At 36.5% G+C, this 117,463-nt stretch overlaps 1 protein-coding gene across 5 annotated transcripts; it reads left to right on the forward strand.

The window, feature by feature from the left end:
- The first annotated feature begins 529 nt into the window (after positions 1 to 529).
- On the forward strand, positions 530 to 103,524 carry jak2a (Janus kinase 2a). Of its 5 annotated transcripts, XM_069187132.1 has the most exons (26): positions 530 to 1,132; positions 30,054 to 30,127; positions 51,318 to 51,379; positions 51,589 to 51,826; positions 64,425 to 64,548; positions 65,650 to 65,767; positions 75,178 to 75,323; positions 76,100 to 76,403; positions 77,820 to 77,939; positions 81,102 to 81,259; positions 83,237 to 83,348; positions 86,605 to 86,791; positions 87,264 to 87,388; positions 91,102 to 91,236; positions 92,352 to 92,439; positions 95,927 to 96,054; positions 97,489 to 97,627; positions 98,152 to 98,303; positions 98,506 to 98,656; positions 99,262 to 99,395; positions 99,600 to 99,789; positions 100,098 to 100,222; positions 100,633 to 100,805; positions 101,238 to 101,355; positions 101,923 to 102,036; positions 102,873 to 103,524. In XM_069187132.1, the coding sequence occupies exons 4-26, from the start codon at positions 51,613 to 51,615 to the stop codon at positions 102,978 to 102,980; spliced, it is 3,363 nt and encodes a 1,120-aa protein (XP_069043233.1). In that variant the 5' UTR covers positions 530 to 1,132; positions 30,054 to 30,127; positions 51,318 to 51,379; positions 51,589 to 51,612; the 3' UTR covers positions 102,981 to 103,524. The 5 variants fall into 5 exon arrangements, with proteins under 5 accessions (XP_069043233.1, XP_069043234.1, XP_069043231.1 ...); XM_069187130.1 differs by lacking the exon at positions 51,318 to 51,379 and having other exon boundaries at positions 531 to 1,132; XM_069187131.1 differs by lacking the exons at positions 530 to 1,132; positions 51,318 to 51,379 and adding an exon at positions 26,251 to 26,356.
- The last annotated feature ends 13,939 nt before the right edge of the window (positions 103,525 to 117,463 follow it).

Genomic DNA, 117,463 nt, shown 5'->3' on the forward strand with positions numbered 1-117,463 from the left:
TGAATGGTATCTGTAGATAAGTGAGGTATGGCTTCTTTTTTAATACCGTCAAGAAATAAGGATTCACTCTTGTAATTTTTTCTTACCTATTTTTTTACAAGATCCAGTTGCACAACGTCTACTGGCTAACAAGTGTTCTGGACCCAGGCGAGGTTAATTTGATATTACAACAGGCTCAGACACCAATGGGTGTCCTTACTCCTAAGAAACTACCCAGGGTGTCCACAGAAACGAAGCAAAACTTAACTCTTCAGCTGTACGTAATAAATTGATCGAATCACACTGAATGTTGACGTGTGGTTTAAAATTGTATAATTTACAGGAGCGTTATTTAGAAATCTAAATCTACAATATTGTATAAAGATCATTTCGATTATATTTATAAAATTGTGTCACGATAACCAAAAAGCCCCCTGTTACTATAATAAAAATAAATAACGAAGTTATTACGTTCTTTTCCAGGCTGCATTGCCCCTTAGGTCTACACGGGCTAGCAGTATTGTGACAACAGATAGACTCCACCTACAGAAGCGCTTGTCCGTCATCCTTCAGATACTACGGTTGTTGCTTAGTATTAATGGCTCAACAGCGCGTACGGTTTGTGTGCTAAGCTGTAGGAGACAGTTCTTCATAACAAATAAACACACATAAGTGTACAAAAAAGTATTTTCCACTTTCGTTGTTCGTGTATTTGACCACCGAGGCAAGTCTGCGGTGGAGAATAGGCGAGCGCCCCGGGCTGCTTCACTCCCCGAGCGCTGCTGGAGACTCGGGGAGCCCTGCGCGCTGTCTGCGGGTTCCGGGAAACTTCGCGGTGGCCGCTGTTGGATGGAGTCAGAAGCGCTGGTGTTTCCACTTGGTTTTATTTTTGGGTTCTACTTCGGAGGAGGAGCGTTGTGTCCAAATAAATAAAAGTCAATCTGGAAGAGGAGGAAGCGCGATGGTTTCTGTTTTGGTCGCAGAGTGAACAAGGTTTCGTTCATTTTACATTAAGTCGTGGCGCGATATATCAAGGACGTGTATTCAGATACATTCAGTTAAAATAAACATAAATCATAAACACGTCAGTCGTACTGGAGTGAAAAGAAAAAAGGAAAATTGTTTCAGATTGGAAACGAAAAACAACGACTGAGTAAGTACTAAAACTGTTTTATCTCATTATTATTGAGCTGTTTGTGTCATGTTAGCACTGGTTTTATTTTGTAACTTTTCCAGGATCTCGGCGATTTACCAGCAACACCAACACTAAAGACACCATGTACAGTACCAGCTAATGTTGTTGGTTTCTTTTGCTAGTTAAAACTACAGTATTTTCTAATAATGGGAATTTTGATGGTATAGTACGGTGATACTGCAGTTTTAACTCGCGCTAAGTTTTTATTTTACCGTTGCTTGTACTGCATGCTAAAAACCCTATGGAAAAAGTGCAGATAACCGTACCGTATGTTTCGTTTTCCGAACAACTTGCAACAAGGCCCCTGCCTTAGTGTCCTAGTTGTTCCGTCAGTAATACAAGTGTGAGTGGGTACCCTTTTATCTTTAAGTTAACTGTGCTTTGACGAGGGGCGGAGAACGTGTTTTATATTGCGAGGTTTGCGGAGATGTTTAAAGGCCATTTTATTATGATACTCTTCTGCTGTTTCTACCGGAAGTAAATGGCATCACCGATGTGCTGTCGGCCTAAAACTGTAGGGAAAGAGGAAAAAAAATTGAACTTCGCAGTTTTTAGTTTACTTGTAATGGTCATTCAGAGGCGTTTTGCTGAAGATATTTTAAATAAAAAATGAACGTCTTGCTTTTGGATTATGTACACACAAGCCCGACCTCCTAAATTCACCTTTATTATGTCGTTGAATTGAAAAGTGATAGAACCATATTTGCTCTAATTTTCCATTGGGAGTTTTCAGGTTTTAATATTTTACTTCTTTAAATGACTCATGTGGAGCAAAATCGACTCTAGAAACAACTCGGCACTGTCAAGAATTTAGCTGTACTAAAGCTTTTGCTGGAATCACTATGTAACAGTTACTAGTGTGGCGGTAAAAAGAGGTAATTTCTCTGTATAACGAGTTGTTTTACTCTCTTGGCATTATAACTACCTACAGACTAAGGTTTTGTTTACACTGTTTTTGTAGTGGAGTTTTTCCTTACGTTTGGTAACTGGGTTTAATATTTTGAGCTTAGAGCAAAATTTGGTTCTCCGAGTTTGTCTCTGTTTTAGAACATAAGAACAGTAACAAATAAGAGGAAGTCATTCACCTCGTCTAGCCTGTTTGGTGGTTAGCTACTTAATCCAAGGCATGTTTTTGGAAGAAGCCAGGATATTGGCTTCAACAACATGGATGGGTAGCTTGCTTTCTGTTCCCACAACATTTTGGGTAAAGACGTGCTTCCTGACCTGAGTTCTAAATGTACTTTCACATTGTTTCCACTTGTGTTGACTGCTTTGTGTATCAGTGATTATTCTGAAGACATCTGCTCATTTGACTGTGTCAGTGTCCTAATGGGTTTTGAATATTTGTATTATGTCCCCTCACAAAATGGTTCTAAAATGGTTCAATCCCTTCATCCTGCTATTGTAGGACATTTTCTTATGAATCAGAATGTATTTGGTTGCTCTTCTCTGGACTGATAAAAGAGCAGCAATATATTTTCTAGAGTCTGGTGACCAAAATGAAATGCATTATTTAAAATGAGGCTTTTGAGTGCACAATACAATTTTAACAACATCCCTTGATTTAAATTTTAAACCTTCTTACTGTATATCTCTAGATCTGGTTAACCTTTTTAATTGCTTCCCTACATTGTCTAGAGGATGTAAATGATGTGTCAACATAAACTGTGGTTCCTATTTTTGTAGATATTGTTAGTTTTTTGCACTTGGCTACTTTAAATGTCATTTTCCAGTTGTACTTGAAATACTATTGGAAATTAATTGACAGACATTCATGACATATTCAGCAAAGATGGCCACATGGTTTTTCAGTAGTTACTACTTTTGTAAATATGTCTGTCTGCCTCTACAGTAAGTACTAAATTCTATGTTAGCTAATGTTGTAATGAAATGTAAATGTCTCTGAGAGATGATAAAATTTGTCATTTTTGCATCTGAAGTAAATTGAAGGAGAGTGGGACTGGGAAGATAATTAGATTGGACTGAATGTAGCTGCTGAGAACGCTGAAATATTCATCTGAATTATCAAGAAAATGGTTTTTGACCTTTATGCTTTGCTCTGATCTGTCATTGTTGGTCACTTTCTCTAAAAGTGCTGCTTGGTTTTTGCTTTCTTGTTTTATTAAAACAGATATATTTGTACTGTACTCTGTCTTTCACTGGTATTAAAAGTCAAGTTCTTGCTAGTTCTGCTTTAGTTGTGCTTGATTTATTTGATGGAGGTGATCTGTTGAACAGGTCTGTGTGTCAGCAAGTCAGTCTTACCATAGCTCTGCCTTGCGTCACTGGACAGAGAGATGTAAAAACTGATTTGTTGCCTTAGGATCAAAAGTAGATATGAATAAGACCTTGTGATGTTCACTGATTATCAATGGTCCTTGCTAAAGCATGGGTTCAGTAGTTTTTTGTGGTAATTTAGTTGTATTACAAGGCAAAAATAGGATTATAGAACAAAGATTACAAAGAGTTAACATTATAGATAACCACCCTCCCAAAATCTCTCAGCCAAATCATTTGCTGGTATGCAACTAAAGACGTTATAATGAAGGAAGAATTGTGTATCAAGCAAGTGGTGCAATAGCAGACCTGTTTCAATGAAGCCATTAATCATCCTTGGCTTTTAAAATTCAAGTGGGCGTAGGTGTGGAATCTGAAAGCAGTTGAACGTCAGTCAGGTCTCCAAAAGACAGTATGCAAGTCTTCCATCACAACACTTTCCAACATTAAGCTGTTGAGAGGCTGACCAAAAACATATTGACAAAACCTGTTTCTAATCATCCAGCAAGGCAGAATCTCTAGGAATCAATAAAATAATTTGGACAAATACATCTTACAGTAGTTACTTGATCTTCTTGCAAACTAACTGAATATGTTTGGCTTTTAAACATTTTTTTCAAACTTGATTAGGGCTCTCTATTACAGTTTGTACCAATCTAATCAGAATGTGTTTCAGCTCTTACCAGAACAGTTATCAGTGGGACAATTGATGTTGCAAGCAGTGACAAAGGAGAATTATTCCTGTTGTATTCTAGTAATAGAATAGATGGCATATACTGTAAAATAAATTATATAGAAAAGTACAGTATATGTTGTATGGACTTACAAATACTTTCCTCACAGTCTGCAGAGTTAATGGAACTTTTTAAAAAATTCTCATGATTTTGCTGTAGAGCTACCCAATTTAATGACAACATTATTTGTAGTTAAATCATAAAATGATTTAGAACAATTTGAAGACTTTGACCCAAAATAATGTCGCAGCCTGACATAAGGGTATAAGGAAATGGATCAAGCATTTGCTTTGCTTCGTCCTTCGTGGGCTTTTTCTTTCTGGTGTGTTGTAAATGAATCAAATGAAATGACAGAGGGAGACCAATTTATAGGTTACTGCTTCTTAGAATGTGTTACAGGCTTAATGATGTGGACTATTAACTGTGGGTAATATACAGATACATGGAAAAGCAGAAAACAAAATGGAACATTTCTGTTAGCTAAAGCTATTTAACAGCTAGCCTAGGCAAAGGTTATAGAGTGGTAAAGTGGAGTGATAAAGGGGGTGCACATAATGTATGTTATAAAACAAAGCATTTTTTCTCCAAGTTAGTCTTGCATGGTTTTGTATCCTGAAACACTACAATCATTTATTTTATGTTGTGTTTTAGTTTATTCCAGGATTCATTATTGTTATAGTTCACAGCTATGTAAGTTGACAATTTTCAGTTTGCCAGGGAACATATTTTTGCATACACTTCAAGGTGAGCTTAGGCCTTGAGTTTGCTTTAATTACAAACAGCGCTTTTCTGCTTGCTTTTTATACAGTTGGCAGAACACCTTAGTAGCTAATGCTCAGACATAAAAATGGTGTAATACATATAACTGTTCATCCTGTGCATTTGTTAAGACGTAGTACAAATTGTTTTGGAAAAAGAACAAAACTAGTAATGTAGGTCTTTTAAATCTCCAAGAGAAGACATATTTCAAAGTAATATGGCTTGGAAGAGAAAACAGAATAGTTTATCCAGTATGTGTAAGGTAAAAAGTGAAAATATTGGAACGGTGAAGTACAAGTTTTCATTTTTGCTTTGAACTATGTACTATTTGTAATACTAATGTAAGACTGTAGTACTAATTTGTATTTCAGATAATTAGATATTTATAAGGCAAAAGTGCAGAATTTCAGATGTTTTGGTGGAAATATGTCAGAAAAAAAATGTTTTTGTGTTTAATGACCTATATAAGTATTAGTCAGCATTAGTATTAGGACTAATTAGTATTTGGCTACATGCCCCTAATATGCAATTGCTGCTTCAAGTCTTTGATCCGTTGACATCACCAGGCTCTTGATTTTTTGCTTTCAGATACTTTGGCTTCAGTTTTGTGGGGTTTTCTGACTTTCCTCTTCAAAAATAAAATTAATGCTTAGTAGGATTCGTATCAGGGGAGTGACTTGGCTATTTCAAAAGTTTCCACTTCTTTTTCCTGATGAACCCATTGATTAAGTGTGCAGTTTGTTTTGGGTCATTGTCTTGCTGCAGGGTTGAAATACTGCCTGTTGAATTTGGATGCATTTTATTTGGCCATGGGTAGACAAGATGTTTCTGTACACCTCAGAATTCGTTCTGCTGCAGGCATCATCAGTTATATTGTCGATAAAGTCAGGTGAGCCAGTTCCAGAGGCAGCCAAGCACTCACATGCCATGAGACTACCTCCACCATGCTTTACAGATGAGGTGGTGAGCATGAGATGGAGAGGATCTGTTGTAGCTCCTCTCTTTCTCCACACTTAATGCTGTTCTGTCACTTTAATAAAGTTTGTTTTCATCTTGTATATCCTTAACATTTTGTTCCAGAACTGTTGTGGCTCATTCTTGTATTTTATTGCAAATCTTAATCTGCCTTTCGGTTTTTGTGCTAATGAGAGGTTTGCATCTTTTAGTGTAGCCCTTATTCTCCTGTCAAAGTCTTCTGTAACTTGAATTTAGATTACTTTCACCCCTGCACTCTGGCAGCTGTCTGTAATCTCTTTCCCTGTTATTTTCGGTTTTCTTCACATCTTTAATGAAGACATATCATGTTGTTGATCATGCAATGCAAAGGATTGTAATCCAGGCATCCTGGCCAAATTTCCCATTGGCCCTTACCAATCATAATAATAATAATAATAATAATAATAATAATAATAATAATAATTAGAATTAATAATAATTGCTTACACTTATACAGCGCTTTTCTGGACAGTCCACTCAAAGTGCTTTACAGGTAACGGGGAGTCCCCTCCACCACCACCAATGTGCAGCATCCACCTGGATTGTCACCAGTCATCAATAATAATCCCCATGTCTGAATTGGCTTCATTACTCTGTTCTCCTCTCCACTAATAGCTGATGTAGATAAGATCACTTTATTGGCCATATACAATTTCTTGTATTAGGAATTTGTCTTTTCGCATACCCCAACTTGCTTTTCATGAGAGACGCATGATGTGTGGTAAGCGTTCTGGTGCACCATGGGTTTCTCCAAAATCCAGGTGGATGCTGCACAGGGGTGGTGGTGGAGGGGAGTCCCTTCCTGTAAAGCGCTTTGATTGGAGTGTCCAGAAAGTGTAAGTAATTAATAATAATAACAGTAATAATAATAATAATAATAATAATAATAGTATTATTATTACCTGTCAGCCATTTGTCCTAATACTTATGTTAATCTGAAATAAGAAATTTGAACACAACAAACGACATGCAAAATAATACCCAGAATCAGACGTTGAAATTCTATGTTGTCTCATATTTTTCTTTTGGTCTGAAATACAGATTTCATTAGCACACAACAAAAATAACAAATGCCACTTCATTAGCATAATAGATATGCTCTTTCACTGTATATGAAAGATACATTTATTAAATGTTGGCAGTTCTCCAGTATTAGTGAATAGTCTACATACATTTTAAATAAAAGGTTTTTAACCAGGTGTCTGGGTTTGTCAGAGAAGAGTTGGTTCCTCTGTGCTTTGTACCATCACCCCAAGTCTTGTAGCATTAAAATCAGCAGGTGAAATGTGCTTTGACAGCACTTACAGAGATCGTGTTGGTCTGCAGTTTTATTTCTAATGTTTTATAATTAATTTTGTTGTTGTAGTGATTATCATTATTTGAACTTTATTGTTAGAATTTAGGTGTGTCCCCAAAATTATTATATTTGATGTCCCCCAGTTTCAGTACTACTGTATAAAAGCTTCCTGTATTAAAGGGAACAGGAAGGTGCTGCCATTGTCTTAACTAGGAACTATAATGTGTTCCACATGTAAATTACTTGAGCTTTCTTAATGTGAATCACTTTTAAAGTGGAAGTTTTCCTGCTGTATAGAATTGCTTGGAAAGCACCTATTTACAGGAACTCCAATTTCATTTCTGCATTTGCTTTAGATGATGTACTGTAAATGTGAAGCATGGCAAATGCGTGACAGCTCATTCATGGGAGGCTACAAAAAATATGTTTTCAAATGTTTTTGAAAAACAAATTTAGGGAAATAATAAAGAAATAGTAAAGCTAAACTTCATTAAGATTTGAGACTATCTCATTTTTAAAATAGGCTTTATATTCAACAATGCATAAATAATTTACTTAAGTGCTGATATCCAAGGCAAAATACACCCACAGTAGAAGGGCATTTAAATTGCAACATTTGTTCAAGCTTATTACTTTCCTTAGGGTTTATAAATATAAATGGTGTCTTATTCTAACTCAGTCTTTGTTTTTTTCATTATGTTTGAGTTTGTATTGTTAGCACTGTCGTCTAACGTGCAGTGCAATATTTGTGCAATATTTTTCAATTCATTTTTCAGCATTAAGATTCCATACGTGAATCAGTGCCAGGATTGGTTTACATTTATAAAACCAAATATAGTAATACAGCGAACGAGCAAGACCACTTAATAATTGTAGTTCAAGTCAGGAAAACTGCTGATAATTTATGGATGAGAAATGTACTTAAAGAACATTATTATTTGATTATCAGCTGAATAACTAAAAAGTATGTAATGTTTCATGGAGAATATCAAATTTAAAACTGTTTTTAAACAAAAATATTTCATCTACATGGCACTAAGAATGGAAAATGGAAAAAGAATGGAAAAATATATCTAGTATTAGCCTTAAGTACAAAAATCAGGACAGAACTTTTTTGCCACTACTCGTCAACCCATTGTATTATTTGTAGTACTGTATTACCTTTCCAGCTAGAACAGGAAAAAAATTGTCAGCACCTTGAAGTATTATTCAAAACTTAAGGGTGCTTAGTTTTTTCCTTATTACTAGTACTCAGTACTATAGTAATTGCAAACAACGACAAAGAAATAAAAAACTATGAAATGTGCTGTTAAGTTGCGTGTTTTTAGCTGTGTTTGTTTTCTGATTCTTGTTTTACTGTTGGTTCTGAAGATGACCATTGGGTTGATATTGCTTATGGCTTTGAGGGCTGTTGATAAGTATACAGTATAGAGATTCTCTTCTTTTAGCCTGCCTGTGTTGTGCATTGCTTTCAAACCCAGAAATTTATCTGGTTGCCATTTTCTGGATGGATTCCCAAGCAACAGTATCCTCTTAAGTAACATGGTGACCAAAATTGTGCACAGTACACTAAATGAGATTTTTCTAATTTATTGTACAGTTTTAATATAACTTTATTTCATTTAAATTCTGTGTGTTTGTCAATGTAACTTAACATTCTATACCTTTTTTCTCCAAAATGCCTGCAGATCAACATAAACATCCAGCTAGCTACTTCAAGCCCAGTGTTTCCTACTTTATATTTATAATGCAACACACTGCACTTGCCTATGTTCAGTTTCATCTGCCAAGTATCTGCCTAGTCCTAATTTTGATCTAAGTCTTTTTAAATTTCTTTGGCAGCTACTTTGAATCAGTAAAGGCAGCATCTTAAAATACTCCTAAAAATTATTTATCTAAAAATCCCCTGACAGACATTTTTTTTTAATTTGACCATTTCTCAGCTATAATACCCAATAAAAATAAAGTGTACCAAGCAGGGTTTTATGCTCTGCTGAGGCACATCTTTTACTGGTACCTTCTCACAGGTACAAGCCTCTCGGGATGCAGGCTTTCTCAGCCACCTTGCTTCTCAGCTCTGGAACTCACTCCCTCCTTAATCTCTTTCACAGTCTTTACATCTAGACTAAATCTGCTTAGTCTTTTTAGTGTTTGCCTTTTTGCCCTTCTCCACGTTTTTTATCTCTATCTTTATTTCCGTTTAATGATATTTTGATTATTTCTTTATGTTTTGCTTTCACCCTGTAAAGTGCCCAAACACTGTTGGCATACATGGGCACTGAAACTTGTAGTGCTCATGGTTTCTAGATCATGAGACGCTGTAAGGTGGGAAGAATCCTGGCTTGCTTGTGACAGTTGACATGTAATACAGTATATGTGGGAAGAAAAGTGTTTTATATCTAAGAAAATCAAGGTATTTATGTTTGTTTATAAGCAACAAGGTGCAGTTCAGAGAATGCCATATTATGTTTTTCCTGTTACTGTACTCTGCACTTGTTTTGTCCAAAGAGTTTGATTATTAATAATATCATAACACAATAAAATCACCACAAAAATAGTCATGATGATCAATTATTGTCCAATGCTTATTACAGACTAAGCTTTTTTGGGGGTCCTAAACATTTGATCGCTTACTTTCATTTCTATTTTCAGATTGCTGGAAAAATCAGCCAAGCAACCTTATGTGTTCATGCTTTGAATTGTTAGCAATGTCACAAGCAATAAATTGACAAGTGTAATTCAGAAAAGTATGTTGACAATTAATTATAACTTTTGATGATAGCACCTTGCCAGGTTTAAACTTTGAATATCTTTGTATTCACAATCTGAACCTGGATAATTGTACGTTTTCATCTGAGATGTGGTGCACCTGAAATTCATTGTACAGTTTTAAGATGCTTTTTAATATAATGCTTGTTTGGTTCACAGACACAATTGTTTCCTGAACAAAGTATTAGGAAGAAAATCTGAACAAGATAAAGAATCATCAGACCCACTTGGCATTGATCAGTTTATTAAAAGTGTTTCCAGGATCCAACGTACATATCCATGAGCTACAAAGCACTGGGAGACAGCTGTGAAATACTGGAGACAATCAGAAGCAGATGGATACAGTAGCATGTACAGCTGAAGTTGTTGATGCAAATTTCATCAAGCTGTCACTGTTAAAGTTAACTTAAAATTTTGGTGATTACTGACACTTGACACAATTATCACAACCCAGGATAACTAGTGTTGATCTTTACTGTATAAAACAAAATGGCGTAGCCTTCTGCCCTTGCTAATCTCTCTTGTATGACCTTGGTTTGTGTTCCAGTCTCCCTTGGTGTCAGGAGGGTGTCAACATTCATTAGTCTCCTTCCAAAGGAACTTTCAGTAGAGAAAACCAGCGGCTCTATAGATGTGTATTATAAAAACAATTTCCTAACAGAAATCAGGGCAACCTTTTCTGAAATAACCAAGTAAAACAAAAATACAAACCTTTGCTTTTTAGATACCCATGTGCAACATATTTTTTTCTTATAATGTTTTGAGCATTCAGTCTTTAAGATTTGTAGTTTTGTATTTCCAAAAACCGAATAAGTTAAGACAAAACAATGGAATGCAAGAGCATTCAGCAACATATCTGTTTTGTTCAAAAAGGCATTTCATAATGTATATTTGTTTTTGTTTTACCAAGTGGTTTCATCCTGTCCACCTAAGGTATTAAATAGCATAACCTGCTACATTGCAGTTTGCTTATTGATTTTTTTTACTTTGTTTTGTACTTTTCTTTAAGGCATGTTAGCCTGCAGCAAATGCTTTCATTGTGCATTGTGCAAGTTATGTGCATTCAATTTTTGCACATTTGTGTGAGTGATATCATCTGTCTGAATGAATTCTCTGACCTGTGTCATCAGGTGTCACTCCAAACAAAGACATTTTTTTATAATTACCAACCTTGATAATGTAGTGCTACATTTCGGATTCTACAGTACCTCATTTTCATCAGTCTTTTAAATAGGCTGTTTCAGTTTTCAATCAGAACTGTTGAATATTCCTTTTTTTTTAATTTAATTTCACAGAATAAAAAAAATATCAAACATATTTGGGAGGTACTACCAGCTTCATGGAATAAGCTTTGTGAAGCTGCCTTTCATCTTTAAAGCTAAATGAAATCTGAAACGCAAACAAGAACATAAATTGGGGCGGAGCGGTGGCTCTGTGGCTAAGGATCTGCACCTGTGACCGGAAGGTTGCCGGTTCAAATCCCGCGGCCGGCAGAGGAATCCTACTCCGTTGGGCCCCTGAGCAAGGCCCTTAACTGTACATGTACAATGGCAGACCCTGCGCTCTGACCCCAAGCTTCTCTCCCTGTCTCTGTGTCTGTGTCTCCCTGGAGAAAAGCTGGGGTATGCGAAAAGATGCATTCCTAATGCAAGAAATTGTATAGGGTTAATAAAGAAACATTATTATTATTATAAATATATGTACTCTCTATTGAAATAACAGTAAATAAGAAATAATAAGACATAACAATTATGTTTCTTCAATAAGAAGTAACAGAATAAATGTAAGAGGAATGCAGATATTGTACATGATGTGTTCTTTAAATACCATTTGAGATTAATTTGCTGAATTATAAAGGTATAATATTTGTCCCTCTGTTTAAATCATTTTACTAGAGTCCTTATTTTATTTTGGGTCTTTGTTTGGAATAGATTTAAAAGGGTTTTTGGAAAGAGCAGAAAACAGATGATAATGGTCTAACTGAAATTTAGTGCTAAAGCTAAATTAATTATTTGCGTTCAAAATGTCATTGAAAGTTTGTCAGGTGGAATTGAAGAGTAATGAAAGTTATGTGTTCTGTTGACCGTACCTAGTGGTGTTCAGAACCCTCGTTTATTTTACATGCAAAATGTTAATGTATTAATATCAGTGTCTCAGTCTTGAAAACTGGTTTTGGGTCAGGGTTCCAAACATTGGCTGGATTCTCCTCCAGCTCTCAGAGCTGACCACATCCCTTAGTACGGAATCAGCCTGTCTTATCTTGCTCACAATTCCCATCTGTATTTTCCCTAGCTGAGTGACCTTGATTTTGTATATAATTTGTTATTTTTCCATCAAGGATTACATAACATTGGTATGTTTTTATTTAGTTCCTTGCTTCTTTTTGAAATTTTCGTTGTACTGTCACTGTTGCTAACCCCTCCCTCTTCACCCGAGATGTGTGTGTTCTGCGTTGCTATGATAATAACAAGATGTGCTGTTATTATTACTTGCCACCTGGCAGGCAAGGCAAGACATTAGACCTTTGAGACCCAGAGATTTGTTGTTCTCAGTGATTTGTGAAAGGCTCTGTGGCAATTTAACAATAATACCTATTTGTGAAGTGCTTTTCCGAACCCAAGGAAATCTGTTTTGAGTGCTATACCAAATAATAATTGAATTCAATTAAAATTTCATTTAATTCAGTTGGCCACTAATTTTATCCTCAGTGCTTAAATCTGGACTTTCTTCTCTGTAGTTTAATGTATTCTACTTTGATTATATTGGCTGTGTCCATAGGCAAATACAATACAAATCCAATACAATCAATTGTATTGATTGTTTAAGTATGTCTTCTTTAAGCAGTGATGCTAAAATCACATAAACTAGACCCACAGTGATGGACACACCCATGTACCAGCTAGTGGTGGATGGTACAGTATGTAAAAAAGCAGCAAATTAAAAAAACTTTTGGTTAATTTCTTATGGTTATATATATGGTTATTTTTATACCATAGCTGTGAGGTAGCTCTTCTTCATTCTAGGGTTAATCACGTATTCGGCAGGGTCCGCTTGTCGGCACGCCCGTCTCCATTTGGCGTGGTCATAGGTGTCTTCCGGGGCGACGTTCACTTTCCGCATGTCTTCAGTGATTCGATCCATCCACTGCTTCTTGGGCCGCCCTCACGGCCGTCGACCCTGCCACTCCCATACGTCGACGGACATAGTCATTGAGGACGTGGTCAAATCCTGTTAGGCCAGGACACCACCGGATCATCCTCATTTCCATGACATGGAGGGCCTGCTCGTGCCTGGAAGTTGCATCCATACAGGGCGACAGGACGGACAACGGTCTTGTAAACTTTGGCGTTGAGTTGGATTAGCATCCGGCGATCGCAGATGCACTGTGAGGTAACTAATTAATGTTAAGTTTAATCTTTTTCTGCACCTGTCACCATGGAGAGAAATAAAGATGATTTGCTTTTCTTCTCCGAGACGTTTCACGCTTTGATCCCGGGACTTTTTACCTGTGCTTCTGAACTGTTCTGAAAAGCAAATGCAAAATGTAATTTAAGAGGATTTTCCAATATTTTAATTGGAGTTAGCAGCTCCAACAAAAGTTCATTTGACTTTGAATTTTTATTTTTTGGAAACCATTTATAGAATAAAATTGAAAGTAATCTTAAATTCATATTTTGGTATTATGGTGGGAGAGCCCCTGAAAGAAGCAGGTTTCTTAATAGGGAAGTGTTCCAAAACTGAGGTTTAAGCTCTGTGAAAAACTCCAAAAAGAAACACAGATGTCCTTCTGTTCTCATTTAGTTTGATTAGAGTATTACATTAAAAGCAGCCAAAGTGTAATATATCTTCCTGGACTCATGTTGTTGTGCATGCGATTTCAAATTTACAGTAGTAGCAACTTTATGATCTAGTATGGTTTTATTACTGTAATGTATTAGATATATTTCCTGCAGTTTCATGACAAAGATGATGTTATACTGCTTTGTGTAATTTGTTCTTGAAATTTTAGGTGGGTGTCAATAGCATGGTTGGCTTTCTGAATCAGCTTCTTTTAATCTTTAAAAAATAGTTAGTTTAATTCATTTCCATGCCTATTTCAAATATTTTCTGAAGGTAAATACATGAAAATATTAGCATTGTATAAACACAGACATTTGAAACTCTTATAGTGAACTAAAATCTTTACAGCCTAAGATATTTTAGTATGAACTGCTCAATCACTGAAAGAATCAAAAGGCAAACCAAAGCGGTTTCATATGATGTGCTTCTCACGTACTTAATGGGTCATTAATTTATATTAGAGCAGAGGTTTTCATTTGTGTTCCTCAGGGTCTCCTTTGTCAGCTGGTTTCAATACAACCTTATTCTTCTGTGGTAATTGGTGTCATTTAAGATGGTGTCTGGCCTTAGTTTAAAACTTCCCTAACTTAAGTGCAGATTTTCAAGCACCTTCAGCACAAAACTTTATGCAGTCTCTCTGAAGCTTAGTAATTAAGTAGATGCTCATTTTTCAAAGGTGACTAACTTGCAATTAACAGATACACGTGGGAATGACAAAATATGTCCTAATTCATCAAAGACACCTAAAAAGGACAGTTCTGAAACTTTCCCATTACTACAGGGTTGAATTAGGTTGACACACCTCTTGTGTCTGAGTTGATAAGCTATATCAGTATAATTCAAGACATCTGTAATACATTAAGCCAATGTCTTTTAATTAGTGTTTTCATTGTATTTGTATTTCTAATGTTAAAAGTGTCTGGAAATGTGTTTGTACCTACCTAAAACTTTTTGTAAAATGCTAGACTGGAAGAGATTTGTTTTCTCTGCAAGTAACAAACTCTAAAGTGAAAGTCAAAACACAAAATATTTAATCTTATTTTTGTGTTAGACTGTTCACTGATAACTGTGGTCTACAATAAAAATAAATGTATACTTTAGAGTTTATTATTTCTTATTATAAAAATGATTTTCATATTTATTAGGAACAGTAATAGAAGATGGCATGATACACACCAGGTCGTTACATTGTGTGTATAGTGTCTTCTTGATAAAATGTCTGAACTGTTACCACAGATATTTACAAATCAATTTAATCAAGTATTAGATAAAAAGTAAGACCTGTAGTTTCTTTCTTTCATTTCTTCTGATCAGCATATGAGCAAATTTTACTTTATGAGAAGGATGGTGGTAGTAAATAAACAAATGAATAATTTTCTTCAAATCAGCACCTGGAGAAACAGAAGCATCTTGAGGTGCACCTCAGCTGGATGGTCCAGCTCGATGGCCAATGAGATAAGGAGTTTAAAGTGGTGAAAATAATGCATATGCATGACTTTTTATTACTTTGCTTCAGTTAGATTGGAATAAGTGGGTCATATAAGTCTACCCCCTTCCAGGAGGTCTGGAGATTGCACTTGCATTTCTTTCTCCATCATAAGGAATTATTCATACTGTTCACGTATAATTAATTAACTAAAGCACTGAATACAAAGCCCTCACTTGAGTATTGTGGTGTAACATATGATGATTTTTTACTGTTCATGCCTGGAAATTCTATTTATCTTAATAGGTTTTTTGTATGGCTTTTTAAATAACTACAGCTGTCCATGTATACCTGTTTAGGAAATAACAAAAGAAGACTTCTTAGATATAGCTATTATATAATCAACCAAAGACCTCAGTTATTCTTAAATCCATTCCTAACCACACCATCAGCCTTTTGATGTTTTATTATATTGATTTTCAGTTAGCCACAGTAGTTGAATATGGGTCTTAACTGTATTACATGTACAGTATACACCACTTGTGTTGTGTTCAGACATGATATATGTCTCCTACAGACAGCAGGAAGATACACTGTATGTTTAATACAAGGTAAAGGTTTTCCACAAAGTATGTAAGAATACTGGAAGCCGTTTCATGTAGCTTCACAGACAGATTCAGTAAAATGCAATAGGGGATAGTGTTGTGATAACTTAAAAACAAAGCATCTGACACAAAATGTTGGATGTCAGAAAATGTACTGCTCTGAGAGAGAATTTGGAATCACTGTGTGATGCAAGCCTGTACAAATACTCTGTTCACAGTTCATCAGGGAAGATAATTATTAATAATAATTGCTTACACTTATATAGCTCTTTTCTGGACATTCCACTTGGAGCAATTTACAGGTAATGGGGACTCCCCTCCATCACAAGCAATGTGTAGCATCCACCTGGATGATGCGACGGCAGCCATAGTGCGCCAGAATGCTCACCACACATCAGCTATTAGTGGGGAGGAGAGCAGAGTGATGAAGCCAATTCATAGATGGGGATTATAAGGAGCCCATGATTGGGACATTTGGCCAAGATGCCAGGGTTACACCCCTACTCTTTTCTAGAAACGCCCTGGGAATTTTTAAATAACCACAGAGAATCAGGACCTCCATTTTATCTCTCATCCGAAGGACGTTACTTTTTACTGTATAGTGTCCCCATCACTATACTGGGGCATTAGGACCCACATAGACCACAGGGTGAGCGCCCCCTACCGGCCCCAGTAACACCTCTTCCAGCAGCTCCCACCCTACAATTCTTGTTGCATACTGTTCATTTCACATTGGTTATACTACCTGCATTACTTATAAACAGATTACATTTGCATTTACATCTGTGTTTTCTTTACACATCCTTTGACTAATAAGGATGTGTTACAAAATAGGAGGCCATTTGACGTCTAGCCCACTTGGTAGTTTGTAGATAATTTGATCCAAGGATTTCGCCCAGTGTTTACTTGAAAGAAGCCAGGGCATCAGCTTCAGCAACATGACTAAGTAGTTTGTTCCATACCTCCACACCTCTTGTGGTAAAGAAGTGGCTACCATTTACAGTTTTAATTGCACTTCCATATACTGTACAGTAGTTTATTCTTCTGTCCACTGCTTCATGTTTCAATGTTCATTCTCAGGATGTTCCCTGGGTTGGCTTTGTCCAGTGCCCTTGAGGATTTTGTATACTTGAATGCTGTTAATAACTGGAAAGGTTACATTTCTTGAACCTGTCAGTGTAAAACATTCCCTTATCTTTTAGTAGATATCTGCTTTCTTTTCTTTAGGCTGATTCCAGAGCAGCAACATGTTTTTTACAATGCACCAAAATTGTACACATTCTAAGTATGAATTGAACCATTTTCATACATTTCATCTACAGATTAGTAACTGTTCATCAGCGTCTGAAATCTGTTCTTTTGTATAATTAGTTTTATTTTAAAAAGAGCAAAAAGAAAGGAATTGAATGTATAATATTTACAAACTAAATATAACTTGAACTATGTGATTAACAAAAGACAAACAGAATGCATACAAAATGTGGTTTTGTAAACCACATGCTCTAAATTTCCTCTCAGTTTGGCGGTTTGAGTTAAAAGGTTTCCAGCTATTGCCCTATCAAATACCCCTGAGACAGCAAGTTCAGTTCTTCCGCAGACTGTGACTTCGTTCCAATTGGGCTTTTCATTTTAGTGAGATACTGCATTCAATTACTTAGTAGGACTTGGTATGAATAAGCATTCGGAAGAGAAAGAACTAGATTCTGCTGTTCAGTGCTCAGTGATCAGTCAAGATTATTAAATAGGTGGTTAGACAAGGACCAGGGCCATTGCTGAGAGCAGTATATTCTCTAAAGCTTTGTTGATTTAGAGCAGTACAAACCTGTTAATATTTGTAATCAATAACTATTCAACAATATTGTTTTGTTCTAATTTTGAAATATCAGCAACACATTTTGTATTAGGGAGCAGGTGTAAAACCTTAATAGCCTTTGGTGGTATTTGGTCATAGTGATAATTTTAAATGTGCCCTTCTCTTCGCTGTAAATTTGGTCTGATCACATTACTTCAAACTTCTGAACAAGAAGATTAAAAAAACATGCACAGCATATATGGCTTCACAAACAGCCCCAACCCCAGTCTCTTGCCGCTTAGAAATGAGTATTTTTAGAAGCTATATGGATGGCTATTGATTTTGATTTTTTAAATGATTTTGGCACATTTTTTCAAATGTCCAGATAGCATGCATATAATGCAAAATTAGTTTTGCCATCTATGACATACAATTTGTGTAAATAATGGAGATCAGTACATTGAACAAAAATTTGAACTATTTTACAGCATAGTAAAAAGTACACTTCAGTCAGCTGTAATTTGTTAAACTGTTACTACACTAGTCATTTTTATGTTAAAGAATGAACACTGGATCTGATGTCTTTAATGTAAACTACGGCACATGTTGTTTACTCAAAACACAAGTGTACAATCCTAACCCATTTCTAAGAAATACTCTTAAGGCCAGCAGAAGTCTGTGGTAAAATATTTTGTCTCACTTTTCACATTGCAATACAATAGTATACTATTCTTTGTATTCTTTAAATATTTTGAGACTATAAAAGATAAGAGCTAAATTTTCTAAAAGACTGCAAAGTGTTTCACACCACATGAACAACTCCCTATATAAACACTAGCGTTTAGACTAGCACTGGCATGGATGTAAAAGTTTGTGGTTACAGAAAATAGGCGAGATAAGTTATCAACAAAATCTCCCACACAAAATAAAGATGACATAAGCCATTAAAGACCTTTTGTCACACCATGTATTCAATATACCCGACCAATATAGATAAGTTTCACTGTATAGATTCAATTGATTATATTGCCTGTATGGTTATTTATATAACTGTTACTTTCTGTCAAAATTAAATAACATTAAATAAATAACTTATCCGTCAGAATTAAATAACATATACTCAGATATTCCTATACACTGTTTGATCTCTTCAAATATCAATTAGAACGTGAGAACATTTTAGAAAGTTAAGGGTTTATTTAAAGAACCTAAATATGCATATGATACAAAAATGGGTTGAGTGGCAGAAAAGGGAGCAAGGGAATTGCTAGAAAACTTAAAGATCTGAAGTAGTAGATAATGTGGCAAATTAAATTTAAACATTGATCTTTGCCAAGTGATCACACTGACAGTAGGAATGCGGGTGTTTGTCGAGTCTGCTATGTCCTTATATAGACAATGTGGCATTGGAATGAAAAACCAAATAGAATGCTTAGGTATGTAGCAAACAGTGTTCAATTTAAATCCAAGGAAGGTTTGTTTAAGTTTTACAAATCTTGAATAAGAGCTCACTTATTGGACTGTGATGGTCATCATACCACAAAGAAGATATAGCCCAAGAAAGATTTCCTAAAAGAGCAAACAGAATGATTCTTTCTCAGGTTATTGTTGTATGTAAACAGCTCAAAGTAGTTACATCTCTTCAGTATAGAGCAATGGTAATAATAAGCTCCTCAGAAGCACAGTATAGATGCATTTAATCTATGGGACTGTTTCATAAGGACACAGGCTAATTTGGAAACGTAAAGGGAATTCAGTTGGGATTGAGAATAGAAAACACTTCTTTACACCAAATATTATGGGTATCTGGACAAGGCTTCCCAGTCAAGTGGTCCTAACCTTGCACACATTTAAGAAATGGCCAGGTGAAATTTCAGTTTCACTTCACTACCCAATATCCAAAATGAGCAAGATGGAACTAATGGCCTCCCCTCCTTTTTTGGTCTTTTTTCATTTTCTCGTGTATTAGGAACTGAAAGTAGGAGTTACTTTCTTTAACCAACTATGCATGCTGGGTCCCTTACACTTTTCAAGAAATGCCAGAATGAATTTCCTATAGCTGCCAGCAACCAAATAAACAAGATTAAGTGAATGTTTTCTAATTTTTAAAAGATAAAACAATTAAAATAAAAGTTGTAGCATATGGCTTTTTAGTTTATCTTCTTTAATAGAAAAGATATTGGACAATCTGTACTATATAGTACTAGTCATAGACCCACCGATTGTTTGGCAATTATGCGATATAGATGAGATGGTGTGCTACCCATCTTTCATGTATAACTTGTGAGGGTGCGTATGTGTGCGAGCCTAAAAGCTTTTTCAGTATTTAACAGTTCTGTCTTTCTTGTGTTGTTCCCCTCAGCTGAATGTCAGAAATAAAGTAGCATGAACCACTGTGTCAATGTAACAATGTAAGTTGCCATCTTAACATACAGATGCTTTCTGCAGTTTTCTATAAAGATTGTTACATTCCTACTGTAAGATGAAAAACAAGAGAAAGAGATTATTGTTTATTTTTTGCACTGTAACCCATGAATCCAATACATTTCCTCATAAATGCCGAAGGCATTAAGGTCCCAGAGCAAATTTCAGGGTTATTGTTGAGCTCTTAACAAATGGTTAAAGTGATATTGACATGTGTCTTGCAGCAGAACATGATTGTAAAAAATGATATGTACTGTAGTCAGTAGCCTCAACAGTGTTGAGAAAAAGAAAAAAACAGACAAAATCATGAAGATACAGTTGAGTTTAATGTCAAAATATTTGCCATCTTTTTCGTAGCAGTGGTAAGCTGATAGTGGTTCATTTCAATTTCTAAAATAATAAAAAAATGAATTAGAGATGACAAGCAGTGCTTTCATTATGTCCTTGTAGAATTCTTGAAGGACAAGCTCACATACAGACCCAGCCACATGTTCTTTAAACACAGCTATACAGACACTTACACACATTGCAGACAGTCCCAGGGGGTGTCCTGTCTGCTGCTGTTTAGAATGGAGCATCCAAATAAGTTGCTCTTAACAGAGCTTGTTTTTCAATATCATAAACTGTAACACAAGATGCGAGTGATTTAAACAACAGCAGAGCTATCATTAGCTTGGATAAAGTGAAAACTATCCCACAGAGCATTCTCAAATATGTGGATGTGCTGGATAAGATTTGAATTTGTTTACATTTTAGTTTTTCACATATGGAAACCTTTAGAAGGTGCTTTAAATGGTAGAAGGCTTTGATGCTAGAATGATGTACAATAATAACTGGTTTCCATCATATGGTGCCAGCTGAAGCAGTGCTCATGTTTATTTGTCTGTCTAAAGTGGTTAAGACTATACAGATAGAGATAAAGGTGTTATTAGTTAACTAATAGGTGTTGTATCAAAGCTCAATATTCACCACAGGTTTAATATAGAAAGAGGTTCAAAACATAACATAAGGAAGTTTACTTTTTGTGAGCTTCAGGCCCCCATGTAAGCAAATGCCAGGAGCTAAACATCATGCTTCTTACATTTGGTCAATTATTTTACTGACGACACAAAAGATCAGTTCATAAAACTTTCAATGTCTGTACAATTGTGTGTTTCTGTAAGGTGGTTGAGAGTGTTTTACTGTGGCATGGAGTATTTGGTAGAATGGCCAAAACATTGAACACTAAGTTCAAAATGTACTGGTTGTACATTTTAGGATTATGCCTTTTTCACTGAGAGCATAAGTAGATTAAATCACAAAACCAGTGGGCTTGCAGTAGGTGGCTTTATGTGTATGTGTTGCTCCAGTTGCCTGGTTTTGCAGCAGCCAGGAATGGGTTATGTGTGAATGCAGCAACTCGTGTGAGTCTGTACTACTGTAGATTAAGGGATCTGTGTTGAGTGGTCGCTGCCTGGCCTGAGTGATAGGAGCAGCCCCTAGACAGTTCCAGCACGCAGATAAGCAGAGAACAACTGGTGGTTTTCTTGCTGTTGTGTGATAGCAGTCACAGAAATAAACAAGTGAGGGTGTGAGCCTGTGCTCAGGAGATACTCGGGGACTGGCTGTAATTTGTTCTTCCAAAAAAAAAAGAACTCCTTTATTGGCATAGCACTTTTCAAATGTGTGGAGTTCTCATGTGATGCATTCACCTGTGGCAAAAAAAAGCCAAAGTGAAACTAAAACTAAGACGACATTCTGCCCTGTGGGAAAAAAAAAACTTCTGGGTATTAAAGCTGATATTATTTTCTGGGTATTAAAGCTGATATTATTTTCTGGGTATTAAAGCTGACGTTATTTTCATGACAGAATGTCCTAATAATTCTTATTCAATTTATAATGATTCTTGGAACATGCTAGAAGTATGTGTGTACTTTTTGCTGAATCACCACATTAGGAGGTCTTGATAAATATGCTGTCTAAGTACACCATCATGACCGAGAAAAGCGATGTAAAGCTTTTACATTCATGTTGCCTGCTGCTTAGCTAGCTACAAGTATTAGAGTGTTTGTATTGTGTCAGAGCAAGCTTGTCTGAAGATCACAGAGATGGGGAAAAAAAGCTAAATGTTTTCCATGCAAGCTGTAAACAGTCCATTGTGGTCATGCTGTTTACAGAAGAATAGGAGTGATAGAAGTCTAAGGTGGGTAATCTGATTTCCACATTTTGATTTCAGCTCCCACCAGCAGCCATGCGGGGTAGGGTGGAAGTATGGTGTCAGACAGATAGACAGATAGACTCGATTTCTATATTGCTTATGGGGTTGCAATGTTGATCCCCCTTCCTCTCCACTGTCAAGTGGTTTGTGAAGTCATTCTGCCAAATGGCTGACAGTCTCGATGTGCCCTATTATCTGTAATTGTTGCCTTTGCCATGTAAATGTTTTATCCTAGCATAAAATGAGCCCACACAACACAGACTGAGTAAGGAGTTGCTCACCTTTCCATTGTTTTTTTTTAAGGGGTTGTGGGGAAGCAAAAACAATTTTGAGTAGCCATGAATTTCATTTGTCTCCATTCTAAATGTTTACAAGAGTGAAAAGATCATTGCTCCCTTAGTCTGTCTTTAACATTAAAATATAGTTCCTGAGATAAATGAAAGATTCTTAGGAAACAAGGTAATCACCACATCACCACATCACCTCAGAGTTGTGCATTTATATTTTGTTTTACTGTGTAGTACACAATCTTCAGTTCTGGGGTGAATTGTAGTTGTGCATTTACATCAGGGAAAACAGTTCCAGCCAGAGAGGGTATGGTGTTACCCTTTTCTAATGGAGAAGATGTTGATTATTGAAAATTGTAAATGTTCTCTGTAAGATGCATTTAGCATTATAAAGTTTACAATGGGGAGTTAATCTGCTTGAAATTGTTGATCCTGTCTATTGTGTTAATTGTTTTATTTGAGCTGAATATAGTAAAATATAGTATGTTTTATCAAAGAAAGACTTCATAGTGTAACACAGTGATTTTAAACCTTGATCTTAAAGGATCACTGTGTCTACTGGCTTTCATTCCAGCTGAGCTCTTAGAAAACGGAATCTCTACTAATGATCACTGGAATTGAACTTTTTTCTATAATACACCTTTTTATTCAGTATTTTCTCTCAGTTTTTGGGTTCAGAAATATCCTTCTGCATGTTTGTTGTGAAAACAGTAGCAAGCAGAACTGAATCTATTCTCTCCTCGGCTTGTTTATTAAGTGGTTGCTGCCTTATTGTTACTAAATAGCTCGGAATAGGTGACACAGTAAATGATGTCCAGACACAGGCTCAATAGAATTGCACTTTATTCAAAACTTGGATTAAAATATAGGGTGAAAAATCCAAGATGATTTCATCATTATTTTTTTTTTATTTGTGGGAGTTTTTGTGGATTTGGTATGTAAGGAATGAAGAAAGATGTGGAGACGGGGGTTTGAATTTAATCCTTTCTGTAGGGGGTTTAGACTTCTAAGTCACAAGCTGGGGTTTATGGCAGGAAAGGGGGTTAACTGATAAGGATTGCAGATGCAAGCTAGGAACACCCCTGGGTGTAATGTTAAACTGACCATTTGTCCAGAGCATCGTAAACTGGCCAAATACCATGAACCCCCCTCTTTACCATCAGACCGAGTGACGTCAGAAACGGAGAAGAAAACACTATATAACCCAAAAGTTTGTAACAGTACGGCGAACAATACTTCGGTTTTGTTGTTTCTTGCGGGAAACAAGACTTCGGCTTTATTGTTCCTTGCATGCAATAAACTCATCTGTTTTACTTCATCTCGGGATCAGGAACCTTATTTCTTCTGTTACAACAGGAATAACTGATAAATACACCAGACTATTTCCTAAGACACATGCATTCTTATACCAAAATCTAAACTCTTCTTGTAAAAGATCATACTGATGGCTGAAAACAGCAGTTCACAGGGGATTGTTCAGCAAATAACAATTTCAGATGTAAATATGTGTGTGTGAGTTAAATATGATCTGATTAACCTGGTAGTGTTCTTCATTTTCTTTGTTGAAGATAAGAACTGGATAGTACATGTTGTCTACATATTCGATGTGAACTGAAAACAGTAAAAGACTGTCGGACTTCCGCTTTGCTATCTGATTTTGAGAGCAGGTTGCGTAAGTTTTGTACATTCGTGACTGTTACTGTTTTAATAGACTGAAAGAAAGATGGTAGAAGATGTCAATTCCAAGGGTTTAAGACTATAAGACCATGACTTTCAACAGGGTAGGGTTTTACACATTGACTTTAGCATCTCAGTGTCAAAAGAGACAATTTCTAGGCTTTTTTTGTTTACAGATAGGTTGTATCAGACAGCCACAGGAATATCTGACACATATAGAAATGTTAGTAGGGTGCTCTTAATTGAAAATATGTTTGAATTTTGCGTAAGCACAGTACAGAATGACAAATGTTATAAGCAAGAGAGTGGAGGTAGAATCCCAAAGGTTTACCCTTGACTACAGGATCAATAAATACAACCAGAGAGAGCAGGTTAAAACCCTGCTGTGTACATGTACTCTGAATATGATGGTGTTACTTCTTTTTAGATGTAGTATTATAAAGTTTTTCTAAGACCACATCAAGCTGTTGACCTAATTTGCTGTATTTTCATTTTCCAAAGTGTGAGTTGCATCATAATAAAAATTCCCTAGATTAAAGGGTGTTTAAAAATACTCTCACTATTTACCTTTGTACAATCATTTTGTGGTACTTACTGGAGACTGTAGAAGTATACTTTGCAAAGTCCTACTGTCTCTAATTGTAGGCTTTATATTCACCAGAGAACACAGCATACTTATGTAGGATGGAAGCAGTTTCAGGTCACATAGTGTTTTTCCTGGGGTTTCCAACACACCCTTGCATATATGTAGCTTTGAAGGAACAAGTAATAGGTTTATTCCATGCTGAAAAAAAGAAGAAAGAGAACACAACGTTTCGGCCGTGGAGCCTTCTTCAGGTGTCCTTCTTCACACCTGAAGAAGGCTCCACGGCCGAAACGTTGTGTTCTCTTTCTTCTTTTTTTCAGCATGGAATAAACCTATTACTTGTTCCTTTGCAGCCTACGCATGCTGACGCAGCTACCCACCTGAACTATATGTAGCTTTGCTGCATGTGTTGTTTGATGAAGTCATTTTCTTTGTACTTCTTGTATGTATTTGAGGATATTTTAAAGGGGGAATTAAAGGCTTCTGCATGTGTATGTCACAGTTTTAGATTGTTTACAAAGGGAAAGAAAGACAAAGTGAATAAATGGGAAATTAGTGCCTGATGTTCTGTTGTGACTGGATTATGCATTTATGTGGGTGAATAGAAAATGCAGTTCTCCATTGTTTTGCACAATTGGAAAAATGCTTAAATCATGAGGGTTATTTGTCGAAGGGGCTCTGGGAGGCCACAACTTCACTTCTGACCTATTACACTAGACAGATGGCACTGATTTGATTTCCCATCTTGAGGAATGACAGCTGAACCAGCTAACCTGTGCTGTCTTTGATATGAATAAACATAAAAAGCATCATTTTAAGTCCTTGAAATCATGGAGATTAGATATATTGAATTGATTGTGTTCATCTTCTGATTTGTTGTAAAAAGACTTCCAAATTAAAAATGTCAATTCCTTAATTTTCTCAACTAAAATATGAAAATCACCTAATGCAGTTTGCTTAGTGGTGTACTTAATTGGTAGGTTGGTGTAGTGCAGTGTTTTGGACATATTGTAGGGTTTAGCTACAGGCACAGGACCTTTATAAATTCGTGTTGTCCCATAAAATAGCATGTTTCAGGATATTGGTAATAGTTAATGACATCTATTAGAAGATCACTTTATCTAACCACAAACTGAGATAGTGTCAACTATTGCAGAACACATTTAATAAAACTGGAGGTTCACTCTTAGTGTTTTTTCACCCTTGAAAATAGAAAGCCACCTGTTTTAACGTGACCCACACAACAAAGGCATTTTTTTGTGTAAAAGCATGCGCACAGAACGCAAAGAGAACTTGCTGTGGTTTGTTTAATGCGTCAGTCGGTGAGATGTTGTCAGGAAGTAGCATGACATCTCTGTGCTGTAATTATCTTGCTAACTAAAAACTTCAGTGCTGTTTAGAAAGTGTGTGCAGGATCAAACTTCAGGATGTGGTAACTACTGTAGCTGCCTGTTATCCTGCTGGGGCCCATACACTTTTGTATCATGTTTTCCAGTGAATCTCTTCTAGATTTTGGGTATGTAATCTCACTTTTGGTAGGTGGTTTTGAAAACTTTGTAACATTAGTCTTAAATGCCCATAAGGTATAACTGTTCTTAATAACATTTCTTGTTTGGTGATATTTAATGTCTCTGTATGAAGATCATATATTTTTTTTTGTATTTTGTAATGTATATAGCTGGAGTTCATGACAAATAACAATAATTATGATATAAACACCAATAATGCTGTTGGTGTAATATGCCTAGGATTAGTAGTTTTCTATCTTGATTGGAGGTAAAAGAAAACATTACGTCAATAATTGCCTGAATAAGGTGAAACTGGCAACTGAGTATGCATTTTCTCATCAGATGTTGCTAGTCTCAGCCAGAGATTCAGCAGTTGATAACAAGGGATCCTTTGTGATTTTGTGAAGTGCAAACTTGGTAAACACAAAAAGCATGAGAGTAAAAGCATTTCATAGATGTACAATGCTGGCCTTGTCTGTTTTTTAGTGATATTTGAGAGATTAAAAACACAACAAACAATAACATTGTTGCAGTGCCGCATAGTATTTCTAAAATATACAGTGTCATTTTGTGCACATAGGTACAGTAAGTAATGTTTTAATTGAGTAAAGGCCATTCCCATCCTGATCATTTAGTTTTTAGTATCTTTTAAGTCTTTTTAGTTTTTATCTTATCTTAGCTTACATCTAATAGATATTTCTCCCTTGGTAAGGGTTCTGGACTTGTAACTGGAAAGTTGTGGGTTAAATTCTGGATAGGGTGCAGTGGCTGTATCTTTGAGTGAAAAACATCACTTTCATTGGTTCAGTAAAATGTCCTGCTGGATAAGTGAGGACAAATTTGCTTTGATAAAACCATTAGCCAAAAACAAAATTGCACACTGTACACTTTAACCACGTCTTTGGGTTCTTTCTCTGTAACAAAGTGTCACCTCTGTTGGTTTTGAATACTTTTGAACTTAAATTCTTCTTGTCCCAGTATTCTTGTATTGCTACTGATGTGCACACATCAATCAGTCTTTCTACAGCATTGAGTTTGAGGTGCTCTAACAAAAGCTTATTGAAATACCAAATATCATGTAATATACTCTTAAGTTATCGTTTTACTATAGTTACTTGTACAAAGACGTCTAGTAAGTTAGCAAGACAAAATCTAGCTCTTCTAAATCCATGCTGACTACTTTCTAGACCATGGATGAAATGTCTGATCCTGGAGAGCTGTTGTGTCTGGGGATATTCATTCCAAAGTAGCTGTTAACATCCCAAATCTGAATTGGAAAGATAGGATTAATCATCCAAAACCTTTGATATTGATTTTAAATGATAAAAGTTAAAGCTAATGTTGTCACTGGGAGTTGAAACAGGAGAGTTCACCTTGTTTTCAAACATTCTCACTATTAAGAGTATTCAATTCTAAGCACTGCTGTGGTACTTTTACCATTAGCAATTAGATAATTGCAATGACTGGATCGGAGAATCAAGGTGGCTTGAAATGATGTCTGTCCCTTCTATCATATATCAGGTCAAAGGCTCGCAAATATTATGCTATTAGACAAAAGGTATGCTGAAAGCATTTTGTGGCGTCCTAGACGCATCTTGGGTTTAGGTAATGGATTACATTTTTTTAGTGTTTCTAAATGACGTATTTGCTGGATTGACTCTCACACACCCTATAATAGATCTCAAAGTGCTAGAGGTACCAGTCTGTAATTCTTACATACTGTATGTACATTTTTTTGCAAATACATTTTTAAAAGATTGTGTCTGTACTGTGTATACACACCGTGCACTAAAAGCATAAGATCTTCATAGATTTTAGACAAAACTGTGCCAAAATCCTGTTTATTTCAAATAGAATGAGCTGCTAAGATCCTGTGAAAGTATTGGTGGTGAATGCAGTAATCCATTCAGATAAGCAGAACTAGTAATGATCTCAGAAAACAATCATATAAAATTTGAATGTCCAATTGCAATCACTCTCATGAATAAGTGTAGTTTGCATAATGAAGTTATCTAGAGATGTTTTTGGATACAGCATTTGGAGGCTGGGATCTTATTGTACACTTTTCTTAACTTTTAGTTAACTCTAGTTTACAACAACTGTGATCGTTGGAAACAAAAGCTTCAGCTAACTTTGAATTTTGAAAATTCAGTTAACTGTTACAGTGTTCTGTCATCTCTGGAATGTATGACTAAAAATAATCTTGGTTGTTTTCTGTCATTATGATGTCAATGGTTATGCTTTTAAAAGTCATTATACATTTATGTTTGGAAAAAAATGTGTTCTCTCACATTTTAGAAACTGTAGTTTAGACTAAAATATTTTATTTATTTATAATATATTTATTTGAGTACTAACAGTTAATTTTTACAGGAGTACTTAATCTGTGGAACTCCATTGTCAGATCAAGAAGAGTAGCATAACAACAACATTGTATTGTAGATTTTGTTCAGCCAAAATGGAATCTGATAACCATATTTGCATGCAAAATGTTAGCATTTTTACTACCTGCAGGTAGCTGTCAGAGAAACTGGTTCAGTTGAGAGGGTAATTTTGTTAAGAGTTCCATGATTATTATTCAGTCCTTTCTGACTTAACAGTGCCTTTCTGCATTTGAGATTTGTAAATGTCCTGTGTGGGAAGCAGCATTCTCCAAAAGCATCCGCCCATCACTTCAGTTTCAGATTACATCTGTCTGCATCTACTGTCACATTCCCGACATTACTTTCAGTAAGTGTGGGAAGACTGCAGATGTGCCAACGCGTTCTTTACATTTTACTATTAAGGTATTACCACTTTGTTTTAGTACATCAAATTTATCAATCTCATTTATTCATTTGTTTAAGCACTTTGGGATGCTGTGGCAAGGTTCAGATTGCAGTGTAATTGCTAACTGACAACAGGTGTCTGTAGAAAGTGCTGTTGGCTTAAAAGTGCTACCCACTGAAGAGATCTATTTGTTTTTAAATGACAGTCATAGTCTAAGGAAAAATGAAAAATAGAAGTTAAAAATGGAATATGCAGAGCTTGAAGTTAACAAGCCCATATCCATTACTGATATTTATTTCTTTACAAAATGAAAAGTGAACTTCCTTTTCTTCAAGAAATCGTTGAGCTTAGAGTAGTGCAGAAAACATCAGCAGCAGCAGTGTTTACAGAAATATCTGAGAAACATGAGTATGAGAATTAGCTTGAGTTTGTCATCTGTATGCACATCATGACTGAAGTGGCAGAACATTTTATGTGGTTGAGGAGCTCTAAAGCATTAAATTCACTTGCTCATATTGCAGGTTGAGCCCTATAATCCTGACATCACAGTTCACGCCTGGGCTGTGTCTTTAGCTAACTGTAACTGGGATAACTCATTTTGTAGTGCACAGGCCTCTGTGCTGCTTGGGCAGTGAGGGCACAGGGGTTACGTGTTACATGCGATGCACAGGATATTGCACAGAGCTGTTGCTTTCTTTCTTCTAGAAAAGCTACAAAAAAGTTGCTTGCTTTCTTGTAGGAGCTATGGAGCTTTGTCCTTATTCTCCTCATACACCTTCAAGAGTCCTTCATGTTAATGAACAGTTGGAAGTTTCAGATTGAGATGGTATTAATCTAATTCACAATTGCCTGATAATTTCATGTCAAATGTGAATGAAAGTTTCTAATTGGCATGTAGTATGCATTCTTCCTTAAAAGTGCATTTTGTCTCCACAGAAAGACTGTACAGACTGCGGGGTTGCATTGTTGGTCCTAGCAAAGTACTGAACTGTGCATGGAACATCTCACTAGTAAGACCTTAACTTACTCAGCATTCTTCATTTTTTCCTTTTTGTAAAATAACATTTATGGGGTAAACAAGTTTTATGTTTGTTGTGCATAACAGCTAGTTATGGGAAACTAAATAAAATTTGGAATTAATATTGTAATGTAAGTGATAATCCTGCAAACAGCAGGAAAACAGGACAGGCCTAGCAAATGCTACGTAGTACCAAAGCACCAAGTTGGTATTGGACTTTGTGACTTTACTCCATTATCCCAGTAAATGACCTGATTCACGGCTTCATGGAAGAGTAGCAAAAATGAGTTGAAAAATACTCACATCAAATCTTAACTACAGTTTGCCAGAAGGCACGTGGAAAACTCTGAGAAGTGGAGGAGGTTTTTATTAACTTTGGGTCATATGCTAAGCGTTGGGTTTGGCACAAGTACAACAGGCACAAAACTTTGTGAGGAAAATACACAGATATTTCTGACCATTCCTAGCGATTTTGGAATTTATTGCAACATTTAGATCAGCATACCTCTGTGAACAGGTATTTTCACTTATTAAATCTGTTCTTTGTCCCTCCTGTAGTTGGTTTATAACTGAACACTCAGAGACTTTTGTGTTGCTTATAGTTTCAAGTAATGAAAACAAGGGCAATGATCACACTAAATGGTAAGATGTGCACATTAATTTATTATTTTTAGATATTGTCATATTTTAATATTAATCAAAATGTAAGTGGGGCTATTATTGACATTAGTAATCCTTAATTGCAACATTTCTAGTGGACCCCATACTGAAATAGAAACCCAGTCATGTTTTATAGGTTCTCCTGGGACCAGGTGCATTAGGGATACAGATCTCACACAGATAACTGTGGTAAAACAAAAGACCCACTGATGCAAAAGAAAGGCATACAGAGGCTCCCATTATTGAGCAATGATTTTAGCAACTGTGAGTCCAGCTTGCCAAACCCTTTTCTGCTTCAAAGATCAAGAGAGAATCTGTTATTCACTGAAAGCACAATAGGAAAATCATGGAGAATTCTGGTCTACAATACTAGATGAAGTACAGGATCCCTTATCTCATAGGCCAGACAAATTTGGCCATTCCCTAACTGTATGCAAAAATGCAGCTTATACACTGTGGCAAATCTGTGTTGCAAGAAAAGGAAGGAAACAGCCTAGTGACATATTGTATAAACAATGTGTTCAAACGATTCCCTTTTGTCATTTCAACTTTGATGAGTTACATAAGATCTATACAAAGTGAAATAAGGCACAATGAAATTGGCATGTTTTGTTAATGATCTACATATTTGCTGTGTGTACAGTGGCAAATCAGCCTCTTTTGTGATTCAGGACATTTAATATGTCTGTTTTGCAAGGCTGCAGCTGCATCTTACATTTTCTGTCTTCATAGTTGAAACCAAGTAAAAATGTGGTAAAAGTAAAATAAAATGATTGAAGAGAGTGTTGGTTATAAGCTGATCATGAGTTGACCGCAATTGCAGGTCAAATGCAGGCGTCTTTAATACAGCAAGCTCATTAATGAGCTGTAAACTTGGCATTGTCTATGGTCTGTTTTTTCACAAAGAGCTTTTGGGTTTTGGATTCCATTTCACCACCTCATGATTTCACATTCTGGAAGTGTATCTTATCTACATCTTAGACAGAGTCATATGACGAACTAAGTTTTGCCTATATTCTCATTGCAAACATCCTGAGAAAATGTGCAGCTTAACAAAAAAAACAATATCTATTGATACATTAATTTAAATTGTATAATTTGAGTTTTGGTAGTTTGTATATGTGTATTAATTTGTATTCAGAATATAAATACCTTTAAAACAAGGATAAAAATTATATGTTGTGTACAGATGTAAACTGAGCCTTAAATTTAGCTGTCCAAGCTACCCGAGTGGAATCTAAAAGGGATTTTTTATGATCCATTTTAGTTGGAAGTCAAAGTGCAAAGTATCAAGTGTGCGTTGGAGGAGAGACGTACAGTATTATTTTATTTTGAGCTTTGTAAGGTTTCTTTTAGGCTTGTGAGTTTAAAATGACTACAGCTGTAGTGGGAGTGGGTGATGGAAAGTACTGTACATATCTTTGACACACTTAATTAGTCCACCAGTGCCTAGTACCACTGGTTGGGATATGATCAATAACAGCACCTAGTTTGGCACTAAGATCCTTCAGTGCAAAGTGTGGAGAAATGCCTGTGACAGTTTTCTACTTCTATTATTGTGCAAGTAAGTTGGTTCTTGCTCTATAATGTAATTGGTAAGCTACAGTATGTTTTTACCCTTTTGCCATGAGTTTAAATATTTGACATTAATACTGAACACCATGCCAGCTTCTTAACCAAATTGCAATATAGCCACATCATCAATGCCTTCCAGTGAGAGACCCTTACAAAAAACAAACAAGTACTTTATTTAGAAAAAAGGACATGATATCTTCTTTGAATGGCTTTACAGTTAGGTTGTTTACAAAGAAGCTTTCTGAAAAGATGCTTTGGGATAAGACAATCATATAAAATATATTATTGTCAATGATAATGAGACGTTTATTATTATATGGCAACTAGAAAAATGAATGAAGGCTATGCACAAAACTATGTCAAAAGAATTCAGTTTGTTTTTTAGCAAATTCAAATAATGTATATGTACTGCATTTTCTTATTTTGGACTTTATGCAGTTGTGAAAACTCACTTCTGCTTGGATTCCCAATCCAGGTCCTTTTGACTACATTGTATTTTGTTTGAGCTAAAAGTGAGCTCTTAGTTATACGAAAGTTATCCAATATTTTACTAATCAGATTTCTTTTAAATATTTTGGAGATTTTACATAGAAATGTATATCTTCATAGGAAGGGAAGCAATTTAAAGGTATCATTAAATAATTAGTCAAGTTAAGTAGTAAAAGTCCATTGGCACTGAAAATGAGGTTTTGGAAAGACCTGCTCTTAGTCTTCTTAGGTCATTGTGTTGAACAAAACTGAGTAAAGGAGAAACAGAAAATTGAATTACTGTTGGTTTAATCATTGTCTAACAGCAAAGCAATGTGCACAGTTGGACATTATTTACAAAATAGTTTTGTTTTGCATATTTACATTTTGCTTTTCTTTAAAAATGTTCTGTACCAGCTCTGACATTTTCAACATTGGTTTGTAAATCTCCCTCTGATCAGCTCATGTGTAAAGCCATAGAGAATCTGTATTAAACCATACAGATAAGCGAGTTGCTGTGCCTTTGTATTGCACAACATCGTGCTTTAGGAGTCATTTCTGCAAAATCATACCTTTCTAGCACAGGAGATTTACACAGCTCAATGTTGTGCCGTATATGAGTCAAACACAACTAGACTATGCAGAGAAGATTCCCAGTCCTCCAGCACACCTAACATGGTTTGTGTTATGACACAACATATACAGTATACAGAGAGAGCTGATGGACAGTCATGCAACTGGCAAAAATTTGGTTTTATGTTGGCATGAATACAGCATTTATTATTTATTCCTCTGCTGAATTGCTTTCTTCACTAAAACTCAGAAAGCATTTTTTTTATTTTGCTTTATTTAAAAAGACAGTACCTACAGTTTCATAACCTTGAAACTTCTAGCAGTTTGTAAAAAAAAATATTTGGTAAAGTATGTTATAACTGTGGGGAACATATGTTTTTTGGAGCATAGAGTCCTTTAAATCCCTTTCTTGATTCATCTGTTTCAATTTAAATAAGGTCATGCTTTTTACGTCACCAGTGTGTCCTGTGAGATCCTGACTCTGTTTGATTCAGAGTAAATTGATTTGTGGTCAATTGATGTCAGTGTCTGTCGCAAAACAATATTTAATTATATTTTGTTACATTTTCTTATGTAATAAAAACCATACTTGAGTACTGAGTACAGCTACTAACTAACATTAAAAAGAGTTTACTCAGTGAAAAGCTACCCTCAGTCTCCATCGAAATAGCTGTGGGTGAAATGCATTATCATTGGGTAAATTAAAATAAATTATTTTGAATTAAACATGGTTGAAAGATAGTAAGATACTCAGCAATGTAAATAGGAAGACAGTTCAGTTATACCTGTTGCTTTGAAATGCATGCAAATGTTTGAACATTGCAGATCTTTTGCACTCAAGTATAGATAAAATTTAAATTGTAGACCACCAGTGCTACTGTAATCTTGCAATTTTAGACCAGTTAAAAAGTAAAATTGGACAGTCGACTATAGCACAAAGTAAACTGAGGTGTTCAAACTTATGTTTTCTGTCATTCTGGGATTACTGGATACAGCTGATTTTGCATGGTTTATTAATGGAACCAAGTGTACTGTGTCAGTATTACAACTGCAGATGCCTGTGCCTGCAACAGACAATATCTGTAGGTCAGCAAAACTGCTCAGTGGCAGTTGCAACCTTTTCTTGTGTATAAGCCAATCAGTAAGACAGCTGTAATTCAAGCATCATTCCAAAAATGGGCTGTATGAAAATTAAATGCAGAAAAGGAATTACCATCCATTATCAATTACAATGCATTCTATTCTGTCAATTTCATGTCTCTCAGCTATTTCAAAACTGTCAGCTGACCAGGACTTTTTATACATGATGTAATCTTCATAATTCAGATTTGAATACTTTACTCTTTGACTCTCCTGGTAAAATACAGTGTTTTTTCTATTGCCGAAGAAACTTGATGGATTAGAGCTGTGGACATTTGGTGATGATAGACATTTAGTAGTAATGTTCAAGCCATGTTCTTGCAAACTTCTAGTATGAATGGGAAGCTAAAGATACGACTAAAGGTGCGACTTATGCTATTGACTCTTTTAGCTTACAACAAGATTAACTTGTGTAATGCTTGCTGTTGTTGCTACATCTGTGAAACGCAGTAGCAAACATTTTATGCTTTCAAACTTTCACCACCTTCTTTTCTTTGTTGGTAAAGACTTTCCTTTGATCCAAACACGCACACAACCTAAGGAAATTGAAAAAAACAATTACGTTAATAAAATTCACCTTAAGAGTACTAAATATTTAGGTAAGCTGACCAGATGTCCTCTTTTTCCTGGACATGTCCTCTTTTTGAGACCTAAAATATCGGTCCGACCAGGATTTATAAAATTCCATAAATTGGCCGGGATTTTGTTTTGCTCTTCACTCAGACTGTGTAAACAAACATAGCCCTACATATTTTCGTTCATTCCATGCATTACCAGTAGATGTTTTGAACCTACACGCACCATATGCAGCACAGCTTGAAAAAGGTTTTTGTGCGCGTGGCTGTTTTTATGGCCATGACAAATAACAATGTTTAACTTGTTTCATTATATTTCAAAATGTTTAGTTAAAAGTGATCATTTTTGCAACCAGTGAGGACTTCTCCTAAGTTGTCTTCATTTTTTTCCTTAGATGTTAAGACTTGTGTAAAAAAAATGTTTTAAAAAAATTTAAGTTAAAAATAGGGCTATTTTTCATTTTTTCCTTGTTTGCCATTATGGAGAAATATTAAGAGAAATAGCAACCCTGTAACTGTTTAAAATTTTACTAAGAAGTTTAATAAAAAGTAGAGAGTTTAAATTGATGTTTTGATTAGAAAAAGTAAAGAAGATTAATTACTTTGGAGGCATATGCTGAGTGTCAATTATCCCTCACCCACCAAGTCCTCTTTTTTGAAAACCAAAATATGGTCACCCTAATTTAGATCTACTTTTCATACAGTGGCTATAGAAAATCACCACTCCCTTTCAAAATTTGTACCTTTTGTTGTATGACACTTTGAAAATCTAACAAATTAAATTCCATTTTTATTTACACACAGTAACCCACATTAGCCAAGTGAACATAACATTCAAAAACATTCTGAAAATTAATTTACAACAGTACAATCCCTTATTTGGATAAGGGAACCTTTAAGTATCCCTTGGAGCACAGTCAAAAGCATCATTAAGAAATGGAAGGTGTATGGCATCACCCAGACTTTGCCTAGATCAGGCTGTCCCTCCCAACTGGATGAGCAAGCAAGAAGGAGACTGATCAGAGGCCGATGGCAACTTTGAACAAGCTACAGGTCTTTATGGCAAAGACTGGTCATCGTGTGCATGTGACAACAGTAGTACAAAGCGATCCACAAATCTGGCCTGTATGGGAGGGTGGCAAGAAAAAAAACACTCCTTAAAAAAGCCATATCAAGTTTGTTTATGTTTTGCTACAAAGCATCTTAAAGATTCTGTGGCCAAGTGGCAAAAGGTGCTGTGGTCAGATGAGACCAAAATTGAACTTTTGGCTGGAATGCAAAACGGTACATCTGGTGAAAACCCAGTTCATCTTGCCATCCAAAGAACACCATTCCTACAGTAAAGCACAGTGGTGGCAGCATCCTGTCGTGGAGGTTTTTCTCTTCAGCTGGGACTGGGGCACTTGTCAGGATAGAAGGGAAGATGGATGGTGCAAAAAACAGGCAAATTCTTGAAGAAAACCTGCAGCCCTAAGCCAGGAAGTTGATTGAAGGACAGGAAGGTGAATGCCCATGAGTGGCTTAGTCAGAGCCCTGATCTAAATCCCATCGAAAATCTTTGGAATAACTTGAAGAGGGCAGTCTATCAACAGTCACCACACAGTTTGACAGAGCTTGAACAGTTCTGTAAAAGGAATGGGCAAATATTCCTCCCTCTAGGTGTGCAAAGTTGGAAGAGATGTATCCAAACAGACTCAAGGCTGAAATTCAAGCAAAAGGTGCTTCCACCATTAACTTAGGTGGGCGTTCTCTTATCAAACCTAGTTATTCTATTTTTTTTATTTTCAGAAATTTTGCTTCTTTTTCACTTGGATGTTGCAAGATACAATTTGTAAATAAAATTGGTTTTATTTGTCTTCTTTTTGGGCTTTAGGGCAACAAAAGGTGAGCATTTTGAAAAGTGGTGGTGACTTTCTATAACAACTGTATCTTATGCTTCACTGTCAGAGACAGGGTGGGATACTGCAGGCAGATATCTTAGGACAGAGCAATCTACCACACACAGGACCTGTCCTCTGAGCCTAAAGTGTACAAGTAGTAGGTCTGAGTGATATAGCAGAAAACTCTATATGTGCCCAGCAGAATGGCAGTGATCTGAGACGTACCCATTCTGTGATTCTGAATGAGCATGTCTAAAGTTCTGCATTTAAAGTGAATAGCCTTACTGTTGGCTTTACTTTTGGGTATAGTCAGCATGTAATTTTTAAATGGTGATCCTATGTAAAATTCCCTGAATTTCATAGAAGAAGGATTTTTTTTTCATTCATCAAGAGACCAAGTATTATTACTTAACCTTATATCGGAATGAGTGGTTAATATATTTTGGTCCTTGCAGAAAGATACTGAATGTGTTAGCATTGGAACTGTTAACTGTCTGGTAGAAGATATGATCCAAGGATCTCATCCATCCAGGCTATTCTATAGGATTCGTTGCAATTGTGTGGTCAGTTCTGCTAGTCTAATCATTAAAAGGACAGTTGTGAGAAAAGAGTCCCTGTTGAATTTAAAGCCATGCAGCTTCATCTGTCTGGTTTATGTGAGACTTGATTCAGGGCTATGGAAGGGACCTAAATAAGGCATTTATTTCAAGAGCAATAGATGCTGTAGGTGACTTATTCTGGAAAACGTTTATACATCTATTGCTCCAATGCAAAGAAAATGTTATATACAATATATAGTTACTAACAGAACTAACATTCTTCTGTCACTTTGTTCAAAACTTTAATTTAGTTTTGAATATTTTATGGACGGTGATGCATATATGCTAATACATTCAGCATTTAACCAACCTGTACCATAAAACTAACCAGCATGTAGGTGTATGAATACTACCACTAATAATATAGTTAGCTTGATAATCTTAATATTTAGTATTTAGGAAACATGTCCTTATTTATTGTAACTTCTCCATGTAATGTAGAAAAATAAAAGTTTCATCATAGTTACTGTTGCATCTTATTTATGATGTGTCATTGTTAAGTTTCCTGGAGGGTTTTATATTGGAAACTGGAATCGCAGACTAATTTTTAGGTGGTGTCCAGTCATTGCAGAGATTTAATTTAAATTGTCACATTTAAATAAGATGACTGTCTGGGAGAAGCTGTAAGAATATAAATAAGCCAGAACAGAACCAGGTTCAGAATTACAGAAGCATCTAATTTTCTTTTTCGTTGATGCAATTTAATTTGATTTGCAAGTACATGTTTTATCAAATACCCAGAACTTAATTTTAAGTTAAACTTCTGTCAAGCAACAAATCATGCTTTCTGTTTTCTTCACAGTTCAAGTTTGTTTTGTATATTTTTTTGTTTTGGGAACCAAAATAATGATGCGTGAGAAATACATGCATACATGGTCAGTATGGCAAGGAAGTGAATATGTCCTCTCAGGTAGTGATGTACCAGTAACACATGGCCACATACAGTACATTGAAACACATTGCATTAAAATGCTTCTTGCTTTTTTCAAAAACAAATTAAATTACTGGTACTGGTAGCCCCAGGAATAAATATCATAATGGATACAAAGCCAATGAGGTAAATAATGACTGCAAACTGTTGCAGAGAAAGGTACAATTCTAAGAACTTTACAAGAAATGTTACAGTATTCGTCAGCAGTGGCACATACTGTCGATACATGGTACTCTTCAGTGCAAACATTAGAAAGCCAGAAATTAAAACACACATTCATATTTGTGCACTAAAAACTGCAAATTTCAACAGTTTCTATTTATACTATGTAACATTTCTGTGTTACATAACTATATATAATACTAAAAATACTATGTAAAAGCTTTAAAGGGTTTGATTTATTTTACATTTTTGCATTTTACTTAACAATATACAGATGACGTGCATTAGCCTATCTCTGGATCTGGATAGATCTACTGTAGATAAAACTGTAACCAGACTTAAAATTGTCAAGCTTTTGTTCTGCAGGTCTCTCTCTGCATTGACAGCAATGACAAGTGCGGAGAGATGCATTTCACATGTCTGAGTCTAAATACATGTCTTTGTCTCAGTGCTTTTGTTACAACAGCGGTTGTAATGAGGGAAACACCCATTTCTGCTGACTATGGACCAATATCTACTATGACTTAAATAATAGTGTAGCTAAGCCTCTCAAATGTAATAACCCATCACATGCTTGTACTGTAAGATAGACCAAATATTTCTTATTCAAATCCAATCAGTGATGTTGTCTGTGTGTCAAAACCCTGTTTAATTTGAATTTAAACAGAGACATAACCTGTTCCTTTGCACATAAACCTGATGTGTTACATGGACTATTTTATGCATTTAGTTGTCAGTTTTAAAGCACATTTGTGATTAATACAATTTTTCAGAAATCTATAACTACACTGTCCACCTAAACAGAACTAGAAACCTTGTTAAAAAGAGAAAATAAAAAGGAGGTACAGTTGAGCTTTTTTACAAAATACATTTTGTGCTGTGAATAAAAATTCATAAAATATTAAAATGTTTCTTATTCATTTATATTGTGATATATGTAGGTTATGTGTCAGTACAGAATTACCCCTATTTTACATTTCCAAATTTTTGAAAAATTACTAACCTCAGAAGTTTCCTGCATAAGATTATTTTTTTTCAGAATGTGTGGGCCTGCATTAAGGTCTAATTATTGAAGTAGTTAGCAATAAGTTTGGAAAAAAATGAAGAACTACAGAGACAGCTACTACACTGAGAGTTCTTCACATAAAGTTTAATAATCAGTTTTTGGGCAGTTATCTTCAGTAGGTTGTAATTTGCATATTCCCTGTATCTGTTATTTTGGGGGGATTTTTTGTGCTTTTGAACGGAAAGATCTGTAAAGTGGGTTTGATAAAGTGAAAAAATACTGTTCCACATCAGAACGCCGCACGGAGGCCCTTACATGAGAAGATAAAAGGATTTCAGCTTTCGCAGTGTGCGGTATGCTGTCACCTCGTAGAGAACAGCGGAAGGCCAGATGAGTAGGTAGGAAGGATGTCACGGCGGAGCTGTAAAACCACAGATGTGCCTTGTAAGTGGCAGCAGGAATGTTGTGCACCATTAGAACTCATTACCTGTCTGGTTTCCTGGGAAAAAATGAAGTTGGCTTTGGGGCACTGAACACGAGGAGTTAAGATCATGAGAGAGATTCTTCTCTCTTTGCAGCTATTTCACTCTTTGATGTGTATCACCACAGGATATGCTAATGAAATATTTGAATTCTTCTACTTCTGATTTTTTGAGGTTGGGTTTGTGTTTTGTTTTTAGCAAATATGCATAAATCATGCTGTATTTTCTTGTGGATATATTTCTGGATAATAGTACCTTGTACACGAACTGTCCTTGTTTGTGTCTGTAAGCTGCAAAAATGTGGAAGAAACTTCTGATCTGATTTTTCCCAGCAAGTCCAAAGTATTGCTGTTTCAGCCCCTTGAATTTGTTTTGCCATTTTTAAAAATATTATTGAAGGTCTCTTAAAAAAGCTTTCTAAGGAAGAGAAGCCACAAACACTTTGAGAAGGCTGTGTGAGGGTTCAGAATAGGTAGAACACTATTGAGGTGTTGCATAGCTGTAACATGTTGATGACCCAAAGCAAGTGCTTGGCATTCTTGGAACAGAAGTGTATTGAAACTGTGCTTACAAGCAGCTATAGCAGAAGTTAAAATCACATACTAGTGTGAGAATGTTACTCTTCAGTGAGCGTTGGTCAGTGTACTAAAGATATTTATTGCTTTTTGAAAACAGTGGTCTGCCCTTGGAGTTTTTTAGGTGCTGTGTATGTCTTGAAGGCAGTTAAGACAGCTGAAACTCCTGTAATTTGGTGTAGTGCCAAGAAAAAGGCTTGAAACCTACTACTATATGTCCGTCCATATTCTCATATATTTTAAACCAAAAAGTAATTAGATATTCATGAAAGTCTTAATGTTGAAGACAATCAAAATGTAACACACAGACTTTTTTGGATTATTTCATTAACCGAGCAGTCCAACAGTAAGTATTTTTATGTGAATATGTCTGTGAACACTTAGATTCAGTAACTTGCGGCTCCTCCTTTCGGCAGCAATGACTTCTACTAGATATGTCCTATAACAGTTTATGAGTCTCTCGTATCATCTTTTATTAATTTTGGCCCATTCTTCCTTACATTACTGCTTCAATCTGGTATCATTTGAGGGTTTCCTTGCATGAAGAGCTTGCTTTTTTTGGGCAGAGCAACCCCAGACCATGATACCCACATTACCATGCTTGGCAGCTGGGATGAAGTGCTTTTATTGGAAGTTAGTGTTTGGTTTGTGCCAAATGTGTTGATATTATACAGTGACAAGTAAACATTTCAGGTTTGCCAAAGGACACCTACTGGAATGTTTTCAGGACAGGTGGAAATGTTTTGTGTGGTAAAAACTGTGTGTGTATCGTAAAGCTAATGATTTTATCTTACTAGTTTTCAAGAAATTTCAGAATAGAAACCAGTCCACCTTGACAGCTGACCTCTATTTAAATATTCGCCTTTCCTAAAAGCAAGGATTCATTTATTTTTTAAACTGCATACCACAGTATTTAGTTGTGATCTGTAGCCTTACTTGAAAAATATCTTTGGGCTTTAATCATATTTGTCACATTGAATATTAATAGAACACAACAAATGAAAAACAAAATAGCTACATTGTAAATATGAGTAAACTTAAGTCATTATTCTTGTTCAGAGATAGTCCTTGCTGATGGTGAGCCAACATTTTTTTCATGTGCAAATCCATGATGTATTGCTGTAAAGTAGAGGTAATATATTTTACTTTAGTCCATTTTACAGTATTTTAATAGAATATTCCATGTGATTATTTTTGTTACCTTTTTTACTTATGTGAATATGAAATAACAAATATGAATGCAACACTGTATGAAACAAATGAAAATGTATGCTCAATTACAATATTGAGAGCAAGGCTTAATGGTATTTATCATTTGTAGGTTTACCTAGAGCTCCAAAGTTTTCACTGTTTCAAACATAGGTTTTCCACTTCCAAACCCATATTTCACTTCTTAGTGACTACTGTTGAACTATTATGCAAATATCATTATAGTTATTTGCATATCAAGTATATTTGCATCTGGCAATCTTTTATCATATCATATTAATCATCACACCAACACAAATATTGTGCTTCTTCCATGTTCACAACTTGTTTTTTCACATAATCTACTATTAGATGTGTTAAAAACATTTCTGTTGCCAGATTTTTCCAATTGACTTGGTCTTTTTGTCTAGGCTGTATACCGTTAGTGTTAACCACAATTACCTATTAGGATGGACCTATTTAAACCTTGTTGTGTCATTGGGTTTTGTTTTTTCATACAGTAAAACCTGAATATTTGCAAGTTTTACATTTGCAATTACTCCTATTTGTGCAAAATGTGAGTGACCACTGTTTCTGAATTTGTGGAGTATATTTGCAGCCTGTGCAGTATCTGTCTCTGTAGTAAAGGCATGTTTTGGTTAACAAAGAGTTAATGTTTTTTATGTAGAACTGCATCATGGGTTACAGTGCCTTGCGAAAGTATTCGGCCCCCTTGAACTTTTCAACCTTTTGCCACATTTCAGGCTTCAAACATAAAGATATAAATTTTTTATTTTATGTGAAGAATCACCAACAAGTGGGACACAATTGTGAAGTGGAACGAAATCTATTGGATTTTTGAAACTTTTTTAACTAATAAAAAAATGAAAAGTGGGGCATGCAAAATTATTCGGCCCCTTTACTTTCAGTGCCGCAAACTCACTCCAGAAGTTCAGCGAGGATCTCTGAATGATCCAATGTTGTCCTAAATGACTGATGGTGATAAATAGAATCCACCTGTGTGTAATCAAGTCTCTGTATAAATGCACCTGCTCTGTGATAGTCTCAAGGTTCTGTTGAAAGCGCAGAGAGCATCATGAAGACCAAGGAACACACCAGGCAGGTCCGTAATACTGTTGTGGAGAAGTTTAAAGCCGGATTTGGATACAAAAAGATTTCCCAAGCTTCAAACATCCCAAGGAGCACTGTGCAAGCGATCATCTTGAAATGGAAGGTGTTGTGAGTGTTGTGCTGTGAAATAAAATAAATGTTAAATAAAAAAAACACTGGTAGAAAGGAATAACTGGTGAGGTTGTCCCACATTCGGAAATTCAGTATTTCTGTAGATTTCAAGATACCTAAACCTCACAAATACTTTTTTTAAAAGAACATGAAGGTATACAATAATAAATTCTGCTGGTTAAATTAAGGCTGCAGAGAAACAAAACTGATTTAAATGAAACCATTATTTCCTGCTGATTGTTTAATTTATTTTAAATGGTAAAGATCCAGTAATCATGTAAAAATGTACTAAATTACCTCTCACTGGTTAAGAGTTTTTCTTTAATGATGTCTGCCTTCTTTAAAATCAGTGAAGTGTCAGGTTAATGGGAACAAAAAATATCTTGGGGATATATAGGGTTACAGCTTTAGATGTATATTGAAAATAGCTTAAAGTTAATTCACTACACCATCTTAAATATGAATGCGTTGATTTAACCATGAAGAGGAATCATTGACTACATACTGTATTTTGTTATTTCTGTTTATTATAACTTATTTTTTACTTATTGACAATAACTGGGATCAGCAGTGCTTCACTGTTGAAGAAAGACAGTCTGTCTGCCTAGCTCTTCAGCTGTGGCCAGTTGCATTTATCTTGTTGCAATAAAGTTCAAAGGGAATCGATCACATGAAGTTTGAGGCAATAACTAAAGGCAAGTCTTGTGATTGTACCACTGAAAAAAATATGCCTGACATGCTAAACTTTACAATAACTGAAAATATTCTTGAGGTGAGATGAAAACCTCTGTGTTATACTGTTTCGAGGCAAGGGGGTCTTTGAAAGGCAACTGAAAAGAATTACAGTTTTTGCATTGTATTTTTTTCTGAATGGCGATGTGTTTATGCACGTTAAGAACACCAGTTTTTATTTTATTGGCAAAGCAGTAAAACATGCATCTTCTTCTAGCAAATATATATTATTGCTATCAGATTCCCTAATATTATTGGATTTTTTTCAGAAATCTGTGATTTACTTTGGGATTCAAATGGAAAGAAATTATAGCCATTATAGAATTATAGCCAGCATCATGACTGGAATACTAATTTGCTTACTTTGTGTGAGTCCTGGCAATAAACTATAAGATATTTTAGGAATGACCTTTACTGTAATTAATGCTTGTCATGGAGAAAGAGAAAAGAAGACTTTTGTAAAACAATTATCTAATGATACTGAGTATTCAAAGCTGATAATGTGTAACTGCACACTATTAATAGTTTCATAGACAACATGACCCCATTAAAAACTATCAGGGTTATTCAAAAGTGAAGATACAGTAAGAAAATCGTCATATTCTCCCTTGCTCAGAAAGTACATTTACATAGGTTTATAATATTTTGTATACGTTTCAGAACTTAAAAAACTAGAAACTGTCTAGTTTGAACTAAAATGATAGAATAACAAAAATCTGTGGAAAAAGCTTTTTAATCTAAATTTTTAAACATTGCATACTTCATATTTTGTTTTGACCTGATTGTATAATTTAATGGTTTTCACATAAAGAAGTATGTACCGCCTTAATTAAGAAGTATGCACCTCCTTTGTGTTTGTTAAGAATAAAGCTTGTAGCATAAGGATAAGAGTGAAGCATTGTCATGAACTTTAAGACTTCAGACAAACAAGCATGCAGGTTGTACAGAAAAATAGAAAGCAAAAAACACCTAGCCGTCTTCTCCAGTTATCCCATCTTTGGAACAGAATACAGTATCTGAGGGCATTTTGTGGTTGGTGGCTGTTTCTAAGGGAAATGCTGAGACAAGATGGTGTGTGAATGAATGACAAAAAGTAGATGAAAGAGGCCTGGTAAGGAAATCGCTTTTTTTCCAGCTGACATTGTAAATATGAGTAAACTGAAATTCTGAATACCAAAACGTTAGATCAAACGTGGAAAGATTAGATTGTAATCGTTTTTATTTTTTAAATACATTTTAGAAAAGTGTAATCTATACTAAAAAGCTGTACACCACCTGCCATAAAGATACATATTGTGATACTTTTGGGTTCGGATAGGACAGACACAAGAACTCAGACTTGCGTAGTTAAAGCCTTGATTTTATATATCACCTTTAAAAGTGGTATCTCAAAGCAAAGTAAATACCCAACACTGATTGTTCCCATCTGTCATGCTAATAAAGCACCTTGTAGTGAATTGAGAGAGAGAGATTTAAACTGCGACACTTATAATTCAACCAGAGCTCGAAATATCACAAGGTTCTCAAGACCACAGCAGAGACTGTATTAAAAGTGTGTCACTAGTATACTTTAGATCTTTTTTTCTGAACCGGGGAAAATCTGATCATGTTTCTCTATAACAATAATTTTTATTTATTTTACATATCACCTTTATGTGATATCACCTTAAGGATGGCACATACAAGGGTTAATTGCACAATGGACCGCGCAAAGAAATTAAAAATAGTCTTCTTTAGGTGTGAGGGCAGGAGTGGATCGCAGAAGGCATAATCGGCAAATTAGGAAAACAAAGAACAGGACAGGCGAGACGTTTATCCAGAGAGCGAGAGATCAGAAAAAGGAACAGCTGTTACGCCCAGTTTTTACGCTCTCTCTGCTGAATGAATAAAAGCATTTTATTAAAAACGTGTTTGCGTTTGTCTGGGTATTTACTTTGTAATCTGTGGTTTACATCTACTGTTTTGCTTTGAGATGCCACTTTTAAAGGTGATATGTAAAATAAAGTTTTTTATTATTGTTATAGAGAAACATGATCAGATTTTCCCTGGTTCAGAAAAAAGACGATTAAAATCTGTAATCTTTCCACTTGTATGTCATCGGAAAATACAAGAAGTTTTTTCTTTGTGAAAGGATGGTATCAAAAAGTAATCTAAGTGGTGAGAAAGCTGTGCTCCTCAAAGCGTTTTACAGGATAAAAACAATAAGAACAATAGTGTTAGGCTGGGCAAACGATCTTTTTATAGAAATACAAAATTAGATATAATGATGTGTTCCGGCTTAGACATTAACGAGTACAACCCCCCTCTCTGCGGGAGTGCTGGCTGTGACGAATTAAACTGGTTTCACAGGTATTTTCAAAGTAGAAGGGGGCGAGATTTCCAGCGAAAGACACCTCCACCCTCCAAAACCAAGGAAGTACAGTACTTACTAGTTAAGAAAGCTAGGCTCCTGAATGAAATCGCTTTAACATGCTAATGCCTTGGTGTAACAGTCCGGGCGTGGCAAGCTTCTAATGTCAACTCGACTCGATTGGAAGACAATGAAGATATTCTAACCCTAAATGAATTAATAGCAAACATGGTTTACATAAAAGGCATTTTTCCAAGAAAGTTTATAATAATACGATCTATAGTTGAAATCTGAGCCTAAATAGAAAGAAAAGGCATTTTCAGAGAGCAATTACGTTGTGTTTATGTAGAATAAGTGATTAGGTTTATAAGCAATCTAATTACTTATTTGTTTAAAACGCTATATAAAATAAAGTTTATTATTAATTTGCTAGACAGAGCGGTGAACATTATTATGCATAAGACAAAGATAACGATCCTGATCAGTTTAGAAATCTGTGTACGCTGTAAGGTTTTTACTTCTTTAACTTTTAAAATCCTCTTCCTGGTACAGTATGTACATATAGCAAACCAGCACGTCTTTTTTCTCCAATCAGAGGGGTGTCAGATTGTGTCAGCCAATCGCCATTCTGAAGCCCTACCATAATCTCTGGTATGGGGAGACCCCAGAATTCTGTCCCATAGTTTAGACAGATGATAGATACTTTTATTGATCCCGTGAGGGAAATAAAGTAAATCATTTTCATTTTAGGAAATTATTAAACGCTTAGTTAAAAGCAAAGGAGATTGTCTGTTATAGTGGACATAAAAACAAGAGTAGTTGGCATTATATCCTAGAAGACACAGACCGGGAGAATGCCAGCAACGTAAAAGAAAATGCCTGATGAACTAGGGATTGGACAGTTTCCAAATGCTTGTACAATCGATGGAAATGTTCAAATAAGTGTGCAAAAGAAATTAACAAAATAATCATTTATTTCTTTATCATATTGGCTAGCTAATGTCCTCTCTTTGCTAGTTAGTGGCTGTGTTTCTACGTTGGGTAGCAATGGGTGACTGTTCTCAGGCGGAAGATGTAAACAGCTTAATTTTCGTGTTAAATAATTTTTTTAAATTAAAATTCATTCTATACAGCAATCACATATTTGGGTACCGTTTCATAAAACTTTCATGCTTAAAATGTTTAGGGAGAAATGGAAGACTGGTGTGTATTTTTTCTTTAAACTACCAAGACCACCCATACACAGTACAGTTTACGTACATACAGTAATGTTTATGTTCCTAAATTAACATCGCTTATGACCTTCAGATGCGTTATGCTCCTCTTCTTTTTATGCTCAGCTACTAAAATTTTCCTTTAGTGGTAAAATTCCATATAAATATTCAAAACTAAGTGGATTAAAATGTGCACAGTAAAGACATTAACTGATTAAATCTTTTCGCTACCAACCAATGCACCACGAGTGCCCCTGTCGGTCATTTTGGCCAGCCAATCACTTACCGCGGTGCCCTACGGTGCCCCGCGGTGGCTTGTGGGTAGGTTACCGTACTGCGGGTTTGTACCGTGCATTTTGAATGGCTGCATCTGTAGCAAACCATGTCTGGAATGGAATTCAGGGCCCCATTGCTGCAAGGCTGGAATGCTAACCACTGAACTGTTCTCATTATTTGGTTGATTGTTTAAAGAGATGAGAGATGGGAGTCCCTGTACACCTTCAAGGCATGAGATCTGCCAGTAGGGATGCTGTGGATTTCGCAAGTTGCTCTACACGCATAGCTCCACTCAAATAAGCAAGAGCTTTTAGAGTAATATTTCAAAGAAACAATAAAAAGGATATAATCATATGTAATATTTAGTCAGTGTCTATTACATAAATTACTCCCCCATCCCCCAGTGCACTTCAGTGTAGTCTAAAGGATAGTAGAGCTTTTGTATTGATAGACGCTAAGATGTTGTGGTCTCCCTCAGTGAACAGTGGTATTTTGTACCAAAAGGCTATAAAAATATTTTACAACAATCCTATTTGTGGAAACAGGCAGGATTCTGTCCTGCAGCACATCTTCATCTGTCAAATGGTCTCTGTGCAGTTTTGTTTTACTGTTCATAATCATAAGTTGATGTTAATGTATAGTTGATGTTAAAGACTTTGTCTTTCGTAATGTTCCTTCTTGACAGGAGCAAAGTTTATTTAAATTGTTCATATTGCAAGTAAATGTGCACTCTACATTTGGGGCACACAATGGTCATCTATATGAAAAGAGGCTTTATTTTTTATTAATAGAAATGTTATTTGGAAGGTTGTAAATCTGAAACTTAGGTCACATACTGTATATGTTGTATATTTCTTCATCCCTGACTGTTCACCTCTTTTATTTAGACCACCATTGCTCCAGAGCACTAGCTCAGATATTAAAAGCAACAGTTAATGCTGAGCTTGTGGGGGCTGTTAAGATATCAGAAGGAGTCAGAATGGTCTTTCCATGTTAACTCAACCAGAGGTTCCAGAGTACCAGTCTAATGAAACTTTGATGGAATAGAATAGAATGGGTAGCTTGAGTCAAAGCTTGTGGAAATGCATTTTTGAAGATGGCTATAATGAAGATCATCAGTAATTCTGTACCACTTACATATATGGATTTCTTTCTTTTTATGGTTTTATTGTATACATTTAAATCTAAATATATCCATCCATCCATTTTTAACCACTTTATTCAATATAAGGTCACAGGGGTGCTTGAGCCCCCCTCAGAAAGCAATGGGCACGAGGCAGTAAAAACCCTGGATGAAATGCCAGTTCATCACAGAGCATACACATACACACACTTGGCTTGTAGGAAAAATGGTCCAATTAACCTACGAATAGGTCTTTGGACTGTGGAAGGAAACCCACACAAACACAGGAAGAAGATATAAACTCCATGAAGATAGCACCCAAGGTCTGGAATTGAACCCAGGGACCCAGTGCTGCGCGGAAGTAATGCTAACCACCGTGCCACCCTATAAATATGTATGAGTATGTATTAATAGTAATGTGCATATATAGCTTTACCAAAATCTGGGAGGTTGAGCCAGCAAATGGAATCTCTCTTTGAGAGAAGGGGAAAGGTGAGAACGAAGTTTCAGGATAATTTTTGTTTCTGATCTCTTTCTGCTATAGGAGTTAAGAAACCCTATGTTGAGAATGCAGAGAGAACAGTGTGATAATGGCCGTCTGACGTGAAATGAGAAACTATGGGCTTGGAGAGATCTTTAATCTTCACAGCCCTGACTTGTTCTCTGAAGCGGTCTCACAGTCTCCTTCCTGTTTCGCCAATGTAGATGGCTGGACATTTACTGCAAGCGATACAGTAAATAAGGTTGCTGGAGGTACAAGATGTCATCTGAGTGATACGGAATTGTCCTGAGGGGCATTGAATGAATGTGATGTTAGATATGTAATTGCATGTGATACAGCGAGCTCTACTGAGAGGAGAAGTGCCTGGTGTGGATGATTGCTAAGGGCGGTCAAGGGAGCAGTGAACAAGTAGGTTACCGAGATCAGGTGATCGACGATATGAGATGATAGGGCGGTCATATCTTTTGTGTAGTTACTAAACTCATGTTTCCTTTTACTTTGTAAATACTCTGGAGAGGGGTGATGTGGTGTGGTGAAAAGCGTCCCCCCAGGCACAAACTGTGGCCGTGAGTCAGTAAATCACTTGATCTTATGTGCACGTTAGTGTGGTTGGTCAGTGTTGAGTGTGCGAAACCCATCCGGGCTCCTGTGATGTACGAGTGTTCCCCTTTCAGAAAAGCCTGCTCAGCCACTAAAACCAGTTTATCTCACAGACGTCTGGTATCGTGTATATGTTCCATGGGCTTTCATGTAATAGACATATTGGTCTATAATTAATTAGTTCTGTTTTATCCTTTTTATGGATAGGCGCAAAAATGAGCAATTCTCCAGTCCATTAGTACTTCCCTTGGCCACTATTAAAAGAGTTGTGTTTGTGACCTTGAATTGTTTTTCTTGTTCTTTCATTGACTGAACTGGTAAGGCTTCAAGCCCTGGAGATTTATCTTGTGTACTTGTAGTACTTGAAAGAGTTCTGTGTTTTCTGTGCTATGCTGTTTAATAAAGAACTACTACTGCTGCCTGAAGCAAGTTGTTGACTTTTTCCTTAATGTACACCTGAGTCAAATACTTAAGTACAGTACTTTAGTTCTGCCATTTACCTTTTTATCTAGAGGTTTACTGTCATTGTCTTATATGCATTGTACTTCATTCTTAATGGTTCTTTTCCTGTTTTAGTACAGGAAAACATTTTTTACACTTTTTTTACACATATTATGCAATATTCTGTTCTCTTTTTAGGTTTTTCTAATATCATATTTAATCTATACTTACAACTCATTGTGTTATTTTCTCTAACTGTTGTTTTTAATTTGTTTAAAGTGCTTTTGTTTTCCCTTATTTTTCCTAATTGATTTGTTGAACCATTTGGGATTTGGGATTTTTTTAGCTTTTGAATTAGCTTTTAAATTGTTTTTTAGCTTTTGAATTGGTACTCTCGGGATAAATTTGTTCTGTGTCTCAAGCAGAATTCTTTTAAATCTTTTTTTTTTCCTCCCCGTACAACTTCCTTTTGGACTTTCTTTCTCTCCTTCCATTCTAGTTTATCATTCTTGTTCTAGATTTCTTTGTGGGTAGCAGTACATCTGACTGCCCATCCCACTGAGATGTATTCCAGCACATCTAGACAAATGGCCTTTGCCACGGAAAGGTTTTCCAGGTCTGTCCACATCCATTAGTTGTTTTGTCAAATTACCCTTTTACAGCTTTGCCCGATGCTGGAAGGAATCCTGAGGAGGTAGTCATGTTCTTCAGTTTCTTGCCTAGTTGTCTGAATTTGCTGGATGATTAAAGTACTGTTCATACCAGTGTCATTTTTCCCCACGCGGACAACTGGGTTGTTTTCTGCCCTACCAAGGAGCCTGTGAACAATCAACAATATCAGTCAGCTTAGCCTCACCTTTGTCTCATTGTCTCTTCTATAAATTACAGTTGTTCCAGAGGATGGAGTCTTCAAAATCCACCACTTCATGCTGATAGTAGTTGTAGTCAAGGTGTGTTTGAAATTTCTGGTTGCAGTGGAGGTGTCATGGCCTTGAGCTCCCGCATCTAGTTGCAGGCCTTCCTCTAACTAGTACCATTTCAGTAATTCATTCAGCTAGAATAAAAAAATGAGATTAGAGTGGGTTATAACGCATTGAAGGCCTTTAGCATAATAGGGTTAAAAAAAATATTTGACCAGCCACATCTGTTTATGTTTCAGGTGAATGTGATCGTCTAGAGATCTATGGCCTGTATGATCGACATGGAGATGTCCACATGCCCCACACCTCACCAAAATGGTGATGTCCACAGGAGTCCCCATGTCCCAAAGCAGGCCGACTCCATGCTGAAGGTCTATCTCTACCACACCCAGGATGGGACAGATGGGAAGACTCTGGGCTACATTCCAGGAGAGTATGTGGCGGAGGAGATATGTATCGATGCAGCAAAAGCATGTGGTGAGTAAAAAAGAAAGATAGAACAGTAGACCCGTCATGATGATAATGAAAAAAACCCAAAGAGAAAAGGGGCAACTGAAATGAGCATATCCATTTGTGTGTTTTTTCTTTAAAAAAAGATCCTTAGATTGAAATGAGCATATCCATTTGTGTGTTTTTTCTTTAAAAAAGATCCTTAGATTTCAGGAAGACACATTCCATAACAATTTGAATTGCCATTTTAACTGAGCAGCTCACACAAAGTCAGTATTGCTTTTTGAAAACATATTTGAGGATTGTATCTGTTAAACAGTTAATATACTGTACTTATACCTGGCTAGACAGAAGTATAGCAGTTGTCTTTTTTAAATGCATTTAATAATGTATGCACACTTTTAATTGGGCTTATGACAGCATAATTTATCAATTCTAAAAAGGTAGTCTAAACACCTTTGCAGATGAAAATTTAATGTTATGCACAGCACATACAGTGGATATAGAAAATCTACACATCCTGATATCAAGTTCTCCTAATTCCCATTTTTAAAATGCATAGCATGCAAACGTTTTTTTATGACTATTCTAATATTATTATATATTAGCGAATACATTTGAAAATATAAAGTTACATACTGTTTAAAAAATACTTTTAGTTCGCAAAATACAAAATTATGTTCCAGTTGATTTTTTTTAATGACTAAAGATTACATTTGTTTAATTAAGAGAAATTGCTCTGAATAAAATTAAAGAGGCGTGCTTTATTTAGGAATATATAATAGGTTCAGGATACTTTTTCATGTTTTAACTTTTAATTGCAAAGTGGTTATCCCCAGCAGAATCCCTCTGTATTACTGGTAATCTAGTTATCATATTTTTAGAATATGTGTTTTGGAAAATATGTGTTTTTGTACATTAGTTTCAGTTGCTTTAGCATTTTTTAAAATGTATTATGATAAGAGTTACTTCCTGGTGCAGCAATACTAACATTTTTCACATAATAGGGTTTAATTTCATACAACAATATGTTATGTAAAATAAAGTGTTTTACCTACTGTAAGTAGACTGTTGTGAATATAAGTTACCTCATGGATGATTTGTTGTTGGTGGTAGGCTGTTCAGTATCAGAGGAGAAATCACAAGCTAAGATATCTCATATATATCCTTGGCTAAGGCTGAGAAGGTACTAATTGTGGGATTATGACTCAATGCCTGTAAACCAGAGGTAAGGCTAGGAAGTGTACTTTAGAGTACCCACCCTACCCTGTTCTGTAAAGACATTGTTTTCACTGTGCTTGGTGATAATTGATTTTCCAATGACCTAATTCTGGGCTAAAGAGTCATTATAGTAGTTATTATGATTACCTTATTAAGAGTGTTACATACTGGTATCAAAAATATCCTTGATGAAATTACCTTTAAAAACACTTAGGTGTTCATGCTGATTTAATTTAATCTAGAACAGGATTTCTCAACCTGTTTGATGCCAGAAACTAGACTGGCCGCTGCTCTGCGACAGTTTAGGAAGCCTTAAAGTGGTCAAGGCTATGTTCATCTGTTTTTAAATACATTTATTTAACAGTTGTTTTGCTAATTTAGTTTGGATAACAACAAGAAAGCTAGCCATTGGCCTGTGTATTATCCACAAAGGAAGGAGAAGGTTCTAAAAATACACGATACACAGGTTCTTTTACTGTTTTTACTCAATGCTGTATAATGGGGGCACTGGTTTGGAAAGGATTTTCTGGAGGGTAGTGTGCCATCTTCTTGTCCAACGACACTAGCAAAAGCAAAGGCTTTATATAGTGTGGTGTCTCTGGGGGAATAGATAAATGTAATAAGTACGAAAGTACTCACACCACAAACTCTTCTTTTATTTTCGTGAGGTTTCTTCCTTTTCTTTCGTTCGTCCGTCTTCCGAACCAGTCCGCAATCTGTTTTCTCTGTCCTTGTTCAGTCCGTGTTCCAAAAGTTCGCAAAATCCAACAAATCCGTGCCGAGCCCAAATCACAATCCGTATACCATTATCCTTTATTTATTCCGAAAATCCGTTGTCCTTAAATCTTTATTCACTCCAACCAAACTCCCCTATCTTCTCCAAAACGCATTCACCTACTGGCTTCCGCGCCGGTTCACTGTTTCCGGGGCATATATATTTTGTTTCCTGATGAGACCCACCTGCGTCTTGTTGTCTTTCAGACTGAGCCCTTTCCATCTGCGGGTCAGCTGGTTTCTCTTAGCGGCCATCTTGGTCAGGTCTAAGTCAAGTATAGTGAGCAGATCGTTCCTAAAATACCTGTCCTGGATGACCCTTCCTCTGGTCCTCTTACAATAGGAATATAGAACAACATGTTTTCCTCACTGTGTCTTGCTATGGATCAATACACTGATTTAATGGTAATGGTTAAACGGTAAGGACAGACACTGAGAACAGAAGGCACCAAAGGGTTCTGGGAGTATGGAACAGGGTGCAAAGCCATTATTTTGAAACCAGTGCTTCAAAATAATCTTTTAAGTACTGCTGGATGAGATCCTTGAATCAATAAACTGTAACTGCCATAGACCTAGATGGCCTGAATGGTCACGTCTCGTGTGGAACTGTTCATATAATCTTAAAAGAGTCTTACACATCCAAACATCTTCTATTACAGAAAGAGTAACATGGTTACCTCCATGCTGTGCACATACAACAAATAAGGAAGTAATATTTCACTACACTTGACCTTGTATCAGTACAGGGCCATTCTCACTTGAATTAGAGAGGCAGAACAAAAGAAATGAGAAAGGAAGAAAGGAAGAAATTGGTACAGTTGGACACAAACTTAGTTGTGTCCTTATGCTTAACCCTTCACATACAGAACCATCCACTTATCAGGAGATGTTATCAAGGTGCTCTTAATACCTTGGGGAAGATGTTCACTGCAGCAACTGAATGAAACAGCTGTGAGAAATGAATGACAAAGTGGTTAATACAATAAACATTGTTTGTCACATATTTTGTGAGGATAGATGATTAATTTCCTGAATTAGAGCTCAGTGAGTGGTATGCTTTTGACATGTGGGCTTCTACTAAAAATAGTCAAAAATAACTGTTGTGGTCTGAAAATTATTTAAGCTTGTATTAACATTTTGTACATTGTAATTATCTGGTTGAGTTTAAACGTAACTCTTTGGTCATTTTTTCTGTGGTATTGCACAATAAGCCATGCAGAAGCTTTTCATCAGTGACCTTCTGACCAATTAGTGAGACCAATTAGAGTTCACCAATGTATTTGTATCCTAGATGTGCTACAGGGGACTTGTAGCAATACAAGATAGTCTTTCTGTGAGCCGAATACAAGATAAATTAAGTTTCTAAGAAAAATTGTTGAATTCATTGAATTTAGTAGTTCCTAGCAACATTATGTAATGTGGAAAAATAAGTGGTTTTATGCAAATGAAATAAATGTAGTTTATACGTGAATAAGTCCTTCCTCTTATTTTTTTAGATTTTCTGGAGCATGCAAAAAACCCAGTACATTTGCTCTCAAGGTACTCACAGCTTTGACATTTGTGCTCATGAGGTACTCCAGTTTACTCCAGTTTAATCTGGAACCTTTGGTATGGTGTTGTATACATTCTCAGTGTTGTAAACTTGCTGATGGAAGAAAACTTTTTCCCAGTCTCCATCCCAATCAGGATAACTAAGTAATTAAAGACTGAGAAAGCCTGCTCAGGTCTTGCAACGTACATATGCCATATCGCCAAGAGTGTAGAGACCAGGGTGGGTAGACCAAGGGCTGAGACCCTGACCTATGGGGCCATTTCTGTCATACCAGTGAAGTTGTTCTACCATCCTTCAAAGGGACAGATCTTGTCCTCAGGAGCAGAAACTAAATGGTCCTTGGAATGCAACCTGAACTGAAAAGTCCAAAAGCTTTGGAGCACTGTAAGGCTGTGACAATTAGATCTTTGACTTCATATAATTCCAAAGAAAAATAATTACACAAAATGTCATTTTTTCTGGGTAGTTTGGTTGGAATGAAATGGGGATCATAGTAGATAAGCAATCAATGTGAGAAAGTATATTCATTTTATAATGGATATCCTCTCAATCATTTTAGATATTTTTTATTATTTCATTTATAAACAATACAACTGTATGATATAGTAGCCAAAAACCAGAACAAATCAACCCCTCCCTTCCATCCTCATTCACAATGGCAAGCCACATCTACAGAGAGATAAAAACACTGCATGTAACAATGAGGGATGTAAAATGGTTTTAATTAAGACCCCCTTATCTAATTGTCAGTGGTCAAATAATTTTGAAATCATGATTTCATTGCCTTGAGCATGTTCTGTTTATGATCCTGCTGAAAATTCTTTAAAATGGGTTAAAATGACTGTCCCTGAATAGGTATATCCTAGCAGTGTGTTTAAGAGACATGAGGACTGATTTTGAGCATTTGTTTCATATTGTTATAAAGAGAGTCTACTATCAGAGTTATCAAATACGTTTAGAATGTGTGGAACTGACTGCCATCAGCCGAGAGTGAAATATGGTTTTTGGGCCCCTGTTTGTCACTGAGATTAATACGTACATTGTTTTGGATTAAAACTGTTCCAGGAGTTCTAATGAATAAACAATAGAAATAATGGAAACCTCTGGTTAAGTAATGGTTAAGTACACCAGCCCATACAGAACTAAGGATCTATTACTCAATGGATGTGCACACAAACACTTGGTTTATTATCTGCCAAATATGGATTACACTGATAGGGGGATTATAACAACCATAGTGTACTAAAACCAGCCTATAGCTAGTGCTATACCAGAATGTAAAAAAACACTTATATGCATCCATAGAAAGTTTCCTTATTTGGAGTAAAAGATGCAACAGATAACACATGAATGTTCCCTTTCACTTAGATGCGAAATATTATTATATCTGAGTTTAATAGTTGTAATGCTCTATGCCTAAAGCATTCTAAGGAATATTTGTCTTTTTAAGATGAAAAATTAGAGCTGATTTTTTATGCTGGTGCAAAGACTCAGATTGAAATGACATTTTAACAGGATTTATTAAAATTCAGCCTTTCAAACAGAGCAGTGTTAAAATGCTGATTTTGTGTACCGCATCAATCTATATTAATCTGTTCACTGCATTATAAATACAGCCTTACTGTACTGCAACTTTAATTAAATGCATTTGACTAGCTCCTCCATCTTCTAAAGTCTTAAAAGTAAAACAGACTCTGTACTTCTGGCGTAACTGTGTTTCTCAGTTCATTTAAACCAGATGCCTTAAGCTGGTGTTTATACATTAAGTGGGCTCTGTATTAGGAGTGTGTGTGGCAATCAGCCAGGTGCTTCTGTTAACCTTGGAATGTTGCCCTGCCTGCTGGCATTATGCATACTGAAGGCCATGGTGGATTAGCTGAGCAGCAGTACATGACTGTGTTTGTGTAAACAGTATCAACGACACCAGCACCCACATGCAAAGTCAGAAAGAGGGCTGGCACCTTACACATAAAAGATTTGGTCAAAACATAAGGGTGCTGGGGGATTGGAGCAGGAGAGCTGGGTGTTCATGGTAACAGGCACAGAAAACAATGGTTTAAATATTGAAAAAACAAGAAAGGGCACTTACCCTAGGAATGTACTTTACAGGATGTGGACAAAAAAACGTAAACACTTAACAACAATATATTAATATCAAGGACCTAATAAGGAGTATGACCACCCTTTGCCTTAAGAACAGCTATAATTCTTCTTGGAATGCTGTCATACAAGTCCTAAACTGTGTGTAGTAGGATATTGCACCATTCTTCAAGAAGAAAAGCCTCCAGGCCTTTGAGGGATGAAGGAGGTGGAAATCTACTTTGCACTTTGCTCTCCAGAACTTCCTATAAAGGTTCAATGATGTTTAGATCTGGTAATTGGGGAGACTATGGAAGGCGTTTGACTTCATCATGGTGTTCATGAAACCACTCTTGAATTTGTTTAGCAGTGTATATGGGGGCATTATCATCCTGGAATATGGGACCATCATTAGGGAACAGTGTTTGCACCATAGGGTGCAGCTGTAAAATGGCCTCATATTCTTTGGCCATTATACGACCATGCAGAGCAATCATTGGACCTAATGACTCCCATAAGATGGCTGCCCATACTATTACAGATCCCCCACCATGTTTAACAGTTGGCAACAGACATTGTCGGTTGAAGGCATCCCTTGGCTTTCTCCAAACAAACCCGTCCGGATGTAGGTAATAGGTTGAGATGACTTATCAGACCATATTACTTTTTTCCATTGCTCAGGGGTCCAGGTTTCGTGCTCCTCCCACCAGGTTTTGTGCGTTGTTATTGGATACAAGCGGTTTCCGAATGGCAGCCCTGCCATAAATTCCAGCTTTGTGAAGCTCACGACGTACAGTTTTTGTTGAGATTGGGTCACAGAGGTGCTGATTCAATTCTGTGGTAATTTGTAAGGCTGTACTTTTGTGGCATTTAGCAACTATCCTTTGAAGTGTCTGTCTATCCCTGTCAGTGAGCTTCGACTTGCGACCACTGTTCCTCTTTGCCGATGTAGTTTGTCCATGTTTGGCATATGGTGTCATTATTGAGACTGTTCCCCTTGACACATTAAATAATTTTGCAGTTTGTGTGACCGATGCACCTGCAATTCGGGCACCGACTGTTTGGCCTCTTAGGAAATCTGTTAGTGGCCTCATGTTGTTTGAGAACTTGCATATCAAAGTACTGATTGTCAGACCTCTTTTATAGCTGACGCATACTGCTAATTGGCAATCAACCTAATATGACTCACCTTTGCATCTGCATTTGAATTTGTGATTTAGTTACTTCAAAGTTAAACTTATTTTTCATGTGGTGTTTCCATTATTTTGCTGTTTTATATTTTCGACAGAAGAAAGAGCTGCTTTTTCTGAAAATTAAAAAGTGATATTAAGTGTGAAGGGTAAAAGACCCTGATATTAATCAGTTTTAACTATGAACCAGATTTAATTATCCTTTGGTCACCCTCATATGTAAAGGTGCTCTTTTTCCAAAACCAGACAGTTTGAGGTAAATTGTAATATTTATCAAGATAATTTTGTCATGTGACTTCTTTGAAGTCTTGTGTTGGGAGAGAAAAGTCACAGATTTTCCTCACTGTTTTCTTTATGTGGACCCATCTCTGATGAAAAACATTTCTAGTGAATGTCTTGACTATTTGTTTACCTCTGAACTTTCATGCCCATCAGAATCTGTTCATTGTTGAGTGGTTATTGAGAAACCTCAGAGCGATGTGTGAATGAGGAACAGATAAACTTGTCAAACCAAATTAAAATTCACACATTTGTATAATTTAAGAGAACAGTGTCATTTGTATGCAACCTTGGTATGATGCGCCTCCATATACTGTGGAAATTATCATGTTCCCCGTGATGGGTATGTTTGATTTAATTTCAACATAGAGGGTAGAGTCTGTAGTTATTTTTTATTTAAGTACAATATATTGTTGGGTTCTCTAGTTTTGCCAAGTGTTTTTATGAACTCTTCTAAAACCTTCTCAACCTCAGAAACCCTGGAAAAGGATATGGCACATGCTATCTACCACGTTCTTCTAATATACTCAGGGATCACCGTTCAATAGTAAGTTAGCAGGCCTGCAGTATTGACTTCCAAAAGACAGAATGATAGCTGACAAGCAATTGAAGCTTGTTGAAAGACTGAAAAGGGGGAAACCAAAAGCCAGTTTATTTCGCAAACATGAAATTCCAGAAGGAATGATGTACTGTAAAATAAGCTCACTGTATTATAAGTACCTAATGTTTATTATATCAACATTTTATTTATGTTGAAAACTCTGGGGATGAGTATACTTCGCAAATAAGTTGAAAAATGACTGAAGTACATCAGTTACCTACACCTTGACAACTGTTATCCCGTCGGTTTCTTCTAGAGGAAGATGCATTGGTTCAAAATGAGGCTCCTCTTCCTCACTTGCCACAAGAATTCCTTCAACAATATTCAACCTATATGCAGGATACAACAACCATTCTGTGCCCTCATCTGGGAGTCGTATTGAAGCATATTTTTCATTGTTTAGACAGTGTTCCCAGCTGCGCTTTAACCGTGATGTTTTGTCGATATCTCTGGCGAATATCGATGTGGGACTGTAAAGTTTTTTTTTTAAGAAGAGAGCCCAAAATGCTCTGAGAACAGATTTAATCAATTTTTTTCTCTACTAGAGAGAAAAAGAAGTAGTGTCTTGGATTGCGAGCCACAGATGAGGTTCTATGAACAAACGCATGGAAATCTGCATGGGCATCATATCTGCATGGGCATCATATTTAGCAGCCTGTTTTGCTGGAAGCAGCTGTTGGCCACAATCTTGTAATTACATTCCCACGCGGCCGTCAAGATGGTAAGAGGAGAGCTGAATGGATTCTAGTGATGATGAGCGGAGTTTCGGTTCAAAGGGAAAAAAAAGATTCTCTGCTGTGCCACAGCAGTAGTACTTCATTTTTGGCAATCCAAACATTTGCTTGATCACATTGCCTTAAGGTCTGCATACCATATTGTAAGCCTTTTCTCCTTCATATGTGGAATGCGTACAATTAAAAGTGAAGGGCAAACATGTCATTATTATAGCAATTGTTAATGATTTGCAAAGCAGACAGGTGGTTTGCAGTGGTTAACTATTAAATAGAAATAGAAAGTCAAGTGATTATTTTCTAGTTTCCTAATGCTTGTTACATCAGCTTTTCAATAACTAGAATGCCCTTTTCAATTCCAACATATAAATATTATACTATTTTTGTGTGTACACAGAATGTAGTATAATATAATACATACATGAAATCACAATGTACAGTATTTATCCACAGTTCAGATGATGATACTATATTTATGATTTACTTAAGTTAAGTAAATTAAGTTGGAAATTAAGGGAATATGTTTAAAACATATCTGGATGTTATTTCAACACTTGTGTGCAAAAGTTAGGCAGCCCTGGTTAAATTGTATTTCAACAAAATGAACATGAAGGTGACATAACCTCTACGGGGTACAAAGTTAAACCTACAGATTTAGCCATTCAAAATGCGCGGGCGATACCGCATTATTTTGCGGTGCGCTTTACGCTGTATACCACGAGTTACCGTAAATTCTCCTATAATACCGCAATTAAAATAATAGTATCTGGAATTTCCGCAAGGTGGAGCTAATAAAGCTCAACCTCTCATGTTTGAGCTGTCGCCATCAAAGTCTTTAACGAAGATATTACTAATAGTATTAATAATGAATGACCTTGGACAGGCTGTAAACAAAGTATTGTCCTGGTCCACATTCTTTTTTTCATGGACCGTCTTTGTAAAAGTAACACCACAGCATTTCGTAATCACGCATTTGTTTCCAATCATGCAAAGTACAGTAATTTTTGAGAATCGATTCACCATGCCTTTCACATGCTCATAAAAGAGATTGATTTAAGAACATAAACATATTACCGTATGCAAACTGTACTGTATACAGTATGTATATGTATATTTAATGTCTTAACTGTGCCCGTTTAAGTATTGAATATTTATATGGAATTTTACCACTGAAGGGAAATCTTAGTACCTGAGCATAAAAAGAATAGGAGCATACTGTAACGCGTGTGAAGGCCTTAAACGATATTAATTTTGGAACTTAAACATACAGTATATGGCTGGTCTCGGTACTTTAAAGAAAACATACACACCAGTATTCCATTTCTCCCTAAACATTAAGCATCGAAGTCTTTAACTAACGTGATACCGGAGTCAACAAGCATACTTTTAGAATTTGATTAAAAGGGAATATAATATGGAATCGCGTATCTAAAGAAATTAATAATTTCCGGTGGCGCTGTGGGTTAGGTTCCTGACTCCCACCTCACACGGTCTGTGATCGAATCCCACTGGAGCAATGAATTTCTTTGAAAAAATGAAACGTTTCCTGAGTCAGAGATTAATTAAAACCTCACTCGCACCAAACAAATTTATATTTCTAAATGTCACAACATGATCGAATTTAAGTCATTTTAATAACAATGAATAGTCACCTAGGCATTACAATATAAACATTTATATTGATTTAAATCGCGTTTAAATCGCCTTTATTTAAAACCCATAAATAAAGCTGATACTGTTTAGACTTTTAATTATTTAAAACTGTATTACATCAGCACAATGCAATGAAATCGCTATCTTTGTCTTCTGTGTAATAATGTTCACCACTCTGTCCAGCAAATTAACAATAGTAATAATAATGAACTTTATTGTATATGGCGCCTTTAAAGGTGGCTCCTCAAAGCGCTTTACAGGTTAAAAACAATAACAACAATACTGTTAGGCTGGGCAAACGCTTTTTTTTTTAAGAAATACAAAATGAGATATAATGATGTGTTCTGGCTTAGACATTAACGAAGAGCATAACACGTGGGCGGCGTAGAGGTTGGCTCTGGCTTTCCCATCTACTGTATACACTGCGAGTACAACCCCCCTCTCTGCGGGAGTGCTGGCTGTGACAAATTAAACCGGTTTCACAGGTATTTTCCTCTTCCTGGTACAATACTGTATGTATAGCAAACCAGCACGTCTTTTTTCTCCAATCAGAGGGGTGTCAGATGGTTCGCTGGCATTATATCCTAGAAGACACAGACCGTGCCAGACTGGGAGAATGCCTGCAGCGTAAAAGAAAATGCCTGATGAACTAGGGATCGGACAGTTTCCAAGTGCTTGTACAATCGATGGAAATGTTCAAATAAGTGTGCAAAAGAAATTAACAAAATAATCATTTATTTCTTTATCATATTGGCTAGCTAATGTCCTCTCTTTGCTAGTTAGTGGCTGTGTTTCTGCGTTGGGTAGCAAAGGGTGAATGTTCTCAGGCGGGAGATGTAAACAGCTTAATTTTCGTGTTAAATAATTTTTGCAAGAAGACCTAAGAATATTTCTGAGCTAGAACATTTCTGCAGGGAAGAGTAGTGAAAAAAATCCAAAAGTAAGAATCTGAAGACTCTTAGATGGCAACAGGAAATGTTTGGAAGCTGTAGTTTCTGCCGATACAGATGTTGCTAAGTATTGACTGCTAGGGTGCTTTTGTACGTGCCATATTCATTATTTTATTATTTTGAATATCTACAAAACTGTCAATAAATACTAATTGTGCATTATAAGTTGCAGAAAGATGTCATGTTTAAGTTTGTACAACAAACTTCTTTTGTTGTACTTCTTTCCACTTAAGGTGCCTACACTTTTGTACAGAACTTTACCTTATGGTGTATTTGGTCCCTGACCGTGATTAAACACAGCAGATGGTGACAAAGTATTCGATTTGCGACAAGAGCTGTAGAATTACAAGTTACAAGTGCAATTACAAATTCTTGTTTATATGATTGTGTGGACTGGCGTTGTTTTTAGTGCAGTGTGTTTTTGTAATCATTGTCTTCAATTACTCTAGAAAATTGGACGTGACATAAAATATGAATTCTGATGTATCTGATGCTTTTGCTGATTAAGTTGTAACCAGCTATAACCTGATGGATTGGAATAATGGTAGATTGAGTCCCATCAAGTTGCCTATGACTCTGGGAACTGGTGCCCATGCACATACCTTCATGGCAATACATTTATCTGCCAGGACACATTGTGATTGTAGTTATTTTGCTCATGGAATGTGTATATAACCATGTGAGCAACACTCTGTGCATTGGTTTAAATGAAAAACGTATGGTTTTGCTGGGAGTTTTGATTTGTAGCTGCAAGTGTAAATATATTCATCAATTGGTATATTTTTTGAATTTGTGAATCTCTTTACCATGATTTCTTAATAATACATGCATACATGCACCCATCTAAAATTATAGTATAGTATACAATATTCAATATTAATATGCCTGCATAAGTTTAATAAAAGGTTTTTTAAATAATACTTTTTTAATAAACATTTACTTTTGTAAAATAGTGACCTTAGTTTTACTTACTTGCGTTGCAAATCTGAGGTATTGGTCTTGTGAATTTGTGTATTTGTATGATACCTTCATCCAATATATTTGACAAATGTTACGTTAAAAAAAGTGTGCTCTTTCCTTCAAATAACTAAATACAAGGTACTCTATCTGCGATAATTCCCTGGTGTGTAGACAGTGCACTGTCTATGCACAAATATAGGATAGGTCCTCCTTCTTTTGCTAGATTCCTTACCAGTTCTACCAATCATCAGGGTGTTATGATGCCACTTTGCCAGTGAAGTTAATGATGTTTAACCAGTTTAAAATGCCAGCATTATTCTAAGCAGGGAAGCAGTAGATGCTGTTGTTTACTAAATTTATTATTTATCCTTCACTCAGTCAAGAGAACAAAAAGGCAAGTGGGATTTTGGCATTCAGTGTTCGGATAGACAACTTCCTTTACACCTCGCTCTCTTGTCTAGTTGACTTGATTAGATATTGAAGTGAAGTGGATCTGCTTTTCAGAGGCGTAAGATCAATTTGCAGGAGCTGTTCACACAAGATTTAAGAGGATTACAAGTGCAGGGTAATCTTCTTGACCAAATTAAGTATTCTTTTGTGTTGTATAATTTACATATTCTTCCTTTTACTTTCAGGAGTCACCCCAGTGTATCTCAACATGTTTGGCCTTATGAGAGAATGCGACCGTAATTGGTACCCACCCAACCATGTCTTCCATGTGGATGAAGCCTCTTGTGAAACTGTGCTATTCAGAATCAGGTAAGAGGAGAAATAAGAATCTGCTAGCTTTCAAAAAATACCCTTGAAAGTCTGAAAATCTGCCAAAACATGCAGTAGATATTCATAGAATTGGTTAACAAATAAAAAATAGACAGTATAGACAAGTGGTTGATGTTAGATTTAGGTGATATATTTAGTGGAATACCACCTAGTATTAGAAAAAACAAAGCCTTATTTTCAGTTTAGTTGTAAAATACCAGAAAATATTTTTTATCCTACATCTCAATGCCATACAGTTACAGGTAATGGACAAAAAAATAGAAACACCTGGGTTAATGAGGGACAGAAGGTATATTGAAAGCAAGGGCTCCCACTCCAGTGTGGTTCAAGCATTAATTAAGCAAGTAACATCCCATTAAGCTTAGGATAAAGTATAAAAGTGTTGGACATGCCTTGTTGACTATACTTATTACTAGCTTGGCTGCAAGAGAAGTCCTACCTCCCTGGCATTGAAAGAGGAATGGTTATTGGGACATGTGTGGCAAAAGTGTCAACAGATGCTTCAGAAGCCACAGTTTCTAAGGTGATGTCAGCATGGAACTCTAAAGTAAAGACATCATCAACAAAGATCAACAGTGGGTCAATATACATACTTTAGGATTGTGACAGGAGACCAAACGGAAGGTCAGTTGACTGCAAATTTCAACCTGAAGCATGAGAAGCCAGTTTTATCAAAAAAGGTCTGTCAAGAATACCATAGAGTGAGATACCATAGTGGGTTGCAGTGCACAAAAACGACTCATCAAGCCTAGTCATGGATGTTTTTGAGTCCAGTTGTGCAAAGAGCACAAGCTTTTTTAAGTGCATTGGGGGCAACCTTGCTGTGAAAGACACTATATAAAAATAAATTGAATTGAATTGCACATCTGAGCTGTGATATAGTTTGAATGAATCATCCTTAACCATGTTCTTGACAGACAAATTAGTGCATGTGAGGCTGTATTGGCCACGCATGTTGACCCACAGTGATTTTAACTGACTTTACAGGCGTTTCTTTCTTTTCCACTACCTGTATTTACAGTAATTTACATTAGAGGACAGCAGGTCCATTTAATGTTATAACCCTTCTCTTTCAAACAGGTATTATTTCCCTGACTGGTACAGCAATGGATCCATCAGAGCATATCGATATGGGGTGATGAAGGGTTCAGAGAGCCCAGTCCTTGATGATTCTGTAATGTCGTACCTCTTTGCTCAGGTGAGCACAATGCTATGTTTCTATTCTGTTCAACATAATGAACACAGCAGAGCAGGTGAGGTGAGTAGTTTGTATTCAAGGAAGACCAGGAATATAAGTCTAGAAAAGTTTAGCACTTTATTTTCATTGCTCAACCAATTGTTGTTTGACACCAAGAATCATAAAATAACCTAGTCAAATGTATTCACTTGAATATGTATGCCACTGCATGCTGGATCAGTAGTGCAAATAAACCATAGATTATCCCACCTACTGACAAATATAAATACTCACAAGTGTCTCTTAGTTTAAAATCAAATGGCTTTCAAATGACAACCCTCACAATAACAAAACACATTGTGGTCATTGTAAATTTATTTTTGCAGTTTTGACCCCACCTACCATGTTTAGAAAAATCACTTTTTATTAAAATTGTTTTTTTCAAAGAATTCCTTTTTCTAGAGGGTTATCACTAAAACTTGAGTTTTCTCTTCATGTTGCTTCTAATGTCTCTAGTTAAATGAATAGAACTGAAGTGATATGATGCAAAAATGGAAATGTATGCTTGAGGTCATATGTATGTATGATTTTCTGTATCCAGGAATAAACTCACCATTCAGACAATGCAGAAGAAAGGTTTTAAAAAAATGATTAAATTTAATTATCAAAAAATAAAGGCATCTAGAATAGATATCACAATATTGCCTTGGCGTGGTCAATAAAGCAATATGGACCCTATGGAGTTTGTTGACTATCCTCATCAGTTTGCATGTTTTTCATAGTGCTTTCTGAGAATTTTGTACAGTTTACCTATGCCTAGGCTCTGTAAATCTATGTATTTGTAGTCTTTTTGAAATTATACAACTAAATGCCAGTTATGAATATTGTACAAAGCTGCAGATAATTGAACAATTTGTGTTGAACAATTTGCATACTACTGTGTCGAACACGTAAAAATATGTTCTTTATAATTATGAAATATAATTTCATAATTTCACAAAAGGGGTAATGCAAAATGAGAAATGTATTCAATATAACTCAGATTGTGTTAATTCATTTTACTGGACACACAACAGTGCTTTCAGTCTCTTTATAATAAAAAAAATGGAATGATTATTCCAGTTATTCATGATTGGTTACTTCCAACTGCTGGTTTTGTGACTTTCCTTTGAATTACCATTTAGGAGAAATTGAATTTGCTTACTCATAAGAAGTCCCTAAAGTTATTTTTTTAAAGCAGCTCTAAAGGCAAAAGTGTTAAATAACCTTAGAGAAACAGTGATTGTAAAATAACCCTTAGAGAAACAGTGATTGTAAAATAACAGAAGTGAAGACATAGCCACTAACACTAAGCCTTCCACATGAAAGCAGGCAAAGGTTTCCAGTCTTTTTATTGGCCTGTCTACCTACCCACTGCTACCAGTTAAGAACACACTGAGGATTAAACTTTCTATTTTTTACTTTTTTCGGTTTATGGCTTAGTAAGTTGCATATGATGGTGAGTGGTTTACTTTTTCCAACGTGCATTTTTAAGATGAAAATTAGAAAATGTATCACCAATTTCACACATCCCTAAGGCTTCAAGAGTCCTGTCAGCAACATGGAAGTAAGGACAAGCAAGAGATCTCTAAGCCCAAAGAAATCACCTGAACAAAAAGAGAAACGGAGACAGATTATGACTTCTGAAAACTCAAATGAAAACTGTCAAGTACAGTGATGTAGTGGTTCTTTTCTAAACTGAAAAGTGTAAATAGCAGTATTTCATGTAAGAATAAAAAATGTATAATAGTTTTTGTCCTAATTAGAGTTGCAGAGGTGAGTATTGTGTCAATTTAATATGTACACTGTCCGATGTCTTTAGTTTATCGGTAAACCTGCTTTAATGTGCTTGAAGAGTTGAAGAGCAAAACCACTGACAAATTTATTCATCATCTCTCCTAGATGTTTCAGTCCAAAGGAGGTTAACTACTTTTTTGGTACTCTTAACAGGTTTCAGGAATGCTCAAAACTAAAATGCTGGATTGTACAAAGTATTGTTTTGAGACTGACAAACAAGAAACACAACAGACAAATGCAATAGTCATGTAGTCAGTGAGATTCATAGTGAATATTTTTTGTGGTTATTTCGTGTATGCAGTTTTTCTCCCTCAGCTTGAATGTGGCAGGAATAGTGCTATTCAGTTTGACATCATAGTAGTGTACTTTAATTGCCATACATGGTTTGCTCCTTTAGTTAAAATCAGATCACTTCCTTTTATTCACCTTAGTTTTGAAAGCTCATGAGGTTTTAAAGTTCTGCAAAATTTAATGAAACATCTATGGGGACATCTACCACAACATGCAGTTGCCATCAGATAAATATTAGATCTTATAATAATACTTTAAAGTATCTTCTTAAAGTGCTTTACAAATGAAAACATTAACAAAGATAGGAAATGTATTTAGCACAAAGAAACACAAGGGGTTAGAAATACAGTACAGGAGAAAATGCAAGGAGCAGACACAAAATACCAATTACAATAAAAGCCTTTCTGAAGAAGAGTGTATTTGAATACGCTCAGGGTAGGTGTCGCCCTGATATCCTTAGAGATAGAATTCCAGAGCCTTGGGGCATAACAAGAGAAGGCTCTGTTACCTGTTGCATGTAGAGGGACTTTGGGGACAAACAGGAGACCAGAGTCAGAGGAACGAAGATTGTGAGATGGTGAGTAGGAAGATAATTAGTCAGATGGGTTCCAAGGTGACAAGCCATGCAGAGCCTTATAGCTTAGCATGAGGATTTTGAAGTCGACACGAATCCTGATGGAAAGCCAGTGCAAGGACTCCAGGAGAGAAGTAATGTGATTACTTGCTCAAGGCATGATCAGAATTCTGGCTGAAAAATTCTGGACATACTGAAGTTTATTTAGTGTGGATATACAGTAGGTGCCCCAGTAAGTAGGGCATTACAGTAATCAGTTCCAGAGAAGTCAAAAGTGTTGACCAGCTGTTCAGCTACAGTCGGAGACAACATAGAACATAGTCTGACGATATTTCTGAGTTGGAAGAATGATGTTTTCACAATAGTTTGCACGTGTAGGTCAAAAGTCATGCCTGGATCAAATTTCGCTCCCAAGATCTTCAGTTTAGATTGAAATTCAAGTACAGTCAAATTCACAGACAAGGTTACTGCATTAGATTTACAAAGTTGATGGGAGGTGCCATGAAGCATGACTTCAGTCTTGTCGCAGCTTAAATGAAGGAAATTTTGAGTCATCCAGAATTTTATGTCCAAGATGCTGTTATACAGTGCAGAAACATGTGCTTCAGTTTTAGGTTTAGTATGGATGTAGATTTGATCATCAGCATAGATGTGATATTTAAAATCATATGGTCTGAATTAACTGACCAAGTGGGAACATGGAAATACTGAATAGATATGGTGTTTACAGTACGATTGCTGCCTGCAGTTTGTTGAACTGACTCTCCGTCAGCTGTGTTTTTCATTACTCGGAGAGTTATTCAGAGTTTTGACCTTTTATTTCTGATACCCATCCATATTACTTTCACATTATTTTTTAAATCTCAGTTACCTCATTAGATTTTCTTCAGTATTCTTTCATTTTTTTCTGTACCCTACTGTTTTTTCCTCCAGCAACTGATCAGCCCATTGTGTGTCACAGTTGTATCATAACAGGATCTTTTATATAGGCAGGACAACAGACAGCTCAAACTCATCTGTAAGTTTTAAAGTTGACAGTGCAGGGAGTAAAGAAACCAAACCAACACCCAAAGAAAACCCTGTGCTCCCTTTTCAACTTCTGGTAAACCTTTGTACAGCATCCCTCTCTATCATACTGGGCAGCTTAAAAGCTTCAGAACAATTCAGTCTCTCTCCACAGTTCTCCTCAAAACTACTCTCTCCCTCTGAGACTCTTCACAATCATGTACTTCCAAAGTTCTCAAAACTCACAATTCCTTGTCACTTAGTGGGTCGCTTCTATCTCCCCTCCCTCTTGTAAGTGTGAATTACAGAGGATCTGCCTGGTACTTCCATACAGTAGATTGACTAATGCAAAAAGCCTCTGCTTCCTGGTTTTTAAGCTTTCTGACTGGGAGCAGCAGCTCATTCCCCCAGAGGTTTCTGGGAAATGTGGTCCAGACAGGGCTGCTCTCTTACACTACCTTATTGTAACATAAATCAGAAAAGCCATTCACTTCAACGCTGTATGACACATGATTGAAGTACTAAAGTTTTAATTTATTAGTAATAATTCTTTGCAATTATATAGCTGTTTTCATCCTAATAGATCACAAAGTGCTTTTCATACCAACTTAATTCATCACTGAATAAAGTCAGTGCTGATGCACTGCTGATGCACAGCAGTCATAATACTGCAGCAGTGCCACTATACAGGTTCAGATGGAGAGGTGGAGAAACTACTTTGAATAAAAAGGGAAACTTTAGGGAGGCTAGATTGTGTAAATTCAGAAGATAATAATAATAATAAACTTTATTTTATATAGCGCCTTTTAAGGTGGCTTTTTTAAAGAGCTTTACAGGATGACAATAACAATAAATAAGAAGACTACAACAATAAATAAGAAGATTTCACAAGATAGGACACAATTATAATTACAACAATACAACAATAACAATAGAGGAGACCGTGGAAGGTGGTATTAAGAAGAGCAGAGGGGTGAAGAATGGAACCAGTTAAGTAAAGGTTTTTCTGAAGAAGAAGGTTTTGAGTCTGGATTTGAAGGAGTTTAGAGAAGGTGACTCTCTAATATCATTGGGCAAAGTTCCAAAGCTTGGGGGCATAGCAGGAGAAGGCCCTGTCGCCCATACAATGTAGAAGAGCGGAGGTTGCGAGGTGGGGAGTACAGCGATAAAAGTTCAGACAGGTATTGAGGTGCCTAGCCATGTAAAGCATGAGGATTTTAAAGTCTACGCGGAATTTGACTGGAAGCCAGTGCAAGGACTCCAGGAGAGGAGTAATGTGAACACTTGCACTAGACCTGGTCAGGATTCTGGCTGCTGAATTTTGGACATACTGCAGCTTGTTCAGAGTAGATTTAGATACCCCGGGAGGAGAGCATTGCAGTAGTCAATTCGAGAGAATACAAATATGTTGATCAGCTTTTCAGCCACAGTCAATGATAGCATAGGGCGTAGTCTTGCGATATTTCTAAGGTGAAAAAAAGATGTTTTGACAGTATGCTGTACATGTGGGTCGTATGTTAAGCCAGAATTGAATATAACCCCAAGATTTTTCAATTTTGATTGAAGCTCAAGTACAGAGCCATCTACAGACAGGGTTACAGGACTGGCTTTACGAAGTTGATGGGGGGTACATATAAGCATGACTTCAGTCTTTTCACAGTTAAGATGAAGGAAGTTTTGAGTCATCCAAATTTTTATGTCAGAGATGCAATTAGAATAGAGAAAGCCACATTAGTGTCGGGTTTGGTATGGATGTATATTGAGTATCGTGATCTTAAAAACTGACCAAGTGGGAACATGTAAATGCTGAAGAGCAAGGGGCCCAGTATTGAGCCCTGGGGGACACCAGACTTGACAAGACCAATTTCAGACCTGTACCCATTGAGAGAGACAAAGTGACAGCGATCAGTGAGGTAAGACTTAAACCATTTGAGGGCAGTGTCGGAGACTCCAAACACAGTCTTGAGACGAGAAAGTAAGATGTTATGGTCAACAGTGTCAAAGGCAGCACTGAGATCAAGAAGGATGAGTATGGAAAGAGAACCAGAATCAGAAGCTATTAGGAGATCGTTGGTGACTTTGACTAGGGCGGTTTCTGTGCTGTGAAGTTGACGGAAGCCAGATTGGAGGGGTTCGAAAAGGTTGTTTGTCATGAGGTGGTTATGTAACTGAAGTGTGACCGCACGTTCTAGAATTTTAGAGAGAAAGGGTAAGTTGGAGATGGGGCGAAAGTTGTTAAGATTGTCAAGAGCCATGTTAGGCTTCTTTGGCACGGGGGTAATAGCAACAGTTTTGAGGACCGATGTTAGCCAGAACCCTGGGGTTTAGTCCCTCAAAGCCTAATGAAAAGTGGCATGGGATCTTTACCATTCAAAGCACAGTACCTCCTGCGGCAATAGTGTCCCTAGTTGCCACACTTGGGCACTTGGATTAGAAATTCTGTTCCACGGGGAAGGGTGCCACCTACTTGTTCATTATTAACATGACAGTAACATGGTTTTCCTTGGAGTTTTCCCATCCTGGTGTTGCTTGGGCCCAGCCTTGTTTTGATATCTGACAGGATAACAGGGTGCCAATGCATCTACCAAATATTGTACAGACATATTATAATAGAACTATAGATCTAATGATTTAAGAATGATTTTTTCAAAAACAAAACTCTCAGTAGTATTTTCAATAACCAACAGGCATTTATTTTTTAAAATTTCTGACCAATAAGCACTACAGGGTACTGTAACTGTTTTTATTAACATAACCATGTCACATACATTATTGCAATTATTTTAAAATTAAATTTTTGCAAGTTATTGTTCAACTGCTGATTAAAAGAGTAAATTACAAAGTTTTGAACGTTTATACTTGCCTGATGTATTAAAAAATGTACATTGTGCAATCTTATTGTGTTTATTTTTTTTGTCAGTTGTGATCTTTGGACTTCTGTTTTGTAAGTACAATTTCATCTGTCTTAAAGCTTTGGCCTTGGGCTGCAGTATCATGTGCTCACATTCACTGTTGTGTTGTGACTTAAAATAGTAAATTGTGAAGAACGTTAGACTGTTACAACCATAACAATTGTACACAGAACACATTCACCAGTCAGAATACAGACATACGATTTATATGTTTTTTTATAGAAGTGACAAAAGTAAAAAAATATATCATAGCAATTCCCTTACACCTCAAAGAGGGTTCCGTTATTAGCCTTAAAACAAGCAAAAAAGCACGGGGTTAATTGATCTGTGATCTAGCAGAGCTTGAACTTTGGCTGACCTCAGCAGGTTTATTTATTTGTTGTCTGGATATCATCCATGTTGAAGTGTTGCCAGGATAGGTTAGTGGCAGTAAAAACAATGGCAAGGACAGCAACCCTGATACAATCCTCTAAGCTCTCTGTGGAGAGTGACAGAGCTTGTCTGATTGCGTGTACCAGCCACTGATATGGAGACTAGAAATGTATGTATTGTGCAATAAAAATATCTGACGTATGCCTTGGGGGAAAGACTGCTTTTTGCTATGCTGTTTTACTTAATTTACAAATATAACTTGCATCATGTACTTGCTAATCGCTTACAAAAAGCCATTTAAATGCTTTGGTTTTTGTTTTTTAGAAATGATATAAAATATGTAGTGGCTTTACATTCAAATATTTGAGAATAATATGGTTTTGAAAATACATTATCATACACTTATTATGATAATAACCAATCATTAGAACCATTCAATGGTTCAAATACTGTTTTTATAATCTCCTATATTAATGATGTTCTGCCATGAATACCACAGATAAAGTTTCCCGGAAAAGGAATTAAACCTACTTGGAATTGAGAAGGAAGTTCATGTACTGCCAGTCTATATGTACTACAAGAAATATATCAAGAGCCTTCTTTTTGTTCTATGTTTTTTTTTTATATTTAGCTTCTGGCAATGATCTTGTTTTGCAGTACTTTACATAATCCACCCTTAAGTAATTTTCTGATCAAAAACTAACTAGATGGAGATAACTGTGAGTTGTTTTGGCTTTTAAAACTACGTATGTAATTGTGAGGGTTTTCATGAAAAACCTACAGTTGTAGTATTTCTTTTGATTTACGTGAAGTTCCATAAGGATCCTTAAGTGTTTGACAGGTAGGAAGGGTACTCACCTTGCTTGTGGTTTCTTACCTGTTGCCAGTGTGTTGCATCATTACTTCCTGCATTAGTCAAATTAAGCACGTACTGTATATGATTCCCTAGAGCAAAACAGAAGAAAAACTCTTGTTTTAGTTTTGCTATATGGACATTTCAGTTTCATATCGGGTGTGGCACACCCAAGGGTGGTGTGCAACAACAGAGATCATTTTTATAGGCAGAGCTTGGTAACCAAAAGTAATGGTCTTTTATTTACAGTACAAGAAAAAATAAACCAGTCATAAAACCTCTCTCAAAGCTCTAGACTTCTAAGTCCCTCTCCATAAACTCATGCTCATGCTCAGAGGCTTGTGTGTCAGTTGTTTCCTCACTGTCTTCTCCCTCTGGTGTATTGCATAGCATGGCTCTGCTCTCTTCCTAATGAGCAGATGTCAACAGCCAATTTAAAAAACCTCCGTTTCCAGGTTTTAATTTTCACCTGACCGGTTATGTTCCTCCAAACAGTCAGGTGACTTGGGCTGCAGATAATTTCTCTCTGGGGGAATGTATTAAGGTCTCCACCTACCACCTTCTTAAACGGTGTAATTTGTCAAGCCGAATCCCAAGTCACAAATGTCAACAAGTGCAGCTGGGTCTTGAGGGTAAAAAGTTCAGAAGGGTAAAAAAGTTCCTGCCTTTTGAGACTTAAGTCAAGTCTGTCTAAAAAAAGTAACTGAAATTGAAGAAGTTATTTGACCAAAAATAGTTCACATCCATTAACTCCCCCTGAAATAAACACCATTCGGATCAGGTCCTCTTAGCACTCAACCCTGTGTAACACCAGTACATTATGTCATTTTTTAGCATTTAAGGGTCATTTGGTACTTATCTGATAAAATCTATGCTTATGTTTAATACTCTCCAGACCAATTGTGGGTACTCTTCAAACCAAAAAAAATGATAAGAGAGATGAGAAGAACATTGGAGCCATGTTAATCAGACGCTCGGTTACCAGTTTCCTGCTGTCCATGTGCTTCTTTTTAGAATACATTACAGTCTGCTGTAATCCTTTCAGAAAGATTGTGAAGATCAGAGAACCAAAATAAGGCATACGGGAATGCAGTTTTCTTGTTCATTTCACACATATTGTGTAGTGGTTGACTTCAAACCCAGTGTATATAGGGATAAGTAGAAAAACTCAATGAACATTCCACAAGGCTGGCTGGTGTCACTGAATTACAGACTATAATTCTCAGATGTTTGTCTTAACTACATTTTCTGTGCATTCAATTTCTGCCTCCAATTAATTTTTGTCTGTAACATTTAAGACATTTAAAGATGTCCCTAAGGTGGTATTGTAGTTAAAATTTTAATTTGATAAGTTTGATTGAAATTGACAAGAAATTGATTTGTTTGGCAAATGTACAGTATGGGTGCTTTCTTCTTCTCTAAATTTAATATGGTTTTGAAGGGCAAAAGTCCCTACTCTTTGGATTGCTATTTAATGTAAAAATAGAAAGACATGTCAAAACCATTAGGAGGTGAAATCTCCTGAAAGTACCTGGCATATAAAGTATCAGCTGTCAAGCTTATAGCTTATTCTTTCTTCTTTCTTAAGTGGCGGAGTGATTTTGTGGATGGTTGGGTCAAAATAGCCATCAGCCATGAAACCCAAGAGGAGTGCCTAGGAATGGCAGTTCTTGACATGATGAGGATAGCCAAGGAAAAAGACCAGTCTCCTCTGGATATCTACAATGCCATGAGGTGAGACAAGAAGACCTTTACCCCTGCATTCTAACATTTGAAACAAAAATATGGTGTTCAATTGAATTTCTTCTTCAATGAGGTTAGAAAATGAAATTACTAGATAATATTATTAGGATTAGTAAAGTGTAAGATAGTGAGAGGTGGCATTTTGAGGGAAAGGATAGGCTTTGTGTGGAAGACATGGAATTAATGAAGTTGAGTACTTTGGTGCCTGCTGATTACTGAAGATCAAGACTAAAGAGTTAGTGAGAAGCTCTAGTGACTGTGATGAGCGTATGTGTGGGTAAAACCAAATTAAGACCAGCAGAAGGAAGAGGTCTCTCGTCTTCCCTAAAAGGGGGCTAATGATTTCATAAGACGTGTGATGTAAATATCTCTTAAAATGAATCTGAACTCTTTTACATAACCAAATATGCCAGTCTGTACAGTGTCTGTACAGTTTCTTCAGTATTGCTCTTTCCAGAAGATAATTTGTTGCAGTATGCAACAAAAATGAGATCCCTTTAATATCTCTAATATTGTGCAAGTTATTATCTGTGGTGAGATTGTGAAAACGTCATTGCAAATAGTCTGTGCTGTCCATTGCTCTGGAAGGTTTGGTCACATTCATTGTTGAATGGAATTTTCTAGGCATTTTTTGTTTCCTATTTTATGAAAAATAAAATATAATGTAAACAACATCTGATTAATTCAAATTCATCAGCTGCTAGGTTCTATGATGTGATACCATTGTTGGTTTTTTCAACACTATTTTATTTCTTGTCCCCCCAAAGCTATAAGTCGTTTTTGCCCAAGGACATGAGGGCAAGGATCCAGGACTACCACATTGTTACTCGAAAACGAATCCGCTATCGCTTCCGCCGTTTCATCCAGCAGTTCAGCCAGTGCAAAGCAGCGGCCCGTGATCTCAAGCTGAAGTATCTTATTAACCTGGAGATGCTGCAGTCTGCCTTCTACTCTGAGTACTTTGAAGTGAAGGAGCCCTCTGCTGGCCTTGTCACCATCCGCGTCGCAGGCAACAACGGCATCCAGTGGTCAAGAAATAAGGACAAAGAAGCTAGCTCAATTTCTGAACAGGTACAGCTCTTCTAATGGGTCCTGACACTTGTATTTAGGAACAAATAAAAGTTGAGCTAGAGAACCAGAATCATTTTTGTTTCAGTTATGTCACACAGTAGCTCTGTCCAGAATGTGAACAAACCTTTCTCCCCAGTCTAAATAGTCCTGTCAGTATAACTCTGGCAAGTTCTTGAGTCAAACACCTACCTTGCCTACCTATCACCCTTTATGTGCAACTGTCCTGAATCTTCTTTGTTAAATTACAATGTCCAGTGGTTTTCTTTATGAGCAAGGTTTGGAATAACTATGGTAGTCACCATCATTAATTACTTATAAAAACTTTGTAAGCTAAAGTTAAATATGTTCTCTCAAATACAAATATGTACAAATTTATACTACAAATATAAAGAGAAAAAAGCTAGAGTTTTCAGTTACTGAAAAGGAGAAATCAGCATATGGGCAGATAGAATTTCAAATGTCACACTGATTCATTATTTTTGGGGGATGGGGGGTGGATTTATAATGTACTGCGAAGTTCTTAAACTTTAAGGTTTACTGAAGTGCTATCTTTCTGATTCAACTGTTACATAATGGGGATAAAGGCTGTTCCTTGTAATCAGGTAAACTAAAGTGTATTATTGCCACATAAGCATTACTGTTTTCTTATGAATTGTTGTGCAAGTCCTTCTGCTTTTCCAGAAGTGCTGATTATGTATCTGTTTTAACAAAAATAGCTATTTTTTTCTCTTATGTACACTTGATGCTGATGAAGCATTAGATTTCTTTCTAGTGAAGTAGATAAACTTACAGTGTTTTTTTTTTGCAAGACTTCATTGGTTGATTATATTGATATACTCAGTTTACACAGAGTATAGTGATCTCCTTAGATGGTAGTGTGGTTTCAAACTATAAAATTATAAGTGAATTTCCTGTGCAATTTAGAGAGAAACATAGAGAATTGCATACAGCTGCCTCAAATGCCTCAAAGCAAGAGACTGAGTTTTGCAGTGCTGTCACCTATTGGGTGAAACAGTAGTGGTTGGGAATTTAGTATTCTTTTCACTTATACCTTCCATCTTTAACGATTCCTGTGTTTTTATACACTTTTAATGCTTGCTAACAGTTATTATGGAAAATTTCTTCATTCATAACTTCAAAAAAGCTTATATCAATCTTTAAATGTACATTTCTTGTCATATTGTCCCTTCATGAATCTCAGTTTTGTCATCAATATTATAATTAATGTATACTATATATGTATATATTATGGTATATATTATACTACTACATAAACTATTTATTCTACTATATATTTAGAAATAGTATTGGTAACTATATATCAAATATGCTTTATTTGTAATATTGTGCAGTGTATAAAGCATTGTCATGGTCTAACTCAAAAGTTTGCTGTAAATCTTTTTAATTTCTCCTTAGGACTTACAGACATACTGCAATTTCCCTGATGTTATTGATATCAGCATCAAGCAAGCCAACAAAGATGGGTCCTCTGAAAGTCGAATTGTTACCATCAACAAACAGGATGGCAAAACACTGGTATGAGTCTAAATAACTGCATATGCACTGGTATTGATACTCCTTATATTATGTTGTCTATGCACATACCTAGTATTCCTTAAACCCTACAGTTTTGTTAAACTCTGACCTTTTCAATGTATATGAACCCTTAATTGAAAGGCTATAAACAGGTTCAGATGGAATTTGCAGGAAATTTCTTCAGGTTGTGCAAAATATTTTACTAAATTCTGTGGAAAATAACCTCAATTTATGTAAAAACTAGGTTTGATTTTTTAATGAAAACATTTTTGAAAAATACTGCAGTGTACATGATTTTACCAAACTGTAACAACCTAAAAGCAGTAATGAAATAATTGCCATCTTAAACATTTGTAATAAGCTTCTTTGACCATATTACATTTGTATTATTAGCAGTAATTATAGCTTTTCTGCTTTTTCATATAGTACAATATTTAGCTCAAATATGAATTATAAATCTCTATTAATGATAGATTATTACAGTTTACTTAGAATACAGTAGCTACATCAGAAAAATAACACGTACTGCATGTGTACATGTACAGTATACATATAAATGTCACTTGTTTACGTTTTTTCAGAAAAATTATGCAATTATGTTTTTAAACTAATAAACAAATTCTACCTGAAAGAATGGTCAAAATGGCCCCTCAGGACTTCAAGAGTCTTGTAGCACATTACAGGTGGTATTTGACAAAGAGATTTGCTACAGGCTTCATCACAGATGCACAGCTGGGTTTGTTAGAAACCACAAAGCCAGCTGTTCCCAATAAAATATACACTAATTTATCTGTCTATCCCATAGCATTGACTAACAGCAATGAATTAGACTACCAGGGTGCCTTTGAGATTGTAGTTTTGTCGCTGAGATCTGTATCGCTTCTCCACTCGATGCATGTCATTTTCAGAATGACAGATGTCACAAAAATGGGCATGCTCCTCTTCTCCCAGTGCTGGAGAGAGGGTCATTATGCAAATCCTGATGATTGCAAATGTGTGGGTTTTTGAAAGAAAAAAATCCAAAACAAACAGTGGTTAACTTATTTTACCAATCTTGCTGTTTGTACTTTGCCATTTTTAAGAAGGTCTTGTTTTCCATTCTGAGAAATTTATATTTCTTTCTTATGGTTTCATAATTAATTGCTTTTAAATTATTGTTTTTCACTTTTTCTATCATTTTCAACATAAGTAGATGCATACAACATTTATAGCAACGTAATGAGAATGTACATATGGTGGACAGAACTGAAAGAAAGTTGAATTAATACTTTATAAAAAACAAAGATCTAGCAAATTGCATCTTATGTGGGGATAACTTTTATCCAAAAGTTACCTGTTTTCTGACTAGAATTATACATGCAGCTGGACCTAATAAGCCGAGCAGTCCTTCAACTGGAACAGTTTAGGCAAGAGGCTGTGTTTTGCCAAACAGCAGATGACCTGCAGTGGATGGGTAGATTATTACAGCAACATGTGAGGTGAAAATATGAGGCAGCACTGCTTGTTCATGTTATCTGCCTAGTTTAGTACAATCTGTAAACTGGTTGCTAAGATGAAGATAGTGTAAGATGAGAGGAAATTAAATATCAGCCACATTACTATCGTGGTACTGTATATGCCGGAACAAAAGCGTGTCAGATATTAATGATTTGATCACTAGATAGTTACCATATTTGGAGTTAATTGTCAAATGCTTTTTAAACAGCAGGAATCAGTGTTACAGTGTATTCCATTTGCACATATATATGTTATGGACACATTTCACCAAATACTTGATCACGTGGTATGGACATAAACAAAGGTAACATAAGTCTAGCAGCGCAGCAGCCTGTGGTTGAAATCTGCTAAATTTAAATTCAATAGGTTCAAAAGTTAATACATATAAGATTTTGAAAGGGCTTTGAAACTTACCATCTTGAGTGGTACTGGACAAAATACTCTCAAATTTAATGGCTTGTCTGTCCTAGTATACCTGTCCAGAACAAAGTGTCCAGTCTGTCCAGTCTCTAAACAGTGACAGTAGAGTTTCCAGTTACTGCCTACAAGTCTAATAATGCTAAAGTGGATATCAGTAACAGAATAAAGCTATAAACACAGCTTGAATGAAGCAGTTGAAAACATAAACAGTGATGCTTGGCAGTGCAGGCTCAAGTGAAGGCAAGGCTTGGCACCCTTTTATCAGTAGAAGCAATCTTATATAGAGGACAGTGCAAAAAACATTTTAAATTTGTATATTGTTCATATATTAATATACACTCATCCCTCATTAAACAAGTACTTAACTCACAAGTACTCACTAAAATGAGAAATGCATATACATACTCTTTTTCTGTCAGACATGTGAACTTCCCCAGTCCAAGCATGTAGCTCATTCTTCCATTTCTTTTGTTCCTCTTGGCTGTTGTCATCTAAACTATCTTTACAGAAATTGTAAAATGGGTGTTATTGTGGTAATGGTCGGTAATTATCCTTTGAAAGTATAATTTGTAAAAATAATATAGATTTGCAAATATTAGCATTATATACAAATGTTTTCCAAAAGAGATGTTTTATTTAGATTATGTGCACTATGAATGCACCACACGGGTCTCACCAGGCAACTGCTCTACAGTATATCACTTTGACAGTTAGGGGTTTTATTCTTTGACATTTCCACTACATTTTCTCCAGAAGTTGTGTCCTAGTGTATAAAAGGGTCATTGTAAATTAGATTTTTTGTGTAATTGGAGTACCACTTAACATGTAGATAGTAGATATGTAGATATAATAAAAAAAGAAGTAGCACTATTTTATTGATTTTTCAAAAACCGCTAGGTAAAGGTGAGATGTACAGTAAATATTTACTGTGTGCAAACAGGTGTATCAATTTGTGTCACTTAATGCAAAAAAACACAATGTGAACTGGAGATTTGCCTTGAATTAAAATGCATCTAATTGTGCGCCTAACTTTGAATAATATGTGTGTACTTGGGCATCACTGTGACATGGAAGTTAGCACTACTGCCTCCGAGGTCTTGGTACTGGGTTAAGGTCTGTACTGGTGCACCTTCTACAGTATGTGCAGTTTCTCCAGCTGTTTCTGTTTCAACAACTTCCTGTGAGGTTAATTAATGTCTATAACCTGTTCCTGTGACACTTTTGTTTGTGCCTCTCTGTCTGCAGGAGCTGGAATTCCTTTCATTAATTGAGGCTCTCTCCTTTGTGTCCCTGATTGATGGTTATTACCGGCTAACGACAGATGCACATCACTACCTCTGTAAAGAGGTGGCACCGCCACGACTACTAGAAGTCATTCATAGCTACTGCCATGGCCCTGTTTCGTAAGTCGGCACCTGTTAGAGTTCTGTGGCCTTCATGTTTTTCCTATTTTGTTATACTCCTCATAAATTAGGGTCTTCAGTGTTCAAAAACTATCGTTATTATAAAGAGACTTAGCTAGACTTTTCTTTTTTCCTCATCACTTCAAAGGAGAAAAATCCAAAATTGGGAATGTCAGGCTAAATCAACCACACAGTAAGGAATCTATAAATGTCAATATTGTGTACAGATTTTTCACCCATTTAAGCTTCACTGCTAAAATTCACTGTTCAAATAGCAGTCATTTCAGTAAACTCTTAAAAAAGTTTTATACTAGTAAAAAGAACAACTCCCAGCTCCTCTGTCTGAATCTAACCTTTAGAGTTGAGCTCAAGCTTTTAAACTGGGCATCCTAAGAGAGAAACATTCCTTTGGATAGAAAAGAGGTGCCTTTATCTGAACATAATTCAAGTATAACATTAATTGAAGGGACTTAACCTAAATGTTAGCAATATTTTTTACTTCTAAATATAGAAACCCAAGTTTGAAAATGCAGTAAAAGAAAAAAACTTGGAAAATAATAAATGTTTATGTATAAACATTTTGACAATTCAAACATGTTTGAAGCTTGAAGTTTGTATACAGTACGAAATAGTGATGGTCTAACTCCATATGGTATCCACTAACAAGGTTTAAAAAGTAAAAATTTATAAAAGTCCATGTTTTGTACAACAATTGTCAATAATCTTTCTTCTTAATTAAACTCAGTTTGGACAGATTTTGAATTATTAGACAAAAATGAACTAATTTGAAGGTTAGTTTAAACCAACTTTCGTATTTTGAGAACCTCTAAACACTATTTTTTATAGATATCTTCACGCAAAGAGTTTTTCTGATTTTATTCAGTTACCCATTCAACAGATCCAATAGGAGCCAATTACATTTACAATAAATATTTCAGAAAAATATTTACCTATTACTAGCACAACTAGTGTAATCCAAATTCAAGGGAAATTTTAAGACAGCAGGAAGGGCTCAGTGAATTACAGCGCAATCATCTGGAGATAATCTAATTTCTTCTGAATTAAATACTAGCTAGTCAATCAAACTAGTGCTCATCTTGTGATGGTCTTGAATTGTTAGGATTCACCTGCTCTGTAAGGGGCTGAATGGACATCTCAGCTGAGGAGTATATTTTGACAACACAAAAACAAGTAAAGGTTTAGGTTTATTCCATGCTGAAAAGAGAACAAAAAAACACAGCCTTTGGCTCCACAGCCAAACCATTGTGTTTCTTTTCTTCTTTTTTTAGCATGGAATAAACTTAAACCTTTAATTGTTCCTGTGGAGCCTACGCATGCTGACACAGCTACCTACTTGAACTAATTTTGACAACTGTTGCATATTGTGATGCTTTGGGGTTCTTGGTTAAAACAGGTTATTTCTTCTTGTCCTCTAGCATAAAAGAACAACATAGACATTAATCCCCTGTTATCCCCTACTGTAACTGCCTTTCCCAGTAGTGCTTGTATACATCTCTACAAAGAAAATTGCTTCTGGTACTATCCAGACACAACACAGCTTGTAGTGCATTATTATTATATGTGTTTTTAAAAATATCTTAAGCAGTTTTAAATTGAAATATCAGTTCAGTGCACATGCATGGTGTAATCTGAATAGCTGTCAAATTGAACAATCTGAATGCTTGGAAAATATGCCTGTTCAAAACATTCTTCATCGTTATCCTTCTATTACCAATATAGTTTACAATCGTGAACCAGAGAGCTGTTTCCTCTTTAGAAATATATTGAAGACATTGATTCAAAAGAACCATAAGTCACAGCCCAAAGGCACTTTCTTGCCCAGTTTGACTATACACTTTCTCCACAAGCATTCTTCCACCCCCACTCTTTCGAGCCCAGACTGTATCTGTGATCCTGACAGTGACTGGGTAGTAGAGCGCTACTGATAGCCATTGCACCGTCTCTCTCTTGCCACAGGATGGAGTTCGCCATCAGCAAACTGAGAAGAGCTGGCAACCAGAGAGGGCTCTATATTCTGCGCTGCAGCCCCAAGGATTACAACAAGTACTTTTTGTCCTTTGCTGTAGGGGTCAGTATACTCCAGTGATATATCCTGTGACCTTCTTTTCTTTCTTCACAAGAAGCAATCCTCCCTGCTGTTCATTAGTCCATAGTCTGCCTTTCACAGAAGTACAGCTCGTGTGTGGGACACTGGATTACATTACACTTGTATGCTACTATGTTTGACCAACTTCAAAAGATTTGGACTCCAAATGCTATAATGTCGATTATTATCATTTATTGTTATCTGTTTATTTGGTGGATATTTTCCCAGATGGGGAATAGCATAGCATTATGTGAATAGTTTGCAAACAGCCAGCCAGAACAGCATATTTCAGTTCCCCTTTATTCTGTACTATTAAAATTAACCACCCTTCAATATCTGCAGAAAGAAAAAGCAGGCACATTTTCGAATTTTTTTTTTTTTACTTTTATGCATGGAATAAATGTCTTCCTTGGAACTCCAAGAAAGTCATGTAATTCAAAGTATTGTTGTTTTGTTCCAAAACATCTCCTTTAACAGTTCATATTTCAGAGAGTTAAGAGAAAATGTGGCACTACTTTATACAGTATATAATGCTTTACAAAAGTATTCAAACTATTTCATGGTTTTCACATTTTTCCTTTAAAGCTTGCTAAACAGAGAAGTAAATAGATGATATGAAAGAGTAATAGAAAAGGAATTTTTGTGTAATTATATTTGGACTTAGGAAAGCCTAGGTTAATTTGGACGCACAAAGTTACCATAATAAGTCACACACTTAGGTGAGTGTGTAGTGACTGCTGACTGCCCGGGCCACAGCATGTGAACCAGAGACAGCACTTCACTTGAATAGGTGACTTTGAAAAAAGATACAAAATTCAGTGGTTGAGGCTGGTCACTTCACAAAGGGAGATTGTGTGGAACTAAAAATAGGTCTAAAATCCTGCATGGGGTTTGCAACACAATACCTACGTGATACTGGAAACGTGGCAAATAGTTTTTGTGGTCTGACAAGACATAATTGGAATTTCAAAGTATTACATCTGACACAAACAGATCATCAAACACAAACATCATTCAGTGAACACCATTCTTTCTGTATGGTGGTGGAACATTATTTTATAATCCTACTTCCCATTAGTAGAGAGTAGGAAGCTTGTCAAGAGTGATGAGAACATAGAACAAATAATGTACAAGTATCTAAGAAGTGAAGATATAAAACAGGAACATAAACTTAACTTTCACAAGGGCAATGATCTAAAGCACATGGCCAAAGCTAAACTAGTTTAAGAACAAGAAAGTGAATATGTTTGACTGGCCAATCAAAGTCTTGACTTGAATCCTATTAAATTTTTTTGGAAAAACTTGACAACTGCTGTTCTTGTTGTTTGAAACCAGTGTACAAATCTGGTAGAGATTTACCCAAAAGACTTGTGGTTGTAAGTGCTGTCACTGGCCACCAAATATTGACTTAATGGTTCTTAATACTTATGCATTCAAAATATTTCTTTTTTTTCTGACATTAATTGAAGCCTATCTTACTCATTATCAATTTGAGCATTCTGGTTTTAAATAAAATATTAAGTTTAAAAAATGTGTGTGCATCATTTATATAATTTCACGATGGAAGGGTCTGAATACTTTTGTATGGCACTGTTTGCATGAAACATTTATGCAGGATTTTTGACTGAATGATTGTCAAATAATACTTTAGAATCACTCTAATTATCTTACAACTACAGCAAGAGGACTTCTATAAAAATGTATGTAGAAAGTATTGACCCCCCATGGACCTCTACCATACAGTATTTTGCTATGTTACAAACCTCAAATTGTAACACATTTGAACAGGATTATTTTTCATATGGTTAACAAAACATAATTAACATTTTGATGGGACATAATCATTTTTATAGTAAAATAAAATTTTATGAAAAATTTAAAACTGAAAAAATACAGCTTGTCCAAGTATTTACCCCATGAGAACCTTTAGCATTTAATATTTATTAGCTCCCCCTTTGCAGCAATTACAGCCTCAGGTTTTTTTTCAGTATGTTGTAACTAGCTTTTCATTTTCTGTGTAATTTGCAGACTATTTTGACTGAGCCACTCAAGAACATCCACGTTCTTTTTAAGCCACTCAAGGGTTGCTTTGACTTTGTGTTTGGGGTCATCGTCTTGTCTTTTTGAAGTATAAATCTCCCTCCCAGTTTCAGATCTTTTGCAGACTGTTTCAGGTTCTGCCTATATTTTGCTCCATCTGTTCTGACCTTTATCTTGACAAGCCTCCCAGTCCCTGCCAATGGAAAGCAAACAGAACATTATGCTGCCACCACCATACTTCAGTGTGGGGATGGTGTTTTGTAAGTGATGAGGAGTGTTATTCTTTCATCAGACATAATGCTTGGCATTATGGCCAAATAACTAAATTTTTGTCTATTCAGACCACAGATTTTTTTGCACATAATTTCAGAGGCTCCTCCTTGCCATATTCAACGAGGGACTTCATGTGAGCTTTTTTAAAAAATGGCTTCCCCCTCGCTTCTCGCACCTCTCAGTACCTGAGATACTGTTTACTCTCACAGTTTCTCCCATCTGAATTATGAGATATTGTCGATTATGGAAGGTTGTTTTTGGCCTTTTGACTTCTTTGACCAATGTCCTTCTTGCCAAACTCCTGAGTTTTGGAAGACAACCTGGTCATTGAAGATTCTAGATAGTCCTCCATTTCCTTATTAACTGTGCTCTGTACCTCTCAGTGCCTTTGAAATCTTTTTTGTATCCTTCACCTGACTTAATCTGTTCATAACTAAGAGAAAGAGACACAGTCTTCCATACTGTAGTTGTTGCGGAAGGTCCTATTTCTTTATATTGATTTTTATGCAGTGTCCAATGGTGGGAACTCATACAAACAGGTGTGTTTAACCTTCTAAAGATAGTTGTGTTCAATCTGAATGGTAAACCACTTTAATTGGACTCAGATGGATTTCAGTAAACATATTGTTCAAATTCTGAAGGCAACTGTTTGAAGTAGAGCTTATTAAGGAGCATTAATGCTAAGGTGGTGAATCTTTTTCCAGTGAAGATTTTTAGAGGATATTGTATGGATCAAAAAGATATACAGTAAACACATTAGTCTTAGAGGTTTTCTGGTTGTAACACAACAAAATGTGGCAAAATACAATAGGGTCAGTAATGTCTACATTCACTGTATTAGGCACTATTAACATGGCCAGATCCAGAGCCAGAAATTTGGAATACAATATAATTCCATTTTTTTCTTCCTCTCTTTGTTCCACAGAATGAAAGTGGAGTTGAGTACAAACACTGCCTTATCACTAAAACAGAGAATGGAGAGTACAACCTGAGTGGAGCAAAAAAGAGCTTCGGGACCCTCCGGGACCTGCTTAACTGCTACCAAAAGGAAACTGTGCGTTCAGATGGCATCATCTTCCAGTTCAGCAAATGTTGCCCACCCAGGACCAAAGGTCAGCTCTTTTGGCCCCTCTCTCGTCTAATTTCAATAGTACCAATATAATCTTAAATAAAGAGAGCAACACCATTTTGTGTTCAGATGTAATGAAGATTTAGTTTTGCTGCTTTTGCTGTTTAGTTTAGCTCCTACATGCAGGTGTTTAAGTAAGGGAATCACTTCAGATTGCTTTCCTTTCTGTTCCTGTAGTACTGCTGTAAATGTATCAGATGTGTTTGATGGGATTGAATGCTACACTGTCTATGTTTTGTGAATGTGGGAATAAAAATGACACTGGCTTCTTGCTAATTTCAGGATTGAAAAACACCAAATTTTAAAAGCAATCACCATGATATTGTGATAAGGAGTTAGCTGTTTTATTGTCTTTGGTTTCTTTCATTTGTTTTTTTTTTCTGTTACTGTGTTTGTGTGGTAAGATACTGAATATCTCTCCAGTTTCACTCTTTCAACCACTGCTGTCCTTACAGACAAATCCAACCTCCTGGTGTGCAGAAGTAACAGCTGCTCTGATGTCCCCCTGTCCCCAGTGCTGCAGAGACATAACATTAGTCAGATGGTATTCCACAAAATCAGGAAGGAAGACCTTGAAATTGTAAGCACTGGTAGTTTCATGCCTACGATTCATATACATTTCTCTTCAGTGAAAGTAAACTAAAATTAATGTATATCTTGCATGAGTGGGTGTTTTTAACTTGCAAATATGAGTCCAATTTATGTCTTTACAGTGTCCTTCATCACAATTTATCATATTACCATATTAATTTTGATTTCATCCTGACGTCCATCTTATCTTCAGCTTGCTTAATAAACCTTAGCATGAAAGGAGAGCAGAATCACTGCCAGGTTAAGACTCCCTAGTTATCTGTATGCCATATGTTCTGTAAGAAGGAGGCTCTACAATATCAACCATCTCACAAAATGTGAGTACAAAGTAGTCGAAAACAGAGCATAATCCAAGTGAAAGTGTAATTCGGACGTTTGGCCTGTATGGCAGTTTAATGTATGGGGTAACAGACTAAGAATAAATAAAAGCCCTACACAAACCATTCTGTAAAAACATGTGCAGAGAAAAATACCATGGTCACCAATTCCTGAAGGGCTGAAATAGGCTGATATCCCTTGTTCTTTAATATATAGAAGATAGCTACACCTATAAACCAGTGACCAAAACTCCTACTGGTACAAGATACTGCAGAGCCAAGAAACTCACTATCCTGAGCCACACTGGCTCCAGCTTCAGGATGACACTGCTAAAACACCACAAATCTGAGTAAACCAAATGACAAATGACAGCACACCCCAGTAACACTGAACTGGAATGCAGTAGGCCCTAAACAGGCTGTTCATACTGGCTGAGTATCTGACTGGAGTGAGAAACAATTATGTACAATGTACATGATACCCAGAAAGCACAGGCTGAGCTCCAACTGCCAGCAGTTGGGAGTTTGAGAAACACTTCTTATATCTTCTTAGGTATATCTCTATATTTTAGAGAGATACTTCTTAAGTCTTTTGTGTAATTTCATGGGTGTAATTATTTGACAATTACTGTTCATTTTGGACTTTTTAAGTATGACATACTCAATCACCAGTTGAATTGCTAAGAAAATCTGTGAAAATCTAAAAGCACAATATGTCTTAGGTTCTTAGCCATTTATAATAATTTAATGAACAAAAAGCAAGAATAATTGAAGAATGTATGAAGATTCACTGGCATTTAATCATGCATTTTTCAACAAAAATGCAGCAAAAAATGCTTTTTGACAAACAAATGCAACATCAGAGACAATGCAGCTGCACAATTAAAGTGGTAAACCTTGTTGATGCTAAGATTTTATGCATCAACAACTGAGCTGCAGCCAGACATTTTGTGGACTTTATTTCACCAAAAAGTCATTGTCTCCTGTGACACCGAAAAATAAAATAATCTAAATGCTAACATGCTGGAGATCCATCAAAGGGGAAATTGCTTATGGTTAGCGCTAGTGGATTAGTATATAAGTGAAGTGGCATAGTCACCAGCTTCATTAACTTGTCATTTGCTTTTAGCATATGGGATGGGGAGCCTGGATTAAGGGTTGACTTTGATAGCCATTTTTCATGTCACTGACCCCTGTTACTTCACTTTTGGCCCTCATAAACCACACATCTAGCTATCCCTTAATAATGGTATTGATTTCACAGAAGAGTCTTCTGTGAAGACCAGTCAGATCTGACCCATAGATAAACGCATCAGTGGCTGGAAGGGGCTTTGATGCTTTGGCTACATCCAACAGATGAATTGGAGAAGATAAGCTTTTTAGCACACTGATTTGTTGAGCTTAAACAATAAAATAAAATTCTGGGGGGACACAATATCTGGATTACAGAAACAGAACATTCCAGTCTTGTAGGTAATAGTGTATTGATTAATGGGCACTTACTCAAATTAATTCTCACATGCCTTTGTTAAGATTATAAGGATTCCTTGTAGTCCTTAATGTTGCAAAGTGTAATATCTTTTGTTTTATATTGTTTCTTACTCTTTAAGTAACACAAAGTTAAAACACAAAAAGTAGAAAAATCTTGCGATTTTATCAATTGTGCAGTTTTTTCCAGTTGTAATATGATGACCCATGAGACATCCATAATAGCACTTAAAAACTGAACATTGAAACAAGAAATTTGAACTTGTTGTAATGGCAGTTCAAACTTAGACATTTTTCCATTAACTGCCATTTTGTAATGATTTACTGGAGTGGTTCTCAAACTGTGGTACGTGTACCAGCAGTGGTACGTGGAGCACCACCAGCTGGTATGCCATATGACCCTGGACCTTTGTTGTGTGTGCTGAAAAATTGGGACGGGTTGAGTGGACACAGAGCTACAATGTAATTCTATACCATTCTATAGGAATGCGTGCTATGAACGTAAGTGATCAATTGTATTTAAAAAAACATCTGCAGCAAATAGAACGGTAGGAGAATGCATAGAAATGCGTGCTAGGAACGCTGGTGATCTTGTGAGCACAGGCAAGCGTGATAGATAACAAAAAAATATTTAAGAACTGTTCTAGGTTAGTTTGAGAAAAATACACCGAGCGTCTCTGTGTTTCGCTCCCATGCGCATTAAATAAAAACTTCTTTTAACTTCTGAGACGGACTCCTGAAACGGTAATGGGGAAAAATACAAGCTTGCGGATTGCTAAAGCAGGTAAGCCCCACACTATTTTTGAAGAACCTTGTTTACCGTTGGCAAAAGAGCTGACACGTATTATGTGTGGAGAAAAGGCTGCTAAACAGCTCGACCTGCTGCCCCCTCTGAAAGACGCAGTCACTCACAGAATATTGAAATGGCGGATGATATCAAAAGTACGCTGGTAAAGCGCGTTAAGATGAGCAGATGCTTTTCATTGGAATTAGATGAGTCTGTAGTCGATTTGGCCAATTCGCTCGTTTACGTTAGATACGAGTTTGAGGGTACGTCCCATGAGGACTTTCTGTTCTGTTAACTGCTACCAACAGGAACTACAGGAGAGCACATATTTCGGCTTCTGAATGAATTTATCGAAGAGAATGGCATCGACTGGATAAAATGCATCGGAGTTTGTACAGACGGTGCTAGAGCGATGACAAACTGACACAGCGGTGTAGTTGCACGAATTAGAGAGGTTGCTGCAGAAATGAATGGATGCATTGCAACATCCACTGCGAGACCTTTGCCGTCAAGAAAATGCCTGACGATTATAATAGATTTTGCTCCAGATATGAAGTGGATGCACTGCAGCATCCATCAAAAAATGCCTGATGATTTAAAGACTCTGTTAGACTCTGTTGTGAATTGTGTCAAGGCTCAAAAAATGAATTCACATCTGCTTTGCTCGACTAAACAGGGTCACCCCTCTCACTGAAATAGTGCTTTTTTATTGTTTATTTTTATTTGTTGTTATTCCTGTTTTTTTTTCTGTAAAGGGCTGTGAGAAGCCACCTTTAAAAGCGCTATTATTAAAGTTTATTATTATAATATTTATTATATGTGTATGTGAGTGTGTGCGTGCACACACGCTCATGTTGATAATTGAGAATTTCTGGGGTTCCTATGAGAAGATGTCTTGTAGGTGATACTTGGATGCTTTGGTTTGATCAGGGGTGGTACTTGGTCCAAAAAGTTTGAGAACCACAGATTTATTGGATTTTAACTTGTTGAACAATTTGTCAGTGTTGTAGAACTTTGGTTACTTTTTGTTTGCTGCAGAGTCTTGACAAAATATCTGTTTTTTTACTTTATGTATCTCATGATGATAACAGTATGTTTGTTTGTTTGCAGCATGACAGTTTAGGCCAAGGAACATTTACCAAGATTTTCAGAGGAATCAGGAAAGAGCTTGGGGACTATGGTCAAATGCATGAAACTGAAGTCATTGTAAAGATTCTGGATAGAGCACACAGGAATTATTCTGAGGTGTGTATAAAACATTTGCTAGTTATTTCCTATCTTTGCAGGTAACTGAAGCTCCTGAAGTCATAGACATAGCAACATAATAATAATAATATTTGCTTACACTTATATAGCGCTTCTCTGGACACTCCACTCAAAGCGCTTTTACAGGTAATGGGGACTCCCCTCCACTACCACCAATGTGCAGCATCCACCTGGATGATGCGACGGCAGCCACAGTGCGCCAGAACGCTCACCACACATCAGCGGGGAGGAGAGCAGAGTAATGAAGCCAATTCATAGATAGGGATTATTAGGAGGCCATGATAAATATGGGCCAATGGGAAATTTGGTTAGGACGCCGGGGTTACACCCATACTCTTTTCGAGAAACACCCTGGGATTTTTAATGACCACTGAGAGTCAGGACCTTGGTTTTATGTCTCATCCAAAGGACGGCGCCTGTTTACAGTATAGTGTCCCCGTCACTATACTGGGGCATTAGGACCCACATGGACCGCAGGGTGAACACCCCCTGCTGGCCCCACTAACACCTCTTCCAGCAGCAATCCTAGTTTTTCCCAGGAGGTCTCCCATCCAGGTACTGACCAGGCTCACACCTGCTTAGCTTCAGTGGGTTGCCAGTTGTGAGTTGCAGGCTGATATGATAGCGAACATTTCAACAATATTAAACTGAGATATCTTAAAAGGCTAATTTATTTATCTTTTCTAGCAATCAGTTGGAATAGCCAAGTATTATTTGTGAGAGACTGCAGGTTTGTGAAAACCATTCTACTAAAATGAGCAGATTATATTTTCTTGCAGCTTAATTTGGCATTAGATAAGTCAAGTTGACAGTATTATTTAGGTTTGTGTTCTAAAGCCATTAGGTACAGGTATGTCACTGGTAAGGGATTTGAAAATTTATTATATTTTCTTTATTAAACACAGATGTTTAATTTCCATTATTTTATGTATAAAACTTAATTTATCTTTCTACATGCTATACTTCTCAGGTGTGTCAACCACTTTTTCAGTTGAATTGCCATTAACCACACTTTCTGAATCACTGACTCAGTGAGAATGATTTTTCTGTACAAATTAAGAGTGAATGTGTCTGACAATATTTGTCTCTTCCAGTCTTTCTTTGAAGCTGCCAGCATGATGAGCCAGCTCTCCCACAAGCACCTGGTGTTGAATTACGGAGTCTGTGTGTGTGGTGAAGAGAGTAAGTCTTTGCATTCTATCTGACCAATCTTGACATCTTGAACCTGTTACTACAATACAGTCTTTCTGTACACATTTGACCTGCAACACATTTTATTTCTAAGAGCTAAACTTTTAAGGATTAACTGTTACAACATACATTACTTCTTAATCCAAGGCATTCTACCATGAGATGACCTTTGATATGAATGGGAGGTTTTGGCATTTTCTTTCGTAATGGGAAATGTTTTTTGCAATGTAACCCTTGGCTGTGCAGCAGTGTCTCTTCTGGTCTGTGTGAATTTGCAGTACACCTGATGCCTTAGTATTGTTTTTGGCACAGATGTGAAACAAAAAACAAGAATATATGTGTTTTCAACTCAGTTGTAAATATTCTGGTGGTTTGGTGGCAAACCAAGTAGTCACATAATTGGAGATTTCCAATTAGGCAATGATAGAAGAAAAAAAATGTTTTTAAATTTATTTAATTTAATTTTAAATGTTTCAGTTTAAGTGGAAAAAAACGAAATAAATTACTTTTTGTGATAAGAAAGAACATTGATAATGAGTCAGACAGGTTTTATGCTAAATTCAATTTAATATAATGGATATATTACTTATCATCAGCACAGACTGTGTAAGTCACATCACATACAGTGCTGTTATAAAGTATGCTATGTCACATCTCTAGATGACTCACTTGCTTATATCATAGCGAGAACTCTCGCAGATCTCAATACCACAGGTAGCTGTTGTATAACAGAACAGTGTATGGCAAACCACAGGTTGACTTAGGTCAATAACAACAGACGCCAAATTTCTTCATTCTCAGATACAGTGGTTCAACTACAATCCCTACAATGATGGTGTAATGATACATTCATTGAGTTACTTATGTTTTTTATGTTTGTTAACCAGACCAGATAATCGCCTTCATTAAGTTAAAGCTAGCCTTTACAAACAGGTTTGCATTTGAGAAAAAAAATAAGTTTCTAAGGAAACTTTTTGTGCCCTGAGATATTCAACTATAGAGCAACTGTTCTCAACTCTGGTCCTGGGAGACTGCTAGTTTTATGATTTTAGGCAAATTGGTTTCATCTTTCTATTTCAGGTGTCTTTTTAAAATTAGTTTTGGTTCTGAAACTGTTTTATGGGTTTTATATTGGTATCACCCCTATGCCAACTCCTCAGTTTCAGAACACTCCTTGTTTAGGTGTATTAGCTAAAATGAATCCAGTTGAGTATGAGAAATACATTATCTTTCCTCTTTTTCTATTCATCATAAAATAATTTCCTTTTATAAGCATTTTGTTATAAATAAGAGAGCTCGTTCTTAATTAGAAAGTTAAAGAACAAAGTTATATGCTGAAGTTGTTAAAAATAGTATAGTTTTCAGTGTATTTTTTAAACCAATGATTGCCGAAGAAGAGTTTAATCAAATTGAGACCAATTACATGATTAAAGACCCCACTGAAAACTAAAACCAGCAGACATGGCAGTCCCTCTGGACCAGGGCTGGGAACCCATGCACAAGAGGATTTCAGTTTTGGTTAAAGCCTCAAAGAATACAGGAATTCCACATTCTACAATCTACATATCTACAATAAGGAATACTACAATTCTATATTACCTATAGTAGGTGTAAAGTGTAAGTGCAATATAACCCCTGCTGGGCTGAATTTTGCAATTGAAAATAAAATTTTGAATGACCCTGTCATAAACTGAAAATCACTAGCCTATATTTTATCTTTTATCTAACAACTCTGCATTGACTTTTGCTGCAAGAAACTACATTTTAATTCCAACAAGTGCATCTGACTGAAACTTATTACGTCTGCATTGTCACTCCATTGCTTTGCTCAGAAGTCTTCCTACACTGTAATATGCCTGGTCTGAGTGAAACGGAGCCCATGTGGGCATTCTTGATGTGCATTATTCTCATTCCTTTTAGCTGACTGCGTGTAGGCAGGATGTAATTCAGTCCTTTGCATTTCAGAATCGTGCATATTAAAAGCTTGTGAACAGAACAGGAAGCCACTGCAATACCAGTGTGCTTTGCAAGAGACAAATCATACAAATGACGTCTTAGAGAGCGAGGGAGTATTGATCAACTAGATCTGTTCTCAGAAAATAGGAACACTCCCAGAGGACACCCCTGAGATTGTGTTCATTGAAGGGGACTGTGATACACACAGGTCAAATATTTGACCAGGACAGTCACTGTCCACAAGGCCTTGTTCTGTTTATCCTATTGTATTTGAAATCTGAAGGTAGGATGTCAATAAGGAAGTGTATAAATTGCATCACTACTAGAATTTACTAATAATAATAACTACTACACTGCTGAAGAAAGATATAAGATGTGAAAAGGTGTTAACTGATTTCTTTCTGCACAAAGACTTCATGTAACACAAGACATTCCATGTTTTAGCGCCTTTGAGTTATGGTGGGATGGGAGTTAATTGATATGAAATTCCAAGTGCAAGATAAATACCCCCCCCAACTAAGGAAAGATAAAACTGACCATTGAAAGTGTTCAAGGTCTTAGGAATGTCCAAACATAGGGGGCCCCCCATTACTGTGTTACAAGAAGTCTTTGTGCAGAAAGAAATCAGTTAACCCCCTTTCACATCTTATATCTTTCTTCAGTAGTAGTAGTAGTAGCAGTAGCAGCAGCAGCAGCAGCAGCAAATTCTAGTAGTGATGCAATTTATATGCTTCCTTATTGAACTACCTTCAGATTTCAAATACAATAGGATGAACATTTTATGGCCGGAGCGGTGGCTCTGTGGCTAAGGATCTGTGCCTGTGGCTTGGAAGGTTGCCGGTTCAAATCCCGCAGCTGGCAGAGGAATCCTATTCTGTTGGGTCCATGAGTCTTTGTCTCATGGAGAGCAAGCTGGGGTATGCGAAAAGACAAGTTCCTAATGCAAGAAATTGTATATGGCTAATAAAGTGATCTTATCTTATCTTATTTGCACTATTTTATGTTAATCTCACATCCACTGTATGACACAAGGAGCCACAATTTTATATACAGTATATAATAAAAAAATCTGCTTCATAGCTCTAGTATAAAGGATGGAAAATTATCTCAATTATCTTATTTCTCTTTTAAATGTTTAAGTGCTTTTTTATTTGAAAGTTATTTTTTTTAAATAAGACCCAAAATATGATTAAATCATTTGGTTGAAACCATATTGTTGCAAATAATAACCATATTATTATTTGCAAATTTTTCTTTATTTTGCAAACAGGCTTCCAGATTCACTTTGGTATTTTTAACCATTGTAGTATCCCTGGTAGGCAGAGTGAAAGAGATACAAACACTTCTGTAAGGCACTTTCAGTTCTTTTTGTACTGTAGAGAAAAACAAAAACAAAAGCCTAGCTCTGTCTGATATCTAACTAAACATCTTCAATGTCCCTCTCTCAGAATAATTGGACAGTACCATTGTCCCCGGCCAAATCTGAACCTGTCAGTTTCTAAAATTTATGTTTCTTTTACAGACATTATGGTTCAGGAATATGTTAAGTTTGGGTCGTTGGACACCTACCTGAAGAAGAACAAAAACTCTGTGAATATCATTTGGAAGCTCGAGGTAGCGAAGCAACTTGCTTGGGCTATGCATTTCTTGGTAAGGATTCATAACTATATCAATGTAACAAGTATCACGGGTATCAGAGTGTTTGGTCCCATTTCATTTGTATTGAACTTGTAGGAATTATATAGTAATCTATCTGGTTATTTTTGGTTTTTCCTCATGAGGGAATTTCTGCACATTTTAATTGAATGTGTTTGGGAAGGGGCGTTTAATGAAGTATATCATGTTTTAAATTGTTGCTAAGTACCTTAAAATTACTTTAGCACTGTACCTTTTGGGAGGGTTTCTGACTTAGAAGCCTTCCTTCATAATCTAACATACTGTATGTAGCTTTATGGAGCACCATTGGCTCCTCTGCCAAGCACAGACACCAAATATCTGAACCTGTGGTTCCAGTCCTGCTGAGCAGGATTACAGTTGCAACACCACATCATCAGCAGGGTAAAACTATTAGTGAGTGAAAAATCAAAAGGTTTCTGATACCTCCTGCTTAAAAGGCCAAAATCCAGGAGGATCATTTTTTATAATATGTATATACTATTATAGAGTTATCAGTAAAGTACTTTGCTGCATTCACTTTTCCCCCATTCAAATGTTCCTATAAGAGAAAAGTGATTTCTGTTGGTATATTATTGTCTTTTAACTTTTACATTAACTTTTTAGAACATTACAGTTAAGTTTTTCTCAAGCACACAAAGCTTTGAAAGTCTGGTATATACTGTATTGGGTGGAGGTGTGGTGCAAGACAATCATCAAACCTATTTTTCTTGATTTCCTGAAAAAACTTCAGAGGTTTTAATGAAAATTGGCACAGCGAAACACCGGATAAAATTGGATGTTGTTAAATTGAAAACAAATAAAATGGTCATCCGGGTGATCAGATCTTCTTTTTAATATGCATTAAAAGCCACCATAAAAAAGCTATCACCTCCCATATGCTGCTCAGTTACAGACCTGTATTCTGACGTCCACTTTGATGTCTGTTTCAAAGTCCATAAATCTTTCAGACTTTGAATTCTTTCCAGAGCACACTGCAATTTTTATTAAAGTGATTAGGTTTTTAAGCTGTTTCACTATGATCTCTTAGTGATTAAAGATGCTCTGAGTTTAAAAAGTGGCGATTGTTTAATGTGGTGGCACATAATTCTCTTGGCCTTGGCAAGAAGTCACAGTGGTCATCAGCCTGCCATTAAGGTTGAAATTTGGCCCACATTAATTGCACAACAAAAAAGACATGTACTGTATCTAAAGTTGAATTTTGTGTTATTCTGTATACATTTGTACACCAAGATGTCCCTTAATTATTTTTTCTTTTTTAAAACCTGATAATGGCTTTCATAAAATCTAAAATAACTTTGTTTCAATAGCACTGCCTTACAAATGTCAAAGAAGTCTGTATGACATACTCTTAATAAGTAATTAATAAGTAATTGGTTTCCTTGATTTCCTTTTCTTCCCCTTATATAGGAAGACAAAAGCCTTGTCCATGGAAATGTATGTGCCAAAAACCTATTACTCATCCGGGAAGAGGATAGAAAAAATGGCAATCCTCCCTTCATAAAGCTCAGTGATCCAGGAGTGAGCATCACCGTGCTCCCAAAAGAAGGTAAGCGAGCCTTTTTCATTTCAGCCATAAATATTGCATTTCTCATGAATGATTTATGGGAATGTTAAGGTTTTATTACTACCTACAATTTAGACAGAGTAGTAGAGTGTGTTTCCTAGCCATTTTGAAGGATTTCAAATTTGATCAAATTGAGCAGTGTATCCCAGTTGTTGATTTTATTTAGCCAATAAATAGGGATGGATCCTACAAAGTTCTGTCTTTATGGGGTCACCACAATTAAATACAAAATGGAAATGTAACCTGAACATACAGTATCTGCAGATTAGGTCTTTTCAGTGGTCCCCTATTGGCTCTGTGAGTTGGCAAAAGATTTTGGTTTTCTCCTATGCATTATTTAATGATCTTTTGCTATCTTCAAACACTTCTGATAGAGGTTACATCTGGACCATTGCACATTAAAATTATTCAATGGTGACTAGCGGTGTTTAAAGACGAGAGTTTTTATTTACTAAAATACTTTAGTATTCTTTTCACAAAAAAAACTTTACTGCTTTGTTTTTCAGTTCTCATTGAAAGGATCCCATGGGTGCCTCCAGAATGTATTGAAGATCCAAAGAACCTCAGCCTGGCCACAGACAAGTGGAGTTTTGGCACAACACTGTGGGAGATATGCAGTGGTGGCGATAAACCCCTCAGCACCTTGGACTCAACTAAAGTGAGTGCCGTATAGGGACCTTACACATTCCCTTTTGGTTTTACTTTGTCTACTTTCCATTCTTCTATCCACAATTTTTCCCAGTGTCGTTTGGACAAGGGCAGTACAGTGTGACAGATTCTTCACAATATTTAGAACAACTACAAGTTTGTTTAAACTGCCATATTTTAACTAGCCTTTTGTCATGTATCTGTCGCTTTAGAAGTATCTGTTCTATGAAGATCACCATCAGCTGCCTGCTCCAAAATGGACAGAACTGGCCAACCTTATCAATAACTGCATGGATTATGAGCCTGCTTATAGGCCATCTTTCCGAGCCATCATCAGGGATCTCAACAGCCTCTTCACTCCAGGTAGTCGCATCCTTCCGCTGTGAAGAGGAACGCTCAGGGGTCCGTTGACAGAGCACAGTCCGATGCTTCCCTGTGTCCCAGCTCTGAAATTAGGATAAGTGTGGAAGCCTGAGTATGACCACCTTCCAGTCCAGGCTGTGCCACTAGTGGACTATTCCACTTGAAGGCTGGAGTGGGCTTACTGGATTACTCTATGGCTGGTGTCGTCTGGCACAGCAGCAGTGTGAAACAGGCCAGGTGCTGCCGGTAAAGCCAGAGTTCAGAGAGCTGTTGATACAGAGTATATTTCATGGTTTTCTTGAGTTTTCTCGGGCTGCTTATAGTAGGGCTACAGCACTTACAGTAATCATGTTCATGTAAAAGCCGAAAGATAATCATTTTGATTACAGACAGAACAGGTAACCTGTTTTTAACAGATTTTTAAATATAAATATTAATAACTTTCACAAATAGGAAATGTCCATATCACTTTTCATATAGCAACTGAGAAAATAAGACACTACAGCATTACCAACTGGTGAACAAAATGAATGGCGTATAGCAAGTATAAGAAACATTTTCAGAAATGTTTCTAAAAATGATTTTTTTTGCTTTTGTCTACTTAGACTATGAGTTGCTGCTTGAAAGTGACATGTTGCCAAATCGATCTGGTGGATTTGGGTATGGCGGTGCTTTTGAAAACCAAGAACCTGCTCAATTTGAAGAGAGGCACTTGATTTTTCTACAGCAACTTGGCAAGGTAAATAAAGTCACCATTAAAACTGTTTTTCATGTAATTGGGTGGTTTTGAAAGATTTTTATTTGACCTGGGTGATACTAAAGCATATGTGGTAGCAATTGAGTTTGCTTTAAAGTAAGAGCAGTGTAAGAAGTGGTGGAATGGAGTACATGGTGGAGCTGGAGATTCCTGTGTGTTTGAAGTGAATGTTCTCTCTCCGCTCAGGGCAATTTTGGCAGTGTGGAGATGTGCCGCTATGACCCTCTGCAGGACAACACTGGGGAGGTGGTGGCTGTGAAGAAGCTACAGCACAGTACCGCTGAGCACCTGCGCGACTTTGAGCGCGAGATTGAGATCCTCAAGTCACTTCAGCATGACAACATTGTCAAGTACAAGGGAGTGTGCTACAGTGCCGGTAGGTGGGCAAAGAGAAGGCCTTGTTTACAATGGCACACCCTCCCCTATGTCAGGAAAGCTTAATTCTAGCAGCAGTCCATCCACTTTAAAGAAGCTGCTCCTAACCGGTTGTCCTCTAAACTACTACAGGGTGTCTGGAAAAAAATACATCTGAGAAAACAGGACTGCTTTTGGCATCTCCTAGCTTACCTGTGTTCAGAAGCAATCATCTTGATCATCATATTGTTCTTCACAGCCAGAGCTCAGAAATTTTTGAATTAGGAATTACTTCCATTCATTTTGTTTGTTTCCTCTTTTTCACTAAAGGCCGAAGAAACCTGCGGCTCATCATGGAGTATCTCCCCTTTGGGAGCTTACGAGACTACTTAATCAAAAATAAGGAAAGGATTGACCATAAGAAGTTGCTTCATTATGCATCTCAAATATGCAAGGTACATAGTGTCGATTTTGTTTTAAACCACCTTCTGGACCATTGCAGTATCCTGCTCTAAGTATTTAAAAAATAAGGCTCTATATATCACATCAATTCAAATGGCTTTCTTTAATATTGACTGGAAAGTGATTAAATAAAAATGCTGAAGCTTTCTTTTGACACAAAAGTGAAATTCAGTAATAAAGTAATGATAATTTTCATGTTTCTCCTTGTAAATTGCAAGACCATTCTTGCTTAAGTAACTTGGTGAAACTTGTAGAACAATATAAGATTTGAAAAAGATCTTTAAATCACGACTGTGTTATTGCCTTTGAAGGCTTTATTGCATACAGTAGCCTGGGTGTAATGTACAGGTCTAATAGAGGTTAAAAGAGCTGTGCGTGACAATATGTGCTTCCTACTCTTCAGGGGATGGATTACCTTGCAACTAAGAGGTACATCCACAGAGACCTGGCTACCAGAAATATCCTTGTTGAGAGTGAGAACAGAGTGAAAATTGGAGATTTTGGTTTGACAAAGGTTCTGCCACAGGACAAAGAGTATTACAAAGTCAAGGAACCAGGAGAAAGTCCTATTTTCTGGTAATATTTTTATTTTTTGTTTCTCCTAAAACACAGAGAATTACACTCATTTTAAAACTGATTTATAATGAATAATAAGTATTGAAGTCAAATTCTAAGTCATAATTATAAGATTTCAATCAATATGCAGTATAGTATAGATTTTAAGATTGTGCTAGTGTTTTATTCCAAATTAGGAACAGGAATTTAATAGTTGGATGTTCCTTGCTCTTGTTGAAAGTTTAAAATAGTGTCAAAAGGATGTGTACCTTCAGATTAATTTTTCCTTAAAAAATATTGATACTGAAAATGCAGTGAATATAACAATTGTAAGACTTCTGTCTTTTCTTTACCCTTTTATTTTTGACAATTAATATTGAAAGGCTTCATATATATGAAATGAAACAACTGTAAAGAACTGTGAGTAAGTTCAAACTGTTTTGAATGATACAGGTACGCTCCCGAGTCCCTGACTGAGAGCAAGTTCTCCGTGGCATCAGATGTCTGGAGCTTTGGAGTGGTGTTATATGAACTGTTCACACACAGTGACAAGAATAAGAGTCCACCAGCGGTATGTCTGTCTTCATCATAGTGATTCCTTCAGAAAAATAAAACCACAGAAAAAAAATTTGTGCACAGTAGAAGTTCTACAGGTATAAAAAATTTCAATTCACAATGTTTTTTGTCATTGTGAAATTTAGAGTACATATTTAAGGCAATACAGGTTTCCCTCGTCTTATTTCAACAAATGTGATTTATGTTTTTTGTGGTCCCATTTTTATTGTATAGTGCAGTGCTTTGAGATTCTATGCCCATAAAGACACTGTAAAAAAGGGCATTTATTTTGTTGTACAATGTCATATTTTAGATTATTTTGCATATTGGTTGTGTTCTTTGGGGTAAATTGTAATTGTAGTCTGTTACTGTTTTACATTATATAAAAAATATCAGGATGAAGACAGATTTAACTGTAAACTGTACACAAATGTTCTTTTACAATATCCCAGCATTTCAAATCTAAAGATTGAAACACAACAGATTATACATACAGTGGGTTTTCTGTGAGTATTAATTTGCAAGTGCTGGTACCAAATCATGTTCAATTAAGTGTTAATACTTATCTGTGTTCTGCCCACAGGAGTTTATGCGGATGATTGGTAATGACAAGCAGGGACAGATGATTGTCTACCACTTAATTGAGATCCTTAAAACTGGCAACAGATTGACCTGTCCAGAAGGATGCCCTAAGGAGGTAGCGTCTTATTGATTTTATATATTTTTAGCTACATGCATAATTTTTCATAGTTGTCTCTTATATACAAAAAGTAGATTTGTGCTATGACACTATTTTAAGACTGCAAACTATAAGTTGCTGCACACTTAGAAGAGCCTTTAAAATATCACCTTCATAATGTATTTTATTCATGAATGAAGTGTGTACTTATATTTATAGACCAAAATAAAAATTGCTAAAAGAAGAGTTGCATTAATAGCACTTCCAGAGTTTGAAAATTGAATTGAATATACTGTACCTTAAAAGAGCTGTACTGTATATAAATAATGATCAATAACTTAATTTGTGACTGAAACACATTAATTAGTTTGGTTATTGAGCATTATCTTTGTTTTCAGGTTCTTGATTTTATTTTACAAACTATTGTGTTTGCTGTATAAAACATTTTGCAGTGAGACATAAGAATAGTGAGTAGAATTCACCTACAGTATGAATATTGGTAAGTGCTGAATCTAGTGGTTCTTTGGCTATTTTAGATTTTTTTATATAAAAATTGGAAGTGGACATTTTCCATTTTTTAATTTGAGTCAGGCTGATGTAGCCAAGTTTCAACTTTGTAAAGGAGTTTAGCTGTTCTAATCTTCTTTAACATGACACAAAGCAGACTAATCAAACTAATGTGTTATAAGCGTTCAAATACAGTTGCCACTGATTTCAGTATGGGGCAACTTGATGTCATGTTTGTTTTACAGTATGCATGGTATGGTAAGAATGTATTCTGCCTGAAGTTCAATGTATCAGTGATAATACTTCTGTCAGAAGGTATTTTTCTGAAAAATAAAAATTTGTTTCAGATTTATCAAATGATGCTGGATTGTTGGACCAATGATCCAGCTCAGAGGCCATCCTTTAAGGACCTGACTCTGGGAGTGGACAATTTCCGGGATAGCAAGGAAGGATGAAGCCACCAAAGTGCATTTCTTGGGGAAGGAATTTTTTTCTTTAATTCATGAATACAACCGATGCTTAGGCCATTTAACTATGGCGAGGACTATGAGTTGGGACTAGCAGCCCTGGCTGGCTTCCTGTTTAAAATCTCTGGCTTCACAGTTGACTGAATTATTTTACTTCCACTGGAACTTTTCAGAGGCACTTGTATCAGAAAGAGGAGAGGGTATATTCCTAATGTTTTTGTAATTTGTTTTTCTGCATCCTATATTGTATATTGTCAGCAGTGCTGGCCTTTTCTCCTTATTTTAAGAAGGCAAAACTGTGAAGTGAATATAAGGTTTTGTTTGTATTTTTTTACAGATAATATATAATCATGAAGACAAGTTTTTTTTTAATGCAATGCAGATTATAGTTGATCAGTCCACAAGCAGTGAATGTAAATGGAGAACTTGGTTTGAATATATTGCATAATTGCTTGTAAAATAAAAATCTATAATTTTATATTTTTTTTCATTGTGTTGCAGACACTGTTGGAATAAAGAGATAATTCTGTAAGTGTTTGTGTATTTTAATATTTCTGTTTTAGTGCAAATCCAACTATATATAAAAGCATTCTTTTCACTGAGGAAAAGAATTTAACTTTTAGAGCCTTAGTCATTACTCTTAGTCTTTCTACAGATGCAGCCATTCAAAATGGGTGGGGTATTTCGTGGCATACCCCAGTGGGTGTGTCGCGGAATCACGCAGAATCACGCGGTATCGTGCAGTATCACGCGGTTAATCGCATCATTTGACGTCATGCCGGAAACTATCCGGCGTCACCTTGTAAAACCGCCAGGGGGAGCTTAACCTCTCATGTACAGCATTTGAGCTTTTAATTTTGAACTGTGTATTACAGCATGTTAATCATCAGTCATTAAAATGTTGGTATATTTTATGAAAGCAAGATTGCTCAGTTGGACAAAAGTACACAACCTACCTTTATCAGAAATATTTATGCATCAAAGCCTTTACCGAAGATATTACTAATAGTATTAATAATGAATGACTTTGGACAAGCTGTATACTCAAAGTATAATTTCTTTTGCACATTTGTACAAGCACTTGGAATCTGTCCAAGCCATACTTTGTCAGGCATTTTGTTTTACTTCAACGGGCGTTTCATAATTTCTAACTACGAAAATGATTTAAAATGCGACACTTATCATTCAACTCAAAATATCACAAGGATCCTCAAGAGCACAGCAAAGACTGTATTAAAAGATACTTCTATGAGATACATGAGAATCCAAGCTTTTTTATCAACGCTTTCTTTTCCGTATACCAGATTTTATGGAACCACTTCAGAAGGGTGTAAGCCAGTCAGATTCCAGGAATTGGTACTTTAAAGGAAAAATACACACTGGTATTCCATTTCTCCCTAACGATTTTAAGCATCGAAGTATTTAACGAGCATGTGAAATAGCGTGTGAAAAAGTGGTAGTTTTAAGCTTTTCTGCTAATATAATATGGAATCGCGTATCTAAAGAATTTAATAACGATATGATTATATTTGTGTACTGCGACAGGGCTGTGTAGGGCTGTTTCGCCTCCCTGTTCATGCGAGCTGTCTTGTAGCCTACTGGTCTATGTGTTTGACTAACAACTGGCAGGTTGTATGTTCGAATCCAGCTGGTGCTAGACTTTTCTTTTAACAAACATTTCTTCGAAAAAATAGAATAGCGATATTATGGACAATCAATTGACTTTTATATTTCAAAATATCGCAACATGATCGATTCTAAGTCATTTTTGATAACAATGAATAGTCACCTTCTTCCCTTCTGACAACGGTCCCTGCTTCTGCTTCCTGCTTCTATTGTGTGTGTGTGTGTAATAGAGTAAATTTTTATAGAGAAATGGAGGCTGGACAGTATGCGTTACAATATAAACATTTATATCGATTTAAATCGTGTTTTGATTTAAATTGCAAATGCGTGTTTAATTATATGTGTTTTTTTCATCATAATCAGGCTAATGCAACATAAATTGATACAGTATCTTTGTCTTCTAAGTATCTTAATAAACTTTCAGCATAGCTTTCTACCCATTTAGATTTATATTTCTTGGGATTTTGGGATCAAACATGGAAGGATTAGATTGTAATCATTTTTATTTTTCAAATACGTTTTAGAAAGGTGTAATCTATACCTGCCCAGACTGTACGCCTTCCTAAACCCCACCTTTCACTCCTGTCCTGCTCTTCCCCGCGCACCCCAGCCGGGCGCTCTTCGGCCTCTGCCCGGGACGAATGTATATTTTGATATTTACACCCGGCGCGGCACCGAGGGAGCGTCTGCATTTATAACTTAGTTTTTAAAATTAGTCAAGCAATATGAAGCATCTCCTTTTACTTTTAAGTCCCTTAAATACATTGAGCACAGCTTTCTCACCACTTAAGATTACTTTTTGATACCATCCTTACACAAAGCAGAAACGTTCCGATGACATACAGTACAAGTGGAAAGATTACAGATTTTAATCGTCTTTAATTTTGTTACGTTATACGTTTTAGGAACGTTTCATTTAAACAAACACCACAAAACTATTCTCGATTGTTTTTCTGAATGTTATGTTACACCTACAGTAGTTCACTGCTTTGAATACATCGAATTAAGAAAGTTAGGTGTAGCACTTTAGATCTTTTTTTCTGAACCAGGGAAAATCTGATCATGTTTCTCTATAACAATAATAAAAAACTTTATTTTACATATCACCTTTAAAAGTGGCATCTCAAAGCAATACAGTAGATTGAAAAACAGTTAAAAGTGACCAAATTAAATACCAGACAAATGCAAATGCGTTTTTAATAAAATGCTTTTATTCATTCAGCAGAGAGTGAGAGGGACACCCAGCAGAGAGAGACACGCACACCGGTTTCCATTGACAAAATTGTTTTTTTTCAATTCCTCTTGTCTAACAGGAATGTTTTGTTTTTGGACAGACTGTTAGACTAGAGAAAAAGAGCGCCTCCTTCTACGAAGCATTTCGTTGATCCGATCACAAATTCTTTTCCAGTCGCACGAAGTAAGGGTTGAGAATCTCCAATTCACCATGCTACTAATGGTTTCCCAGAGATTGCAAGGCAAGGCACTTTTGCCTCTGGACCCATCGAAATTTACAGACGTGGTCCACCCCCAGTAAATTTCAAAAGTCACAAGATTTCGAAACACGAGGGCGGCGTAGCGGTCGGCTCTTGCTTTCCCCTCTATGCCGATGCACTGCAAGTACAACCCCCCCTCCATCTCCTGAGTGATGGGTAACAGTTGGATATCTGGGAGAATTTTTCGTCCCACTGGCGTCTGTGAATTCCGCTATGTAAAATTCCTGCGCGGTGGTGAGCGAGAGGCCGGGATGCAGTGTCCTGAGGCGGTGTGTGCTCTGCAGGGGGCAGAGCTTCTGCCAGGCATTGCAACCCGCGCGGCTGGGAGAGGCACTTTTCGGGAGACAGCTGTTCAACTGTTTGACTGCTGGAACATATTGTCTCCTTACTTTGCATTTTCAGGAGTGTCTCTAGCCTCCCAATCCTTCCCAGTAATGCATCGTACTGCTCCCGCTGCTGCCGAAATGTTTCCATACAGGTGCTGCTTTTACAGGTTGGCACCCTGGCCAGTGGCCGAGAGCAGAGACCCACGGCCTGTGGCAAAATAACATAATTCATGTAAGAAATAAAGTCACACAGTAGTATTCATCAGTCGTGGAACAGACGTCAAAATAAACTTTTCTTTTTTTCCGTCTTACCGCCTTCTTTTTTGCTGTCCTGGTGGTAGATTTCGAAGATTGTTTCGCCCGTACGGTGTTTTCTTGAAGAACAGGCTACGAAGAAATAATTAGAATTGAATTTAAAATTCAAAACGGCAATAATACCTTGTAATATGCGCTGTAATCGCGTATTTCAGATGAAGTCTGCTGTATTTGCTTACCCTTCGCTCTTTGGAAACTGGGGCGGCAGAAGCACCCCGTCTCTTCCCGTAAAAGGTCTTGGTCTCCATACTGTACTGTGGTTGCTGTAGTGCAGGTTCGCAGTTTTTTTTGTGATGGGAGCTCACCCAATCCCTTGGTGTATTTATGCTATATTCACATGTACGGCTAGAATGTTTATTGTCTTCCAATGAAAGGCGGGTGCCTTTTGCCAAAGTCGGGAGACATTAGAGGCTTGCCACACCCGGACTGTTAAACCAACGCATTAGCACGTCAAAGCCCATTGAGGACCCGGGCGCAATAGTTGTTTTGTCCCTTGATTTACTGATCTGCATTAATTATGGAAATCGAGTTCCTGCTCTTTGCAGACGACCTGGTCCCGCTGTCGCCCACAGAACAGAGGCTGCGCCAGAACCTGGCACTGCTGGAGAAGCACTGTCAGACCTGGGCGCCGACAGTCAATCTGGACAAGACCAGAGTTATGGTTTTCCAGAAAAAAAGCCAGACCTCAGGGAAACAGGTACAAATTCACACTTAACAACACATTAACACCTAACAACGGGAGCAGGGACGAATTAGGCCAGTACCCACTATTGTTAAACATACAGAAAAGAATATTAAAGTATTGAAGTATTGACTTTAGTATTAGCCATACAGAACATTAAAGTGCCCCTTTTCCATTCAGCGAGTGCCTGAGCCGCTGTGTCCTATCTTCTGACAGTCGCCGTTGTGAATGTCTGTAGAGTGTATCTTATTTTTAGTACTATATTTTTGCATTATATTCCCTATTAATCAAACTCTAAGAGTATGTATCGGCTTGTCCCCTCCTCCCGCCCCTCTCTTTGTACAGTAGAGCCTCCTGTCCAGCCAGCACATGTCCACAGACATTCACAACAGCGACATATCATAAAACATTTGCACATATAGATAAATTATTAGTTGTTTTTCAGGAAGTTAAAAAAAACACTTGAATTACTTATCCAGTCTCTCGAAATAAAGTTATTTTTCATGCAATGCAACAAATGTCGGGCAATGTTTTTTTAATCCAGCCACATCTTAAATCTTGTCAGTCAGCTCTTTTTTCTCTATTTCAATTGTGGCTTACACATCACACGACTTTAAAAGCTAGAAAGACAGGTTTTGATTCACATTAGCTGGCGAGCCTTGTTAACAAAAAAACAGACAATACTCAGGGAGGGGGAGGTCAAGCCAGAGAGAGAGTTTTTTACCCTCTGTCAAAAACCCAAATAACCTGGGGCAGAGACTCTGGGGGGATCATTGCGTGGTACAGAGTGGAGCTAAGTCAATTCTTATGGAATGTGTTTTCTTTCTTTTTTTCAGCATGGAATAAACCTGTTACTTGATTCATATGGATGCCCGGTTCCGCCGGGGATTCAAAACATTTTTTTTTTTTTTTTATCGGGTATCAAAGGGAATAGGCAGTATAACCCTGTTCATGCACAAACTGTGGCATGTTACATTGATTTGGGTGTCTCCTCTTGCCAGAAAGCTCTAAATTGCATTTTGAGTGCGGTTTTTGACACAATGAACTGCGCCACGAAACTTCTTCGAGGAAGTCGTGGTCACACAGCATGCTGCCCCATATATCAGGGAGCAGTTTGGATCAAGGCAACGTCTCTTTCAAGACAACGATCCGAAACACACAGCAGCAAGGGCGGGCTTATAGCAGAAGGAGTGAACTGGGTGAAAACTTCAGCCGAATCCCAGATCTAAATCCGATAGAGATGGTTTGGCATTCGTTGAAAGACTATGTTCGGAAAACTGCTAAGCCCGTCACAAAGCAGGAACTGATCGATATAAATTCTGGGAGGAAGAACTGACCGAATAAAATTGTAACAATTTTATTAACAGGCTGTTTCGTGTTCTTCCTAGGATTGTTGACCGGGGCGGGGGACATTCGGGAATGTAAGTCTGAGAAAGACAGTCTCACGTTTGTGGACAGTCTGTTCACAAACAAAACATGTAAAAAAAATGTAAAAAAAACAATTACTTTTTGTCAATGAAAACCTGTGTGTGTGTCTCTCTCTGCTGGATGTCCCTCTTACTCTCTGCTGAATGAATAAAAGCATTTTATTAAAAACGCGTTTGCGTTTGTCTGGTATTTACTTTGGTCCCTTTGAACTGTTTTTCGATCTACTGTATTGCTTTGAGATGCCACTTTTAAAGGTGATATGTAAAATAAAGTTTTTTATTATTGTTATAGAGAAACATGATCAGATTTTCCCTGGTTCAGAAAAAAATACATCTTAATTCGATGTATTCAAAGCAGTGAACTACTGTAGGTGTAACATTACATTCAGAAATACAATCGAGAATAGTTTTGTGGTGTTTGTTTAGATGAAACGTTCCTAAAACGTATAACGTAACAAAATTAAAGACGATTAAAATCTGTAATCTTTCCACTTGTACTGTATGTCATCGGAAAGTTTCTGCTTTGTGTAAGGATGGTATCAAAAAGTAATCTTAAGTGGTGAGAAAGCTGTGCTCAATGTATTTAAGGGACTTAAAAGTAAAAGGAGATGCTTCATATTGCTTGACTAATTTTAAAAACTAAGTTATAAATGCAGACGCTCCCTCGGTGCCGCGCCGGGTGTAAATATCAAAATATACATTCGTCCCGGGCCGAGGCCGAAGAGCGCCCAGCTGGGGTGCGCGGGGAAGAGCAGGACAGGAGTGAAAGGCGGGGTTTAGGAAGGCCTACAGTCTGGGCAGGTATAGATTACACCTTTCTAAAACGTATTTGAAAAATAAAAACGATTACAATCTAATCCTTCCACGTTTGATCCCAAAATCCCAAGAAAAATAAATCTAAACAGGTAGAAAGCTATGCTGAAAGTTTATTAAGATACTTAGAAGACAAAGATACTGTATCAATTTATGTTGCATTAGTCTGATTATGATTAAAAAAACACGATTTAAATCAATATAAATGTTTATATTGTATCGCATACTGTCCAGCCTCCGTTTCTCTATAAAAATGTACTCTATTACACACACACACACAATAGAAGCAGGAAACAGAAGCAGGGACCGTTGTCAGAAGGGAAGAAGGTGACTATTCATTGTTATCAAAAATGACTTAGAATCGATCATGTTGTGATATTTTGAAATATAAAAGTCAATTGATTATCCATAATATCGCTATTCTATTTTTTTGAAGAAATGTTTGTTAAAAGAAAAGTCCAGCACCAGCTGGATTTGAACACACAACCTATGAGTTGGTAATCAGGCACGTAGACCAGTGGGCTACAAGGGAAGTCGCATGAAGAGTGAGGTGAAAGAGCCCTACACAGCCCTATCGCAGTACACTAATATAATCATATCGTTATTAAATTCTTTAGATACATGATTCCATATTATATTCCCTTTTAATCAAATTCTAAAAGTATGCTTGTTGACTCCAGTATCTCTTTAGTTAAAGACTTCGATGCTTAAAATGTTTAGGGAGAAATGGAATACTGGTGTGTATTTTTTCTTTAAAGTACCAAGACCAGCCATATACTGTATGTTTATGTTCCAAAATTAACATTTCACACGCCTTCACATGCGTTACAGTATGCTCCTATTCTTTTTATGCTTAGCTACTAAGATTTCCCTTCAGTGGTCAAATTCAATATCTACAACGGGCACAGTAAAGACGTTTACTGTGCGTCTTTCTACGACAGATCAACGGACCACGAGTGCCCCTGTCGGCCAACCAATCACGTACCGCGGTACCCCGCGTCATCTTGCGTCACGATGTGCGACGCCGTAGCCAATTACCTCCGGTACGTGTCTGTACTGCGCACTTTGAATGGCTGCATCTGTACATCTCTAGAATAGTAGTTAATGGATGAGATGAGCCCTAAAGCCCAGGCTGCGAATCTTCTTTTTTTTTACCCTTTCACCACCCCCTAGCTTTAGAGGAAGTCTACATTATTTAATTAATACCTTTTTTTAGGTATTAAGTGGTTCTCTGTGGCTAGAAGGTTGCCGGTTCCAATCCTGCAGCTGACAGAGGAATCCTACTCCACTGAGCCCCTGAGCAACGCCCTTAACCCCAGCTGCTCCTGGGGTGCTGTGTAAATGGCTGACCCTGTGCTCTGACCCCAAGCTTCCCTCCCTGTCTGTATGTCTCATGGAAAGCAAGTTGGGGTATGCAAAAAGACAAATTCCTAATGCAAGAAATTTTATATGGCCAATAAAGTGATCTTTTACTTCTTTCTTCCTTCTCTTTGCTTTATACTGTACATCAGTCTTTCTCTTCCTTTCCTTACTATTTTTTCCTTCCATTCTTTTTTTCAACTTTTTCTTTGGTGCCATTGTGATATGTCTTTGTAGGGCCCCCCTACCCATTTAAATTTATTTACTTTACCTTCCAAACCATAAGCAATCTTTTCATATTGAATCTGTACAAACAGCTTCATTAAACCATTCTATGTGGGATGTCCCCAAATCTTCCACCCATTTCTGCAGTGTAGCTCTTTTAGTAACAATGCAAAAAGTCAGAAATATATTTTTGTATTGGGTTGATAGTTCACACAGGTTGTAGGTAATAACTGTTAATGAGTTTGATATATCCAGGTGTCTTGAGTGTTTTCTGCTCTGTAGCTGTCTAAAAGAACGTGCATTCATGATTCTTTATCAATATTGCATTTAAGACACAGGCGTGTGCTGTTGATCTTCATCCTCTCTAATTCCTGGAGTGCAATAAAGTCTATTTAGAAATTTTAAATTGAAATAATATATTATTTATTGCTGTAAATGTCTGGTTAGCTTTGAGCCAGACCATAGCCCAGTCTGTTTAATCTGAATTAACTGAGAGATCGACTATTCAACGAGAGGCACAGCTCTCAAAAGACCTATCTGTCTCTGTAAATTATAAAATGCCTGTGTCTTCACTAATGAGTTGGTCTGTATCATCTGATTGATGATGAAAATCACTGAAGATGGCTGTTTTGACCAACAGAATTTTAAACTTTGCATAACTAAAAAGTAAATTCAGGAAGAGACGTGTAAAGAACTAGATTTTGCAATGCTTTTAATTACTTTTCCTAATAACATCCCAAATTAGGCTAGACTAATGCCTGCCCTATCACCCTCTGGCAAATTAATTGGTTTTGAATTTATTGGAAACTTTGGAGATCTGAATAGTGGTTTGTTAAAACACAAAGATACATTAAAAACACCTATTACAACTATTAAAGTTCTTAGATTTAAAAGCAGCTGGCCATACATTATAGTACAGTTTTTCTAACCTTTTTTTGGTTGAACCTGGATAAAAGTTAGGTAAATTGAGTCTGCCTTTGTTCAATACTGCGATAAATCATCTCTCGAATGAGCATCTTCATCTCTTTCCTGTGCAAATAAAGGACATGATTATTCTACAGTATGCACTGCATCAAACCATTTTCATGAAGTACAAGTCACTTCCATTTTTTTTGCCACCTACAGTACATACACTCCGCAGCTGCAAGAAAACCCAGAACTCATGACCGCAATATGTACTTCTACCCTTCTTGTGTCTTACATATAAAATTGCTACACCTTTCACATGTGGCCAAGCCACAATGTTAATACAATTATTCATTTTTAAACCTTGATTCTAAAAAGGAAAGTAAGGGACAACTCATTGCATAATAACCTTTATAACAATAGCAATGAACTGTAAATTCCTCTTCCCCTCTCCCCCCACCTGTATCCCCTCTCTGAACTTTCAATGTGGCCTTACCATAGTGGACCATTTATTTATTTTCAGCTCTTACAATAAAACATTATTAACTGGAAAAAAAAGTAAAAGATATGAGAGGCAGTAATAGCAGTAAAAGGATATCCTGAAGTGAAATCATTTTTCCTCACAGCCAAGTAGTTATCCGCTGTGAGCCAGGCTTTGTTGCCCTGCACTGGATTGCATTTCATGACTGGGAGCGAGACAATATCTTTGTTTAGACAACATACTTTTATTGTGGTTTAGGTGGGTAGCTGTGTCATATGCTGCAAAGGAACAATAGGTTTATTCCATGATGAAAAGAGAAGACAATACAACGGTTCAGCTGTGGAGCCTTCTTCAGTTGTGACTTATACTTTTATAGTTTTAAATCACCAACTATAAAAATATTATCATAACTGAGCTTCTTGAGGAGCTTCTTCCACCTAGCCACTGTCTCCTGCAGAACCCAATTGTTGATGTACAGTAGAAGCTCTTTCCCTTCAACTCTATTCCTTTCTCCTTCACCATCATCTTCATTTTATAATGCGAGAACCATACAACAATGTGCCATAGTTTTACTGTTGTACTTCACTCCTCCATCTGATACAATGCATATCCCAGCAGCCTGAGCCTCTGTTGACCTCATCTCATCTATCATAAATGGTTTCACCACCTCCTCACTTGGTAAATGCCTCTCTTTTTTTCCCTCCACCCCCATTAAAATGTTTTTTTTTTCTTTCTCCCACAGTGTAAGTCTAGGACTGATTCTTTCTTCAGTGAGTTTTCTTTTTGCAGACTTCCTCATTTAGTTTGTTATTTTTCTAACATATTATTGAGGGTCCAGTCTGATTTAATAGTTCAATGAACATTTTGACAGGCAAACTAAATTTCAAATACAGTTAAGCCAATATATTGTTTTTTTTTTTCAAATTATTTAGTTGGCAATAGATTATGAACATTATCCTCCCAGGGGAACATGTGGAGTTTCAAAGCAGGGACCCCGCTTACAGGATATTGTCCTCGACCAGTCTTTCCCAATCATGCTCCTGAAGCACTCGTTGTCTTGTGGTTTTTATTCTGACTGGACTGTTTGTTTGAATCCTCAGGCTCGTTAATTGAACTGTTTGCTTGTAGTTTTAAAACTGCTTTAGGTCTCATTTAGAACAAGTTTAAAAATTAATTAAATCCTTAGTTTGAGCTCTCCTCTGAGCTAGGGTAAGAGTTTCAATTTAAGCCTTTTGGACCAATGCAGGACTAAGAATATTTATGATGAGAGTGTTTGATAGTGTTATTCACACCTACTGTATATCTGCACATCATTAATTGATTAATTGAAACAATTATAATTGTTTGGAGAGCTGTAGGGGAACAGCAGTTTTGAGTTCAGCTCTCTACAGTATCTTTATACAGTATATTATAGTGCAATATTTCCTGGAAATGACGCAAATGAGATTTGAGAGAATATTTTTGTAATGCTGAAGATCATGGGTTTAATTGAGGTTTCAATACGTTTACTTGATTTAAGAGCTCAGCTGGAGTCATGATAACCATAAGACACAAGGGTACTACTGTTTTATATATGGTTCTGTATCTAGCTATCACACTCACGGGAGAATACTAATTGATCCGAATCACACTTGCTTCAGCTTAAATGACAACTTTCACTTTCAATAAGTAGCTGTATATAGGACCTTGTTCAACCTTCATGATAGAACTTAGTGAGTTTCTGTCCAAGTAACTACTAGCAATTGGTGATTTAAAAATATAGAAGTATATTTTGTCTAAATTTATATATTATCTGTCTTCCAAAATTCTTACTATTGTATGCACCATTCACTATCCCATCGAATAGTAGTTGTAATGACTTGTACTTCAATGAGAAAACTGCTAGTATTGTTAAGCAAATATTAACAGAAAGTGCTACACCCGGCATGAGAAATTACTTTATCCCCAGTACCTACCTGGAATCAGCCTATCCTTGATTTTTTCTATACAATCAATCACCAGGAATTAACTTGATTTATTGCCAAACGATTCCATACCAACTAATGTAATAAAAGACTTACTTCATACACTTGCCCATCATCCTGTATTAAGTATAATTAAAATATAACTGCTTACAGGCATATTTCCAGCTGTATTTAAGGTTGACATATTAAAGGTACTCAAGTAACCAAATTTGGACTTTAATTCCCATTTCTTATCTAAAAATCATAGCAAACCAACTACAGTACACAATTTCCATACATAACATAATAACATGAAAAAAAATAATCTCATCCCAAAATTGATTAAATCAGAATCAAGAATGATCTGGTCTTGCCTTCAGATGCTGAAAGCATACCCATTTTTGTTCTTCTAGATCTAAGTGCTGCCTTTAACACTATCAACTCATCAAATATTAATCATTTAGAAACCTCAGCTTCTTGAGCTTCTCCTAGTTCAGATCATACCGCTCAGTTCTGATTATAAGCAAATAAGTGATGCATGCTTATATTTGTCATCAATTATGTGTAGAGTCCCGCAAAGTTTTTGAATAATAACATTCCATCATGTTACCTAATGGTCACCTAGAAAAGGGGCAATGCAAGAACACAGTCCACAGTCTAGCCTGTTTGTAAATTTGTCATCCAGCCTGATTATAAGTCTTTAAGTAATGCCATAAATTTTTTTTATTTAATCTGGTGTAACTGAAGACCCATATGTACTACATCAGGACTGGGGCAGCTGTCATGGCAGAAGTTTGGGCAGCTTATAATAACGTTTGATGCATAAATATTTTAATGTATCATGGCAAAGCTAATACAAAGGATCAGCAAATACAGGGAAATGCAATTATGTACGTTTAGTAACTGATGGTATCGTTTGAATGAAGCAAAAACAACCTACATTAAACTGAATTGGGTTATAGCTGTCGCAGGTGCGCAATAAAACAGAGGTCACAAGCAAATTTTTTCCGGCTTTTGTTTCACCATAAAGTTTAATGGTGTTTTTCTGAGAGTATGCATCAGATGAACTCTGTTGCAGTTTTGAAACATGTTTTAGATGCCATAGATCTTGGGAACTCTATATGTTTTTCTAGTGTACCTTTAACAATACATTCTGTGCTGTGCAGTTCAAAATGTGCTGGTGAGCAAAATTACATTGGCATTAGGAATTCCTGTTTCAGAGCACAGACTGGCATTATCTGCATCTGTGTAGTCACCCTTCAGCCAGTGTGTAAAGTGGTGTGAAGACTGTGCCAGTACGAATGTGTGTGTTTTGCAGATGGGAATGAGAATGTTTGAATCTGAATCTGCTCTTCATGGTCTTTTTCGGACGCTCCCAGTTATGAGAGGATGCTTGCACACCTTGGCTTGTGCTTCTCCACCATGTTTTCACTTCATTCTCAATTTTATAGTTGCTCTCCATTAATAGTTTCAAGTTCTATTAGTACAGTATGCTTCTGTTTGCTCATTTGTGTTTTATATTACTCTCTTGACGTTAAGATTTTCAAACTCACTACATACTTGCTTACAAATGAACTTGACCACCTCTGAAACTAACATTAGTTTTCCTGACAAACAGCAGCCAGGTTTGCCATTTAAATTCTCTTACTCTTCAAAACCACCTGTCTCTCTGCTGATGGAAAAACAGAGAGTCCCTATACTGTCTCTCTTTCAGCCATGAAGAGAAGACACACTGCTAACGCCTCTGCATGCACGTCAACCCTGTCCAGCATGTGAAACCCTGTTCCTCAGCAACCTCACAAACCCTGTTTCTGCCTGTCCAGAACCTGTGATCCCCTTCAGTACAACCTCAGCTGTATTTTCTCAAATAGCAACCTATTCTCGGTCCCTAGCTCAGCAGTCCCACAGGCCTGTAAGCCAGACCAATCCACATCACACAATAATATATCAATTTATCACACTCCCTTCTTCCATGCAGGAGCCTAAATGCAGATTGATTTTTTTTCCTCCCAAATGTTCTTATAAGCATCTTAAGTAGCCCAGAGGACTGGCAAATTCCCCGCAGAGCCAATCCTGACTTCTTTTCCTTACATAAAATTTCACTCCCTCTGATTGCCTACTGTTCATTCAGACCAGCTGATCCTCATTCTGTAGGTTTCCCTATAAATGTTTTGAAGACAAATGGTGACTCCTACAAAGCCACCACTCACTAAATCACACTTATCTTTAAGGCAAGACCATGTGCATTCTTTGAAGTGCTGGAGTCAGATTAATAGGAGTCTAACCATTTTCAATTGCCTTGTCAGTTGAGGCGGCCACAAAAACCAGAAGCCAAATGACCAGACATTGTGAACTCAGGAAGGCAGCATTTCTGTGGATGATAAAAAGTGGAACCTGATACAGTACAAGTAAGACTCCACAATCTTTCAAAAGATGAATAGAGTGCTGAAGACATTACAGTGTGAGTGGGATCCTTCTGTGGCAGTCCAGACTACAGAAAGCATCTACAGCACATGATCACTGATATACTTCCATTTTATACTCTAGTCCGGTTCTGAATTTATTTGGTTCCAAGAATCACTTATGCCAAACGGTGACATTTTAACTCCTTACCTCAGAACGAAGCTTTCTCTTATCATCTCTATATGTACGTAAAGGATCATTAAGAGATCTTTCTTTATCAAAGGTTGTTTCATGTTCCATTAGGTACAATGGAACTACTAGTCTAAACAAATGTTGCATGCAGATTTCTCTATTCTACAGTTTGTTACATCAAAAGTATAACCTTTTGCAGAGTAAGGACACACTGGAAATTTAAATTAAAATTAATTTTAATTCACAAAGGCAGCTCTAAGACAGTCACTAAATGCACTCT

The sequence above is a fragment of the Lepisosteus oculatus genome, chromosome 3 (assembly GCF_040954835.1).
Source record: "Lepisosteus oculatus isolate fLepOcu1 chromosome 3, fLepOcu1.hap2, whole genome shotgun sequence".
Lineage (NCBI taxonomy): Eukaryota > Metazoa > Chordata > Actinopteri > Semionotiformes > Lepisosteidae > Lepisosteus > Lepisosteus oculatus.

What these genes read in the sequence shown, in the direction of transcription:
- jak2a (XM_069187132.1), top strand. Translation starts at nt 51,613, where the DNA reads ATGGCCTGTATGATCGACATGGAGATGTCCACATGCCCCACACCTCAC. An exon ending in TTGCCCACCCAGGACCAAAG is followed by an intron (nt 86,792 to 87,263) that starts GTCAGCTCTTTT and finishes CTGTCCTTACAG; the next exon opens with ACAAATCCAACCTCCTGGTG. An exon ending in GGAGAAAGTCCTATTTTCTG is followed by an intron (nt 100,806 to 101,237) that starts GTAATATTTTTA and finishes TGAATGATACAG; the next exon opens with GTACGCTCCCGAGTCCCTGA.